The sequence below is a fragment of the Pelodiscus sinensis genome, chromosome 4, assembly GCF_052426305.1.
Source record: "Pelodiscus sinensis isolate ZL-2025 chromosome 4, ASM5242630v1, whole genome shotgun sequence".
In the NCBI taxonomy this organism is placed as follows: Eukaryota; Metazoa; Chordata; order Testudines; family Trionychidae; genus Pelodiscus; species Pelodiscus sinensis.
Genome location: NC_143055.1, coordinates 15,170,396 through 15,282,811, shown reverse-complemented (window position 1 = coordinate 15,282,811; position 112,416 = coordinate 15,170,396). Strand labels below are relative to the sequence as shown.

General features: G+C 39.0%; 1 protein-coding gene across 6 annotated transcripts; it reads left to right on the top strand.

The window, feature by feature from the left end:
* Positions 1-21,404: 21,404 nt before the first annotated feature.
* On the top strand, positions 21,405-108,541 carry CTBP1 (C-terminal binding protein 1). 6 transcript variants are annotated; one of them, XM_075930926.2, is made up of 12 exons: positions 21,407-21,617; positions 22,748-22,833; positions 49,612-49,702; positions 51,335-51,551; positions 56,096-56,250; positions 76,657-76,801; positions 82,908-83,114; positions 89,861-90,075; positions 94,348-94,478; positions 96,671-96,798; positions 100,015-100,132; positions 107,098-108,541. In XM_075930926.2, exons 4-12 carry the CDS (start codon positions 51,545-51,547, stop codon positions 107,282-107,284), a joined length of 1,293 nt encoding a protein of 430 aa, XP_075787041.1. In that variant the 5' UTR covers positions 21,407-21,617; positions 22,748-22,833; positions 49,612-49,702; positions 51,335-51,544; the 3' UTR covers positions 107,285-108,541. The 6 variants fall into 6 exon arrangements, with proteins under 6 accessions (XP_006111698.1, XP_075787040.1, XP_006111702.1 ...); XM_075930925.2 differs by lacking the exon at positions 51,335-51,551 and having other exon boundaries at positions 21,406-21,617; XM_025185761.3 differs by lacking the exon at positions 22,748-22,833 and having other exon boundaries at positions 21,589-21,617.
* The last annotated feature ends 3,875 nt before the right edge of the window (positions 108,542-112,416 follow it).

Here is a 112,416-nt window from a genome sequence, read left to right as displayed (position 1 = left end):
AAGCTGTATGAGAGTAGTTTTACCTTTTACACCCACCTATTCCAAGATTTCAAAAAAAGTTAGAGGAAAAAGTATAAGTAGCTGGTTTGTCATTAGCTAGAGTACAACTGGTGGTCTTCTTTATGACTTGCATATAGTAGGATCCTTTTAATAATACCATTTAAAGTTGCCCTGCTTTGGCATCAGTTTTGGCTTATATGCAAATATGTAGGGCTAATTTTGTAGCTTGAGTAAATGGCACATTTTCATCAGCTAAGGATCTGATCCATAATAGAAGTAATAGTTTTCATTACAAAAGTGAGATGTAGAAACATGCAATACATCAGTACATATAGTAAAATCAGATTCTGTTTTAGCATGCTACCTGTTTAACTCATGCTAAGAAATTAAAGCAAATGTGATTGTTCATGGTATTCAGCATAAAAATCTAGTTATGCCCTAATGAACAGCACCTTTAAGATTTCCTTGGGCTGTCCATAACCTACATTTGTGAACAGTCCCATTTCCAGGGTGGGTGGGAAGGGACAGTTCCCTAAGGGCCCGGCAATCCTAAAAGGCCTGGAGTTCCCGGTGCTGCCACCTCTGCTGTAGAAGCAGTGGTGGGCTAGAATCCCAGGCCATTTAAATTGCTACCATAGTGTCAAGCAGTACGCTCCAGATGGCTCTAAGGGTGCCTGTGTGTGCATGGGGGGGGGGGGGGGGGGCAGGATTCTGATGGCTAGCTGCTCCTAGCTCCATCCCTTCCTCCTGAGGCCCCACTTCTTCTGGGAGCCCAGAGCCAGCCCCCTGCTTGTGAGTCATTACAAATTCCTTCTGAGAGACTGAATTTGTAAGTTGTATTTGAATATGGTACTGTACTGTATTAGGTCCCTAGATCAGTCTCCAGGCAAGAGAAGACCAAGAAAGCTAGTAAGAAATGGTTAACCTTACAGTACTAAGCACGGATAACTATTTGAAGTAACTCCTTAATCTGAATATGTTATGGGGGTGTAAATACAGCTAATGGAGAACTTGCTTTATCAGACAAATAAATCTACTGAGTTTCTTTAACAATGAAGAGGTTTAACTGGAATTTGATTGATTTTAACTAGTAAAATGTAAATCAAGACTAAGGCCAGGCTGTGCTCAGCCTCCGGGACAAAGAGAGAGAGGTTCGAGGAGTCGCCACTTCTTGTAAATGCAAGCAAAAAAAAAAGTCTTTATACTTTCTGAGCAGTGCGACTGCTCTAGGCTAATGCTGGTTCTGGTTTCCCCTGAGAGGGTGAGAAAGGGTCAGAATGATGATCCCATTCTCCTGATATGCTGTTCTGTGATGCTGCATCTACGTTGTGCCCAAACTTAGGTCTGCACAGCTGTCACTCTGCTCCTAGAAGCATTGTGCCCCAGAAGCATCTGTTGAGGTGACGTGCTTCTGCACCGCCCCCTACAAGTAGCTCAACTAATTTATCCTGAGCAATTTATGACATCAGATTGTTGTAATTATCTGCAATTGTAAATTTTAAAATAGTTCAACAACCAAGCTAATGTACAATACATTGATTTAAAACTTCATTTTAAGAGGCTGTATTTTATTCCTTGAACTAGAGCAAACATATTAATAAAATATGGATTTATATCACTGGAAATCTTTCGACCTTCTAATGTAGCAGTGAATTAGAGTTGATTTTGGCACACGGGACTATGCTGTCCATTCCTGTTTGTTAGATGCTTAATTAAAATCCCCATAGTCTCTTAAAAAGTTATCTGTATAAATATCAGTTATGCTTTTATTTTCTGTAGGCTGTTTTTACATGTTTTTAAATTGGGTCTGAAAAGCTGAAGTTAGCTTGAATTAATTATTATTTTAAACGGTTTCAAAATTTCACAGCAGATTTTCAGTATTTGGGTCAGGGCCAAATCCTGATTGTGCTGACATCAATGGTAAAACTTCCATTGAATTCAGTGGACTCAAGATTTAACCTTTAAAGAATAAATATTTATTTTCTAGCCTACCAAATATAGCCTACTAAAAATACAGAATTCAGAAAAATGCTGTTTTCATCATAAATAGAATTTATTTTGAATGGTGGTGGACCAATCCATTTGTGCCTTGCTACATGTCTCATAACTACAGTGTTAAGTACACTGTGCTGTTAGTGCAATTGCTTTGCAGATCAAGAAAAATGTAAGTTCCTTGCCCCCCAGGAAATAATTGTCAAATTCCAGTATTCGGTTCATAGGAATAACAGTTCAACCATGAGAGGTTGGAGGCTATTTTGGAATTGAGTTCAACATAAGAAGGATTCATGAAAGGAATGTTATTGTAGGAAGCTGAGATGTCACATGGTATGCAAAACATGGGTGCTTTTTAGAGCTTATGAAGTGGCAAAAAAGGAAAACAAGAATAGTAAGAAGAAACTGATCCTTGACTTACAAGACTATTTGCAGTGCATAAAGTTAACTCTTTTTGTGATCTGGACCAAAGTACACATTGAGAAGACAATGCAGAGGAATGGAGGGATCAGGATGAATTGTGTATTGTGGCATGAGAGTAGTGATGTAATTAAGGGGAAGTTATTACAGAGCATCATTGGTAAGCAAGAAGGTGATGAGATATTTAGTCATTTCCATCTCATGAAAATAGTGTTACCTTGCCTTACACTCATTTTTCTTCTACGCACTTGCTATTTATATAAATATGAGTATACATACGTACAGAGAAATAAAATAAATGTTACCTGGAGTTTTGGCCTCATCGTGGAAAACTCTTTCCTTTTTGGGGTGTGTCTGGACTACAGTTTTTTTTTTTAAAGTGGCCTTTTTTTGAAAAAACATCCCCTGCATCTAGACTGCAGCCGCATTCTTTCAAAAGTAAATCGAAAAAACACGGGAGTTTTTTCGACCACGGAGAACCTCATTTTACGAGGAATAACGCCTTTTTTCGAAAGTGCTCTTTCAAAAGTGCTCTTTCGAAAAAAGGTGCTATGTAATGCAAACAGTGCTTTTTCAAAAGAGAGCATCCAGACTGCCTCTTTTGAGCCTCAAAAAAGCAGCTTGCTGGTTGTAGTCTAGATGCTCTTTTTCGAAAGAGGCTTCCAGTCAAGATGTAGCCCTGGATTGAAAAGTGATACTCTGGTATCGGTCATGCTTATTTTTTTTAGCTCTGGGCAGTAATGCAACTGGTTAACAGGAAAATCCATTTTCTATTCATCTTACCATAGACATTCACCACTCCCCTGTTTCGAAATGATTACATTATTAGTTGCATCTTTTGAGGGCTGGTCACGCTTGAAAGAATTTAGCTTTCTCTTCAGTTTGTTTTCAGAACCCTTCTTCTGGCAGCATTTGTTTTGCAATTTTAGCTCCTAAATCTAGATGTCTATAAATTGCTTCCCTTATGCCCAGATTTATCTGTTAGTTCTTTGTAACTGGTTATTTTACCCATGTGGAACTCGTCACTGAGAATGCTATGGGATTAATACATTTTTGGTTACATGAGGTCTCTGTAGCTGATGTTTCTAAAAGAATAATTTCATTAAGGCAGGTGCAGTCCTGTATGCTTGCAAATCAATGGGACTTCACAGTAATAAAATGGCATACATGGGAGACCTACTGGACTGCTAAGGTCTCAAGTGTATTGAACTGGCTTCATTCCTTCTTGTCAAAGCATTCCTAGAGCACAGCGATAATCTCAGTATTATGAGCAATATAACTGTCCTGCCTGAGCAAGTTCGAAGTAGAGTATGGATTTACTCTCAATAAACACCCCCTTAAAGATGGAAAATATTATCCTCATTTTAAAGGTGGGAATCCCAGGGACAGAGAGTTCACAGTGAAAATCTATAGCAGAGCCAGGAACTGAACACAATATAACCCTTTCCTCCTAATGCTGAGCAGTCTTCTCTCCAGCACAACTTTCACCAATAGAGCTCTCCAAGACTCCAGAATCTCCCCCCTCCTAATCCTATTCAATACTGATGCAGACCCAGAGGCAATCGTAAGGTGGTATTAATTTCAGTGTCAGAAACAAAATGCTAGAAATGGATGGGAAATGCCTAGATCTAAACACCAAGTAAAAACTACACAACCCGACCCCAAGATGTTTCCACGTATGTAAGTAAGAGGATAATTTGGATGAAGGAAAGATGGTGGAGCAACACGCAGGCAAAATGACAATGATATTGGCAGTTGAAGAAGTAACCAACAGCATATTATCACCCTCGACTGAAACCATCTGTGTCCCAAATGGCAAGATAGTGTGTGGCTCTAAACTCCTTCTGGATTAATCCCATCTTCTATATGCCCATAAGAAATGGGTACCAGAAGTTCCACCTGAGGCTTGCCAGCATGCAGACCAGGCTGTGGGGAGCCACTCATTGATAATTTTCAGGTTTGACTTCTTTGGAATACCAAATACCAGCTCTCTTGTTATTTTGACCTTCATAACTGGCTCCCTGAAGCAACAACAGACCTCGAAAGATAAAAACACGAATGAAATACCAAAATTGTTGGGTTTGTTTGGATGTCTGTGGAGCCTTCAGCGCATGGTGCAACTGAAACACTTCCACATTTAATCTACCAGCAAAGAAGGAATCAGAAACTAGGAATTTGCACACCAAATCTGGCCAGTGACCCATCTATTTCAGTAGTCTCTGTCTTTGATGCTGACCAATGTCAGTTATTTCAGAGGCAGGCACAAAAAGGAGTTCAGGGGGCACTTATGGCTTAACCTCCCTATGATGAAAGTTTATTTCTCATTCAGTCTGGTGGTATTTGGAGAGCACTTCTCTCAAAAAAAAAATTCCTAAATAGTGATTTTTCTCTTTTTTTTTGTATAAAGCTGAATCCAGACTTATACACTAGAAATAAATAATTCTGTATACAGTCAATGGAATGTGGAATTGTATTTTTATTCAGCGTAGAAGGCTACAGTGCAGGATAATCAAAAGTCTATCTTAGACTTTGGGTACCACAAGCCATTTGTAATTTCTTTATACAGTAACCTTAACGATAACTAAATTCCTTGATGCTTACATACAGTTCCCTCTAGTTATTAGTATTATCTATAGGCCTTGTGTGAGTGTGTAATAATATGTAATTTTGTTCTTAAAAATTGTTTGCTGCGTTAATGAAATATAGCATGTTAATAGTAATTCATTCATGTGTCCTACTTGATTATAGTGTACCAGACTAAGTAGCAAATGCTCAAAGCAATTGTTCCTGTTAGTGGAATTTTAGAAGTATTAAGAGAAATCTTGATCTACGGAGACAATACAGTAATGCACAGTGACATATTTTCCTGATTTGCCACAGGGCAAATGGAAGCTACTAATGCTCCTGTCCAAAACCTTTTTTTTGTTTGTTTTTTAAGAACTGAAAGGAAACATTGGTGATCATAACAATGGTTTGAGATTATATGTAGAAATTTAAACTACCCTGCAGCACACCAAAAGGGAAAAGATTCAGAAAATTTAGTATTCAAATTAATACAGCAGATTCACTTATGCCTCTTTGGCAGGTTTCATTTTGGAGGGAAGTGGGGAGGGAAGCACAGGGAAGATCACTATGGTTGTAAAAATGTGCTGGTTAAATGTTGCAGATTTTACATGAACTGATTTCTAACAAAGGAATATGGAGTCTCCTCTGATTCCAGCAATGTGTAGTCAGTGCCCTACGGTGTCAGTTGTTCCACTGCTGTATACTCCAGGAATATTTGTCATCCATTGTGATATTTTGCCTCCAGCTTTGTTAGACCCAATTTTATCTTTCCCTTTTGCAGTATAAATGCTATCAAATCAGTGTGGCATCTAACTTTGAATGTTTAAAGAAATAAGTAATTGAAAAATATTCATTCAGAATATGGTTTATAAAAATATGTACAACTCTCAGCAATTTCACTCAGTATAGTAAGACTGCTTTTGGAATGTGTTTTATGTCTGAGTTCTTGATAACTTTGAGGTTAGATGTTTGGGAAATAATAGAAAATTACCTTTTATGTGTCAGATTACATGGAAAGCGCAGAGAGTATAATTATATCTTGAGAAATAGTTTTGGTGAGTCAGCAAAAATATTTCTGTTCTATGAGCATAATATCAGCCTTCTGTTGCAGAAATGGGTGTTGATTAGGAAAATGTTCCAGATAATTGTGTGTGAAGCACAAGATTTACTTATATTTTTCTCTTTTCTGTTTTCTTTTAAAGAAGTAAATTAAGGAGTTAGGTGATGCAGAGGGTAATTGTCTAGAACATTTGAGTCTGGAGACTAGACTTAGGTCATAAATGAGATGAGTTAGATGACCTCAACCTAGTGCCTGGTAGACATCTGTCCACATCATAAAACCTCCATAGATTTCAGCACAATTGGAAATCTCTTTTCAGGAAAGGTTCAGGACTAGATTTAAAGTAATTGGCTCTGGTTTTGATTTTAAGAGAGTGTGTGCGCGCGCATACACTCACACACATACCTCCTTTTTCTTCTCAAACCACTAAAAAATTGAGAAGGGAATTTTGGAGCAAACATAAAAGGTAAATTTATCAAACTACTCTATTTGAATAGAATAGTTTTTTTCTTATACAAACCATTCTCTCCATGAATTATTGCTTTAGTCTTCTCTTGTTATAGTTCTTTCTGATGTAGGTTGCTCTGTAATGTTAATCATGTAGGTGCAGCCTCTGGGAAAGACATAAACTTTAACCTTTCCGGGTCATGGGTCTCAGAAGCCAGTTTAGTTAGAGATCAGCACAGTACAGCCATATTCAGACTGTTGTCTCTTGTTTCTGGGTCTCCTATTGCATTGCAGAAAGAGCTAATGTAATCATCTGTGTGTTAATTATGTACATTTATTTATTATTATGATTTAGTAAATTATATTGGCTACTATAAATGCATCCAAATTACACTTAGCCTAAGATAACCATTATATCTGTAAGGTAACTTACACTGTTCAGGATGTGTAACATGCATATCAAATCATTCTAATTAAAAAAAATTACAAGCCTATTCACAAAGACAAACTACTGTTTCATTTTTATGCATGCATGTCTGGTTGCCTGAACTTTGCTGCTCCCATCATGTTGTACAAGCATTTTGTCTGTTCCCACAGTTTGGTGTAGAAACTAATACAAATTAACAAACTGATTCTCAAATCAATAGGTATTCAGTTCTTCTGGATTTAGGAATATGTAGGGTGAGAACAGCACATCAGAATTTGGGCCAAGGAAGGATTGGGATTAGAGGCAAAAGCTAATGATCTCAAAGATGTTCTGTAGAACAAATAGTTAAAATAGAATCTTTCAAGTATGGACTTGCCCACTACTGTGTTAGGTTGCATTAGCTCCACTGATAATTAATTGTTTTAATGATATATATGTATGTGTGACCTGATACACCCATATAATGCTCAAACAGAAAGCAATATATACTGTAGTGCTTTGTACAGCATGTATACTAATACTAAAATAAATCTTGTCTCTAATCATGTCTGTAAATGAATATGTAAGTGGAAAGATAAATAGCATGGTTCAGTTGTCACACCTGTGTTTAGAAGCTAAGACCATTCCTTGATTTTAAATCAATGTTAAATGATAGATTAGTATTTTTGGTATTTATTTTAGACATTTGGTATGTTTCAGACACTAGATTTCAACTCTGTTGTTAAATTTCTCTTGAGAGCTCTTTACACTAAGGAGACAACTGCTATAAGAAACATTTGTTTGGAATACTTTCAACTTGCAACACTTGTACAAAACCTTACATCCACTACCAGTAGTTGTTTCAGGCATTTTGCAAATGTTGATTTTGCAGCACTGGGAATTGAGTCTTTAGCTTATGTCTTGCTAATGGTGCACTCTATAGTGTTTTTCCCCAGTGTGTATGGGAAACCACAAGTGTCGCAGCTGCTTCAGTTCCTTCAAAATCTATTCCATGCTACAGTGCCTTATTTTTGAAAATTGCCCCCAAATTTCTGTTACCACCAACAGTACTTAGAAATAGGAGACAACAGTTTCATGAGACCAGAAGGCACTTGTACAACAGCGCTCATAAGGCACCTGTGAATGCAGCAACACAGTTCTGTCAAATACAGCATTACTGTGTAAATGAGCTGAACCACTCAAAGGACAGCCACTCAGCAAATCCCGTCATGAAATCAGTGTCCCTGCAGGTGTTTCTTTATGTTATGAAGACAGGCCATTAGATAGTTTACTCAGTAATACATTTAAGATTAAAAAAGTATTACTTCGTCTTAACATATAAAAGTGATATGCTTCATGCACTGATTTATTGTGTAATGCAAAGTGCTATAGAGCATTTGGCAATAAGTACCACTTGTTTAAAAAATTGGTATTAGTAATCACCTATTTCAGTGGTGCTACTTTCATAATAAGCCATAACTTGACCTAAGTAAGAAAGGCAAGCGAGCCATGTGTTTGTATGAACAGCAGCCTATTTAGGTCTTCCATTCTATTATCCAAAAATTCGAACACAACATTTTCAATATACACAGAGGACACAAAGTTACAGAATCATCTTGTAAATAATTACATAAATTGATTTTCTTTCAGTTTCTAATGGTTTCTTAGAGGTTTTGCATACCAATAAGGATTTCTCTTAGCTTTGTTTTCAGCAATCAAGGCTTTACCCATGGGAATAGGTGTCTAAAGTATCACAAAATTCTACTTTAATTTATTCCTGTTTTTTTAAAAAAGAAAGAAATTAAAAGGAAAAATAATAGGCTCTCAAAGACTCTATCTGCCATTGGAATGCTTGGCTACTGGCTAAATAGTCTCAGAAGGGTAGCTGTGTTAGTCTGTAACTTTAAAAACAATGAGTCATCCTGTGGCACCTTAAAGACTAATACAAAATATATACGATTATGAGCTTTTGTGGGTAAAACCCACTTCATATTTGAGGGCGGTGGGAGGAGTATGTGTGGCTATAATATTGTAATATAGTTATATGTTATGCTAATATATGTATAGACACCATGTATAATACAGGTGGAACTTCTCTAGTTCAGCATCCTTGGGACCTGACTGGTGCTGAACCAGAGAATTTGCTGAACCATGGGAGGTCAATATTGTCTAGCAACATTATCAACATTTCCCCTGCGTACTGGGCTCTTAAAAGTCATTTAGGGGTAAATGAGAGCTAAATAACAGCACAGAACCCTGAGAGCCAGGACTGGTGGCTGTAAACAAATTTAATGGTACTGCAGGAAACTTGGCCTTGCCCATGCTAAGTGGACATATGACTAACTAAAGTCATGCCAGACCACAGATGGTGCCAGATCAGAGAGTTCCGGACTAGATAGGTTCCACCTGTATATGAGTAGACAGACAATAGCGGGTCTGTATGCATATCTGTGAAACCTCTTCTCAGCTGGGCATAACTCTAGGCTTGTCTTTTATCATATGCCTCTTTTTGCTATTTTTTTGTCTCAATGTGGTTTTCTTATTTATTTAGGCCTGGGGAGGGGGCAGTAGAAAATTCTCCCTTATTTATCTTATATTTTGTTCTCTATTTGTATAATCATTTATCAATTGTTTTTTAAAAGAGAGAAGGAAAATTTATGTGAATTAGTAAAGCACTTCTGTGCTATCAGATTTCAAAATTCATTTCTACAGTAGCTCACTAAATACAGCACTTGAAATAATTATGCAATTATCTCTGGGTTTCATTGTCACTTTAAATAATGAAAACACTCTGATGTCACAGTGCCAAATATATATCTTATCTTCAAATACATATATTGTTGTGTCTACTGTAATTATTTGAGTTAAAAACAGAAGCTAAAAAAGGCTCAGACAGTATTCTGCATTCATACAGGCTTAGGCTGTGATCTAATCATTATTTCAGTTTTGGGTTGGGCTTGAACAGTCAGTGCTTCAAAAAGAGAATGCCAAGGAAAATCCAGGGTGTCTCAGGAAGTGGTGTGGTGATTCAGTTGCCGGCAGCAACACTTAGTGAGTACTTGACTGCTGGGAATGCAGTTGGTTGTAGGATCACTGTTTTGTTGGAGAAGCTCTCCTCCAGAGAAGGTGAAAAATCAGATTTGGGTTACATTTGGTCAGTAAGAATCCCAAGTTCTTTTCACCAGAATAGAGACATTAGTCCCAGGGTCTCTCATATATATATATATACACACACACACACACACACACACACACACACACTAGTAGATGTAATCGGTGTTGCTCGGGTATTTAATTGAAGTAATTTTGGAGGGTTTTTTTTCCTGGAAATAAATGAAAAATGTATATTGTTTAAAAATGAAGGAAAGAGAAGCTGGCATGAGGGTTGTGGATACGGAGAGGAATGGGGTGGGAGGTGTAGGGGGCTTAAAGAAAGGGGTGGTGGGCTCAGGGGAGAGGAGGCAGGGGGTTCATGGGGAATAAGGTGGGGGTGCAGAAGTCAGGGCAGGTGGGAGATGCAGGACTCAGGGCAGGGGGCTCAGGACAGGAGGCTGGGAGGCTGGCTGGGGAACTTACCTGGGACCACCCGTAGCAGCGAGGGTGGCACTGTTCCGGCAGCAGCTCCTTCTCGGGGGCTGTGGCAGTGCTCCTTGGCTAGTGGCTCCTCCCGAGGGGCTGGAGCTGTGCTCCTTGGAGGGTGGCTCCTCCCAGAAAGGGGTGGGAGGTCTGTATCTGTGTGCTTGTCGGGTAAGGGTTGGTGCTTTGCAGACCAGCCCTGGCCTCCAGCTGTACCCCTCCAGCCTGCACCCTGTCCGGGGAGCCTTGCTTGAGGCAGTGGCCACCTTGTCCTGCAGCCTGTTGGAGAGAAAGTGCTCTGCGGGCTGTCCCCACCTTCCAACAGCCCCTCTGTGGCCTGCAGGCTGTCTGGGGAGGGGCCAAGTTTTCAGGGCTGCCTCCTCTCTAGCTGCCCCTCTGCTGCCTGCAAGCTCTCTTGGGGGATGAGTGAGACTCCAAGGCTGTCCTTGGCCTCCAGCAGCTTCCCCCCTCCCCATCCCCGAGGCCTGCAGGCTGTCTGGTATGGGGGTGAGGATTGGGGGGCTTTCCCCTGCTCCAGTGGGTCCCCCGATGTCCTGCAGGCTGTCTGGGGAGGATCCAGGCTCTGGGGGCTGCCCCCTTCTCCAGTGGGTCCCTGCCACATTCTGCAGGCTCTCCCAGGGGGAGGGGGAGGCTTCAAGTTTGGGGCAGAGGGGGTTCCTTACCTGGTCTGAAGGCAGGCAAGATGATGGAGCCCCAGCCCTGTTGGCCACTCTCTTTGTTCTGCAGCTGCCTCCTATTTCCACTCTCAGTATTGCATTCCAATTCTCTGTGCCCCTCCCTTTCGCATCTCTCCTTTCTATGCCCCCTCCCTTTCCATGTTAACAAAACCAGTCCCATTCCTGGCACTTCCCATTTTCCAGGCACAACCAAACTCTGACCTTGGTTTAAATTAGTATAAGAGGAAGTTGCATACCAAATTTGGTGATCCTAACTAGTACAGTTTAGAAGTTCTTGAACAAACAGATGCACAGACAGACGGACACACTGTTGTGGTGTCCTGCTCCATCAGTGATGATAACCAGTTGGCTGGTTGCATTTGTTCTCAACCACGTGTGCCGCATTGACTTGCACAAATAGTCAACCCAGCAGACTCCGAGAGTTGCCAAAGACTACAAAATAGATAAGGACTGAAGGTACCTGGCTAGGTTTATTGTTAAACAAAGTACAGTAATTGTTGTCAGTAAACTCTACTGAACCACTACACATATGTACCCCCTAACGATGGACTGAATCAGTCAGTGAGAGGTCCCACTGCCTCTTAGGTCCGACAAAAACTGCCCCTCCAAGATACCACTTTTTATATAGGATACACATCACTACTGATATGTCAGGTTGCCACTGCCTGATACTGTCAGGTTACCACCCTCTGATGCTTCTTAGATACCACCCATCACCCTGCACCTTGTGGTTTGATTAGAACATTTATATTCCTCATGCTGTTATTTTAGACCCCTTCCTGAACCAGGGTCAGTATCCATGGGGAGTGTGGGTACTAAGGTTTTTTTTTAAGAAGCTGGTGGTACCATCCTTTTGGATTGTGCTTTCACCTAATGACCAGTACCAATTACTGTTCTACACCTGGGCCTATTACCAATTTGTGTCTTACACTCTGAGTTGTGTTCTTGCCAAGTTCTGTGAGCAAGGGCCTGCTTCTAGCTTTGCTTTATATTAACCAAATTTTGTCCATTGTTAGCTAGGCCTTAGGCCTCAAACCAGGCCTGTGCTACATGGGCTACTTTTGTTTCAGGCTCTTATCTTACTACAGCATCATTTAGATGTTATTTCTAAATCTTGTCCTCACCGTCCACTGAGTCCTCACCTTCTGCTGAGACTCACCACAATAGGAACTTCCTGGAGGCTACATATTCATTTCACATAGACTCCTAACTAGCCATGAGATAGAAACTCTTTCTACTATCACCAACCTCAACTGAATTCAAACAAATAAAGGTTCTAGAGTTATTTTTGTACAGTAGCTCATTACAAATCTTCTGGATTTTTTTAAGTCCCTTCAACTGGGTTCAGTATTTCGTTGTGCCTTTATGTGATTTTACTCACTGTTTGTGTGCATGTGGAGTACATCATAACAAAGAACATCTGTTTTACACTGTTGTCATTTTACAAATAAATCACATATTGAAAACAAATCAGTATGGGCCTGGATCTGTCAACCATACTCACGCTGAGTAATCCCACTGATAGCATATTTGAGAAGTAAACTACTGTTGAGTGCTAGCATGCCAGAATCTTGCTCTATGAAAGCAAATGTAGTGTTGATTCATTTTTGTTAAAGAATCATTTTCTTTAATTATATGTAATATGCATCTTCAGTCTTGGACTGGACAGCTGAATTGGTGTTCAGACCCACATGACCATGGGGCTATCCTTAGCATTTTTTTCCTTTTAGTGCCTAAGCCTGTTCCTTTAAGGGTTTCATTGGCATCAACAGCCTCAGTTTGCTGTCTCTGCAACTCAAGAGATTTGAACAAGCTCCAATTTCTCTGTCAGCAGAGGGATAAAAATTAGTTCTCTCAGATATATAAATCTTCCAGGGACAGCACTGGGCTACACATACCTTTAACTCTTTAAATTCCATAGGCTACTTCAGTTCTGGATATAGGTACAGTTGAAAATGCTATTTCTCTTCTGCCTCATATAGTGCCAAATCCCAAAGAAGAATTGCTGGTCCAGAAGGGACTCAGTTTTATGGACAGGCTGCAGTTGAATCTTCAGGTCTGGACTGAACAGATGGGCAATGGATGTCATCCAGTTATGGTTCCCCATAGTTTTCTTCTCTCCATGAGTCATATCTTCTCTTGTTCATCAACCAGAACACAAGTTCCTCTTGATTGGAGCTATCTACTCTATAAGCTTGGATGAGTTTAACCAGTGAATAGTTCACTCTCACTCCATGGTAATCAATAAATGTGGATAATTTAATCTCAGCCTGACCCTGTGTTTTTAACTATTTTATGAAGAGGGCTAGGTCGAAGTTGGAGACTCGAAATGTAGCTATACACTTGTAACTTGACTTGTAACAGTCTTTTGTGATCATTTAAAGGAAACATAACTCCAATTTTTCATTCATCCAGCATATCATAAACTTTTCCAGTTCTGCATCGGCAAGTCATATTTCCAGTAGAGTCCCCAGAGTATTTGTTGATCTTGGCCAAATTTGTAGCATCTTTGAGAAAAGAGTGATTCTACATTTTTCACTATTTGGATGATTTGTTAATACTAAATTAAGACAATTGAACTTCATCTTCATCAAATGGTTTTTAATCTGTCTCTGAGAATTCGTAGAAGATCTCTTTCTATAGTTAGCTAAAGTTCCTCTATATTATCTGACCCCTAAACTGACTTTTCTTATTGCTACCACCTCTTTGTAAGAGTCAATGTCATTGTTATTTATTCTTCCTCCATTTTTCCATTTCAAATTGATACCCCAAACCACTTTAGAATTGCTTCTCCAAGTGGCCTCATGTTAACAAGAAAATCTTAACTACTTTCTGTTGGAAACTCTCCCCCTGCACTCCCAGGAAGTTGTCCTCTACTCTTTAGATGTTGCTAGAGTTATCATGAATTATCTACATGGGACAGTGTTTAATTTCCTATGGGCATTGTGAGAAAGGTCTTGAAAATCATCAAATTCCATTGGCTTAGGTTAGAAATAAAATCAATCTCAGGAAAATAGAGTTTGGGGGCTTTTTTTTGGGGGGGGGGGAGGTATAATTTTTAAAAGTAACAAGACCATATTAAAATCATACTGTTTTGAAAAAATGTCCTCCTTATGTTTCATTTAGTATATTTAATTACGGAAAATATATTTTTCACTTTCACCATTTATACTGTTTACAATAAATATAGACCAGTCAGTCTTACTTTTATTAATAACCTGTTTTACTTTCTGATTTTATTCATTAGCAGAGTTTTTCCAAATGTTGAGATTAACATTGTTAGGGAAATGCTTGAATCACAAAAAAACTGCTTGAAATAATCTGAAAATCTCTATTAATATTATGTTTACAAGCCAGTTAGTTTAGTTTACAAGTCTACATTTGAGCTGTGCTTTTCTCAACAATGTTCTGTTTCTTGTGATAGTAGATATGAGAGATCCCCATGGCATTGTCATGATATATTACCTATAAAAGTTATAATATTTCATTGAAATGTTAAATGTAAACTTCATTATTTCAGAATGTGGCAAAGGTCTTACAGTGAGTGTAACATTGAAACATTAATGTTCATTTGAACAGTGCAAGTTTTATAATTAGGCAAAGTGAGGCCTGTGTGATACAGCGGAATAAGGGAAGTTGTATGTTAGTGCAACGTGGGGCAGGAATATCTGAAATAAATGCCATCTCAAAAACTAAAAACATTGTAGACCCTAATTCTAATTCTTCACTTAAGCACAGACTATGTTGGATCACTGCTAAAATACAATGCATAAAACTTCCTTCTTCAGATACCTTCTGAGCAAGCACATTTGTGCCTTCTAATTTGTGGCTTCCCCAAGGTCATGCCCTTGTGATTAGGTCTATTCCTGCGGAACGTCTAGTGCTTAATTGAAACATACAACTCTTAACAGATATATTTCTCTTACAATATATTATCCCCCTACAGCATGTGCACTCACCATGCAAGAGAAGCTGACTCCTAAGAAGTAAAGAAACTGATTTTGGTGACCTGGAAAATCCAGCACCATTTAGTGCTGAAATATAGTAAAATACAGTATGTTGCTAAATAGAACTACCATTAATAAATGCCATAAGACTACCATATCAGAATGCATTAATGTGAAATATTATCTCTGTAATTATCAAACATTTCACAGAAAACATCAAATGTTGTGAACATTTCTCATATGCTGGCTCTGTGCAGATTATAGTCTGAGGGAAGTGCAGCTGTGATTGAAGGATCAGTAAGAGTACAGGAGGTAAAAAGGTATGGAGCCTGTGTTGGAGTCAGCTGGTCTGCTCTTGGTTTCCCTCATAGTTAGCCTGCAATGAGACCACTGAGAGCAGTGTAAGAGAGAGGAGAAAAGAAAACACTGGCTTCTTGTTTCAGTCGAATGAGATAGAGAAAGAGAGAGAGAAAGATCTGTCCCTTCCTCCTCACAAGTCCTCAGGGAAAAAAACATGATTATTAATAATAATCTAATAATTTAAAAAGTGAGGGAGGTGGCTTTGTTTCTCTTTTTCAGGGATGTTCTGATGCTTTTCTAGTACCTTATTCTTTATTTGATACTGGCCATTAAAATAAATGTGTCTACCAAATTTAAGTTTCAAAGGTGTAAATCAGCATAGCTCTATTGAAATCCATGAAATTATGTTGATTTTCCTATGAAATATGAAAAATTACAGCATAATTTACAATCCATATAATTTGTTAGGCTGCCTACCACCAAAAAGGAGCAAGCATATGAGTCCCTTCATGAGGTAGTGTAGAGAATACCAAACTGTAGTATTAATAACCTCCTGTTACTGAATACTCCATCTGTTCTTCATGCCAACTTATCCTCACTTAGAGCACTCCCCTTGTCATAATATTTTGTACTGTACTCCCCTCCCTGAAACAACAATTCCACTTTAGAACAACATTTGCCCAATTGTGCAACCCCACTGAGAAAATGGCCTTGGCTGTATTTTTGTCTCATGTTTCCCTGGTAAAAATATTATTGAATTGCAATTCTTTTTGTGATGTTGATTGTGCTATTAATTATTCCTCAAGTTATCTTTATATTAGCAATCATAGAGACTCTTGTAACAGATAAATAAACCCGTCTGGCAGCACCTGCGTATACTGTTGCATAGTGCATACTTAACTGTGCTGTAATTTTAGTGTTGTGACAATGTATATTCTCTTCTTGTAAATTGTGGATTTAGATATATTTGCTTATTTGCTTCAATATTTCCATTATTCTGCCATTTATTAACACTCACAAATGCCAATAAAGCAACTAACCATTTTTTCAAGCCCCCTATCAATAACTCAGCCCATTGTGCCCTAGTGATAGACAAATAGGAAGTAGTTTGGATTGGGCTGGCTGGAAGAATTCATCTCAGTCACTTCTGCCCAGCTGTCATGTGCACACAGCACTCACGTAGTAGGAAAGTTAGCAGGGCTCCCTCCTTATTGGAGAATTCCCTGAGACAGAAGGCCTGGGCAGAGTCAAAATACCAGAGAGTTGGAACTAAGATGCCTCTATGGAAGCACAGGTGCTTCACTTATGCTCGCAACAGTTTTCTGAGATGCTAAACATTTGGAGGTTAGACCCTCACTGTTTTCCATGGGGGCAAAGAATGCAGAGGAAATTCTGTGGAAGGAAGTTCACAAACTTTCCACCCTCCTGAGTAGAGTTGCCAACTTTATCATAGACTCATAGGGCTGGAAGAGAACTTAGGAGGTCATTGAGTCCAAATCCCTACCCAAAGCAGAACCGATCCCAACTAAATCATCCTAGTTAGGGCTTTGTCAAGCCAGGACTTAAAAACTTCTAGGGATGGAAATTCTATTTCCTTCCTGGGTAACCCATTCCAGTGCTTCACCACCCTCCTAGTGAAATAGTTTTCCCTTATATCCAACCTAGACCTCCCCCACTGCAACTTGAGACCATTGCTCCTCATTCTGCCATCTGTTACTACTGAGATCAGTCTCTCTCCATCCTCTTTGGAACCTCCTTTCAGGTAGTTAAAGGCTGCTATCAGATCCCCCCTCACTCTTCTCTTCTGCAGACTAAACAAGCTCAAATCCCTCAGCCTCTCCTCGTAGGTCATGTGCTCCAGCCCCCTAATCATTTTCGTTGTCCTCTGCTGGACTTTCTCCAAGGCGTCCACATCCTTTCTGTAATGGAGGACACAGTACTCCAGATGTTGCCTCTCCAGTACAAAAACAAAATACCTTTCTAACAGTACAAAACCAAATACCTTAGTTTTGCCTCGTGTCCTGCCTCCTCCCCGGATCCCTACACCCACTCTGCTCCTCCCTGAGATCCCATCCCCTCATTCCACCCTTCCAGCCCAAACAGAGCTGTGGAACTGTCAGAGCCGGCCCAAGCTACGGGCTGACCGGGCTACCACCTGGGGCTCCCCATTATAGGGGGCGCTGCGTGGGGCTGCTGGGCTGGGCAGGGGCAGCACCGTGCATGCGCCATGTGCCCAGGGGCGGGGTCACGCATGTGCCGCGTGCCCAAGGTGGGGCCGCGCATGCGCTGGACGCACGAATGGCTCGAGCTGGCCCTGGGAACTGTTGCTCAGGACAGGGGCAGTATGCAGAGGATCCTGGGTCACTTATAAGCCTAGGAGCCGCAGAGACTTGGTGGTTGCTTTCCAGAAGCCACACGGAGCCAAGGTAGGTAGGGAGTCTGCCTTAGCTTGACTGCACTGCTGACTGGACTTTTAATAGCCATGTTGGCAGTGGTAACCCAAGCTGCTAGCATCCCTTTTGGATCAGAAACCAGATGCTTGACCACCCCACTGCTGTATGTGTAGGAGCATCATCTGGACATCAGGTGTGCTGTGTCAGTATTACCAAACTACCGTAAATTATTAATGACAGGGATCTAATAGGTAGTTGGGGTTGATATTTCTAATATACCAAATACCTTGGTATCGAAGTGTAATGAAACCATTCCAAAGAATGTAACCTTATTGTCTGCCTCTTTCCCCATGGCATTTTTAAATCACACAGAAGCCTAAGCTTTAAAGGTGCAGCAGTGATATCATAATGACCTTAGATCATCCCGGAGAAGTATTAAACCACATAGGAGGAGAGGGTGTAACTTTGATTAATTCAGCTGACATGGAATAACACAGCAGGCAGAGAGAAATGTACAACAAACTCACTTCCTCTTAATGAATGAATTTTCCTTACTGAAACCCAGAGATTGGATCATTGAACATTCTTGGATAATTAATGGCCTGATCCTGCTTCCATTGAAGCTAGTAGCAGCTTGGCAATTGTCTTCAGTGGGAGGAGGATCCTAAAGAGAGAGAGAGAGAGAGAGAACAGAAACACAGTACAAATAAAAGTTATATTTTAATCCAATCAAATCCTGACACACTTTCCTCTTTCTTTCCATAACCTTAAGATGTAGGCTAGCAAGTAAGTAAAATCTGCAGCCTGTTTTTTGTGTGTGCAGGCACACATGTCAGAGGAGAAAATAATACAGTACTCCGGAAACTGGTTTCTCAGGCTTATTTTCAGTGCTGTGTACCGCAGATACAAACCTGGTGGCTTATTTTTGGAATGTGATAACATGGTCACTTTTCATTTGTCAGACTTTTCTGTTAAAAGCAAATGTTTCCATTTCTAGTTGGTTCCTGACTGAAACATAAAACATTTTGAACTGTGAGCTAAATTGATAGTGTAATTAAAGTTTGTGAAATGATTAAAGTAATTGACTCTAATCTCTGACTTGTATGCAGAAAAAGAAAAGAATTCCAAGTAACTATTTATGAATCAGATAGGTCCATGCTTACAGCTCCAGTCCAAGTAAATGATTAGGCCTGCAAGTGCACGGCCATTACGTGAGTTAATTGTATTCTTCATAGATCCTTTCCACATACAGTTTAGTGTGTACTGCATTATGCAAGTCAGCTGACCCAGCCGGGCAGTAGATCTTTACAAAATCTTTAGTTTTCCATCCTCCTCCTAAGCTTCTTTCATGAGGAAAATAATATTTCATTGGTAACATTGTCTTTGTTTAGATATATTTCATTTGTTAATTATGCCTGATTGCAACTTTGTAATAAAGAAGTATGATGAATATTTTGGTCAGCTTTAATTAGGAATGTATCATTGTATTGTTACTGGCATCCTTTACATTTTCTTGAAACTTTAAAAATTAACAGTGGAAGAAATTTTAAAATAGAAAAAAACTTTGCCGACTTTATATACTAGATTAATTTGTGATCCAAAATATTGGCCAAATGATTCATGTTGTAATAGTATAATGTGATGTACAGAACACAGGTCAAATTCATTGGGTGTTTTTTGCCTCTCCCCTCCTTATTTGAGGACTGAAATTCTGCAAGTTCCATCTACTAAAGTTTCTGCTTGATTATTCTAGTTTGTGGATAATGCATTCGACTCTCCCAAGATATGCATCCTCAAGAACCTTTTCTGAAGCACTGTGCCTCTGCATTGCGTTATACTACCCACTAGCTTCTATCATGAAAGTCAAGGCTCGCAGCATTACTTATTATTAAGGTCCCTAATATGTCCCATTATAAGGCCCTGGTTTTCAATTGCTTATAAGTTTGGCAAACTTTAACCATTTGGGGCTGAAATTTTACAAGCTGAATGTCTGCCTTTGGCATTTTTGAAAGGAAAAAATCAGCCAAAATAGTTTAGCCATTGCTGAGAACAAGAGTTGGGCAAAATATTTCTTTGTTTTGCTGGTGTTACAAAATTCTGACAACTTTTATTTGGAAAGCTTTGTAGCAGGAAATTTGACAAGTATACTTTTATTTTAACAGATAAATTCCTTGTGTAGCCTTAATTCAGACCCATATGTGTGTGCATTGTATCATAATACACTCTTTAATTACAGGATCACATAGTATTCTTTTTCACAAGGCCCCTGCTTCTGTCATTTCTCGGGAAGCACCTTCTCTTTGATTGAATCAGTGTTGTGTAGGGAAAGAAACTGTTGTCTGTTGAACCTCTGCCTCTTTTATTGTGAAAACTGGAAGGTGGATAGTGAATGAAGGTAGGGGACCCCAGATAAATGAATGCTGCTCTAGAGAACTGAGATTTGATCTCTCCCTTTGCCACATAATTCCTGTATGATGCCACTCAAATTACTTGACCCAGACTTTTCACAGGTAGTTGCTAATCTTGTTTTCTTAATTTTCTGCATGTCTGATTTAAGACCCTAGAATGGGCAAGCACTCTGTGGGAGCTTCACATTGAACATATAAAATACTGTATGTATAAAACTAAGTACCCTAAAAATTCAGGCGGTATGTGTCTGAAATGGAGCACTAAAGTTAATGGATACTTTTTACATTAATCTCTGTGCCTCAATTCCTCATCTGTAAAATGGGTGTAATAACCCCTCACCTCACCAGGCAGCATGAAAATAAACTCATAAAGCTTGAGTTGAAGAGACAGGCTCTCCAGATAACATCTGTAATAGACCCATGTTCTGTGTGAACAAGACAGATAGGGCACATGCAAAACATAGTGATCAAGTGGGCATTTTAGAATTGATGGAAATCAATGGAGGTATGCTAGATAGTGAAGAATGGTAGGATTTGGTTCAGAAGAAACTTTTCATCCTAATTCTGCCCTTACACCAGTGCAATTCCTATTTCAGTTAGTCCATGCCCCCTCAGTGTAACTGAAGGCAGAACTGGACCTTAATTATTTACAATGTGAACCACTGAAAAGGGGTCTGTAAACTGATACACATTTATTCTTATTTGCCATTAGTGTGAAGCCCTTAGAAAATAATAATAATAATGATAATAATAATAATGATCAATTTAAAATTGTCCTTCCTGTATACGGGGTGGGGAATCCTAAACCAAATTGCATAATACAAAATAAGAATATAAAAAAGGCAATAATCAGAACTTGTTGTGGGGTTCTAAAGAGAAAACACATCATATAGTTATGCCGTAAAACTTTTCAAACAGTTAAAATAGCTAAATAACTCAGTGCATGGCTGCTAGGCTACAAAAGCAATCTCAGGTTTCCATTCTTTCTTTTCTTTTCCTTTTTTCTTGTTCTTTCCCTCCTCCTCCGCTTCCCTCCTTTCTCCTCACCCCCCTAGTGCCGAAATGGACAGACGGACAGGAGGACTAAACAGTTGTGGCTTTCTCCCTCCCTCCCGTTTCCTCTTTGTTGCCCTTCCTTGCTTGGAAACGAGAGATTTAGTTTTGTCTGAGCGGAGCTCCGCCCGCGGAGCCTCTCCCACTTTCAGAGACAGCAGCGCTGAGGCTGTGTGTGTGTGCCCGTGTGTGTGCGCCCCTGTGTTACTTCGGGGGGAAATAGAAGTAGCCGCCATATGCTTAGGATTTTTCCCCCCTTTTGGTAATACTGGACTGAAGTTCTCTTGCTAGAGAGCCTGGACAGCTGTCTCAATGGGAAGCTCTCACTTGCTAAACAAGGGTTTGCCTCTAGGTAACGATTTCACTCTCTATTTTGTTCGGATGGCCTCCGTTGCGATTGCTTTGCAGAGACGTGGATCTCGCTGTCTGCCTTCTTCCCCTCCCCCCCGCCGCCTGCTTGCTTTGTGTGTGTGCGTGTGGAGGGAGTGCTTTTCCAGCCTGCGCTGGGGTGCCAAGGTACGGCTATTTGCAAGGAGAGGTGCCGATGCCCAGACACTGTCTGCCGAGCAACTTTGCTGCTGAAATAGATTTAAAAAAAATGCAAGCAGCAGACTCGGTGAAGCCTAGTGAAGGGACTTGGCTGTTGATTTGTTTCCCCCTTATACAAAAATCTGCACTAAAATAATCTTTTAATCTGTACCCAGGATTTTAATTCTTTTCCCCCTCTTATACACACGCTCGGGGATTAAGCAGTTTCTTGGCTTTTAACTGCAGGGAAATGCCATGTAGACAAAGCTGTGCTAATGTTTCAATAAACAGGAAGTTAAAAGCATTTGATTGCTGTAAAAAAAATGTTTATGGCCTAAATGTGGAAATGACTTTGCTAAGTCTGAGAGCAGGTTATTTATTTGGAAGGCTAAGGCTTTTCGCCACACCTTTTGAGTTCCTTTAAAAAATGCTAGCTAATGCATTTATGGATTGCTGCTGTTGAAGGTGAAGGTAGATAGTATGCATGGGATGATGTTAGTGTTTGCCTCATCGCTTTGCTTAAAATTCTTCTGTCAATCGGAAAATGTTATATGCATCTTAAATGAGCAGGAACAAAATATAGACTCTAACAGCGAGTGATTCCCAAAGAGAGCTATAGAGCTAAAACAATAACTTCATTTGCTGTGTAGATTTGATTGTCTGTTATGTTATTTTAAAATATTTTTTTTCAAATCGGATGGCTACCTTTGCACTCTTGTTAGTGAAAGAGTGTATGTATGCTTAGACATTATCAGTAGCTCTCTTAAACAATTCACCTGTGTGGCTTAAATTAAATAATTGAACTTCACTGTACATTTTAACAACTCTTGCTCTTATTAAGAAGAATGTTTTGCTTTTAGTCTTTGGTGGAACAGCCACGAGCTAATCATCCTTTTAGCCTATTTTAAATTAATGGGCTTAATAGGACTGTAGTGAATGTGTACTTTTTTTCAGTGAATTAAAACGAATTACAGTATTTGGGATGTATGTGTGTGATTCTAATGCCTCACAGAGATTCCTTTCCCTGGATCTCAGAAAATGTAAGTATGTTTATTTAGCATTCTAGTCTTTTTGCAAGCAGTCAGGTCCATGTTTAAAATACTTTCAATCTTATTATTATATTCCTGCAGAAAGGAAACAAAAACACAAATAAACATATGTCTGTTATATTGCTGCTATAGGTGGAAAGATCAGCTCCTTAAATGTGTTTTCTTGGTTTTCTTAGTAAATAATAAAAGCAAAGAGCAATAAGCTTAATATGGAGAAAGCTAACTAGTGAAGAGAATATTTTCACAATATACCTGATTCAGTGTCATATTTGTACCTTATTGTAGACCTCCTCATAGTTCAACATTAAAATTAGCAGCGCCAACTGCTACCTTTGTTATTTGTAATACTGTTGCTGTAGTGGACAGTAATAAAGCAACAAAATTACACCAGTGTATTTTCTTGATGTTTTAAAAATATTCTACATATTATATAATTTGTTACTTTGGCCATCCTGACATAAGCTACCTCTTTGCAGTTAATTACACTTCTAAATATATAGATAGATAGATATTGCTTTACTTTTAGAGATCTAAATAACACACTTGATACTTATGCAGAAGCTACAATCCATATACAAATAGCAGAAATAAAATCAGGGTGCAGGAATCTTCTCTGGTATGTCTGGAGTGACTCCAAGAAAATTGCACTGCATTTCCACTGGTGGGACAGAACGCATAATTTCGCCCAGTGTACAGAGTCTGTTTTCTGTACCTCTTTTAATAAAATCCTTTGATTCTATCATAGCTTAGTTTTTTTATAAATGTATTAGCAGCTTTAAAAAAAATCCTAAAATGATAGCCACACTTACTAGCACAGTTGTTACTGAAGCTACTTTGATTAAATAAACTTTGTTTTGTAGAATTTTTTTAAAATTCAGTCTTGTGGTATGTAGATTGAGTTAACTGCAGCATGCGAACATTCAGTGCGCATGCAAATAATTCTTATGGGTTGTCTTAGAACTCTTGGAGATGTGACCTGCCATATGTGCTATAATACCCAAGTTGAGAGGATAATGTGGCAAATTAAACTCAGAATGCCTTTACATATTTTAGTTTATTTGACTTACACTTTTTTATTATTTTTAACTTTAGTGTTTGCATCATCAAAGAGTAATTGTATCTACTCCCTCTTTGGAATGTCTTGTGTATTCACATATTCTCTGTATTGCTTAGAATTATAGTTTTATTTAAAATATGAATGCAGCAGTCACAGTAGTTAGCTCTAAAAATCTCATTAAAGATATTATAATTAGGCTGCCACTATAATGTGTTATATGGATACCGTACCATTCATTCCCATGTTCTTAAGCATCATTTTTAACCCATCTCTGCCAACCTAAGGACATCTACAGCAATTAGATAATTAGCTAGGATTGTACCTTTTGGGAAAACTTCAGTGTTTTCTTAAAATGTGTATTTATTTGGTTCTTAAGGGAATGAAGTATTACTAGGTTGTTAATTAGCTATTTTGAATGACCAGTGAGCATATGTTAAGACATTGACTTGGGTCGCATATAAGAAAAGACACACAAGGACTAGTCAGTTCTTTCTTTTCTTTTTTCTGTGAAATAGCACTATGCCTTGTTCATTCAAAGCCATCTGAATATTTAGGGCTACAGTTTCCATTTTCTCTTTCTTACCCTCTGTTAATTGTAATAGCTGTGTTTCTTTAAGAAATTCTGGGTGGATGACAATTAGAGACCCGGATTCAATAGCAATATTAAGGCTCTTGCTTCTAGGGCCAGCTGGGAACATAGATGAAGTGATACTTTTATTCTCTGGGCTACAGTATGTCAGGCTTCCAAATCCCACAGCAACACTGCAGTTTCATCTAAGGCTGCTGTAATTACGTAATGAGAAAGTTGGGCTGGCATGACGTGGAGTAAAAGGTGACTTGAGATATAAGATCAAGATAAAAATTGTAGGACAGACCTCTTTTCTCCTTATCTCCGGGGATAAGGGTATCTGGAGCATACCTCATCGAGGCGATAGGATACAACTCATGGTTTCTTTCACAATCCACTTTTCTTTTACCAACTCAAAAGCAAAGATGGCAATGTAAACTGATGTTTGTATGCGTGTAGTCACACTAGAAATGGGTAGAAGAAATTCTTCACTTGTAATTATAAAACCAGCCATTTTCAGATTGCCAGAAACATATGAACTTTGTCCTTCTAACATAATTAGCAATTTAAATTAAGATTAGGACACTATACATTGTTTGTAAGTTGTTGTTTTTGGAAGTTTTAGAAGTAATCTTTTGGTCTGAATTTCTTTTGATTCCAAAATATTCTCATTCCACCCTCGAATGACTAATGTGCAGGGAGTAGATTACAAGTTTCTCCTGGCACAAAGTGATGTAATGACAGCATCCAGTGGGAGCAAAGCTAAGGAAATCGCAAATTGCGAATGGGTTGGAGGCCAGATCTTGTTCTGAGCACCAAGTGTTTAACAGTTTGCTTAGGGGTGTGTAAAGTTCAGATATTTTCTTTAATTTACTGCACTTAATTTGGGTAAGCCACTTCTGAGCCTCCCAAATTTTGGTCCTGGCCAGGGGCCTGCGCAATCCCAGGCACCATTTAGAACAGCCCCAGGCCTCCTGTAATTTGTGCTATCTTCTATGAGCTATTACACTGTCAGAGAATAGCTGGAGTGCACTATGTTTTGGCCATATTCCCTCCTGTCCCAGCCCACCCTATACATGATTCATAGAGCTGTTTAATTAGCCCCTGCAAAATGAAATATTTTGCAAGGGCAGAGTCAGTTCCCTTTGTGCCAGTGGTCCAAAAAGGGGACTGAAGATATTTCCTGAGGTGTGATGAAACCTTTGCCACTGTAAGCAGCATCTACAGAAAAAGTGACTCTTCCTGTAAAGGAAATAGTGTAACTAGTAAGGTAAAGAAATGAAAATCTATAAAAATATAAGTCCTTTTGATGAGAAACCTATCTCATTTTTTCAAGAATTTATGTAAAAGGAAAACACTACCTGTTTTTGTTGGTGCTACAGGACTACTTGTTATTTTTGTTGTGTGAAACATAACTTAATTTGCTCTAATAGAGCAATCATTTATTTTTTAGGAAAACTATAAACTCATTTGTCTCCCTTATGAAACATGTTTCCTGTATAATTCCAATTGATAATTATCTAGTTATTGTTTAATAGATAATTGTTTTTTCTAATTTTGTATATAATGCTTCCCGTATTCTGATGCACATTACTGATACTTAACAAGGGAAAATTTACTGCCTTGAGCAAGCAATGGCATAAAATAAATAGTCTTTTCTGGGGGAGATGGAATATCTGCTGTTCCCTTGTGACTCCTCTCTTCCACAGACTTGGAATCTTAATCCTGTCATCCTTATCTAATCAGAAAGTGACTATGATGTGAGGTATCAGGATCAGAAGTTTGTAAAAAGCAAGCTTGAAAGGACTATGAGACATATGGGAAAGCTAAAAAAACCCAACCCTCTAAATTATGTATTCTCTACTTAGACTAAATGTTTTTGGTAAAAGGAATAAGATTAACATTGACTGAGAGCACTGGCATGTACAATGGTTTAAACATGAAGTTTCCCAAAGGAAACTTTCTTTTGTAATACAAAGAGTATGGACTTGATTTTTGGTTTGTGTGTGGTTTTCTTATGCTTAAGTATAAGTGAAGTCGTCTGATTCTGTAACTATACCTGGTTTTAGATATTTTACGGACTGGATTGTATTCCTTTTAAAATAGTTATAAGCACAGGTCAGGATCTATAGAACCTCAGTACCAAAATTGTTTTCCACTTGCTATAGCACTCCTGGCAAGGTTACATAAGTGTGGAATGAAGGTTGTTCACGCTTTCTGCCTCTGCCTCTCAGAATTTATCCTGAGAATAGTAATTTATTAGTGGTGGGTTTTTTCATTTCTTTTAAGGGGAGGAGGATTCTGCTGTGAAAATATGAAATGCAAGAAATAAAATTCCTTACTTTGAGTCAGGATTTTGAATTCCTGTTCACAATCTAGTTTTTGTTCTTGTGGGATATACAGTGAAAGGCTTCCTAAAGAACCCAAATATTTATTTCCAGGGCTTGACAAACGGCGGCGAAATCCACTCGCCAGTCCCGCACCACACATGAGCCAGACCCGCACTGTGCATGCACGCACCGCCGGCAACCGGGCAAAATCTACTCGCCATGGGCGAGTAGATAAATGGATGTGTCGAGCCCTGTTTATTTCAGATATTCTGGTCGAACTATAGCATTTGTTTCTACCCCTGTGGTGGGGGTGTTCAGAGCTGTACACCATCCTGGCAGGAGCTTTTGGAGGCATTGTGCACAATTCAGGACACTGCTACATGAGCATAATCACTGCTCTGCCCTGGTCTTAAAAGGAGGTGCACCTTCCATTACGCTCTGTACTAGGTCAGCTCATGCATGGCCCCTTTAGAAGAGGTTAATGTCAACACTGCATGAACTGTAAGCACTTGTCTGCCTCACCATATGAAGTAGGCACAAAGGAGCCTAGGGTGCTTGCATTCTTGTCCCGGCATTGTACGTATATCAGAGGCTGTGTCCAATCCCATCCTATAATACAACAAGCAAGCAAGTGAGCAGTGGCCTCACTAATAACCACTACACACACCGTCTGGTGTGCAGGGGACAAAGGTGAAAACATAAGCCAGGTGGGGTCAGGCAAAGAAGAGAAGCAGCTGGGCAGGAAATTTCATCCCCTGCTATATGTAGCCACTTTACCTCACTCTGTAAAACGGTTCTGTGGCCTATGGGTGAGCCAGAGTCTGTGCAAATGAACCAGGAAGAAGCTATACCAAAACAGTATTTTCTCCAGCCATATTATGGCTGATCCACAGCAGAATTTCCTGAAAGTGAACATTGCCTGGGGCAGCATTTCCTCTTCCTCACACTGCACTTTCTGTGACTCTCCTAAGTCACAGGATGGAGGTAGGGGCAGAGCCAGTGGCAGCATTACTGTTAGTCCAAATACAAATGTTCTTTCCTTACTGGTCCCAGGAAAAAAATGTGTTGGCTTTTATGGGAGTTTTGTGCGAATATGAATTTTCAGAACTGGCCCAATATTTTTAATACAAGTGGTACAAAAATACCCTTGTATCTTTACACATTCACAGGGAAACAATTTCAGAATAATGAAAAGAAAACGTCTCCCACCTGAAACTGTTGTGTACAGCACTTCATCAGAGTTCCCAAATGACTCATGTGTGGCCCACGTTGAGCGCATAGCATTAATTTTTGCAGAGTCATGCAGGACGAAACTGTTTGGTAGAGATAACTGCAAGCCAGTAGTCAAACTTTTAAACTGATATTTAAATGTTTTTTCTCTTTAATGTGCTTTACCAGATATGTGAAACTGTTCATTTTCACCCAGATAATGAGCATTTTCTCATTTGTGGTCTACTGAACATCTTAATGTGCTTCTTGTACTTTGCTGAATAGCATTAATGTGACTCAGAGCTTTTCTCATGTTGATTTTTCTGTTCATAAAAAGAGCAGAATTGAAAGGAATTATTTCACTCGTTGATACAATTTGATGTTGTATGTGTGCATTCCTGTGCGGTTAGAATATACTAGCTGCATCAGGTCTCCTTCTTACCAAAATGCCTTCTGGATGATACACACAATTGAGATCTTGGCTGAAAACCCCATGGTATTTTATGTTCGGAGTATTAATCTTATAGTCCTGGCTAAATTCTAACTCGGGCAATAATAAATTACCCCTTAAGATAGTCCTCGCTGTCTGTCCTAAACGGCTTTATATTGATCCTGTGCCACTCTGACAGTTGTTGTTTGAAGCAGTTTTGTGGGTTTGAATGTTTGTAATGTACTTTGGGATCCTTCAGAAACTGAAAGTATTATTGTGCCATCTAATATATATTTAAAAATGTATTTCATATGTATTCAAATGTTTTTACAGGTGGCCCAAAGCCTAGGATGCTAATATTTTCAGTACCTTGTATGCTAAATAGCATATTCTCCCCTCTGTGCACCTACATATTTAATTATTATAACTTTTGTTCATTGGTTCCATCAGGGGATGCTCAATTCTCCACCCCCTTCACCAACTTTGCTGCTTTGGAGTTCATCTCAGTGTGTTACATTTTGGAAGAGTGGTAAAATCCTCTCCAGTTCTTCCCTTAATATTTACCTGGTTTCTTAAGCCTTCCCTTGCTGAGCTTTGTAGTCAGCAGTTTGGCTACCAAAATACTGTACTACCGTCGCTTGTCCGGTGCAATCTTTGAATGTGATGCAACTTGATGGCAGCTTTTATTATGCTCAAAAAGCAACATCTAAGAAAATAACCTTTAAGCTGGGTAGAGCAGAATGTATTTGAGACTCGAGTGTCTAGATAAAAAGACTATGTTGCTTTTTTGAATGCTTGCAGGAGGAGGCTCACAATAGAGGCTCTATTGTGCTGTTAGTACTGTGTGAGTACAGGAAATCACAAATTAGCTATGACGAGGGTACTGCAGGGGAGTTTTAGTTTCCCACAGTATTGAAAGATTTTTGAAACTTTCATAATGGGTTGCTGTTCGCTGTTGGTAGAGCCTGTTTATCCTTGTTAGTACCCTGCTGAGAATTTTTCCTCAGTATCTCTTTATTCAAGGGGTGCATGTTTGAGCCCCTTGTTTTCAGGTAGAATTCTTTTCAACTTGAACTGTTATCTTTGCTGCTTCTAAACCACACCTCATTTTAACCCACTTCATCACATGATCATCCTGCAGCCGTCCAAAATGTAAACCTAGCTGCTTGTTCTGTCCGTTCAGTTGGCTGAGCTGCTTGAGGAGCATGGGTTTTGGCCTTTAAGAGGCATTGAAGAGACCTCGCATTTTCAGTTTTCCTTGCAGACTTGCTAAGTCAGCGTCGTCCCATGTATAATTCCATTGACTTTTGTTGAAATTACACCAGGGATGAATTTGACCTGTAAACTAAGGAACTGGTTTCCTCATTTAGGTGTAGAATTTGGGATGATATTGAGAATCCCAAACCACTGGTCTGGCTTTCCTATAGATACAAATACTTAATGTAAATATTACAGTGCATTGTACACAGGCAGCTGGAAAGGATTAGTGCCTAAAATACCATGAACATCATACTGTTTCACTTTTTGTTCAATAACATTTTGAGTGTCATCTCTCTTGGTCTGCTTTAAGCCTCTTAATCCGCTTGTTTCTGAACACACTGAGCTGTATGGCTCTGTTAGGACAAGTGTTGTTTCGTTTGTTGGAGGGGGGAGAATAATGTCTCATTTTCACTAAATGGAAAGAAAGAAGCAAATAAAACAAAACGTTTGCCTGTGTTGTGAGTAATGTAAAGTTTGTACAGTATTTGTTAAAGTTTACCACTAACTGTGCTAGTATTGCTTATATATACTTTGGTTCTTTGGGGATGAATTTTTTTATCCAGAAATATAATTAGCCTATTTGCTTTCTTCTTAGATGTATATTTGGAAAGTATTTTCAAATGGAATACAGCCGCTCCCCGAGTTATGGTCACCTTCACTTACGACCATCGGCACTTACAATCAAAGCGGTCGTAAATGCAGATCCGAGTTGCAAACGGCGATCCGCACTTATGAACAGTGCAGTCGCCATGTAACTCTATGGGATACGAGTTACAAACACTTCGAGTTACGGACCAAGTGTTGTTCCGTAACTCGAAGCGTTCGTAACTCGGAGAGCAGCTTTATTAAAGTCTGATTATTTTTTGTGATCAGTAAAAGCATATCTCTAGTCAAGTGTTGTGACAATCTCGGCTCAGGTGTGAGGAAAGTTGCACTTATTTAATCAAAGGTGTGATTGCAGACTGATTTTAGTTAATCTGTGGGAATCCCTCTGTTGAATCTCTTATTTCAGTTTAAACCAGACTTAAATCAACTTACCTTCCATTAATTAGGAATCAGTCTAAGATAAATCAAAATAAGTATACCCACACAGGAAATTGCACCAGTTTAAGCAAAATAAATGTAAAAGCACATTTTAAGTTTAACTGGTGCATTTTTTTTGTATGGATAAGACCTAAGATGATTACATCCAAAATCTGGCCTTAAGTGTTTTGGGGTTGGGCTATCTGAGACTGCCTCTTTGTGTTATTGTTGCCATTCGTGACTGCAGATGTAGTTGATGACAGCATCATGTCTTGCAAATACAATTGTGTCTAAGTAAGGCGATGCGAGAGTGGTAGTCTTTTCTGCATTGAGCACACACATCGCCTGATATCGAGGAAGGGATTACAGCCTATGCCCAGTGTATCTGCTACTGTTTACAACTCAGCCTCTATGCCTCAAGATCCATATGGTGATTCATTTCAAACTGAGTAACCCCATTGTTGACTGTTTCTCACCAGCGAGCTCTGTTGGTTCCCAGTTTGTCGTTATCAGTGTTGCACTGCTTCAAGTTGTGCTTCAGGATGTCCCGGAAGCACTTCATTTGGTTGCCCACGTTCAATTCACCAAGCAGTAACTGCTTTGGCATGGTGTCATCCACCCCATCCACACATGACCAGCCCTGTCGAACTGTGAAGACACACAGGTTCAATGCCTGTGGAGTATGTTGTGATATGCTGCCACAACTGACATCAAGGATGGTGTTGCTAGATTCTTCTGGATACAGTGCAGAGATTTCAAGGTGAGCTCTGGGCTTCTGGAATGCCTCTTGTACCTGGCTTGAAATACAGTAGCTGCATTTGCTGACTTTCAGGGAATTATGTATTTATTTGATTTTTACCATAGTACCTGAGAGCCCAAGTCATGGGACAGATAGCATTGTGTTAGGAGCAGCACAAATGCTGAATAAAAGAATAGTCCCTGCCCAATAAGCACATAGTCTTAGATGAGACGAGAAAACAGATGGAAGAGTACAAGGAAAATCAAAATAATACTGGTGACACAGCACCAGCAGTAGATATCATGGCCAAAGACGAGGAGGGATTTGAAAGTGGAGAATGAAGTAACATGCTGCATGGCACTCTTTTTCTTTTTGCCTGCTAGTGATGAGAGTTGGGGAAAGCAGTAGTGTTGGCAAACAAATTGGAGTGATGATTGTAGTTAGAACTGCTATTTAGTAGAGGGAGTGTGCATCTAATTTTGCAGTGTGTATCTAATTTTGGTGCTTGCTGCTTTTTTAATGTAAATTCATTCAAAATAAATACAGTTGCCAAAAGTGAGGTTGTGGTCTGACCCAATAATTATGCCCTAGAATGGATGAAACGTTCTGTTCTAAATAACGCATGTGCACACAAGTGTGTGTGTGTGTGTGTGTGTGTGTGTGTGTATAAAGGCACACCGAAAATATGTTTTCTACCATTATAAATTTGTCTCTTTGAATTTTGGTGGTATGATCCTTATGATCTCCTCAATTAACTGCCAAGACAATATGCAAGAGAACTAACAATTGAATGGTAACTTTACCAGACTGCAGCTCATATGACATGTGCTGAACTGCAACCATGTTTTGCTAGTCCTGAGTACTTTAAAGCCTCCTGAGATGTAAAAATTTGGATTAGAGACATGCCAATTTTACTTAACGATTGAACTCTGGAAGGGAAGGAACATAGTTTCTTATAGTATGAGTCTGTGCACTGTATGAGCCTTCAAGATTTTGAGCTGACTATTAAATAAAGACAGCTACTGTATCAGTCCCAGATGGAAAATGGCTGGAGAAATAGCTTGTCTAAAGGGGAGGAGGAAGATTTAGTTTTAGGATCCTCTCCACTTCACACAGCTTGTGCGTTTGGCTTCCTCCTCTCCGTTGCTCCTGCCAGAGAAGCATGTGAATACCAGCTTAGGAATCAGGTCTGTAACAGAACATTGCTCCCCTTCATTGATTGCATGACAGAACACAGAGAAAAACATCAGGCTTCCAACGGGAGCTTTTCTGTCACACCCTTTCTCAGATCCATGTTATGGCATAGTATGTAGTAGCTGAAATCAAGAAGATGACTCTCTTTTGAATCTTCTTTACTATTCAGATTGTCCACTACTTGTTGCTGTAAATGGCAAAGGCATCACTGCTTAACCAGTATTGTTTCTTTCAGAGGCTACAATGGTTTTGTGAAGTAGGATAAAGTATTTTTGCTAATAGGTTGAGACCATTAATTCATTTTAATATAGCACACTTTGTCATCCTGTTACCTCTGTGCCATAAACAGATGGTTCAAGTCTCAAATAAAATCTTCCATGTATACCTAATGCTGAAATTATAGTGCAAATTAAGGATGTAAACAGGTAATTGGTTAACCCATTACCCAGTAAGCATCTCCCTTATTGGGTGTGCTTACTGGTTAACCAACACTCGGCCAGGTTGGAGAACCCCTTGCCTGCAGCATGCCACGGGCGGGGGGGGGGGGGGGCTGCTCCAGCCCAGATGGGCTCAACGTGCTGCACTATGGGCCTGGCAGCCAGCAGCGGTGCCTCTGGGTTAACTGTGTAACCAATAGAATTTTAATCAGTTGCATGGTTAATATGTTTATATATTTTTTACATCCTTGGTGCAAATAATTGGAAACCTATTAAGCTTATTATTTATTTGCTCAGATTATTTATTTGCCTCACATATTGCAACTGAAGTTCCTTCTACCTTCATCTGGAGGCTGGCCAGTTGAAAGTGAGAGCTTCCACAATACCTTTGCAATATGATGTCATCCATATGTTGGCTATCGCTCTTTCGTTCAGTTATACAAATAGATGTTACTAGCAAAGGCTGTCTTAGAAATATTGCTGAACATGTAATTGTGCTGTTTGCCTTCCTAGTTACTGCACAGTTATATCTAAGTCAGTGGTTCCGATCCTGCCCAAGTTGAGTGAAAAGCCAATATAATCTGCTGAATGAAGTTCAGTGTGATACGAGTTGGTTGGAGCTGGCAGTTTAAAGCCAAGTAGATAGGTGTTTTTACAACAGTAGATTCCCTTGTTGACACTCTCAAGAGATTAGAGACACTGAACTACCTTTACGTCTGTCACCTGGCACAAATGCTCCTCTCAGAGCACAGTGGAGACATAGTGGCAAGGAATCGTATGGAGGCTCAGTTGCTGCTTCTGCCATCCCTGTTCTGTATTAAATGAAAGACTTCATTTTCCAGTACTGTCTTCAAAAATCTTAATAGGTTTCATAAGAAATCAGAAACAAAGTTATTCCTTTTTCTATTTCACATTGAACTCTTGGAATAGTGCACAAACTATTACAATTTTAGGCCCCTTCTGAAAAGATTTATGTTCATGCTTAGCTTTGCCCATGTGAATACAGGTTGAACCTCTCTGGTGCAACACTCTCTGGTCCGGTTTTTCTCCACTCAAGCTCATCTGAAGAAGTGGGGTTTGCCCATGAAAGTGTGTGTGTGTAATTAATTTATTTTGATGCAGGACTATTAATTGTTTTTAAAGATTAACATGGCTGCCCCCTGAGACTTGTAAGAGCCCAGTAAGCAGTGGAAGTGTTGGTTATGGTGTTAGACAATATTGACCTCTCATGGTTTGTCAAATTCTTTGGTTCAGCTCAAGTCAGTTCCCAAGGGTGACGGATTAGGGAGGTTCAACCTGTAGTACCATTCACTTCACTGCTCAGAATGTATACAGTTAAATATGTATGGAGGTCTTTGCAAAATTAGGGCCCTAAATAGCAAATGACTGTTTTTATAGGGAAACTTATGTACCACCTCACATTAGTTTTCATAATGACAAAGCTAGGCAGTAAGGGTGATATCACTTACAAATTATATTGTCATTTTCCAGGTGCCATAAACCTCTCAGGGGAGTTTAATTAGTTGGTTATGGACTGTCCATACAGCCAAACATTGAAAAGAAAATGGCTGACAGTGAATTTCAAACACAATGTGTTGTGAACTTACAGTGTGCTTCAGTAACCAGGCACCTGATACAAAACCCACTGAAGTTAATAGAAAGACAACCCTCTTCCCCTGTGACTTCAGTGATCTTGGGATTAGGCCTTCCGTACATTGTCCATTTATGCCAAAAAGTTTAACTCTTTCTATGGAATATTGTTATAGAGCTGTTGCTAATAAGGGGAACTATAGATATGTCATTGGCTAACACAGCATTCTAAATTACTGGGGGGGTGGAAAGACCTCATTTGTAATCCCTATAATCTTTCATTAAGTATGCATTTTGGGGTAGGACCGGACTCTGTGCTGTAATTAGTGCCTTCTATCCGTTGACTAAATTAGCAAATGGATCTAAGAATGCATTTTATATAAACCTTAAATTCTCCTCTGCAATACCTGAGTGTGTGTATATTAATTATAATGTGTGTACACACACGCACACGCGCGCTCTCTCTCTATCTGTATGTTCGTGTGTGTGTTTAGAGTAACCTGCTTTGAATTAGTGCTGGCATTTGGGATTTTCTGACATTTAATATTCATGCAAAATGCAGACATAAAAATAAAATAGAAATACATGCAAAATGCATTACTGTCAAATGTCAGGAAATCCCAGCTGCCACTTCCACGACTATAATTTTCTTCTAGTTTTTAATGTAATGTCTTTTAATATGTTCTCAAGAACCAAATACAAAGGCAAGTTATTATGATGTTTACTTAATAAAAGAAATAAAGAGGGCAATAAGAGAGAGAACATTATATTTCTATCTTAACTTTGTGGTCATTTATACTGCAGGTTTTATGGATCTTTTACCTGGTGTTTAGATGTATTTATTTCTCTGGGCTGTAAAGACCTAATATTTGAATCTTCTGGCTGCACTGCTTATAAATATCAATGTTATCATGAAATCTTCTTTAGATCTTTGGCATTTGTTTCCAACTTAACATTATTTTATCTACACTGTGTTGTGCTTCTAAATTATGAATTAACTTTTTGTTTATAATAGTTTCTGTGTAACATACCAGGTGGTAGTACTCTTTCACCAACACACACACACTGAAAGCTTATTGAGCCACCTATATAAAATCATTTTAGAATTCCACATCTTAATTAACATTCTGCCTTCTTTATCTCGTTGCGTAACAGAGAAAAATGTATGGCTTTGAAATGCTACAGTTACGTCATTTAATAATTTTAGACAATTTACTGTAGTCTTAATTTTGCTGCACTTACTCAACAACTTACTCAGTGAGTTACCCTATAGAATAATTCAGATTAAGGTTCCCTCCACTAGGGATGTTAGAGTTTAATTGATTAACTGTTTAACTGTTAGCTGATGCTTATAAGTTAATGGTATTGTCTGAACTCAGCTATCTCTGAGGGTGGCAGCATTGCTGCGGTAGGGCAACAAAGCCTCCTCCCCAGGAGTCAAGTGGGCAAAAAATAATCTGGAAGACTATATTTAAAAAAAAAAAAAACCCCAAAAACCCCCAAAACCCACAGCAGACTGACAATCAAAATGCTCATGACTCATAAGTAGCTTATAACAACAGTAGAGAACTTGACTGCAATGCAATTTAGGCATGAATTGTATATGACTAATGGCACTTCACCATTAAACTACTTATAAAAGTTGCCGTTCTCTAGTACACAGGAAAATATATTGAACAATTAAACTAAAAAAGCATTGAAGGTTAATATCCACTGAATTAGTTCTTACTGAAAGATTTTAATTTCTAGACATGTAAGAAAAAAATTATGAAGTACTGTACTTAAAAATATTACTACACCTTAAATGATATTCAAGGAGACCTTATTTTCTTCTTAACATATGGTTATTTGTCCCCTCGGCCATTCATGTTGAGAGTAGGGATGTTAAAAATAATTTAATACGTTAACCATGTAACTACTAAAAATTGTAGCATTTACAAGTGCTGCGGGCTCTGCAGTTACTTGTTTTTTTGAATATGAAAATGGAAGCCATATATATGTTCTTCATCATTTAACCATTGTTAATGTAAGCAAGCTCTCCAGTGCTATATAAAATTGTCCTTGAAAATTATTGGTGTGTTTATAAAAGACAAAAATATGAGAGGCTAATACTTTTCAGAGTCTTGGTCTATCAGCTAGATCACTGGTGCTCAAACTGTTCCACAGGCCCACTTCCTGTGCCTCTCCTTGGCGGGAAATGAGAGCCAATGGAAGCATCTTTCCCAAAGCAGGACCACAGAACAGTTTGAGAACCACTGAACTGGACAGTGTACAGTATAAAACAATATAACTAACTAACTACAAGGATGTGTGGGTAGGTTTTTGTTTCCTTTAATTATTTTAAACTCAGAAAGCACATGGAGCTTCCTATTTATACAGAGACACTGCAATGAAAATTAGTAAGTAAAATTTACTGCTATTAGTGTATTTATTGATGTTATCCATTCCTACTTTTTTGGTTTAAAAAAAGAACTCTGAGGCTATATTTTCCTCTCTGGCAAAGACTTACAGACACTTTATTGAGCCAGTATATTATTTTGATCACTATTGATTGTTTATCCCAAATAGGATTCTAGGTTCTTGGCAAAATCAAAGGTTGTGTCCAAAATTATTTATGGCCATGAACAAACTTGTGTTACAGACTTTTAAGATGGTTACTGCAGCAATGCCTTTTGTGACTTGACTGTGGAATACTTCAGTGATGGCTTCCCAGGAAAAATAAATAGAATTCAATATCAATCAGTCAGGATACTGGAGAATATAGGTAATAGATCATTCTACTTGCACATATAACAATGATAGTTATTTCCCAAAATCAAATCTGGCTATTTACATTACTTCCCAAATTGGATGGGACCAAGTTTACTTCTTTCTGTTTAACTTTAAGTTGTCGGGAATTACATTTTTGGTATCTCTTGTTTGCAGAAAGTGATACATCAGTAGTATTTGTGGATACAGATTGTTAAGATTGAGATGGACAAAAAGCCACTCACATATTTTGTTTGAATTGGCATTGTATTATAGATAGGTCCTATAAACTTCTGAGTACAAATTCAGCCATTGTAAAAGCAGATGCAACTATGTTGCCTTTAGTGGAGTTAAACATACTTTGCTTATGGCTAAATTTAGCCTTATAATGTACGAGAGCATCTCAGACACTGGTCGAAGAACTGCATAAGTTTATTGGAATACGAATTCACACTAGCCCACTCCATTTCAACTTTCAAGGGAATTTTTTGAGTAGCAAGTTCATAAAGGTCACTCACGGAATGATCATAAAATGAATGAATTAGAAAAATAATATAGACCTTCCACTCAGCTTTACACATCTAATATCCAATCAGGTGATCAGACTTAATAGCATTATTGTATTATATGTTCATATCACATTTATTTCATCCTTACCTCCTCTTCGGCTGATTAGCGTAAATTGAATGTCATGCTATTTAGCCCATGTGGTTAACACGTGATAGGTCTAGACCTAGGCTTTTGGCAGATTGTAATAAAAGTACTGCAAGTTTGCACTGGGTCTGAATATTGCTAATTATTTATTCCTGTATTTATTTTTTGTTAGTCTAGTGGCATTATACTACAACCATGTACTTCATATCTGCCTAGCCATTTTCCCCTTCCCTGATGTCATCATACTTATCAAAGGGCAGAAAAACAATAAAGAAAAAAATCCTCAAATTGCCTGTTTTTTATGTCTTGAAAGGAATCACTTATATGTTTTGAAGTGTTTGTTTGTACATTTATTTGTGCAGAATTAAGTCATACTTTGCAATTATGTACAGATACCACATTTTGCATAAACAATCCTGCTATTTAAATTAGCTGAAGGTACTACCTTTTACACTGGAATGTGCTGGGTGAAAGGTTTCAGTAATTAATTTTTGGTTTTCATTGGAAAAAAGTCACAACTACTATAATTAGAATTCATAAAAATATTTGTTAACAAAATTAAAGTTGAGATACCTATTCAACTGTAATTTTAGTGCAGAGAAACTTTTTACTGTTACATATCACAAAATAATTCAAATTAGTTATGGAAAGAGTAATGGAAGCTGTACAAGTTTCTAATTCAAATTTACTATGTATGGTAATCATTCAATAAAATGAATGTTTGAAGTTGAAAACCTATAATTTTAAAACTGTTCTTTTACTTCCCTATTGCAAGCACATTAATAAAAATTATATTACATTTATTTAATTTCTTGAACTTTCCTATAAATGTAATCTACGCAAAATGACTTTGCCTAGTCAATGACCGGCTTCACCTGCTAGAATGGAGTATTTAGGACCTAGTAGAATCTGAACAAAAATCCTAGTTTGTTTCATACTAGACCTTACTTTTGCGATCTTTCTGTGTCCTCTGCTAGATTCTTTGAAACTGGGTTTGCTACAGCTAAAGGCAGAAGTCACAGAACGAACTTGGAAGAACCATCACCTTTTTTTTCCTTGCTCTCAGCACTTTGCAAACTAGATTTTCACTAGTGCTAATGTGGCTGTGAAAAGAAGCTATGTCCTGCGACTTCCTGTGTGACTGGCTGCATCTCACGAGATTGCGATTGCAAACCACTATCCTGTCTTTCTCCTCCCACTTCCTCCTTGTGAGTAGGTCAGAGGTGGGCAGGCAAAAAAAGAGTGAGAAGCAGTCAGGGAATGGGGCTGACTGCTTCTCCTGATTTCTCCTTACAATGGATTGATCAGTCAAGCTAGTTAGATTCTGGGGCAAGTAAGATGCACCCCTTTCTTGATTTCTGTAATAACTTCCCTCCCTCCACCACTGGAAGTATCTTGCTGATGTTCCTTGTATGGATAGCACTAGGCCTGAACCTCTGTTTCACTTTAACTTTTAGAAATTAGAGATGGCAAAGATCTGCTATATCATCCAATTTCCTATCTTAGTTCAGTATTGGGAACCCCCTGAGGTAGAAGCTATGCTTTTGTTTGTTCTTTCTAGAACAAAGTATAGTGGCAGTATTCACCAAATAATGCAGTAAATTTTCAAGTGCTTCCTTTGTTTTTAAGTTTTCCTTTGTATTTAAGTTTTTCTCCACTTCTTTGGAGGTAAAAAATGTGACGGCATGAATTCCAAGTGCTATAGGAATCTTGAAGTCATCCTTGTGTAATTTATCTCTTGCATAGATGTGATTGTAGTAAGCATGGCATGTTTACAAAAGTAGATTCCATGAATGTGTCATCAGATTCTAAAGCCAGAATTCTGTGCTGTATGTTTTATTTATTTAAAAATGTGAATTTAAATATATTCCAATGGATTTAATGCTTGTGGGAGTGATATATTACCTCTGCACGCTTCAGGTAAGACCTGAACAAGTTTTACTCTCAGAACTCTCCCAATGCACTTCAAGACTTATGAGAAATATACTTTATATTTCTGGATTTCTTTTGAGCGGCAGCTGCCAGTCATGTCAAGTCTTTTAGTTTTATGATGTGGGTGGAGAATGTCCAACGATCAAAATTACCCGAGTAACATTACATGTTACTTACTTGAACTCGGGTACATAGATCTTAAAGACTGGTTCTGATCCTGCATTCGTTAATATTCATAACAATGCTCCCATTAACTGCAGCGAGTACAGGATTGAGCGTGATACTACTAAGCCATTAACCACCTTATTCGCCAGGTAACTTTTGACAAAGTTGCACTTGTTATACCACAGTACTTTTAATTTAAGTAAGCTAAATATAGTTATGGTGAATGATTCACTGTATGTAGCATTAATTATGCCATAACTCTACAGGCTAACCAGAGAACAGATGTGTAAAAACATAAGCATAAAAAATAATATGCAAGTTATGAAAAGAGAGATTATGCAATGTACGGGGGAAAATTAGTGAAGTCTACTGGCTTCTGTAGGTGTTGGATATTCCATATATTTTAGATTGTAAGCTTGTTGGCCCAGGACTGTGTACGGTTAGTGAGGAGTTGCCCTGTTAGAATTTGCATAAAAACGATATTTTTTTTATTATGATTAGCTTCCAGGACTTGAAAGTGCATTCCATGAATCGGATGTTAGTGGAAGCCCTCTGTTTCAAAGTGATTGCTTCTCTAGCAATGAGATATAGCTCAGTGGAGAGAGGCCAAAAAGAATCAGTATTCACAATACATTATATCCATTATCACAAACAAAAATGCTAATCCTGAGGTAAGATTAACTATGCTTCAAAGATACAAGGACAATAAAGTGAAATATGCTTCCAGAGTCATTTATCAACTGGACAATGCAACCACATTATCAAGGGTTTCCACTGTAAATTCTGCATCCCATCTCCATTCCTTTACTTCAGTCATTGTTAAATGAGCCTCTTCTCTCCCAAATTAGTACACAGATGTAAAGATTTATCTGACAATGATGTTCTGTAGGTATTCTCAACAATTTTTTTGCCTTCATCTTCCAGGCTAAACAATGGATAATAGCTTTTCATCTGTGTCTAAGTTGTTTGGGACATAAAGAATTTAAAGGTTAATCTAGCTGGTCAAAGTCCATGGGGAAAACACTGCAGGAGCTGGCTCCGGATTTACTCTAGAGTGGGGGGAGGGTAAAGAGAGGGGAGAGGATATTGGTTGTCTCATGCTAAGTTAAATGCCTAATAGTAAGCATAAAACCACTGCATGCAGCTAATACTTGAAAGCTGCCATAATAACTTACTTTAGAGCTTTCCTCCTCCCCTCTCATTCTTTGTAAAATGCCACCAGGGAAACCATCCTCACCATTTTTTTTCATTTTTATAGAAGATGATGATGATGATGATTGATGATAATAATAATAAATTCGCTTGTATTGGCCAACCGAAGCGGGCTCTCCCCTTCCCCCCTTTCCCGTTTTCCTGAAATTACAGGGACAGGGAAGCTGCTGAGTTTGTTGTCCAATACCAAAAAAAGCTGTGGCTCTTTTTGAAAACTAAAAAATATCTGTCTGACGGTCTGATTGTATTTTGTTTCCATTAAATTGTTGGTGTTTTGGTCACTTTTCTCAGATTTTGAGTATCTGCTGTTTTGTTTTTTGGAAATACAATGACCATTTAAAAAAATATTTTTTTCATGTGACTTTTGGAATACTTAATTGTTGTTTTTCCAGCTATCCGCATTTTGTTCTTGGCTTCGGAGTGGCATGTGACATAGGCATACACCAGAACAGAAGTTACAGTTGCTTACTTTGGAAAATGTGTGTGTGGGGTTTTTTTTTGCAACTACTCAAAAATCTAGCATCCTACCTAGTTACTACCAAATCTGTTCTTTCTTTTGAAGTAAGGTTACTAAGGTCAGTTTTTGTTTGCCTTCCATTTATCATAACCTTTTTAATACTGCAGAAGTTTTAGGCTGTCACTGAGAAGGAAGAAGTTTAAATTAGAGAGAGGGAGATGACATTTACATGACGCACATGTATGCCGTGGGCAGATTTCCAAAATGTTTGTCTGCAGATTGGTGGGTAGAGAAACTATAATAAGTTTATTTTTTTAAAGATTAAAAAATGACTGGACGGTGCTAACTGACAAGTTAACTTTCTTTTGTTAGGGATTGTAAGCTTGGATTTATTTTTCAAAATTGTTCCTTGAATCAAATTAGATAGTTTTTATGTTCCAGCAGGGCCAAAAACAAGAATATACAATATTCTAGCTGTAATTTTAACTTACTAAGCAATGCATTATATGGAAAGAGAAAAGGCTTCTTGTTTGCATTTTCCAGAAAAGGATCTTTTGTTGTAATTGCTTTTAGTAGAATCTGGAACTTGTCTGCATGGTGGGATAATGTGTATAATTGGTCTGTGTAAATCCTGCAGGTGCACTTTAAAGTAGGACTGTATGAAACAGTGCTATGTTAAAGCACACTAGGGAACCGTTAGCGCGCACCAGCAGGTTCTGCACAGACCAAGGAATATACTACATGCTGATGTTTTTTGGAAATCATACTCAGCAGAGTGCATTACTCCACTGTGTAGACAAGCCCTCAGTAACACATTTTACATGATTTTCCTAGTCTGTCCTTGGGACTTTGCAAAAATAAGTATGTACATGTTTTGTGGCCTAAGAAGCTTACAAGGTGAGGCCTCTATCCTGTAGACAAAGCAATTTAAATGTGTGATTTAGCCCCATTTAGAGAGGTTTCTACGTTTTACCCATTTTTACCCATATGAGAACATCAAGAACTACAAGAAACATCAAAAAGCCAGTGGGGGAAAAAAAAGCTAATTTTTAAATGCTTCTGACTTTTAACCAATTCACTGGAAGCACTTAAAACATTCTCAACGATCATATCTAGAACCTTTTAGAAAGGTATTGGGAAGGAAATATTTTCTTCTCTCATCCAACTATGAGAATAAGGCCCTAACTTGAACTGTATTTTTCAACATTGCTTTACCTGAGGTTCTGGGATCAGCCCTTTCATAATTGCAACTCTAAAGTGCATGTGAAAAAAACCTCACTAGAACATTTATCTCACGTCATATGATTTATTATATTGTGATTAAATGTAAACCAAGCTTTTGCCTTAAACTCCCTGTTGTAGTTGGCTGTTACACTGTTGCTGCTGGCCCAGTCTCAGGGAACTAGTCATTTTTACACATCCTGTTTACTAACCTTTAGAATGAACATCTTTTAAAAAATCCTGTTTACTGAAGATTTGACTCAACTAGCACAAGTTAGCCTATGGAATATATAGGATGGAAGACGAGTCTTTGATTTCCTTTATCCATCTAAGTTTTAGAATCTTTATTTTTTTTAGAGACTCGACTGTCCTCTGATTTGTGATCATCAACTGTTTTCCTAATATTAACAGAGAAGAGCAAAGAGGTCTGAGGGGAGGGAAGAGAGGGGAAATTAAAGGAGCTTTAAAGATTAGAGGCTGCTGTACTGGATCAGTGTTGATGGAGTTGCTTTGGCATGCAGAAAAATATAATGCAGCGTAATTTGAGAGAGTTTATTGTCCTCATTTACAGAAACTTTAATACTGCATTGAGTGGAGGTTTCTAATGACAGTGATCTTTTTAAATGCCTGGGGATTTTTCAAAGTTTTAGTTGCAAATCTTTGGGGAGATATTTTGTTTCTCTTCCCCTCCCCCTATTCCCAAACAAGAGTCACATTTTTTTCACTGGAAGGATTGCTGCCACAAATAGCTATGTGAATTTAGCTGAAGGGAAGATGAATCTCAACAAAAGCTTTCCTAAAAATAAAATCTTAAGAAGTGTCATTTTAAAGACATTGACAAGAGTTAAGTGTTCAAAATGTAAAAAGAGTTCAGTATTATTTTTCAGTTTATTCAGTTAATGTGAAATACCCCTCAGCAATGTAAAACTGATTTGGTTTGCTGAAGCCCCATATTTATTTACTCTCAGCATTTTTTGATAAGGAAAACAAGGAGTGCCTCTTAACGTTCTAGGTCAAAGTACAGGTGTGCTGCTATAGAAAGTACTTTTTGTGTTTGGGATGAAAGGTGGAGTAGCCTTTGATGTTTGGCTCCACCTTGATTACCCTGCTTGATACAGCATCCTTGACCAATAGCTAATATGCACAGAGAGAAGCACAAAGGAGTATTATCATTTCAGAATGGATTGTGTGCGTCGTCATCAGTGATGTCTTAAAAATACTATGTAGTTCTCATGAAAACTGCACGGTTGACAGCCCTATGAACTGACATCTTCGATCCACAAATTGACATCCATCTATCCTGCTGTGGTAATGGACACTTCTTTATGTTGCCCCATGATGTGCCTTACTTCTTTTTTGGAGGGAACCATCTTTAGAGGGAGGGAAAAGTTTATTATTTAATGTTTATTTGAAAAGTTGGTGAACTCTGTTTAGAGTTTTACTGTATTAACAAATCAAAGACAGAGGTTCCTGAGCAGTGTTCCCTCTCAGCTGAACACTTGGGCCGCCACTGAGGAGAGATTCAGCTGCTGCCCTTGTGATTAGTAGAGCACCCACAGCCAGCACTATGTTTTCTAAAGGTAGTATACACCCGCAAATGCCTTGGTGCACATAACAAAATTTATTCTGCTCATGGATGGAAAAAATTAGAGTGAACTCTGTCCCTGAGTATGTTACATCCTAAATTCACTTTACATGACCACCCAATATTTATCAGTTACCAGCAATGGTGCTGATTGTGATCATGTAGTAGAAGACAGTGCTACTTGTTTACTTTGTGATATGGACAGTTGCAACTAAGGGCTAAACTGAGACTATCTGCTCTTCTCACTTCACACATTGATGCTTCTCCAACCTGGGTCAGATTTGAATCAAATTCCTAGAAGTAAAGGGCTCTGTATCCTGAGTCTCAAGTTTCGCAGAAGCATCCAGTGCTCCTTTTATAAAATGCCTTGGTATCGCTTGGCATGATCTAAATTGTTGTTGGACTGACTAGCAGAATTAATAATTTTGCTCTTTCTACAATTGCTGAAGCAGATTCTTTTTAAAAGGTTTGATAACTAGAAAAACAAAGTTACACCCACTTCCCTTAGTGCTACCATCTGAAAGCACACTTCCCACTGTGTACTCTATAAAGCTGTATTATACTTAAAATAAAGTGTGTGTGTGTGTGTGTGTGTGTCTATGCGTCTATGCTATTACTGAGATTGCTGCAGAGAAGTATTCATCCTACAGGGAACAGGCAATAGCTTCATATAAGGTATATAGTGCATACATGTGCTGCTTCTCAGGGCTATCTCTGGGTCATATTGCAGGTATTTTTGCATTTAACTATTGAATTTTTATTTTGGGATACTCCAACTGATCAGTAATTCAAAAGTGACCACATCTAAAAAAAGACAAGCTATCAAGTCCTTTGTTAATGTTTTCCTTCCTTTGCTATGTATGAGCACTGTTTCCTACTAGTTATAAACAAGATTGTGACACAAGGGGGCTGTTGCAGAGCTGCCCTGCTGCTCATGTCTCAAGAAATCTGGCGGACTTTATCCAAAATTCCTTTAAGAACGGCCTAGTATTATGCTCTGACAGACCAGCTCCACCACCTTTATGTAAGTCTCCGTTCCCTCCTCCTCCAGTGCCCAGCCAGCCTCTTCTGGTCAGTCAGAGACATGATCTGCTCTCTCTATGCTCCAAGTTTTGAGGTGGCTAGTAGTTGCATGCTCTAAGAAGGGAGGCCCCTGTATAGAGATGCAAGTGAGAGTTCTTGGAGTTTTTCTGCCACTCCCATTCTATATACAGCAGTGCATGTCCTGCTCCAATCTGGCCCTAACATTAACAGCATGAAGGAGGCAAACAATCTGACTTCATCTTGGGCTAAGTCCACGCTGGCACTTTACTGTGCTACAACTTTTTGGCTCGGGGTGGGTGTGAAGAATCACCTCCCCACCCCTAAACACAGCAAGTTACCGCACTGTAAACCACCAGTGTAAACAGGCCGCACTGGCAGTTGCTCTCTGTCCCTTGTGAGGGTGGTTTACCTAGAATGTTGGGAGAGAGCTTTCTCAGCACTCCTGATGTGGCCACACTGCCGCGTTAAAGTGCTACCTCTGCAATGCTCTGCATTTTAAAATGCAGGCAAACCCTTGGAAGAGTGTTTGCAACTAATCTATAAAACTAGTTTCACCCACTTCTTCCACCAGATGGAGAAACTTGAAAAAAATTAAAAGAGAAATAAGTTGGCGTAGGGAGAACAAATAGTCAAAATTGATCCCTTTTTTCAGGGCCTTTTAATAGTAGCAGATCCTCAGCTGGTATAAATTGTCCTACCTCCATAGAAACCAGTTCCTCTGGGTCTGTCCTCTAGACTGTAAATTCTCCAGGCCTGATTCTTCTGTCTCGATATTTGGGACTTGTACAGAATTGAGAGTACTGTCAGTAATTAACAAACAGTACACAATAATAATTATTAAAATGAACAGGCAACTTTGTTTTTCTGCTCTTTCAAGCCTAATAATTTATTGAAAGTATGAAGTGAGAAAGGAGGCGGGACCCATGTAATATACATAGAACATTTAGTTGTGACTTTGGAACAGAAAGTGCTTTTGTAAGGCTCTAGCTTTTCCATCAGGTTGACTGAATAGTTTTGGGGGTTTAAGGAAGTAAAGCCTCCAGTTGTCAATACATTGCTAGCTCTAGGTGAGGTTCCATTGTCTGTGTTGTTCAGAAGGTCAGAGTAGGTGATCAAAATGGTCCCTTCTGGCCTTGGAGTCTGATAATCTGTAGTTAGACTATGAGCGTGAATGTAGAAAACTTCAGTTTCATGGATTGAATACCTAATTCATGCCATTATTACAAATATCCAATCTTTCAAAATAGCGAATATCAAAAGTGTCTATCGTCCTTCTCTTTTTCTCTTTTCACTTCACTGATAAAACCTCTAATGAAGTCTTTATTATGAGTTTGCATTAAACCCTGCATGTCCATGGAAAGCTTTGTTCTTGAAATAGTTTTGCTTTTATGAGGCCTGTTTTTAACTTTCTGTCATCTCAAAATTGCAGCTTCAAAATGTTGGCACTTGGTATACACTGTCGTTATGTTGTTTACTATGCTTTTGTTAGTATTTTTGATACTTCATCTTTCTTTTAATTGTTTCTGAGCATGTTGGTTTATTTCACCTTGATATAGAATTCAGACATTATCTGTGATCACTCATGGTGTTACTGCCCTTCATTAATTTGACATTAGAAAGGTGTGATTCATATTGTTACAAGAGTTGTTTTGGAAAGCATATTGGGCATATCATTATAGCATACATAGCAAGGAGATATTTAATGTGTGTGATTTTTATGACAGATATGAAGTGGGGGGGGGAGAGGGTTGGAGAGCCAGATTTCATGTGGCTGTTTGAAGTAAATGTTTAATGAACAGAATATTTTGTCAGGCCATTATTTTGTTCCCATTTATATAGCTATTACTTCTGCCTATAGACTGCAAAATATATTGAGCAGTTGAGAGAATTAATTTTTTTATACCCTATGACAAGTTTGCCTGAAGATTTTGTGTCTATAGTAACACATTGTTGTCTTTTAACTTCATGGAAACCTCGTCTATTTAAAAAGGACAACTGAGTTGTCTTGTTTGGATTTGTCCAACAGAAATAATGTATCGTGTAGTCACATAGTGTTCCATCATTAGATCCTTTGCATCTTCATGGTATAACACTGCCTGACTGAGTCCTGGTGGGACTTCCTTACACTGGATAACATCCAGCTGTAATGTATATGAATCCCAATCCTGTGGAAATCACTGTGTCAAATACTGCAGTGTCATGCATTTTGTTGGCATTGGCTATATATTGTGTGTAATTGGTCAAGTAACGAAATTTGCTTGTGAAAAATGTATGTAACATACCAAGGGGAAAGAATGGGTGTATAATATATCAAGCAAAACAAGTAATATGGGGATGTAAGACAAGCAACTGCTTTGCACATTATCAGGTGAGCGCTGATCCGGAAACCACAACTTTTTGGTCTGTTACATTTTTTTAAAGAAATTACTTGATTTTCACCCAGACTTGGTAAACAGAAAGAGTGCATTCATATCCATAGATCATTGTTATTTCTGACCTACGAACTGCTCCACCAAACCACTTCAGCACTTTTGTCATTAAGTCATGTGAGTAACCCCATGTACTTCAGGGGGACTTAAATGGTTAAAGTAAGTGAAGCAAGTGCTGAAGTGCTTTGCTGCATCTGCATTTCTAGCACTGGACTCAAAACCCATTGAAGTGAATAGAGTTCTTACACATCTTTTTTTTAAATTGATAGTATCTGGCCCTTATGTCTCTGCTATTTACATCTCTGATCTTCCAGTGAAATAAAATGCAGACATTAAAAAAAAAACCACTTTAAAAATATCAGTTAAAGACTAACATGGCTACCCCTCTGAAACTTATGAAATGAAGAGTTCATCTGCCAGGTAGAGGAATTTGTGGGGCTCAATAACAGCTTTCTTTTACATATTTATATCTGCTACTTTCCTTGATAAACCTCCTTTCTAGCCCGTTAGTGAAATCCTGACCCCTCTGAAACCAAGAGAGTTTTGCCATTTAACTTCAACTGGGCCAGGATTTCATGGTACGTAAATTACATGCACTTTATATATTTCAGAATATCAACATGGTGCATGGAACTCTACTTTTCCTTACAGTCACATGTTTGATCAGTTCACAGGTGATATGTGATTTGTGAGTACATCACCACATAGTCTTCTCAGAATTTGGTCCAGAATGTAACTGGATCATGTAAAGAGATGTCCTACAAACTCATAGTGGTGTAGCAGTAAAATAAATTCCCAGATTTCTAATTTTCCTACAAGTTAGTCTTTCCAGACCTCAAATGAAAATTTTACAATTTGGGAATTTTCTACTTATTTGAAGACTAGAGGAATATTATCAAACCTAATTTATGACAATTTTGTAGTAATATTATAAGATGTATTTTGTTTGTTTTAGATGAATTAAGGAAAGGAATGCCATTACCAGGGGTATTATTGTAATAATGCCCCAAAGTAGATGCTTCACAGAAAAATAAGAGACACATGGCCTACCCTTAAGAATTTACAATGTAGAGAGGGAGAAAAGTGAGATGAAACAAAAGAGGATAGGGAACCTAGGTACAAAGGTTACAGATGTCAGCTCAAGTTATCTGACAGCATGTCATGATAGTGTGGTGTTCTTTAAATGTTAATTCAGAGAGGGAATTCAATAGTTTGTGATTTATTGTTTAAAATTAAAACTACTGTGACATTTTAAAAGATAACTGTAATAGGAAACGTTTTTTTAAACGGACATTGTCAAGGGAGTTTTCTTGATAAAGTAATTGTTTTACATTCTTGTTCATCATTTCCCCCTGGACGGTTGAAAATGAAAACTCTGCTTCCCAGTGCCTCCTGACCCCTCAAGCCCTTTTTACTTGCATTCTGGTTTGTTTTTATAGGGTTACTCATGAGTGTTGTGCTTTTTGGCATTGATATATTTTTCAGAAAAAAGAGAATTGAAGCATTTGTTTTGAAAAAAGAAAAACACATTTAAAGAATTACATGGACTTTGCAAACAGATATAAGAAAATGAAAGGTAGGTCAAATTTCAGGCCTACATACATGACAGTATCCCTTTCATTTTAAAATCTATGCTTTATTTGACAAAAAAAATTAACAATTCTTGTAGTGTTACATTAAGCAATGGCAGTGAAATGTCAAAATAATATTATTGTCTTAACAGTTGGTTTTCTTCTATTGAATTATGTTGTTTTTAAATGCAAATGATTGCTTGGTTAGTCAATGTCTCCCTTTCTGTAATCTGACTTCTTTACTTATAGTTTGTTTTAAATATGATAATTGCGAAGAAAATGCTTAAGATAAAGGACCAGTGACTAACATACAGAGGGGCTGTTAAAGACCCAGAGAATTTTTCATTTTTCCCCCCTCAGCATTTATATCAATCTTTCATTTTATTACACACACACACACACACACACACACACACACACACACACACACACACACACACACTCTCTCTCTCTCTCTCTCTCTCTCTCTCTCTCTCTCTCTCTCTCTCTCTCTCTCTCTCTCTCTCTCTCTCTCTCTCTCTCTCACTGATAATTCGTGTACAAGGATTCAGTTCAGGAATGATTGTGTGTGTGTTAGTGTTGGGATTTCTGTTTAACAAATTTGGGGTTGCTTATCCATTTGTTCAGTTACCAGAAAAGAAGAAAAATAAATGCTATGGATTCATTTCAGGGCTGCACAGATGATTTGTAGGGCATATCCTCGGGGAAATGAGGGGAACTGGGCATGAGATGCCTTCCCCTCCAAACTTGGTACCTGAATGGGTGATCAGGTCATTAATCTGCAGGTCATTAATCTGTGTGAAGACCCAAGGAATCACTCACATTGCTTGTGTAGTAGGTTGGTTCTATGTGAGATTTAATGACTGAAAACTGGCTTCACACTAGATTTGGATTTTTTTTTCTAAATAATCATCCCAGTATTCAGTTCTGAAAGGCACTGTTGTGTCCATATGTAATAGCTACTCTTAACATATGGAGCTACTGTTCATGGGTATGCATGTGGTACTGTGGGATTGTTTATCTTTTATTTTAGTAAAAGATGAACAGTTGTTGACACAATCACCTTACAGTTGTGTTGAAACTTTGTACTTAAAGAGCTGATGCATTGACAAGGAAGACTTGTGTCAGTGTTTGCTGGATTGAGGCCTATTGAATTTTGAGTTGTTAGCAGAAGATGTTTCTCTTAAATACATTTAGATAACATTAAGGGCCTGACCTATACCCACCAAAACCAGCAAATTCAGAGTTAAGGCTTCTCACTTCATCTTTAATGTACACCCCCACTGTGTCTGGCTTTTCCAGCAGCATATGAAACAGGAGATCACAAACTGTCCTCAGAACCCTGCAACACTTTAGGCAAAAAAGTTTATCACATGACTGCTCTGAGCATTCCAGGTATGTCCATTTACGGTGCACCTGCTGTGCTGCTGAATGTTCCATATATGTTTTAACATTCCATTGATTTCAGTGGAATGTGAATTGATGGTAGCAGTGCACAGCAGGTGTGGAGAACTAGCAGTGAAGTGGGGAAGAATAAGGATACAGTGAGAAGCTTCAACTTTGAATTTCCTGGCTTTTGTGAGTATGAGTCAGACCCTTAATGTTGTTTTAATGTATTTTTTGTGTTTAATTTTTAGTAAAAATTTGAACACGATCCAGGCTACAGAGGTTGCAGTGGATAAGAAGTTTAAAAGCTTTGGTTCAAGATTACAGGAGACTACAAGAAAAGTTAAAGACATGGAAATGAGGATCAAGTGACAGGATACTATTTTGCCTGAGAATACTGAAGATTGTAAAGAATTGAGAAATCGAATTCATGACCCTGGAAATCAAGCTCAGATTAAGAAATGTCAGGTTGGTAGGGGTTCCTGAAAGTATGGAGTTAGGATAAATGGAGATTATTTTTTTTAAATCATATGTTGTGAAACAGCTGTCATTGGGGGATAGGTGGTTTTAAAGTTCTCTACTTTTATTATATATTATGATATACCATGTATCTGGAAAAGCCAACCAAGCAAAACTAGCTCTTAAATCTGAGTGTAGTATTTATGGTTGAAAAAAACTGCTTTTACCCATATTACAGTTCTTTTTTTGTCATTGGGTGGCAAGTTTTATTGTAAAACAGTAATGGAAAATATTGCTCGTGACTAAACGTTTCTTAATCTGGCCACGCTGAGGGCTTTCTGCAGAGACCAGACACAGGGTACACCATGACATTTCAAGATAAGAAGTAGACAAAAATGCACTCAACTGGTGGAAGAGTGGTTTCTTGTTGAGATGACTCTGATTAATAGTGAAACCATGTTTTTCCAAATGTAAACTTTTAATACGTATTGACATTGAGATGAAATTACTGTAAATTCACTTAAGTATTGAGTTATTGTTTGTAATTCAGTGATATGGCATTTATGCTGAGAAGTTGTGCAACAGGAAGTCTAGCCTGAAATTTAGTGAGTGTTTTGGCAAACAAAGGAATAGCTGTGTTTTCATGGTCAAGGTCACTGGTTAGACTTGAAGTCTGAGGGTATACTGGCTACATCCAGTCTGAAGTCTTGCAGAATATAACTGTAATTCAAGTTATTTTTGTTACCTTTCCTTTTATATCTTGGGTCTGAATTTGGTACATCACTTATGCCAATGTTAAACAGGTGTAACTCAGTTACAATCCATTGAGTTATAACATGAATGAGGTCTCATGTATTTTCTAATGATTTCCTTTTGGAGGAGTCCTTATTTTAAAAAGTGGTTTTCTGTTGCATCAGCAGTTCAGTATTTGGTCAACTTCAAGATTTGGATATCTGGAAGGTGACTATAAAAATGGCACTTTCTTACTCAACCATTCTGCTCTGTGTTTATTCAGACACACATCTGCTATCCTACTGACAAAAACTAATTGTATTACTTCTGTGCTAGTGTTGCAAAACTATTAGAAAGACAAGGATGATATTTTTCATTGAACCAACTTCTGTTGGTGAGAGAGACAAACTTTTGAGCGTACACAGGGTTCCTCTGAGTTATATCATATATTAGCTTGTTCATCATTAGTAGTTTTGGTATCAAAGTTCCAGTTGCAGTATCTTCATTACTGGTGAGGAGGCAGGAACCAAAAAGAATCCAGTGTGTCCCTCAGACCCTGGCTAGGTTTACTGGATTGGTGGTTACATCTTTTACTTGTAAAATGTCCGCAGTTGATAAGAGAGGCAATAAATCTGGCATCCCCACAATTATCATTTTTACAGTTCCTTTTCAAAGAGTAATTGTACTTTATTGCACTGTGGCTACATATCAGGATGCTTGTGATTCTGCAAATTACTCTACTTTGAAGGCATGGCAAATTCTAGTTTACAGCGGGGGCTTTCAGTGAAGTTCCCATTGAAAGGGTCAGTAATTGTAAGGGTAGCGGAAGTAACTTTGTGGTGTTCATGTTCTATGTCATGAACTAGCACATGATGTATTTATAAGAAAATACTGCCAATATCAGGGATGACGCATGGTCCTTTCTGAATAGTACAAATGACTATTAGACTTCTCTTAGATACATGATTCAAACAGAGCCAAAAAAGAAAAATTCTGCATTTTGTTTCAATCATACTTAATTTTTGAAGCTGATCCAAGTCTATGCATATTGAAATGAGTGCTGAAATTCTTCGTGGAATGTGCCAGAATCATCACTAAATAGAATCCTGCTGTCTTATCAAAGAGGAGACCCACTGCAGTTGATAATGAAAATTGATATGCTTGGTCCTTTCTTGAGAGAATGGTTTTCATGAGCATCTCATCTCCAGAGCATCGTTTTTAGTAGATGCCTTGCTATCGCTCATTCTGTGATTAACACAGTGCTACTCCATTTCCTTTTCCCATACCATTATGAAGGACCATCATAGACCGATTTTTGTCATATCTCCTTTCACCTGTCAAGATGTTGGATGGCCATATGACTCCAAAGAAATGACCAGTTTCTTGGGAAGGCAATGGGACCAAACAGATTTAGGTGGTGACCAGATAAGAAAGGGCTGGTAAAATTCCATTGGCTTCCTGCTCAGTTTGAAAGATCCTGCTGCTGTTTGCTTTTGAAAAGAAGACAAAAATACCTAGTAACTTTTAAAGTGAAGCCAAGAGTTATTTCTAGATGCCTCTCAAGGGATTTTGTGCCATCTAAAAAGCATGACTGTAGGAATAATTGGAAAGAGTATTAAGTGGATTACATTTTGCTGACTTGAGTACTTTTTTTCTTCAAAGATAAAAACCCTTTGAGAAAGTAAATGGCTTAAATACTAATGCATACCGCAGGACTAGGCTGTATGTTTATAATCTGCCCTGAATACAGGGCAACAAGTAGACTGCCTCAAGAACTGACCAGAGAATGAATTGTGACTTTTTGCAGGATAGCCAAGGCTCCACCTGTTCTCCACCCACTTGCACAGCAGTCAGAGTAGCAGTCCCCCCAGAGCATGGCTGGGCAAAATATGGCCTGGGGGCCACCTGCAGCTTTTGTACATTTCAAAGGAAGAGGCACAGGGGAACCCATGCCAGTAGGGAGCAGCTACCACTCCCCCTTTAAAATATACAGGAGCTGCAGGCAGTTCTAGTACATTTCAAAGGGAGAAGAGCAGTGGGATAGCGACTGCCCCCTTATCGACTATTTGAGTAGTCGATGGAAATTGCATTGGCTACTCGATTAGCTGATTAATCGAAACATAAAATCCCTAAACCCAGCCAATCTCTCAGCGCCCGTTGGCTGGAAACAACCAGCCAATAGGAGCTGGGAGATTGGCCTTGGGAATTGGGGCAATGCAAGCCTCTTCCCCCTCCTAGAGCTGGAAGCCATGTGGACGGAGCAGCCTGTATTTTCAAGCGGTCTGAGGCTTCAGCAGGCAGGGAGTCCAGCCTGCCTTGGGGGTGCTGTAGGGCTGCTGGCTGGGAGATTCTTAGATAAGTGCCTCCCAGCCAGAGACTTCCGCTGGCACCTCTGCTTTTCCTGCACCCCAACTCCCTCAGGTCACTATCCAAACCTTCTGCACCACCTTGCTCCAGGTCACAACTCCCTCCCAGACTCTGTACCCCCTCCTAAACATCTCCCCAAGGCCAGAATCCTCTTCTGCACCCAAACACTCTCTCAGACCCTGTGCCCCAGTCCTCTGCTCCAGATCACAAGCCCCTCTTTCACCCAAACTCCCTCTTGGACCTTACACCATCTCCCTGTACCACACTCCCTTACCCCTTATGCTGTTCTGCACCCAACCTCCATTCTAGACCCCGCATCTCCTCTACAGAAAAGTGCACGGCCCTTGACCACTTTCCAAAATCTTGACCTTGTCCCCCCACAAGTAAAGCAAGTAATCAGTGCAGACATGGGAGGGGAGAGGTTGATAACCGTATCTCCCCTCACTCTCTGGCATAAGTTTAAAGACTAATTGTTTAGGAAATGCAAAGCATATCAAACTCATTCTGTAACAGCAAATGTATAGAAATTATAATGGCTACATTAGAAATTTTAAGACTGCTTCAGTTGCAGTCATTCAAACTATTTGTATTGTGGCGGGGAAAACTACAGTATTCCGTAGCCCTTGAGTTTATTTTTCCTTGTCTCTTTGGGAGAGTCATTTTTCTGTAAATGTAGTAGTTTAATATTATTGAAGGTTATGGGAATCTTCCCTCAATTAGGTTTGCATACTTCTGATTTCTATGCCATTAGAGTATTTACATACTCAAAAGTATTTACATTCTGCTTCTTAATTTTTTTTTTTAATTTCTAGCATCTTGGAATCTTGAAAATGAAGCCTGCATCCTTAACTCATTCTTTATACCATGACTCAATATGTATATTTCTTTATTATCATATTGTTGTTGCTGTTGGTTTTGTTTTTGGGAGGGGAGAAGGGAGGACAAGTATTGATGCATTTATTTTGACAAATTTCAAGGAAGAATTTTATGAAATATCTAAATTAAAAAAACCTCATTAGGTCAGCATTATGACCTTTTATATGAGACCTTTGGTAAATCATACATGATTTCATTGTGGAATTGTGAAATCCTGTCAGAGTACACATCCTGGGTCAAGTGTCATAGCTGCTCCTTTAGTAGTGCAGTGAGGGCCCTGCCTTTAGTAAATTACTATTTTTTCCCTTGTTTTCTGCCCTTTGCAGTTCAGTGCCTAGGATCTTGAGCTTGCTCTAGAACTTTTACTGGGATGGCCTCAAAATGTAGCAACAAAGACACATGACTCCTACTTACTTGTTCTCTTTATTTTATTGTTTGCTAAGTGTTCCTAATTTACTGGCTTTTATCTCATGAAATCTTTAGTTACCCTCATACAAATATAGAGGTTAAATTTCATTTGGTTTTGAAAAATGCATTTTCTTGAGCTATAAATAATACATTTCTCTATTTCATTGCAGGCATTCGCCCTCCGATCATGAATGGGCCCATGCACCCGCGCCCTTTGGTAGCTTTGCTGGATGGCAGGGATTGTACAGTAGAAATGCCTATTCTGAAGGATGTAGCCACAGTGGCATTTTGTGATGCTCAGTCCACACAAGAAATTCATGAAAAGGTAAAACATTTCAATCACACTCCCAGTTGATAAGTATAATGTACGCGTTTTTAGTTACATGAGAATATATGCGTTGTCATGTAAGTTACAGTATTTTGGTTAACAGTTGAAAAGATACCCAACTTGGTCAGGGATTTAGCAAACTTCATGTAGAGGACAAACAGGGAGAAAAAGTATCTTGATTCAAACAGCAAAATATAGCACTGGGTGTAGTGCCTTTGATGATCATTAACCTTGTATTCATTCATTACATATTGTAGAATATCATTCATAGAGAGAAATACAGTAGCTGAGAAACACTATGTGTTTTGTAAATGTTGGTATTTTAGCATATAAATAGGTGGGCGATCATTTTAAAAAAGGGGTCACTTCATACATTTCTGGCCCCGGGCTGCCCTGGAAGAGGTGGGGCCAGGAGACTTCTCGTGCTCCCCTGCCCACAGACCCTGATTGGCTTGGGGGTAGGGGCGCACATGAAGTCTTTGCCCCCCACCCACGGTTCTAAAACAGCTGGCAGTTCCCTCCTAGGTGCCACAGCGGGAGGAGACTTTGAGTGCTCCCCCCTAATCCCTAGGCCCTGATTGGCCTGAGGGTAGGGGGAGCACGCAAAGTCCTTCACCCCTTGCCCCGTTGTGCCGGGGTACATGGCGACTAAAGAAAATCGCCGGCTGTTTTAAAACAGCTGTCCGTTCCCTGTAGAGTTGGTGCCTCTAGTGTGGGAAAGGACTTTGCGCACTCCCTCATCCCCAGGTCTCAATTGGCCTCAGGGCGGGAGAGCAGCAGGATGGCTGTGGGCCAGATCCGGCCTGCAGAGGCTGTCTTGCCCTCCCCTGATATAAAAAAGAGAGTTTACAAAGCAGTAAAGATTCCTTTCTCAGCTATGGGTCCCTGGAGTTTTGAGTGGGTGCCTTATGCACTAAGAACTTACACTGCAGTAAAGACTTGCTGAAACAAATCTTAGCAAAAGATTCATGCATATCGAGATTGGGTGGATAAGCGGCTGTTCTGATTCAGGCATTCCTATCTGTTACTTAAGATACACCTGGCTAGCCCTTTCCCCTATTCAAAAGTTTCAGAGAGGTGGCCATGTTTGTCTGTAACTGAAAAAATGTAAATAACAACAAATAGTCCTGCAGTGTTATCTAGAGTCATCAGCTGGTCTGTGGGCTTGTGTTCCCTCTTGAGAGACTGATGTCTTGGTAAGATCCGCCATCAGTCTCCTATCAGTTTCTAGGGGAGAACACCTGACTCCCATATTTCAGAAGCAATAGGATGGGAAAAACCCCGCTACTCTTAATGCTCACTAAGGGTGCATCTACTCTGCACCTTTAGCTTGAAATAAGCTGCACAATTTGAGCTATGCAAATTGTGTAGCTTATTTTGAGATAATTTTAGTCTACACAGCACCAAACTTGGAAATAAACCGCTATTCCGAAATGTCCCTTAATCCTCATGGAACAAGGTTTACAGGGACAGCGGAATGGCGAGCCAGTTACATTTAGAAACAATGGGCTTGCTTCAAAGGCGCGGAATAGCTATTTCGGAATACTAGGAGTATCCTGAAATACACTGCCGTGTAGACGTACCCTAACAGATCAGGGCCTCCGATGCCTGATACTGCCAATTTGGGAACTAAAGAAGCCTTATCTTCTTGCTACCAAAAATCAGTGCTATGTACAATGAGCGTGATAGCAGAGAAAAATTAGATAAAGAAAAAGGGATTCACCCCAGAAGGATGCCTTCCCTGCTTCCCTCCAGAAGGTCCCAAGGAGGTATATGTCAGGCTCACATGCTAACTTGATGGGCAGGCCAGATGTGTGGGTGTGTGTGTCCCAGATGCTAGGGATTTAGTCTGTGTATTAAACTGAGCTAATGTTCTTGCTACTCTGCAAATATATTATTGGTCTAGTCTCTGACTAATTATTGTAACACTTACGCATGTGACAGTTAGTGGCTCTTTTTTCAAATGCTAGACAGAAGCTGAAACTGAATTATTTAACTTTATTTACTCTACAGTCTTACAAAATACAGCCGTGTTAAAATCTTTAAAAGGCAGGCGTTTTTATATGTCGAAAGACTAATCCTTCCTCACATGGCTGTTAAAGTACAAACAATAATAATTTCCTTTCAGTTAAGTGAATGACTCTTATGCTGTGCCTTTCTGGTATAATCAAGTTCATTATTTCTGTAGCAACCAGATTTCTATCCAAAAATGGATTTAAAATTTTTTTTAAACTGTTGAAAATGTAGAAAGGCAAGTTTACTGATATCCTTAAACCTAACAGCACTAACAGTTTTGTTACTATATAAAGAAAGTCTAAAGGATTTTTTTTTGTCTTGTATTACTTGTTCTTATCGTGTTTAGGGGAAATGTTCTTTTTTCCCTTATGGAAATGTTCAACAGAGGAATGGCTGCATACTCAAGTATTATACATAGTTCCTCTGTTGATATCTTTGTTGTTGATTCTTGGACTTCCTGTCTTAACTTTTAAAAGTCATTGTACCATAGTCCACTCTTGTTGGAACCATTATCTGGAATTATCTTAAAGATTGTTTTCCCTTACTATCAGTGTTGTCTGTCGTCTTCTAACTCAGTTTCCACTTATTTGTTTGTTTATTTTGAGATATAATATTAACAATCTTAATATGGAGAGAAGATGGTAGAATAATAAATTCCTCACTTTGGAAAGCACATGCAATTTCACTTTTCTGAGTGTCCTGTTTTCAACATTATTTCCTACAGAGTAGAAGCCTCTTTAAAAAAAATTATACATCTGGAGGACCTGTCTTTTAATAAAGGATTATGAACTAAGGATCTGAGCTGGTGAATTTTTATTTCTAAGCAAAGTCAGTGGGAGTTCTTCTTGGACTTCACTGGCCGTTGGATTAGGCCCTTAGTTCTCGTTCGTTCTCTCTCTCTCTCTGTTTATGCAGGATCAGCAATGTTTGGAAGAAATCTCTTGGTGATTTAAGGGACAATATCAACCTAAATATGTCTCAAAATTGAAGTTTTATAATAAACTTTGGTTTTGCAACAATAATCAAATTTTATAAAAACCTCAGACAAACAGAAATAATGTTATGATTCTTTTAAATTCTTATTTAAACAGTGTTTGCAATTCAGACATTTCAACATTGTGCAAGTACATGAGAACCTGTAAGTGTAATTGAAAAAAACTATTAGAAACAAATGTGAAATTTGCCTTTCTGTCTTCTTTGAATAATTGGAGAGAAATGCAAAAGAATAAAACATCATAAATATTAAAAATGTATTTAGATTCTAAAGTTTTATTTAATGTTAAGGATGTAAGATACTTATTGTAACATATATATGTCTATGCCTTATTCCTTAACTTAAATGTTTTTTTTTTTTTTTTATCTGAGAGAGATTATTTTAGGTAAAGGTTGCCCCTCTGAAAACCAGCATTCTCTCGTCTGGCAATGAGCCCATGGGTGCTCCAGGACCAGAGAACCTGGGAACCTAATGGCAGGAGGGCCAGGGCAGGGGGGAGCAGGGCCAGCAGCCTGGCTTGGGGCAACACAGGGCTGTGGCTGGCGCCCCATGGCAGCGTGGGGCCAGGCCTGAGTCCTGTGGCAAGCAGGGCTAGGGCCGGAGACCTGTGGCAGACTGGGCTAGCCAGGGAGCAGCTGGGCGAGCAGCCTGGCTAGGCTAGCAGTCAGAAGGGGGGAAGGAGAGGGAGAGCAGGATACCTGCTGAGGTGGTGGTGAGCTGGCAGCAGGTTTGGGGGGCGATGGCAGGGGGACTTCCCCTGCATTGACAGATGCTCTCATTCTGTCCCGAGAATGCTGGTAGAGAGAGGTCCAACCTATACATCCATATTTAAAACACACTGAAATGCATATTACTTTAATTTTAAATTGTCCTTAAAAAGTTGTCTAAGCTCCTCCTTTTGTCTCCTACCTCAAGCCAGACTTATAGGAAAAAAGTTAGTACGGGTAATAGCTGGATCCAATTTATAAGGAGCTAGGAGGGGATGTGATGGGCAAAGAACATAAATATTCGTTCGTTTGGGCTTTTTCCCCTAGATAACAGCAGTCCAGCCTTCAGGTAGATTACTTTATTTATGTTGGCCCCTCAACCCTCTTATCATCAGTTGTTTTCTTAACTGAAATCCAATTAATGGAAATGACCTATAATGCCCTTAATTTCTCTGCATTGGCCATCCCTTACCCAACAAACACCTTCCAGAAAAAAATAATGTAATTTGTATAAATTGTTAGGCTGATGATCTTTTCTAGAAATATCAGCTGTATTTGTTGTAATCAGTGATCTAGAAGGAAAGAGCATTTAGAAGTTCAAAACTGTAACTGAAAGGGGCACTTGTTTCAAATTATAGCTTGAAAAGGACACTTAAATGACTGAAATCTGATGACTGTTGACCTTTTGGTGACCTCTGATGGGAAGGTCAAAGTTCAATATTTTGGGTTTTCTAGTATTCGGGACCCAGTATTTGGCATTTGTAGATCCATATAAACACTGCAGTTAATTATATTACTAATTAAGAGCCCAGTCCTGTGAGCGTCTTTTTTATTTCCGTTGTCTTATGTGGGACATAGGGAAGCTCAACACCTCTCAGGGCCTCATGCCCCAGAAATATACATATTATTACTCTTATTATTTACATAGCGTACATACTACTTATTATTTACATAGCATACATACTATTAGTCTTATTTACATATTTGTGAATGATGCTTTGTTTCATGACTTTAAAAATTAAATTCACATTCAACCCACAATATTTGAATGGAGTTAATGCGGCATATAATAATTTAAGATAATGTTTACATCTTAAATGTAACACACTATTTCAGTATTTTAATTTTAAAAAAAAGCAAAGCCTTAAAATTACAATGTGATTTGCTGAACAGTTCAGTAATAGTAATTGTTTTATGCTTTAAATGCAGATATCTGGCCATACTAACAACTATCACTTTGCGCCACTAGATTTATTCTGGTGTTCAAAATATATATCTTTCACATCTGTTATCTGCCATACCCTGATACTAAGCAAGTATTTACATCAGGCCATTTTGGGGTATTGAGGAAAGGAAGTAAGAAGGAGAGATGATAGAAACCCAGGGAAAAGGGAATAATTTACTGATTTCAAAAGAGCTTTTTTCTCAGTAAAAACAGAACATTTGTATATTTTCATATATTTCTTGGTTTTGAAAGATATATAAGGTCTGCTATGAGAGTAACATAGAGATAAATGGTTGTAGCAGTGTGAGGGGAAGATTTTAGAGCAGATAGGGAGAAGCAGCATGATTGGAGGAGAGCCTATATGTGGGGAAAACAGCATGTTAATAATAAACAGTGGGCAAACGTTAGCACTCTTTACCCAGTCTGCTGTTATTCCCCGTATATTAATATGGGAAAAACCTCTCAAACCAAAGGAAAGTTTGAAATCTAGTAGTTTTCAACTGTGATAATTGAAAATAGTTCTTCTACAGTGCTTCTCTTGGATAGATCACTTCAAATAATCTAAGGGTACGTCTGGACTACATGCCTCTGTCGCCAGAGGCATGTAGATTAGACTACCCGGCATAGGAAAATAAAGCGGCGATTTAAGTAATCGCCGCCGCTTCATTTAAATTTAAATGGCTGCCTCACTGAGCCAACAAACAGCTGATCGGCTCAGCGTGGCAGCCATTTAAATGAAGCGGCGATTATTTAAATCGCTGCTTCATTTTCCTATGCCGGGTAGTCTAATCTACATGCCTCTGTCACCAGAGGCATGTAATCTAGACATACCCTAAATGACCCTCACAAGGCTATTATGAAGTTATTGAATATTAACGTGTTCCTGATACTTCATCTCATGTTCAAAACTCTGGGCTACCAAACTCTAACTTTGCTAGTTTGGGGGACAGATGAGATAGTGAAGTAGTGAGGGTTTCACACCTCCTGAAAAATATGCCACAGATAGCAATACTTAATGACTGTGGCTTTTTTAAAGTATTGACTTAGACGTGAGGCTAGAAAACTCATTCATTTGTTTAGAGATAGTTAATATATTTGGCAGAACAGCTCCCTGGAATGTTCTGTTTCAGTTCTTTACCCCATGTTCACCGACCATCATAGATCACTACTTCTGGGAAGACAGGCAGTCAGCATGTTTAAACATTGATTTCTGAGTTTCATGTTATTATAAATGTTGAGTTTTCTCACTAGTGCAGAGCACAAAGTCTTGTCTAAACAATGACTGTGTGAAGTTAAGCAGCATGTTTTTGCCAAAAGCAGTGTGTTTTTCAAACCAAGTAATATGGAATGTGTGATAATTGGGACCTAGATTTCTTGCATCCAATTAGGGAGACTCAGTTGAGTCACATACAGATGTAAAATTGATATAAAGCTATTGCTCATTAAACAAATCTGTTAACAGATCTTGCATTGCTCTTATTTACATTAACTGTTTTAATTTCTTTACACAATGAAATATGCCTTTTAGGTAGTCTCTGCTCTCATGAAGTCATCAAAAAGTGTTTCTAAAAGTAAAAAATATAACATTGTTCCACCTTTGTTCGATCACAATCTCGACTAAACTATCATTTTTTCTCAGTTACTGGAACTAGCTATTTCACTGCATATAATTTGTGGTGGCTTAACCTAAAATATTTTGGGTTTTGTTATCCAAATATGCAAGCCTACAAAGATTCTTCCAGAACATTACCTGGATCTCTGATCATCCCGACTGGACCATTCAACATTCTTTCTTTTTCTCCCCTCCTTTCTTCCATGCACAAAAGGCGTATCGCTCACATTCTTATGTTCCGGGCTCATGCACTATCATCTTGCTTCACAGTTACAGTACTCTCTCTTTCCAGTCTGCAACCTGCCCCTTCTCTCCGGCTACGTCAAGACTACAGGCTTCTTTCGGAAGAAGCTTTTTTGGAAGAGATCTTCCAAAAAAAGTCTTCCTAAAGAGAGCGTCCATGCCGCAAAAGTACATCAAAAAAGCGATCTACTTTTTCGAAAGAGAGCATCCAGACTGAATGGATGCTCTCTTGCATGTAAACTGTGATTCCTATGGATGGAATGGCCACCAGTGCTTTTTCCTCTTTCCTCCTCTTCCGAAAGAACTCTCTTCTCCGTCCACATACGCATTTTTGCGAAAGAGCTCTTTCGCAAAAAGGCTTCTTCCTCGTACAGTAAGGATTACCAATGCCAGAAAAAACCCTCTGCTCTTCCGATTTTCTTGTGGAAGAACACATGTGCAGTGTGGATGTTCCTCAAGTTTTGTCAGAAAAATGTCTGTTTTTCTGACAAAACTTTGTAGTGTAGACCTACCCTCCCAATTCCAAGATCCCTCCCTTCCCATTTTGTTTGCCATTAATACCTTTTTCTGGCATACAAGACCCTTCTGACTTCTTTCTTAGTATCACTTTCACTAGTTCGCTTCTGTACCCGCTAAAAGAATTCCAGAGTCAAACAGATCCCTAGTGCTTTTGTGGTGTCTACAGCTCCCTTAGTTCAGCTTTCCTACTGGTCTCAGACTTTCTAACCACTGTGGTATATTCTGCAGCTCAGTTTTTATAGTACCCAAGTGGAGCCCACAGAGCATGTGAGATAGGTAATAGGTCTGTAAAATGTTAACTGATTAAACAATAGGTTTAATTGGTTAACCTGCACGCTGTGTCATGCTGTGGAGTTGGAGGGCAGAAGAGGGGGGTTGGTGGGCCCGACCACATGCTTGTTAATTGGGTGCCAGTTAACCCATTATCCTTTTACATCTCTAATATGAAACTAGAAAAACAATCTAAGCCGAGTAAAAAGAGACGGAAATTGTCATCCCACTAATTTTCAGGCCACAGATGACAGCACTAAGACTGATTAACCACATCATCAAACAAAGTTTATATTCTGGACTGGGATTCAGGGTTCATATCAAAGTGCATGTACTTTCTCGCTTTCTTTTAACAATGCAATATGACATTCTTATTACCTAGATAGGCTACTAATTTTGAATTTTTTTTGACTCACTGAATTGCTATGCTGAAAATCTCTGGTTTTCCTTAAGACTTGCATGCTCCCTTGGACATAAGAATTTTACTATATCACATAACATACAATCCAAGCATCAAAATCTTACTGAATTCAGTTAAAAAGCAACTGTTAAATTTCACTGATCCAGTCAAAAGCATAAAGTCACTGTTACAAAAATGGTATATTTCCATATTTTTGGTTTAAGTTAAAAGTTTGGGAAATTTAAAAAGTTAACATCCCATTGAATTCAATTTTTATAGAACTCACACAATGATTAGTTTTGATATAGAATTTTTTTAGAAGTTTTTTTTATTCTGAATTAAGCTAAAATTACATGAAGGGAGAGATTTCATAGTGAAGCAGACATTTAAAAAGTACACACACAAATAGATATTGGTAGCATTGTTTTACTGCAGTAGTGGGCAACTGAGTTGCATGTGGCCCATCAGGGTTCTACATGTGACCTGCAAGACATTTTGTTTTCATTGCTCACATGCAGGGTTGCCAGATTCCTCTGCTTTCCATCTATGTAGAGTTTTTTCCTACCAGTATTACTAACGTGACACACATGTAAAGCAAGGGCATGTGAAATGAGGTGCGTGCTGATTGCACATAACATTGACTGTGAGAGCCATTCAGAGTGCTGCTTCAGATCAGTCGGCACCCCACACGGATGTTAGGTATGCAAGTGCAGTTAGCAAAACTAACCTATCCTGGAAGACCGTTTTGGTTAGGACAATCTGCCAGCTCACTGAGATGAAGGATCACTTCTGTGGCCCACTCACTAGCCTAAGTTACCCATCACTGTTTCACTATGTCTTCGACTTTTTCTATTTATTTATATATGAATAAAAGCCTTTTACCCCACCGTTAGCTTCTCCTCTTTGAGTCTACATTGAAGCCATAATCTTGCATTTGTTACTTCATTGTTGTTTACTTTGCTACCATAGGTTCTGAAAGAATCTGAGCAGAGTGGTAGCTTGCCCTTCTTATTTACCATTTTTAAAGTATATCTCAAAGGAAAGTATAATGATTTTAAAAAATGGAGAAGGCTAGGATCATAGAATCCTACAAACCTAGAACTGGAAGGGAACTCGGGAGATCATCGAGTCCAGTCACCTGCGCTCACGGTGGGACTGAACACAGTTTAGATCATCCCTGATAGATGTCTATCTAATCTGCTCTTAAATATCTCTAGTGATGGCAATTCCACAACCTGCCTACACAATTTATTCCAGTGTTTACCCACCCTGACAGTTTGGAAGTTTTCCCTAATGTCCAAACTAAACTTCCCTTGTTGCAATTTAAGTCCGTTGCTTCTTGTCCTATCATCAGAGGCCAAGGAAATCAGTTTTTCTCTCTCCTCTTTGTAGCACCCTTTTAGATACTTGAAAACTGCTATCATGTCCCCTCTGTCTTCTCTTTTCTAAACTAAACAAGCCCAATTCTTCAGTCTTTCCTCATGGCTCATGTTTTCTAGACCTTTAATCATTTCTGTTGCTCTTCTCTGGACTTTCTCCAATTTTTCCACATCTTTCTTGAAATGTGGTGCCCTGAACTGGACACAGTATTCCAACTGAGGCCTAATCAGCGCAGAATAGATCAGAAGAATAACTTCTCATGTCTTGCTCACAACACTCCTGTTAATGCATCCCAGAATCATGTTTGTTTGTTTTTTGAAACAGTGTCACATTGTTGACTCATGTTTAGCTTGTGGTCCACTATGACTCCTAGATCCCTTTCTGCAGTGCTCCGTCCTAGACAGTCACTCCCATTCTGTATGCGTGGATGAGTGGATTTATTTTCAAACCTGATATATTAAAGTTTTGTGTTATTTCCTCAAGGTGAAGTGAGCTGTTTGGTACCTTAAGGCTGAGAAAATAGCGTAAAGGGTTGGAAACCACCCTCCAACCCACAGGGAGAACCTGGAGTCAGTATCTGTATCTGTCCCAAAGTGGAAGCTCTGATTTTGTTGTATTGGGGATCTTCAATAACGTCTGTATTACTAGGTGACTGTTCACCTTGGATCTGATCCAAAGTCCACTGAAGTTCCTGGGAGCCTTTGAATTAACTTCACTGGGCTGTGGATCAGGCCCCTAATGAACAATTTTTAATAGTTATCAAAAAAAAAGTTCAGTAAATCTAGTCAGATTAGATAAACAAGGGTTACATGGTCTATCCCAACAGCAAGTGACACCTAAATTCTAGCCACATTTGCAGCTGCTAACCTTGCAGATCTTGTGAAACACCGTGCACTAGTGCAGGCTGCCCGAAGCTCATCAGAATTTGCTTGTAAAAAGTCAAATCTCTTAAAGTACTGCCATGCTCAGGAAGCAGTATGTTAATTTTGCAGACCATTTAGAATTGGTTTTCAACAACTATCTCACTGTACCGTTCAATACCATATCTAGCAAATGTATCACGAGTGCTTCAGAAATGCTGTTGATTATGATAACTTCTCTTTTCTGCAGCTTTCTTAGGGTGTTTTTATATTTTTTTTAAAGACTGCTATCCTTGTGTTGATATGTTATTGTTAGTGACATTCATGGCATAATGAATCTTCCACTGAAGATGGTTTCAATCCAGCTTGCATTTCTAATTGGTTGTGTCTAAATGTTAAATAATTCTAGATTTATTAATAGAAAGCTCAAGTGAATCCATGCATAGAAAATATGTAGCCTGAAAAGAACTTTCCTTAAAATATGAGGGCTTTTTTACTTTAAACACTAGAGAAAGTATACTAAGGAAAAAGTGTACTAAGGCACTGTGATCTAAGTTTGGATATGGTGATAAAGCAATTGCATGTAGTGTTGATTAGTTCTGCAGCAGTGCTTTAATTCAGGCAAACTTAAAAAAATGCCATAGAACTAGAAAGTTTAAGTTCTTCCTAGGTTGTCAACTTGAGATCATAAAGGAAACTTGGATTATACGTTGGAAACTTGCAATCAGTTTCGTTTTCTCGCTATATATTTTAGAAATGTTTGTCTGTATGTCTGAGAGTCTCCTCCTAAATAGTAAGAATTAGGATCACAAAATTTAGTATGCAAGGTAACGGTTTGGTTATGTCAAGACCATGGTATGTGCCTGGAATTCAGTTGTTTCTCATAAAAGGGAAAGGGAGGAGTCTAGTAGGAGGGACAGTTATACTATAGAATGACCACAGGGGAGTAGTAAGGGGCTAGCGTTGGGGACTGGGACAGCTATAAGCCCATTGGGCCGGCCAGGGTGCAGAAATGTACAGAATATTTCAGAGAGTTGGATTGTGTGTCTGTTTCTCTGTGTGTCCCCCAGCTGGGGGACATACACCCCTCCCCTGGCTGTGCCTGTTGCAGCTGCAGCCATGGACAGCCCCAAACTACTGTGTTGAGAGAGGACTGTAGCTGTCCTCTCTCCCCATGGCAGCCTGCGTACTGAACCCCTTATTCTCAGCCCGACCCCACAGCAATGATTTAAATGTAGAAAAACAAAATTTATTTGAGTTAAGGATCTGAGCAGTGCTTGATAGATCTTCTAGTATTGTTACATAGAATATTCTCTGAGTGTTAGGGAGAGTTTGTAAATAAGCATATAATTTTAAGTGCAACCGTTTTTAAGGACTAAGGTAGTGCCATTAATCAACAGAAGTTAGCGAACATTAATTTGGGTTCTTACAGCATAAAATATCATTAGGCAAATGGATTATTATCAGGGAAACACATTGAAGAAATCGGCATTCAAGTGTTAAAAAATTAATTTTACTTAGGAAATTGAAACTATAAAAAGGCAACACGAAGTAACAGTTTGTGTATGTGGCATCTGTAAGGCTCTGCTTGCATGAGTAGTGCTTCTTGATAGCTTTTGTACTGTTTGTTTTATTCAGAGGTATTGCCTAGCTATGCTGGAAGAAGGGCAGGAGACACTATTGGTTTCATTAGGCCGTAACTCTATTCTTAAATATCTGGGAGTCCCCAGCAGCTATAAGTGTTGTACAGTGCAGGAAATTGCATAATAATTTCAGCAAATGCTCAAGGGCTTTTGTCAGCTGAACCCCTTTTCCGTCTTGGTTCCCAGTCAACCTGCAGATGGGATCTCCCCATTCCTTCCTCCTTTCCCTCCCTCCCCCCAATTAAGGGGGGGGGGGTGAGAATTAAGAGGGAATATAAAGGTGGGGTTGGTTCCCTGCCTTACCAGTTGTAGGTGCCTCAAACTGTCCTCACCCTTCCTCCCCTCTTCTCCCTGTTTCTGCTCCTTTAAAGAATACCTCCTTTAAATCCTTAGTAATCGATTTTATCTTATCGCTGTGTGCCATTCCTATGGAATTTTTGTACTGGGCATTGCATGCTTATATAATGAGTTATGATATCATAGCCTAATTCCTGCTTCATATTTTCCTAAGCCCTACCCCGAACCTGCTCCCCGTGGGGCCCAGTGAAATACATTATGCTCTAGTGATGCTTTAACAGTATTTTGAATATTAGATTATATTCCAAAGAATATAAAATAATAAATTATAAAAAAAATTGTAAAAGGTATCCCTGTAACATAGCTCCAATAGGTTGTCTGATGAGCCCAAGCTTATTATATTCTCACTCAGTATGTTGGGTCTTATCCAAAGCCCTCTGAAGCCAATGGGAATGTTCTGATGATGACAGTGGGCTTTGAATCAAGGCTCTGAGCAGAATCCAGCACTATGTGAGCAGCAGAAAAGGAAAACATAAGAGCTGAGGTTTACATTACGTCCTGAATGCTGCTCCCAACCTGCTTATTTGAGGCTTTTAGCACATTATGCTAAGGCTGTTTGATTTTTGTATAAATGGGAGGCAATTTAAGAGTTCTCTCCCCTCCCCCCCAAAAAAAAATTACCAGGGAAAGCTCTTACGGTGGTGAACAGCTGATGTTCCCCAGAATGGCTGTGCTAGTTCAGTGCTAAAGTATAATTACAAATAATTAGGAAAACTAAAAGGAATTGTAGCCCTAAGTAGTCAGCACTCAAGTCTGTATTTGAAAAGCTCTTTAAAATATAAATGTCCACCCCATCTGTGGCACAGATTCAGTTAAGGCCTGTGAAGACATAACACATTTTGAAACTGGTACAGTCCTTATGGGGAGGAGGAGCAGAAAGACCTGGCTACCCTGTCAATCTGTAGGAGCCAGTCCAAAGAGGAATGTCACAATGACTTTGAAGCAGGCAGTTTGCTGCAGCTTCTAATGGAGGTAAATTGGTGTGTCAGCCACCAAAGGGAAATAAATAAATACTGACCTATAACAGAAGGTCTTGTACCTGACCTTTTTATTAACCAACCCTTTCTAGCTAAAAAGCACAATGGCAGGATAAAATATCAAATGGAAGCAAGAATGACTGCAGATGGACATCTACCTAATTGATACCATTTGGTCCATTTCATTTTTTTTATATTCACTTTCATTTCTGGAACCATGCTATTTTTACACGTCTAGTTTAGGAAGTAAAATAAAAAAGCCCATATTAGAGAGCAAGTGAGAGAGAAAATACTGTCACATATGAGCTGATGTGAAATTCCAGCTTTCTATGATATATGTATCTTACTAAAATTGACATTAGCTGGTGGTTTTGTAATAAAAACAACATCATCTTGTCTTTGACTGTAAGTGCTGCATGTTACAGTACCTGGAATAAGCTTAATTTTCTGTATCTAAACATTACAGTGTACAAGAACCCCTTTATGGGAAATGCTAATAAACAGTCAAAACATACTTCATACTATAGTATGCTATGCTATACAGGCAGTCCCCGGGTTACGTACAAGATAGGGACTGTAGGTTTGTTCTTAAGTTGAATCTGTATGTAAGTCGGAACTGGCGTCCAGATTCAGACACTGCTGAAACTGACTGCCAGTTCTGACTTACATACAGAATCAACTTAAGAACCCCAAGCGTCCCCAAGTCAGCTGCTGCTGAAACTGATCAGCAGCTGATTCCAGGAAGCCCGGGGCAGAGCAACTCTGCCTCGGGCTTCCTGTAGTCAGCGCTGGTCAGTTTCAGCAGAAGCTGACTTGGGGACGCCTGGGGCAGAGCAGCTGGGGTGCTGCTGGGTTGCTCCAGTAGCGCCGCTCCTGGGTGCTACTGGACCAACCTAGCAGCACCCCATCTGCTCTGCCCCAGGCGTCCTGATTCAGCCGCTGCTGAAACTGACCAGCAGCGGCTGAATCAGGACCTGGGGCAGAGCAGCTGGGGTGCTGCCGGGTTGGTCCAGTAGTGCCCAGAGCGGGCGCTGCAGGACCAATCGGCAGTGCCCCAGCTGCTCTGCCCCAGAGTCCAAAACAAAAGCCTGGTCTGCTGGGGGGGGGGGAGCACACTAGCTGCGCCCCCCCCTCCCCAGCAGACCAGGGACACGGGGAGCAGAGCCTCTGAGGCTTTGCTCTGGCAAAGCCTCAGAGGGAGGGACCCCACCGCAGCTGCGGCTTCAGTCCGGGAGCCTGTGGTCTGCTGGGGACGGTCCCCAGCAGACCACAGGCTCCCGGACTGAAGCCGCAGCCGCGGGGGGTCCCGCGCCTCTGAGGCTTTGCCAGAGCAAAGCCTCAGAGGCGCGGGGAACCGCTGCTGCTGCCACTTCAATCTGGGTGCCTGTGGTCTGCTGGGGACCGTCCCTAGCAGACCACAGGCTCCCGGACTGAAGCCGCAGCCGCGGGGGGGTCCTGCGCCTCTGAGGCTTTGCCAGAGCAAAGCCTCAGAGGCACGGGGAACCGCCGCTGCTGCCGCTTCAATCTGGGTGCCTGTGGTCTGCTGGGGACCGTCCCCAGCAGACCACAGGCTCCCGGACTGAAGCCGCAGCCGCGGGGGACGGTCCCCAGCAGACCACAGGCACCCAGATTGAAGCGGCAGCAGCGGCGGTTCCCCGCGCCTCTGAGGCTTTGCTCTGGCAAAGCCTCAGAAGCGCGGGAACCCGCCCGGTGCCCCTGGTCTGCTGGAGACGGTCTCCAGCAGACCAGGGGCACCGGAGCAGCTTACGAACGGGGCTTTCTCGCCCCGACTTCCGGGGCGAGAAAGCCCCGTTCGTAAGTGCGGATCCGACGTAAGTCGGATCCGCGTAAGTCGGGGACTGCCTGTACTAATTTGTTTCTAATACACTCATCATCATAGTCCCAATAGTACTTTACAGCTATATGTTAGGATTAGGGCTGATTAATGAATTAATTGTAATTAATTACACTGTTAATGATAGAATCTCATTTGCTTAAATATTTTGGATGTTTTTTACATTGTCAAATACATTGATTTGAATTACAACCAAGAATACAGTACTCACTTTATATTTATTTTTTATTACAAATACTTGCACTATAAAAAAAGAAATAATATTTTGAGTTCACCTTATACAATTACTTCAATGCAATCTCTTTATCATAAAAGTTGAATTTACAAATATAGAATTATGTACAAAAAACTGCAGTCAAAAACAAAACATAAAACTTTAGAGCCTACAAGTCCATTCAGTCCTACTTCTTGTTCAGACCATCAATCAGATAAATATGTTGATTTACATGTGCAGAAAAAATTTATTGATTTACATGTGTAAAAAATAATGCTGCCTGCAGCTTGTTTACAGTATCACCTGCAAGTAAGCATAGGCGTTTGCATGCATTTTTGTAGCTGGCATTGAAGATGTTTATGTGCCCGGTATGCTAATTATTTATATGTCTCTTCGTGCTTGGACCACCATCAAAGGATATGCATGCATTCTAATGTAATGACGGATTCTGTTTGATAATGATCCAAAGCAGTGTGGACCCACACATGTTTATTTTCATCATCATGAGTCAGATGCCACCAGGAGAAGGGTCAGTTTCCTTTTTTGGTGGCTCGGAATCCTGTAGTTTTGGCACTAGAGTGTTGCTCATTTAGGACTTCTGAAAGCATGCTCCATCCTTTATCCCTCTTAGATTTTGGAAGGCACTTTAGATTCTTAAACCTTGGGTTGAGTGCTGTAGCTGTGTTTAGAAATCTCACATTGGTGCCTTCTTTGTGTTTTGTCAGATCCTCATTGAAAGTATTCTTAAAACAAATATGTGCTAGGTCATCAGCTGAGATTTCTATAACATGAAATATATGACAGAATGTGGATAAAACACAGTAGGAGACGTACAGTTCTTCCCAAGAAATTCAGTCACACATTTAATTAATGTATTTTTTTTATGAACATCATCAGCATGGAAGCATGTCCTCTGGAATTGTGAAATGAACCATGCAGCTGCATATGAATGTTTAGCATATCTGGCATATAAGTACCTTGCAATATCAGTAACAAAAGTGCCATGCATGCACCTGTTACCACTTTCAGGTGACACTGAAAATAACAAACAAGCAGCATTATCTCCTGTGAATGTGAATTAATTTGTTTGTCTTAGTGATTGATGGAACAAGAAGTAGAACTAAGACTTGTAGGTGCTGAAGTTTTACATTGTTTTGTATTTCGTGCAGTTATGGAACACATATCTATGTTTGTAAATTAAACTTTCACAAGAAAGAGATTGAACTACAGTACTTGTATGAGATGAAGTGAAAGATACTATTTTTTTATAGTGCCATAGGACTACCATACGTCCAGTTTTTCCCAGACATGTCCTCGTTTTCCCATGTTAAATCGCCGGCTGTCTGGCTTTTTTTTCGCCGGGATTCAGGGAGGGGGCGGCAGCACGTGCCTTAGTTCAATGGAACGTTTGACTGTTGTTCAGAGCCATGTGCCCGGAGTGCTCATGGCCACTCTGCGCACGTGGCAGCAGTGGCTCCAGTGAGATCCATGGCATTACCCTCTGCCCAGATAGATTTATGTCCCTGGCTCTGTGGGAGGAGAGAGTCATTGGGTTTAGTGGGGGGTCTGGAGGTGCCTGGCTCTGGGGAGGGTTATTGGGTTGGAGGAGGAGGGGCTGGGGATGCCTGGTTCTGGGAGAGGAGTGAGGGCATTGGGTTAGAGCAGCTGCCAGAGCCCCGAGCTTGGTGTACGTGGGGACAGATTTGCCAGCTTCTGAGCCTAGCCTCCTGGGTGAGTGGAGCAGCTGCTGCAGCGGCACCGATGTCCTCTTTTTTAAAACTACAGATATGGTAACCCTAATAGTGCAAATATTTGTAGTCAAAATAGTATAGAGCACTGTACACTTTGTGTTGTAATTGAAATACAAATATTTGAAAAAAATTAAAATATTTAATATGTTTCAACTGGTATTTATTATTTAACAATGTGAATAAAATAGTGATTAATTTTTTTCAGTTAATTGTATTAGAACTCTAATTAAACCACAGCCCTAGTTAGCATACACAGACTAATAGATTAGCTGCCTCTCTGCAGGATGGCTGATTGTTCTAAAGGTTGTTTTATTGTTAAAAGCCTTCTAAGTTTATTTTGTATAATAATTTCCTCTGTTGTAAAATTTATATATAAAAGCAGAAAAACGTCTTGTTTTTAGTGCAATTTGCAACCTTTTAGCCTTCCTTCTGTGAATTTAAGTAACTTCAGTAATGGGTGAGCTTCATCATTAAATGTATTTTCTACATGTATTTTTAAAGCATAAAAGCTTTCCTTGGTAACTAGTCTTTTTCATTAGCAACAATACTGTTTGTAGTGCACTTCAGATGAGCTTTATTCAGGTGAAATCCAACTGTCAGGAATAGTTTTAATAACTAATATTAGCTTGGGAGCTCTTTGTCTAAATTCAGAGTTCTGTAGTTTGCTCTTTGAGAGCTCAATATTTGCCTTCTTAATCATGATTTTAATGGGTTATTTTAATCTTTTGGCATACTAGGTACAAAGAGTGCTAACATCACCAAGGAAATAAGTTAGTGTGAAATAACATACAGTGACTGGAGATCACCCTCTGCCTTTGCATTTTCCTCCCAAGTTGTCCATAACTCTAGGAGAGTCATGAGCTTTAAACATGAAATACAAAATGATGAGTTGCATGCATACTTGTTTGTTACATTGCTGCTACCACCACATGGTCCATAAGTAAATACACAAGTGCACAGAGAAAGCTCACCGATTTAAATAGTCTCAAACTGTTTCCCAGCCCTCTCCCCCCCGCACCCTCGACCAGTCTCCTCCTGCTGCCAAACAGTAGCCTAAACAGGCCCAAACATAATGCAGTGATGTCCAGTTCATGTCCTTTGAGGCATTACAATACATTGTGTGCTTGCGTTGCTTTGCAGACCTGAAGGTACTTGGCTGAGCCATAAAAATCACTGGGAATCCTAATGCGGGTTCAGGCATATGTTTGTTTTCTGCATTTTATAGCAATTAGGTAACTGAAATCCTAAATAATTTCTAAAATTCCATGTAGTTCTTGCCCTTTCCAGCTAACTTAGGTCCTGCTTCAAACACCACACTCTCAACAGTCACCACAACACTGGAGTTATCACTCCAGGGCTGAAATATTGAGGGATATTTTGTAAATTATTCAAATAATAAACAATTTTGCTTCTATGCCATATTTTTATCTGCATTCTGCTTCCCTAATTGTTTTTCTAAATGTGCACATTAATTAATAAATATTAATCCCCAACACAAAGCCATAATTTGTTTGTGAAATCACATTTTTGCGAACAGTTCTTTTAAATCTGATTGCCTTTTAGGTAAAACAGAAAAACAAACATCAATTCTACAAAAATCTTGGAAATACATCAGCAGAAATTGATCATATAACAGAGAATGAACATATGTCAGTCGACAGAGCATATTGAATAATGAACGTAGGGCATTGTCAAGAGAACTGTCAAGTAATGTGCATTATAGAAGCTTCAAAGTTACTAGTGGATGTATATTTGGCTGTGAAGTTAAAATTATTCTAGTGGTGTCTTTTAATGATTAAGGGCATTAAATGAGGAGGTGGGTGATGATCATGAACAGGAGATGAATTCCTAAGAAGAAGAAAAAATCCTATTATTAAAATTCCCTAGCTAATCAGTAACAAGGGAAAGTAAATGTAAAAACTATGATTCTGCTTTCTGAGATTCACCTGTCTAGATTAGTGGCAAGTAGAGGCCATATTTGCATAGCAACAGAGATTTGCATACTGCAGAGCTTAGTGTGCCAAATTCTCTCCCATTTCCCCAGTCTTTTGCTCTCTGGCTGAGATACAGTGGCACACTACTACTCAAAATTTTTTTTTTAAAGATGCTCAGTTCTTCCTTTCATTAGATGTTATGTTCAGGTCAAATTGTCTTCAACGACTTTTGTCTCCTTTTTTCATCTTCTCGCTTTTTTTTTCCCATTGCACAATTGCTTTTATTAGAGTAGCTGGCTTTCCGGGCAGTTGTATCAGTGTAATGAAACTATGGTTTCACTTTTGTACAACACTTCGGCTGTCCAGCAATGGGTGCTGTAGAGAATCATAATATGAGTAAATTAGAGCTAAAGCATTTACAGTCATAGTTGGCACTGACAGGTTTTTGTTTTCTTGATGACAAGTTGTAAATATACAGGTTGAACCTCCCAAATCTGGGGCTCTGTGGTCCAGCAACATCCGTGGTCTGGAAGGACCACGGATGTTATTGGACAAGAGATCCCCGGAGGCAAGGAGCAGGAGTCAGCTGGGAATCTCAGTGCTTGAGAGACCCAGCTTGGCTGGCAGGGGCTAGTCCTGCGGTGGGTGGAGAGTCCAGGCCTAGGGAGCCCCAGGCAGCAGCTGAAAGGGATCCCTAGTCCCAGCTGGGAACCCTGGCGGCAGCTGAGAACCCCAGTGGAAGCAGGGCCAGCGGCGGCCAGAGGGAATCTGTGGTCCCGATTCAGAACCCCAGTGGCAGCGAGGCCAGTGGAACCCTGGCAGAGAAGGGCCAGTAGTGGCTTGTGGGGCATCCCAGTCCAAAGAGGTTAACCATGGGAACTCTGGCCTGGGGCTGGCAGTGGGGAGGGTTTATCTAATGTAGTGAATGCCTGTACCACTGAGGGCGATGGGGCTATTTCTCTGTTGGTCCATTCAAAATTGGGTGCTACTGGGACAGCTGCCATCACACACATAAAAATACTGTGCTATTAGGAGCAAATGATTATTCCCACATCTACAGCTATTTTCTCAGGAGCCTGTTCACACTCAGTCATAACCCTGACTTTAATCTAATAGAAGCGGATCCAGTTTTGCAGAGTACCGAGCGCCTCCTGTGAATTAATCTCCTGCCACTCCCATTAAAGTTATTGGCAATGGAGGACCCCTCCACCTGTTACCTTGGCAGGTTCCAAGTCCTGTAGAAGGCATAGTGAGTGAGAACAAGATGCTTGAAAATACTTGTAGAAAAGTTTTTTAAAATAAAACTGATTTCTTGTAATTATTACAGAGTCCTTCAGACCTACAAACTTTTAATACATGATGAAACCCAAATGCAATGAACAGGGGAAAAACTCAGATTACATAAAGCAAGGTTTGTTCTTTTTTATTTATTTTTTTAAATTCTAGGTACTAAATGAAGCAGTGGGTGCACTGATGTATCACACTATCACTTTAACACGAGAAGACCTGGAGAAATTCAAAGCACTTCGAATAATTGTCCGAATCGGCAGTGGTTTTGATAACATTGACATCAAATCTGCTGGGGATTTAGGTATGATTATTAAAGACACTGTTTTATTTGAACATGTTATAGTTGCCTCCAGAAATGTGATAGCATCTAAGTCTTTGCATCGACATTTGCTGTATAATTTGTGCTGACATAATATATAAGATGTATAATTTTCTCATCAAAGTGTTTAAAAATCATTATGGTGATATTAGCACTAGTTAATTAACTGATAATGGATTTGTGACACAATGGCAGTCTGCCTGTTCAAGGCACATTTTAAGACTAAGAGCAAACTTTTTTTAAAACAGCGAACAGGAAGCTTACATTATAAAGGTGAGCTTGATGCAAAAGTCAGACTCGAGTTCTACAAAAGGTTCCAGAGTACCACTGAAGCAAATGGGACTCCAAGCAAGAGAATGCTCTGTACATACAGGCACATATCCTTGCTGGGTTACAAGTTGACAACTCTCATCTATCTCTGTAAGTGGCCAAATTTGAACATACCAGACTTTGGGAATATTGTGATTCAGATCTAAATACCAAATTGCAACACTTCTAAGCATTAGAGTCTGAAGATTTGATTAGACTCATCTAAACTATGCTCATCTTTAATGAATAAAATTTTCCACTCCCAATGAAATCACTGACTAAAAAGCAAATCAGTCAACTCTGGATAAAAGTTGAAAGTCTGATTTTTTTTTAATTTTTTTTTTAAAGTTCCATGTAGGTAGAACTAGGGACTGGAATTCAACTACTTACTTACCATTACTTGAAATATCACCTAACCTACCTATCTCTCAGTTTCCCCTCTCTAGAGCTGTTATAAGTAATACATACTTCACTACGGTGATGTGAGTTTATTACTCCCTGTAAAACACTTTCATCTGCTGATAAAATGTGCCATGGAAGAAAATCTTGTGGTAATAGCAACGATATTCAGAGGAATCTATTATAAATGCCAGGTATCTTATCAGAAGCCTACTTAGTGGCGATCACATGACAATTTTTTCACTTTAGAAAAACCAGTTTTTTAAATCTGATTACAGCTGCTTTATTTTCATGCTGTTATTTTTGGTTGATGTGTATTTTGTGAAAACGGGAACCATGGATTTCCCATGGGAAAACTTGAAAATATGACATTTTCCACCAGCTTGGGAGTTGTTGCTTATGTGCTCATCAAAATGTGACAGATGAGGGAGGAAAGAATGAGCCTACAGAAGGCAAATAGTCCTGTGGCTTTGGCTGAAACCATCTGGTCTTGGGCTCTCTAAGAGGGTGTATACAGGCCAGATCACTGGTAAGAGCTGGAGGAAAGGTGCATAGAAGAGACAGGGGAGCTATTTCTTCCCTCTCCCCTAATAATAATAATAATAGTAAATTAATAATATAATATTGTTTTCTTGGCACGTGAGAAGGCTGTACCCCTTTTTTCTCCATCTACTTTCTCCTTTTTGTCCTCCTGCTTCTGCAAGTGGTGAACCTTTAGGGCAGGCTCCTTATTTCAGCTGCCTATATGTAGAAAACGATTTAGTGGTGGGAGAAGGGAAAAATAAACTCTAGAATGTAGGTGAAAAGGTTACGTGACCCTTCTCCCCACAGCCTTCTAGGGACAACTGTATGATGTACAAGGAAAGCTACAACAAGCTGAAAGGTGAGTGGAGATTCCTTGTTTCTAACTCCATAGAAAGTAGTGTTTGGCTGATGCCGAGCATTAAAATATGTGTTTGTGAAATGTAATATTGTCTCATGCAGTTTGTATTTTTGTTCCATGAAAAGGGCACTTTTTTTCTTGTATAATCAAACACAGCCATTCAATATGATAGGCATAATGTAATTTTGCCCTCTACTTAAACAAGAATACTCTTTTTGCCTCTTTATTTTTTTGCTTTTACAACATTAGGATTGATACCACAGTTTATATTAGTGGGATGCCAAGAATGATATGCCAGCAAAGGCAGCTGTTTTATCTTAGTAAATCTAAGAACAGTGACTCAGCAGACAGTGATTCTGCAGAGCATTAAAAGGAAAAATAGTTATGCAGCGTCCCTATATTGATTTTTTTTTTCAATTGATCTCAAAATTCAATAAAGATGCAAGCCAGCAGAATAAAGAAATTTGGATTCAAACTGTAGATAAATAGGGTTTGAGATGATAATTTATCAAATTACCTACATTGTTTCTGTTATTGAAGAGAATAGTCTTCTGGCTCTCTTGTTTCATAAGATGTGAAGCTCATAATATTAAAACTAGGTTGCAGTTATTCCCTCAGACCAAAGTGAATGTTCAGCTGCCTCCTTTGTTAGCTGAAGCTGCTTGTTTAATTTTTATTTATGTGCAGATATCTACAGTGGAAAATGCTCTACTAGTTGTTGAGGACAAAAATATTTAGTCTTCTCCATTGAAATAATCCAGCGTGCTCTATGTGACAGGAATCAGCAGCAGTAGCAACAAAGCTTTGCCAGGAGTCAGAGCTTGTAAATAGAGGGCACATATAGTACATAAAAGCGACTCAGAAGAGGCAAGATTTAAGCAGCACAAAAAGCTTTTTAAAGTAAACAACATCATTTGCTAGGATTATTGCAGAAAAAAATTGTCTTCAGCTATGAAGTCTATATTGAGTACTGCAAGGAAATCAATGTCCAGAAAACTATAGCAATGTGGCAGTTGTGTCCATAGTGGCAAAGCCAACTCATTTCTATTAGGGGAGGGAGGGATCACTTCCATTGATTACAAAGAGCTTTTGGATTCAATCTCTGGTGCCCAATCTAACCTCTGTCCAAGTCAAAAGGAGTCTTTCTATTACTTTCTCACCTCCATGCCCTACTCACTTCAGGCCAGTTATTGCCAGAGGCTTAGTTCCATAAATTCCTCCTCCTTATCTTCAGACACCTTGTAGGAGCAGACTCCGCACCTCTATATGAAGATTTAGGTAGGCCGTGCCCTTGCTGCTTGACTTGGGTGAGGATCAGGACTCCAGTTTCTATTCCCAGCAATTCCACAGATTAGTTGAGAAACCTTGATCTTTTCTGTGTCTCCTTTTACCCACGTATGAAGTGGGTATAAATATACCTGCGCCTGAGGGACATGGTGAACGTTTGCTAATATTTCTTACACAATTTGAGATTTTCATTAGTTTATAAAAAAGAGCTTTCTTAGAGGTGGATCCAAGAAAGTTGAACAAACTCATGCATTTGAACTCTAAGAAGCACAAACCTCACTTATTTTGTTGCTAGTGCAAGGCATACTTATTGACTTGGCCTTAGTGGATATAAACACACATCATAATGTACATGTTATATAGCCAGTAAATATTCTGTCCTGGTTTTCCATACACTTACACGTGAATTAGTCCCATTGAGATCAATGAAGCTGCTTATGGGCATAATTGTTTGCAAGATCAGGCCTTAGTACGGATTTCTCACTACGAACAGCCATATTGGCTCAGACCAATGGTCAGCTAGCACAGTATCTTGTCATCCAACAGTGGCCAATGCCATATGTTTCAGAGGGAATGAACATAACAGGAGAACATATCAGGTGATCCATCCCCTGTCGCCCCTTTTCCAGCTTCTGGCAGTAAGAAGCTAGAGCTTGGGGTTGCATCCATAACCATATTGTCTAATAGCCATTGATGCACCTATGCTCCTTGAATGTATGTAATTCATTTTGAGCCCCTTTCTAGTTTTGGCCTTCACAACATCTACTAGCAATAAGTTCCACAGGTTGGTTGTGTAAGTACTTCCTTTTGTTTGTTTTAAACTTGCTGCCTACTAATTTAACAGGGTGACTCTGCATTCTTGGTGTGTAAAGAAGTATCTAACACTTCCTTATTTGCTTTTTCCTCACCATTCATAGCTTTATAGACCTCTGTCATGTCCCATCTTAGTTGTCTGTTGTCCAAGTAGAAAAGTCCTGTCTTGTTAATCTCTCCTCACATGGGAACACTTCCATACCTAAGTTTTGTTTCCCTTCTCTGTACCTTTACCAATTCTAATGCATCTCTTCTGAGGTTAGGTAAGGGTGAGGTGGGATGACCGGAATTGTGAGCAGTATTCCAGATGTGGCCGTACCATGGATTTATGTAGTGAAATTGTGATATTTTTTTGTTTTATCTGTCATTTTATCTAACATTCTTTTCGTGCTTTTTTTTGTCTTTTCTTTTTGTCTGTTACTGCCCATTGGGAGATGATTTTAGAGAACTGTCCACAATGATTCTAAAATCTCTTTTTTGAGTGATAACTTATTAGACCCTATCATTTCTATGTCTAGTTGGGATTGTATTTTCTAATATGCATTGTTTGCATTTATCATCACTGAATTTCTTCTAGCATTTTATTGCCAGTCACCCAGTTTTATGAGCTCTCTTTGTAATTCTTTGCAGTCTGTTTTGAACTTAACTTGAGTAATTTTGTATTTCCTTCAACTTTTTCTACATCACTATTTACCCCTTTTTCTAGGTCATTGATGAATATTGAGCATCTTTGATCCTGGTAAAGATGCTGGGGGGACCACCACAATTTACCTTTTTCCATTCAGAAAGCTGACTGTATTCCTACCTTTTTTGCATATTACTGATACAAGAGAAGATCTTCCCTCTTATCCCAATACAGCTTATTTTGTTTATGATCCTTAGATGAGGGATTTTGTCAAAAGCTTTTTGCGAATCCAAGTTCCCCATAGCTACTGGATCCCCTTTGTCCACATGTTTGTTGACACCCTCAAAGAATGTTTATAAACTGGTAAGGTGTGATTTTTCCCTTTACAAAAGCCATTTTGACCTTTCCCCAACAAATCTTGTTCATCTATGTGTCTGATAACTCTGTTCTTTACAAGAAGGTCAACCAATTTGCCAGGTACTAATGTTAGGCTTACCTGCCTGCAATTGCCAGGATTGTCTCTGAAGTCTTTTAAAAAAAATTGTTGTCATGTTAGCTATCCTCCCGTCATTTGGTACAGAAGATAATTTTAATGATAGGTTACATGTTACAGTTAATAGTTTTGCAGTTTCGTCTTTGAGTTCCTTCAATACTTTTGGGTGATTGCCATCTGCTTAAGGTGATTCATTACTATTTAATTTCTCAGTTTGTCCCAAAACCAACTCTGACACTTCAATTTGGGACATTTCCTCAGATTTGTCACCTAAAAAGAGTGGCTCAGGTGTGGAAATTTCCTCGGATCATCTTCTGTGAAAAGTGGTGCAAAGAATTCATTTAGTTGCTTCACAATTACCATATTTTCCTTGAGTTCTCCTTTAGCACACATATTGTGCAGTGGCCGCACTGATTGCTTGGCAGGATTCTTGCTTCTGATCTAGTTAATTTTTTTTTTTTTTTTTTTTTTTGCTGTTCTTTTTTAAGTAGCTGCTCTTCAAATTACATTTGACTTGCCAGAATTTACACACTTTTCCATTTTCCTCAGTAGGATTTAACTTCCAATTTTAAAGGATGTCTTTTTGTGTCTAACCATTTTATTTACTCTACATAGGTGATAGGGCTTTTTTATTTTATCCTCTTGCAATATTTTTTTTTTTAAATTTCAGGTATATGTTTAGTTTGAGCTTCTATTGTGGTGTTTTTACAAAGCTTCCTGCAGCTTTCAGGCATTTTATTTTCAATATGATACCTTTTAATTTCCATTTAACTAGCCTCCTCAAAGAAAAGATTTTAAAAAATCTTACATTTAACATATAGGTTTGATATAGAAATAGCGCTTGTGTGCTATCTTGCATTAGCTAGACACTACAGTGTTTGACAGAGATGTTTACATTAAAAAAAAATTGTTTTTATCAAAACATTTGATACATCATAAATATGTTTCTGAAATACCAGACAGTATCCCTTTTTGTGACTATCTTTTTGGAAGTGTTTTTTCCCCATGTTCTCTCTTCATTACTACTGTGAAGTTTAAAACACATTAAATAGGGATGAATTAAAAAATCAGCTATCAGCATACTTGAATTATGTATTTTGGCAAGTCCTGCCTCCCTCATTCACTCTTTGATGTTCATACAAACAGCATGTGAAAATATCTATGGGTTGTAAAATTAAATCTATACTGTCCTTGATTGTAATTAATTCCTTAAACTCAAGGAGTGAAAGAAAAATGGTGTGATGTGTTCAGTAAATGTATATCATGCTTTTCCTTTCAGGAATTGCAGTATGCAATGTTCCTGCTGCATCAGTTGAAGAGACAGCAGATTCTACAATGTGCCACATCCTAAATCTCTACAGGAGAACCACCTGGCTTCACCAGGCCTTGCGAGAAGGCACGAGAGTACAGAGTGTGGAGCAGATTCGGGAAGTTGCTTCTGGAGCTGCCAGGATTAGAGGGGAAACTTTGGGCATTATTGGATTAGGTATGTTGATTCTTGAGTAGTCTCCTTCCCCACCCTCTCCCCCTGTTATGATAGAATTGCAAAAATTGAAGCTGGAAAAGATGAGTCATATAATCCATCCCCAGCAGTGCAGCATTTGCTGTGTACAAGCTTGTATGATGAATAAGTAATACCCAAACTAAGAAAAAAAATAAATGTCCCCAAGTCAGTGACCTTAGAAGATTACTTCAAAATCTAATAGTTTTCTCCTGCTATTCAGTTTTTCTCTTCTTAATTTCATCCCATTACTTTTAATTGTACTTCATTGGATCACAGTGAACAGTACTTCCCTGTTGTTGGTGTTTATAACTTTCAGATATTTATAAAGGGTCATCTTGGTCTCCTTCTTAATATTTCCACCTAGTCAGTCCATCCAATAACCCATCTAGTTTTGTTCTTGTTCTATCTTGAATTTCTCTACACCTTTCTGAGAATCAGATACATAGGTGCTGCAGAATGATATAAAGAGGGAAGTATCTCTTCCCAGTTCCATCATGAGTCCCCTGCCTCATTAATCTAATATCAGATTAGCTTTATTTGGTACCGTATTATGTTGCATAATCCTATTTAACGTGCTGTCAAATACTCCACTTGGGCCTATTTTGGCATTACTACTTTTTCCATATTTCTCCCTTCTACTGGTATCTTTAACATACCAGAAAGGGTCTGGCAGGATTCATAATTTATTTTCATTAATGAATTAGATAACGGAGTACAGAGTATACTTATAAAATTTGCAGTTAACACCCAGCAGGGAACAGTTACAAGACGTTGGAGGACAGGATTAGAACTCAGAATTATCTTAAATTAGAAAATTGGTCTGAAATCAACAAGATGAAATTCATTAAAGACAAGTGCAAAGTACTACACCGAGGAAGGAAAAATTAAATGTGAAACTCCAAAATGGGGAATAAATAGGTAGGTGTAGTACTGCTGAACAGGATCTTGGGGTTACAGTAGATCCTGAAATGAAAATAAGTCAGCAGTGTGATGCTGTTGTACAAAGGCTAATACCATTCAGGGGTATTAATAGAAGCAGTGTATGAAAGACATGGGAGGAATTACTCTGTTCTGCTTGGCCTTGGTGAGGCTTCAACTGGAGTATTGTGTCCTATTATGGGTACCACATTTCAGGAAGGATGTAGACCAAGTGGGGAGAGGAGAGAAACAAAAATGATGAAAAGTTTAGGAAACCTGGCCTGGGAAGAAGAGGTCAAAAAATCTGTTTATGTTTAGTCTAAAGAAAAGAAAATTGAAGAGGGAACATAAGTCTTCAAATACGTAGCATGCTTTCATAAAGAGAAGGTGGCTCAGTTCTCCCTGTCCACTGAAGGCAGGCCAAGAAGTAATGGGTGTAATCAGCAAAGTAGATTCAGATCTTAGAAAAATCTTTCTAAATATAAGGATGGTAACATTGTGGTTAAGGAAAAGTGGGTTGGACAAATGTCTGTCAGGGATGATCTATGTTTACTTGGTCCTGCCTCAGCTCAGAAATATGGATTTGATGACTTGTCAAGGAATTTTATGAACAACAATCCATCAGTATCATGACATTGCTGATATGCATGGGGTTGTATCCTGACCATCTTGACTAGTAGTGATTGGATGGACCTATCCTTCGTGACCTTACTAAATTATTTTTTTGTACTTACTTATAATTCTGGTGTTAACTACGTCCCCTGGCAAGGAATTCCACAGGTTCCAGCGCTACATTTTTCTGATTTGAGAGAGTTATCTATTGCTATTTTTCGACTAAAATATCTTTTCAGTCTTATTCACCAGCATGTTAGCCTCAGGGTACCATGTGTTCAGTAGAAGATGCCACTCATCATAGCTGTCAGTTCCAGTCCTAGCTAATTTTGTCTCAGTTTTGGTTTTAGTTCAGTTTATTATTGAAATGTGTTGACATCACAAGTCCAGAATCAAGAAAGGCTGCTATAGAAAATGCTGCACATGTAAAATAAATTAGTTCCAACTTTTACTTCCATGTCACCTTGATGCCATTGCTAAATCCTGCTGAATTTGCTCTGTATATTGCCAAAATGTCTGTACCCCTTTGCTCCATATTCATCTTTGCCCTCAACCACTGCTATGTATTTCCACTATCATCTTCTTAGCTCAACCTTCAGACATTCCAAAGTTGTCCTGTATGGATAATATGACTCATCTGCCACATTAAACATGTCCAGAGTCTCTTAGCATCCTTTCACTGACTACTTCTTGCATTCTTTATGAGAACTAGCTCCTGCCTATCTTTTGCTTTCTGTCATCCTCTTAGTCTTGTTTGGATTCAGCTTCCAACAGCTTACTTTCTCCAGTGCTCTAGTCTCAGCTAGATGTTGGCTGAGGTGCTGAGTTGTACTGCCCATGTCTGACAAGATGACGATAGTCATTTAGCATTATCTGCATACTGAAAATACCACACCCTTTAATAACACTCCGGTGAACAAGGGAAGGGACACAATGACATGCCTGCTGTCCACACTCGCTTTTTTTCTTACTGATGAAATGTTGATCTGAATTTTGAAGTAACCCTTGTGATGGCTTCTTTAAATTAGACTTACTTATTAGAAACATTTTCAGAATAGGAAGAAAAACTGGCATAGGCTGTAGTGCTGTGCTGAAGTAAACCCAAGGAAGTTAATAAGCAGCAGGTTTAAAACAAACAAAAGGATGTGCTTCTTCACACAACACACAGTCAGCTTGTAACATTCATTGCCAGGAGACGTTGTGAAGGCCAAAATTATATTAGGGTTCAAAAAAGGATGTAATAAAATCATGGAGGACAGGTCCATCAATCACTGTTAGTCAAGGTGGTCAGGACACAGCCTCATGCTCTGGGTGTCTCTAAACCTCTGACTGCCAGAAGTTAGGACTGGGTCAGAGGTGATGGCTCACTTGATAACTGACCTGTTCTATTCATTTCCTCTGAACCATTTGGCAGTGAGCATTGTCAGAAGATGGGATACTGGGCTAGAAGGTCCATTGGTCTGAGCCACTGTAGCCATTCTTCATTTCTTAAACTCCTGGTCTATTCGTGATGCAGCCTATTCCTTGTGCAGGGATTATGGTTAAATCTGGATCATCAGTTACAGCAAATTTTGTTGCCATTAAGTCAGACATATACATGTGGTTCCCTCAGACGTGTACCTGTGGTTCCCAGTGATTTCAGTGGGAGGTTAAATACACTCATTAGAGGACTCAAATTAGCATATACATCCACATTGGTTGTAATGAATAGAAGATTTCAGTTTTAATCTGGTCAGTCTATTCCAGTAGACCTACCCATTATATATTCTTTGGGGGTTTCGTGCTCTAAGGCGAGAGGTACAGAAAGATAGTACATGTATTATACTTTGTTCTCTACAAAATTTCTGTTCACATTATATATACTGACATACATTTGAGCTGTGTAGAATCTGAGTCTTGAAAATATTTCAGTTACACTAGAAGTTTGCTTTATTTCTGATTTTCAAAGACTTAAAAACATGTAAAGCTGGAAGAGACCTCAACAAGTCATCAAATCCAGCTCCCTGTGCCAGTAAACCTAGATAATCCTTGATTGGTGTTTGTTCAACCTGTTCTGTAAAACCTCCAAAGGCCACGATTTCACAACCTCCCTTGGAAACCTATCCCAAAGCTGAACTGTCCTCATACATATTTGACCTCCTTGGTCTGGCACCCTCGGGACCTGACCAGTTCCAGATGAGGGATTTTGCTGGACCAGGGATGGTCATTTCTAGCCCTCTGGCCGCCAGTGCCCTCCAGCCCTGGCCCGACCAATGATCTCCCAGCTGCCCTGCTGCCTCGTCAGCCAATGCTGCCATATCAGGCAGCCCCTCTTCTGCTTGCCGGGCTCCCACTCCCATGCTAGGCAGCTCAGCTCCTTGTGCGCACATCAAGCTCCTGCTCCAGCCTTGGGCAGCCCCACTGCTTCTTTGTGCTGGGTTCCCACTGCTGCGTGTGGGGCTTCCGCAGCCCTGCCAGGAAGTTTCGCTGCCGGACATGGGGCTTCTCACTTCCCTGCCAGCCTGGGTTCCTGGGCACTGGCCCTCCAGTGGGACTATCTGGTCCTGGAACATCCGTGGTCATGTCGGAGGATCATGGTTAAGAGAGTTTTAACCTGTAGTTAGAAAGTTTTTCCTAATGTCCAAACTAAATCTCCCTTGTTGCATATTAAGCATTATAAACAGATTCTCACAAGCAAACAGCTAGTGTGCACAGTCTCTTTTTTTTTAAGTATGTTTTAAAGAATTTACCTTAAGTAGAAATACCCAGGGAAGGAACAATCAGTCTCACACACACAGAATGGGAAGCGACTGTCTAGGAAGGAGTATGGCAGAAAGAGACCTAAGGGTCATAGTGGACCACAAGCTAAATTTGAGTCAACAGTGTGATGCTGTTGCAAAAGAGTGTTGTGAGCAAGACATCGTTCTTCTGCTCTACTCTGCGCTGATTAGGCCTCAACTGGAGAAGGTCCAGAGAAGAGCAACAAGAATGATTAAAGGTCTAAAAAGGAAGACTGAAAGAATTGGGCTTGTTTAGTTTGGAAAGGAGAAGATTGAGGGTGGACATGATAGCTGTTTTCAAGTATCTAAAAGGGTGTCACAAGAAGGAGGGAGAAAAATTGTTCTCCTTAGCCTCTGAAGATAGAAGAAGCAGCAATGGGCTTAAACTGCAGCAAGGGAGGTTTAGGTTGGACATTAGGAAAAAGTTTCTAACTGACAGGGTGGTTAAACATTGGAATAAGTTGCCTAGAGATGTTGTGGAATTTCCATCTCTGGAGATATTTAAGAGCAGGTTAGAGAGACATCTATCAGGGGTGGTACTGGGTCCTGCTGTGAGGGCAGGGGACTGGACTTAATGACCTCTCAAGGTCCCTTCCAGTTCTAGTGTTCTATGATTCTATGATTTTATGAAAAGCAAATGTTTGACTGACTGCAAAATATTCCAAGGCATCACCAGGCACTCCAGAATTATTTTGTACAGGTTATACAGTCAAGAAGAAACCTTTTTTTTGGCTTCTTTTGTTTATTCAAAAAGAAATTGAAGAACACTGGGAAATTCCTTACAGCACAGTTGGAAAGACATGGGATTTTCCAGTCTTATACTGTTGCATTTGAATAGACACAGGTGTTAGAAAAAAATGCTTTCAGTTGATAGCCAAGGCTCAGCCTTAAAAATTTCCTGGTGAGTCTAGTGATTCTGATACTTCTAAAATATCCTTCTGGCTAAAATTCTCAACAAGCCTGATAAAGGACACGACAGTTCAAGTAATTGTATTACCTCAAAACATGCCTGATCCATGTCCTTGATTCAGTATTGCTTTCTTATCAATGTAGTGAGATATAATAATTGAGAGAAGGACCTGCCATTACACATGCATGGTGGAATTCTTTCCTCAATCCAGTTTAAAACATGGCTTAAGGTAGATGGGCGTACGGTGCCTACCACACTATGCAGTACAAATATTAAATATCCTTGGAGCCATTCAAGAGGGCTACTCCATGTTATGATGGGGCCTCTTTGTTTATGGTTTAGCTATATGGATAATGAACAAATAGAAGACCTCTGACAGGTTTCTTGTAGTCATTACATAAAAAGTCTTTCCTCTATCTCAGAAAGTGCACATGGGTTGGGAGGCAGGTGAGCTAAAAGAATTTTAAAGACTGTTTGAAACTGAAAATAAGTTGGAAGCGTAGACTCTTCTGCCAACAGCATTCACAAGAATGTCTTTGGTGCTCTTTTGAAATAATTGTGTTAACACACGAAGCAAGCAGTGACATAAATTCAGGCAGAAAAAACTTTAAAGAAAGAACTTTAAAGACATTATTTTGTATTCATGTTCATTTCACAGCTTTTTTATTAGAACCAACTGCAGAGACAATGGCAAGAATGAGTACTTTGCAAGGGAAAGGTGGATGAGGTAATACCTTCTATTGGTCATTCTTCTGTTGCTTTTGAGTCCCACAGAGCTCTTCTTCAGGTATTATCTCACCCACCTTGTCTCTCTAATGTCCTGGACTTATGTGGTTACAATTATATTGGATACTTTGCAGGAAACAGGAACATCAGTGATTTGTCATCAGCGTTTCCAGCCAGTAGTGCCACCTGTTAAGCAGATCAGGGTTACCATAGATCTCATATTAGCGATGTGAACAACTAGTCTACATGCTGGTCAACTAGTCACTTCTTCCACCCACCTTGCTGCCTCTATCAGAAAGAAGCAGCAAGTGGGGAGAATTGGGGGTGAACTTCAAAGCAGCAGCTCTGCGTGGAGCCCGGAGCCAGACTGCTTGAGTCCTCTGCTGGCCCCGTGCTCCCCACAGTGCTTTTGCCCCCTGCCTGTTGCTGCATTTCAAAGGCAGAGGCGCCCTTATCGACTAATCTAATAGTTGATGCAAATTGCATCGACTATTCAATTAGCCAATTAATCAGAATGTTACATCCCTAAACCCATACATTCCATGTTTCAGCATGACAATATTTCATTTTGTTTATATTTTATGGAGCAGTCCTATTGTGTCGTTTGGGTCAGGGATGATATGAACCTACCATTAAATAAGAATTTTTAATGGGATATGGGATGATGTCTCTTCTCTGTGTTCTGTAACATCCCATGCAGGTTTACAGCACTACATGCATGTTTTATAGCAATAATTCTACAAAGAATATGTCACTTTACACTAGAAAAATTCTCTTTTGTTTGCATGTCTGTGCCATTCTAGGACGTGTTGGGCAAGCAGTAGCACTACGTGCAAAAGCCTTTGGCTTTAGTGTTATTTTTTATGACCCGTACCTCTCAGATGGCATTGAACGTGCTCTTGGACTGCAGCGGGTGAGCACTTTACAGGACCTGCTATTTCACAGTGACTGTGTAACCCTGCACTGCAACTTGAATGAACACAATCATCATCTTATTAATGACTTTACCATTAAACAGGTAAGTATCCAATATACCCTTTAGGATAGTTTTGGTTTTATAATTACAAACTTCCTGTAAACTGCAGAGTTTTCCCATGTTAAACATGCACATTTAGATCTTACTAATTTTCTCTTCATCTGCTGTTTCACTGTTAGGCAGGTTTATATTTGGTTAAGAAATAGATGATATCTCATACAGTGGATTTTTTTCATTTTACTTGTTTATTATCTCTTTTGTGGAAATAGTGTGTTATGCTAAACACTGTTCAGATGTGTGATGCTTGATTCATTCATTGACGCTTATTTAAAAGCACTTCTGTTGTATCTTCAGAAAGGTACATACATCCTTTTATTGGTAATAAAAGTTGCACTTTGCTTTTATACTTAAGTTACAGTTTGAGTTTGTATCCCTAACGTAAGGCTCATGACTAACTGGCGACCCCTTGTGTTCATTGCTAATGGTTGCAAGCACTTTTCCATAATAATTGCTTATGCTGTAGTACATGTAGGAGGTTATTTGGGGAAAATAATAAATATATGGATTTGGTCTTGAGATGAAAAATTCTAAAATGATTAAATACTTAAACCTTATCCATATGTAGAACTGCAGCACTTGTTCCATTCTGGAGAAATTTAGAAGGTAAACATTTTGGTTTTTGCATTCAATATTTATTGCTGCCTCAAAATCTTAGTGTATATATAATATATATTAAAAGGTATAGCTTTTTTGAAATGTACAAGTGTGGCAATTATATAATTAAAAATAGTAACTTGAACTCTGCAATAATGTACATCCATTTTGCATTGATGTTCTTTATACATTCATTGTGTGAGTTTATTTGATAACAGAGAAAAGTTCTATGAAATTTTTCTCTACTAAATTAAAATGATGATTGGTTGGCTTTTGAGAAATACCAAGTACTTGCTGTTCTCATGGACTTCCTTGGGACTACACTATGAGTTAAGGATGTTCAAGATCTCATAGGATCATGTCCTAATGTTAATGAGATAGTAAATTCAGTTTAAAACCTGGGAAATTCAGTGTTGAGGAATCTAAGAAAGCTGTCCTCATGTCCACATTTTAACCTTTTGTTCTGTTCAGCATAGATTCTTATTTCACTCAAGTACATTGTAATTATTCTTTCATTACATTATCATATGGCACTGCATAATAAGGCCCTAATATGTTAAGATGCTGTGTGTGGGCAAACCCTGAATAACTTGGAACTCCACTGAAATCACTTGGACTTCACATGGGCTCAACATTGCTCCTGCATCACAGTGAATTGTGAGACTGGGTCCAACATATGATTTTTGTAAATAGGACTTCTTAGTGTTGAGATGTAGAAAGAAGATTACTTTGAAGACCTACATGGTGTGCTATGTTCAGAAACAAAATACATAAACATAAATTTAAGCTGAACAATATCTAAAATTAGAAAACAAATGATAGACTATATGATTTAAAGGACATTTTGTCTAATATATTGATATTGTACTTATTAATCTATACTGAAAATAGAAATTTTAATAAAACAGATGTGTTACTTAAAATACAATGGAAGTTTGCATAAATTGTGACTATGGTAAATAATCTGTTTTAACACCTGTGATAGTGTAAATAATACAAGTTTTACTAAAACTGAAATATTTGTAATAATAAAGTACACTTTATATAATATTGATATTAATATAACTGTTATTCATATAGCAAATTCACATGAACTTCAGTCCCTATTGTATTTTAAACAATACTTTTTTCAGCAGCTAGATAAGTGAGGTAATACCTTTTTTTCTGTTGGTGATAGAGATAAGCTGCACTGGAGGTCCATCACACTCCCTCCCTCCTAAGAGCTCTTAGGTCTGAATAACAGCTTTGTGTGAGCTCAGAAGGTTGCCTTTTCTCTCCAACAGAAATTAGTCCAGTAAAAGATGCTACCTTACCCATTTCAGATTTCTTAATATCCTGGTACTAACACAGCTACAATAACACTACATATGTTTTTCATACATTTTTGTTATGTTTTCACTAACATTTGATGACTGTTTAGAATAATGCCATTAGTATAATAATTTGGAGACACTATTAATATTTACATAGTTACAGTACTACTGCCTGGTTTTATTGTGACAATATATAAATTCATTACTTTTTTTATGAAAAAGGGTTAACCCGTCCATGTCTTCTAATGGTTTATATGATAATGGTATATTCCATAATTATCAAGTGGACTTAATTTTATATATATATACATTTTCAAATTAATCATAATTTTTATACCAACATATGTCTTCAATGATAAAATATGCCACATTATCCAGTGTTATATGTTGATGGAATGAAAAAATCTCGTTTATATAAATGTGAAGGGAAAGGTCTCGACTTAAATTGTGTTAATGGATCTTTTAAACTGAATATCCTTGAAACCTCTTTGAAAAGTTTAGGAAAGACTCTCTCATTGTCCAAATTGTTTGGTGGATTGCCCAGCCAGCATCTTTGGCCTTCCATCTCCTGTGTAGCTGAAGTAGACAAAATCTTTGTTGTACCGAGTCCAATGCTCTTTTCCTGAAGGAGACATCCTCTTTAACTCTTCATCACATTACAAATTTGCAAAGGAGATATTGCAATTAAATAAAATATATCTACTATAATTACAGTTACATGTAGGTGAATTGTAATAGCAGAAAAGAGTCATTCCTGATCTGCAACGACCCTTGTAGTTTACTGTGACTCATGTAGCTCACTCTCTCTAGAATACAATTAAATATCCACATTATGTTTGCTTTTGGTTTATCTTGCAGCTGTATAAATAGCACAGCAGATGAAAAGTTAAGGAAGATTTTTGTGGACGGAAAAGGGATTTGAGCAGTGCCCACTATGATTAACATTTCCAAGCTCTTTAGGGGATATATCAATTTTCTACATGATACTTAAGTCCATATGACTCCTGTCACTTATATGAGTGCTGAAGTGGGCAGTGTACATGTATGCTTCTCCAAAATCCATTGATGACCCCCTGTGTCACTAAAGGTTTGCAGATGGGAGAGGTCAGACCGCTGATAGAGTAGTAAGTGGGTTGTCCAGTATAGTGCATTGGGATATTAGCAGGTTTGAGTAAATCTTAGTTGTTTTGTTTCCAGCCATACTACCAAAAGACTTGGAGAAGATTCCTTTCCTTATCCCCTACTCTGAAATGCATCAGTTTGGCATTTCACGCCAGGCATTCGTTCCAAAAGAACAATTGATGTTCCTGTAAAAATCCTTTGCTCATTTAGAATAATTTTTTAAAGTTTATTCACTAGTCAAAATAATCTTTTTGTTGTTGTTTTTTGTTGTAATGCGGTGAGATCAAGATGGGGAGTTGGGCACCCATCTTTATTTACAACCTCTATCCTGCAAACACTTCTGCAGGCACTCTGATGCATGGGAATGTTTGCAGAGTTGGGGCCTCCTTATGGGATACATGCTGTGAATGCTTAAATACTGGTGTGGATTGATGTGAAACCCTGCAGTCTTATTCCCACCATTATGCTAGGCTATCATCTTTCTAATTTAAATCTCCACTTTGTCTTCATGTTGCAATTACATTATGGCGTGAAGTCTTCTAGCTGAGACTGAGTCTGGGGGACTCAGATTAATGCTAATCTGAGCAACACAGTGCACAGTTTCTTTCCAAAACTTACATCATTTCCAGCCAATACCATTCCAATGCCATTCACTTGAATAAAACAGGAATTTCCTGGGCCTCGATTTGAAAAGTCTCATGTGGTGGGGGAAGTGAATTTAAGTAATAGCAATAAATAAAGAATAAATCTTTTACATCTTAAGTAAAGAAAAAAGTCTTGGGAGATACAAAATCATTGAGTTTTCTAAAAGATCCATTTAGCCTTTCACTTGTGTAAAAGATTAAAAACCACAAAATGTGATTGTGTTTTGCTATGTGCAGTAGCTTCCATCTTGTGCAATTTCACAAGATAATTTAAAAAAAATTTAACAATCTGTCAGCTTCATATGCATGTTTACATCTTCTGATTGTGTATCATTGGTTCTGTTATGAGACACCCTACTTACAAGAAACAAAAAGTTATAAATGCTGTGAAATATTATTTTACATTTGAAGCATCAAATTTTGTGGTACTTTCCAATGGAAAGAGAAGACAACTGGTGACAGGTTAATCCAGTTGAATCACCTTTGTTGTAATGGATGCTTCCTTTGAGTAAATAATAATGCCACAACGATTTTATTTCATTTATTTTTATTTCATCATCCTTGTTTTTAACTTTCCCTAGATGAGACAAGGGGCTTTCCTGGTCAACACAGCTCGAGGTGGGTTAGTAGACGAAAAAGCACTTGCACAGGCCCTGAAGGAAGGAAGGATACGAGGGGCAGCCTTAGATGTACATGAGTCAGAACCATTCAGGTGCTTTTCCTTTTTTTTTCTTTTTTAGTTCTATTTTGTTCACTTTCTTATTTTTAAGTCTTAGTGCATGATGCATCCAACCACAATGAAGCGTTCCCTCCACTTAGTTGCTGAATCCTCCTTAGTAAAGCAGTATGCATCTGTGCTCTGGATTAATGCAAATGCAGGGAGAGCTTTTGTACACAGTCAGGAGGGAGCAGAGAAAAAAAGATTAAATATAAGCTTTTAACAAATATAATGGGAGTAATCCAGTAGTGAAATGCACTGCCTTGCACCAAGCACCCTCACATTCAAATGTTGGGCATGGCCTTCTGCCTCTCAGCCTGGAAAAGAACACCCTCATATCCTGTCACTGATAGGAAGAAGCCGTGCCCAGCTGTCCCTGCCAGGGAAGTACAAGTACTCTTCAGTAAGATGAGGGGGGCGGGGGGAGAAATGTCTGAGATTTTGGGGAAAAAACTTTATGAAGGTGTATGAGTATGACCCTGACACCTCATCACATAGATTGTGTAGATTCTCTCTGAGAAGCAGGCAAGTCTATAGAATTAGGAGAGGTGACCAGAATTCAGATTTTTATTTTTATTTTTTTGCTGCCACTAGCAAAGTTGGTGGCACTATATTTAATTCACTGAACAAGTCCACAGTTGCAGCCACAAACGTACCACTTTTTCCACTTAGAAGCTTTGGTGGAACGATTAAAACACAGAAGATACGATTTCTGGCTTTCCTCGAGTCCTGAGCCTGACCCTGACCCCCATTTTGAGAGTGGTTTGCTATGGATTAAACCTAAGGAACTGTCCATTGTCCAGTTACTAGATGCTGGTGGGAAGAGCCTACATTTCTTCTGAAGTGGTTTACATTACTACAATCCTCATCACTCTTGGAGAAGGAACAGATTTAGGACTTGAGGCTAGGTTATAGAGACATCTGATTAGTGATTTTCCTCTCATCAGATGACTGAGACATCATTTGAGAGAACCCTCTTAAAAATAGTGATAAAGGGTCCTTCCCCTTAGAGTTTTTGCATCAGATGACACACACAAAAACTCACAAATCCTTATTCTGGCCCTGCATTTGTTTACTTCTAAGTGTAACCATTACAACAGAGCAATGCTGTGAGAAAAACCACAGTCTAATATCCATGGGGCAAAATTCTCCTTTCCAGTATCCCTGCTCCTGCCATCAGATCTGCACAAGCAAACCCTTACACCCACAGAAAGCCCCACTGGCTACAGTAGATTCAAGTTCAAGATCAGAGTCATAGTTTCCGTGGGCTTCCTGAGGACAGCATTTAGTTCATAGAAATTAACTATTGTAATGCATATACTGTATTGGAGAACGTTTTGGCAGTTATTCTAATTTTTTTTAAATACTAGAGATGAAGTCTATCACTTTAAGAATTGCTGCCAACTCTGAGAGAGAACTTCTGTCTAAAAATACTTCCTCTCCTCTTGCTGCAAATAACACTTAAAGATTATAATAGCTGAAAAAGATTGGTGGGGGATAGTGTCACTATTTTTCAGTTTTAGTTTGTACATTTGAAAACATTTTGTGTCTAGTTGGTTTCATTGCTTCCTCTGGATAGTCATTCAGTCCATCTCTCCTGTTAGGTGGGTTTTTCACACTGCAAGAGGAGAAAGAAACTAATTAAAAACAGGAAAATGTGAAATAGGAAAAATTGTCAGGGAAATACAGACAAGTGTGTTACCTGGAACTAATTTTAGCTCTTTTTTTTTTTAATTGATTAGATTTCAAGTTGACAGTATCTCTAAAAAATACAGCTTTGTTGGTTGGGGTGTAAAGATAATGATAAATTTGCCACAATGGACCCAAATGGAGTCATTTCTTGAACAGATACTGGGGTTGAGCATTTTTGCTATCAGAGTATGAGTGACAGTGATTAGAAATAGGTGCATTGGGTAGAACCTAGTGCTGGTCTCTCCTTTATTCCACTCATTGAGTCCAAGGAGAATAATTGTTACTTATTCACATAGCTAGAAATATCTCAAATTAACTGTTACATTAAAAACAAACCCACCAAAAAAATGGTTACAGTTCAGCCTGTAGTTGTAGATGTTAATTCTAAAGATGTGCAAAAATCCCCTCACTCCCCATCCCTACAAGGTTTTTGTTTGTTTGTTTGTTTGTTTTTGTTTTGTTTTCATTTGATCTTGTTTTAAATTTTCATTTAGCTTTAGTCAGGGTCCATTGAAGGATGCACCAAACCTGATCTGTACCCCACATGCAGCCTGGTACAGTGAACAAGCTTCAATTGAGATGCGGGAGGAAGCTGCACGAGAGATCCGTAGAGCTATTACAGGTACTATCTTTCATACTGTACTTGTTCCTTCACTAAACGTTTTGTTGATTTAACAAGTATATTGATTCTTTTCTTGGCTGGAGAATTAGAAGTAAGGATGGGCCAAACTGGGTTTTCTTTATCTCTTGAGGCAGGTATCCACCAACTCTGCATCCGCTGCTACTAATTGTTTTGGTACACAGCAGTCATAAACAGAAGTCAGTAGACCAGAAATAATTATTTTGAGGGGCTGTTAAATGCTTTAAAATTTACCTTGATTAATTTTTTTATTGAGTTTATTTGTTTTGAGTTAATCACTTGGCTTAACTGCCATTAATTGACAGACCTAATGATTTATCACATACCCCTGTGACCAAAATCACTCCCTTTGTTTCTTGAAGGAGGGGTCTGCTGATATTTTCCATGGTTCTTGCTTCAGGTGGGAAGCCACTCTTTTATGGTCTTTCTTAGGTATCCTCCAACACTCACTGTCATTGGTGTGGGTTTATTTTTTGTTGTTTTTCTTTTGACTCCTCTGTACCATCCAATGTTTATCCATGTTTGTATTAAATACGTCTTCTATTTCAGCATCTGAAGGGGTAATTCTGAAAGATTAAAAAAAAAATCACTTCAGTTCTGAGTTCCTAGTAAGTCCAGTATCATAGCAAACTAGGGATGGAAGTCGGCAGCCTCTCATGGGACCAAAAGCTGCAGGTGGCGGGGAGAAGCGGGGGGGAAAGGAGGGCAGGCTGTTGGCTCTCCTACCCGCTCCTGTGGGTGTTAACAGTTAACCAGTTAAACTTAACAGGATTTTACAGCCTATAGCAAACTGTGCACGTGTTAACTGTTTATATAAGAAAAATCAGTCAAGACTTCAGCATGAAATCCTAATAAAATAAGGAGAAGCTTCAACAACTTGATTTTGATTTGAATCCCATAAAGTAAAGTAAAAAGTGGCATGCTGTGTGCTGGAAAATATTTCAATAATCGCTACTGTCAGCTTTTTAGTCTTCGGCCATTTTTTATCTCTGTGCAGTACAGATGGAGTGCTCTCCAGATGTTAAGACCCATCTATTTCACTTACATAGTAGAGTGCCAACCCAGTGCTGTGCAATTCAGGAAACTCTCCTGGCAGGAATTCTAGCACTATAAATTAATGGAGATTGAATTTTTTTTGCATAAAATTTCATTCTTGATCTTCAGAATAACACGTGCAGATCACCTTCCATTTCTAGGATGACCAGTCAGTAAGACAGCATTGGTCATGTGAGTCATTCTTAGGCCTGGAGTATAGGATAAACAGTTGGCTACACAGAAGAAGACAAGGTCATGTATTAAAAGTTCTGCAATAGTCCCCACACAAGTGTGCACAGGAAAGGCTCTGACACAATAAGAATTACTTATTTTCTTTGGAGCCAGGGTGGTTGTGATATCAAAGTTAGAAAGCTTTAATTTGTATTGAAGCTGTTGTCACTTCAACAACCTTTTGCACATGTCTTGTATTAAGATTAAAGTGAAGCCAACATTAGGGTGTTGAGAACACATTGAATTTGAGTAGAACAAGTACAGAAGAGGTGTGGGGAGGGAGAAAGGGGGGTGGGAATGAAGTAGATGAAAACCAAGGGAGGAACAACAGAAGGGAGAGAATTGGAAAAAGACATGTAATAAATGAATGCATGTCTTAGTAATATGCATGCTATCAGATGATACACACATTCAGATTTGTGTTAAAAATAAATAAAAATGCCAGTGATGTTGTGCTGCAAAAAGAAATAGAAAAGCAATAAGCAAGGGAAAGAAGAGAACCCTAAAGCATACAAAACATGAATGTAGATCAATTCTGGAAAAAAAGGGGGTGTGACACAAAAAAAAAAATAGTCACGAATTGAAAGAAGATTGCAAAATACATTAAACTAAATAAAACAAAAGTGCAAAATAATGGCTAGCAAAGGAGATTGGTGGGATGTCCAAATGGTGGCAAAGAAAATATATTGATTGAAAAAATCCATATATGAAATTAATTGAATCTTTTTGCTCAGATTTCCCAAAGAGCAGGATGCATGCAGGATAGGGGCCAAAAAAAGATGCAGAATCCACATCAGATTAGGGATTTAAGTGACTAGTTGAGTAGTGTCTCAACAAGTCACTTACTAGTCACTTGCTGACAGAGGCAGCAAGAGGGGGAGCAAGAGCCGGTGCTGAGGGAGCTGTCTTAAAAGCTGGGTCCCCCTAGCACAGTCTCCGTGGGAGCCAGGGGAGGCAGAAGTGCAGCAGTGGAGACCAGGCGAGAGCCAGGAATCAGCTGTACAGCTTTTAATACATTTAAAAGGCAGGGCAACAGCAGGGTTAGCTCCTGGGGAAATTTCATCGATTAGTTGATTAAACACAATTTAACATCCCTACTCCAGATCTCATTAAATTCAAAGGAAAGATACCATTTAATTCAGTGGGAGCAGATTAGTATCATATTTTACAGGGGAGAGAGTTAGCAGTACAGTAAGGAGCCGAGATTATCCCAAAAACTGGCGTTCAAGAATCTGATACAGCACCAATTGAAATCATTTGGGAATCTCTCCCATTTTCTATGGTTAATGTTGCCATAAGCTGGAAGAACTAAAGTATAATTGTAACTTGATGAATGCATGAAATCCAAGCAAATATACTGAAGGAAGTGGGTAGAGAAAGCAGTAGTCAGATGTATTTAACTTTTCCTTTAGAAACATTGGAAATGACAAGAGATGGAAAATGTGCTATGTATATTTAAGGAGGAATTTGAGCACAAAAGAGGTAAATAAAAGGCTGTGATGAAATTCTGGTTCCAGTCAAGTTCAGAGCAAAGCTCCCATTGGCTGCAAGGGAGGGATGATTTCATCACAGTTTTTCAGAGGTGCTTGTTTGCTATTATTGGGGAAGGATCATAGAATCATAGAATAATAGGACTGGAAGGGATGCAGGAAGGATGCAGGAAGAAGAGGTCAAACACCGCAAGAAGACAACTGCAGTATTGAATGCCAGAGTATGGATAAAGGTTTTTGCAATTTGTCAAGGATTGACTTTAGAGATGATGCAGGTAAAACAATGACAGGATTTAGCAAGCAATTGGATGTGAGAGAGAGAGGATAAAATGACACAGAGATTTATAACCTATGTCATTTATACTGCATAGTATACTTATATGATTTAGTAAACATGATATATATGTTTCATTTTGTGTTGTATTTTCTACCCACTCACTAGGTCGTATTCCAGACAGCCTGAAAAACTGTGTTAACAAAGATCATTTGACTGCAGCTACACACTGGGCCAGCATGGATCCAGGAGTTGTCCATCCAGAGCTTAATGGTGCTGCATACAGGTAAAGATACTTCCGTAGAAAAAGTTTGGAACAGCATAGTTTGTATGTGCAAGTGAAGCAGTCCTGACTGAACTGATTGCAGCTAGTGGACGTTCATGTTCATTTTACTGAAGATAATAATATGCAGGGCTCGACAAATAATACAATCTACTCGCCCGTGGCAAGTAGATTGCAGCCTGGAAGAGCTGGGTTCGGGCAATCTGCGCATGTGCAGATTGCCGGACAGCGTGGCTGGCGAGGGGGCTTGCCGCGGTTCGGCGAGCCCTGATAATATGGCTGTAAGCCACAGCAGGATTACTTTAATAAGCTATTGGCACACATCTTAGTTGCTTTCAGCCCCCAAGATGTGTACAGAAAGTTCACAAATGCATTTTGTATTGCTATTCTAAAATGAATATGCAAAAAGCGTTGTCTTGATTGCACATTTCATTTATTATTAAAATATTCATTGTAAAGCATTTTTGGACTCCTCAATATAGCTCCCAGTTTTAAGAAAAAGTTCATAGTACATTGATGAACTAGGCCGAAGTTTCTACATACCCTTTCACTACTATTTGGAATATATTGATTTTTTGCTTATCTTATGTCTTGTGTATGTTCCTGGAACTGTTTGACTGGATTTTTTTTCCTATTTCTTAACCTGCTATGCCTTAACAGTGGCTATTCATGGCTCATGCCATTTACTTTTATAAAGAGTAGATGCCCAATCTTGCAGCTCCTAGTTCAGATTTTTTACTATCAGTTGGGCTAAAAGTGGTTTACAAGGCCACAAAACTGCTGCTGAAAAACATTGTCTTGAGGGATGGAGCTGTTCAAAATAGTCATTCTTTTCCTCCTGTCCTTCACTTTTTTCCTCATTTTCCCCAGCGTCCTTTCCTCTTAGCATTTTCCCTCACTCAAAATGAGTTAAGGCATGGGGGGGAGAAGAGGAGGTATGTGTCAGTCAGTAAAGAAGCCCTAGATGTGGCAGTGCACAGGGGGTCCGACGTAAGGTGTGGCTGGGCTGGTTCCTTTCCCGAGAAGGGTCCGGACATAAAACTTTTTACAGGATCAAAGCTTTAACATGTTTTTAATTGGAGTAATAGGAGCACAAAACAAAATGTCATTTCACAGTTTGTTTCAGTTCAATCAAACAAATTGTATCAAGAATATTTTAGGAATAGAAAAATAGAGTTTATACATTTTTTTTTCAAAAGCACAGTAAAAATTAATGTTTTATAACTGCATTTGCCAATTTAATAGGAAAATGTATAGTATTTCCATAAATACAAATAGCTTTTGCATTTAGTTAAGATTTGCTATGCTTACTAGAGAGGCCAATACTACTGAGTGGTCGATGAGAAGAAAGTACTGAAGAATTTCTAAATTTGGACGAAGGTTTCTGAAATAACTTGATAAACTGCATCTGTACAAACCCTTGTAGAATATTCTTTAACAAATGCCAGTGGGAACAATTTTGTGGTGATATAAAAACATATGAATTTAAAGCTGAGGCCTTATGAAAGAATAAATTTCAATAACAGTACTTGCTAGTATTAATTCCCATTGTGCCTTAAACACAAAAGTTTAATTGATGGTTTGAAACAAGTATTTCCATCTTATCTTCTGTTTCCAGTATGAGACTTTCATTTGGCTAGTGGAGCTGTGCAGTCTTTTGCTAGGAGCATGATTTTTCAGATGTGTTAAAAGCCATATGGATAAGAATTTGGAGGATCATTATATATGTAAAATGCAAATATCCGTTTTGGTGGACTAAAACTAGCAAGGATATTAAGTTCTGGAAATATCATTATTTGAGTAGTGATAAGGAATAAAATTCCTAAGTGAATCAAATATGTTATGATCACAAGCAATCACGAACTGAACAGAATCTAGATCAAATGTTTTTTTGAAAATGACAATATCCTGCAGAAAAGAAACCTTTCACTGATTGTGTGCTCAACATGGATAGCCAGTCTGTTAAGGTCAGGCAAACAGGACTGTAGTTACTCTTTCAGAAGTAAAGATTGATTAGGTTCCTGAAAAGTTTGACCAGAAATGGGAAGGAACTGATATGTAATTTTCTGAATTCTTGGATAAAGTAGAGGCATACACTACTTCTGTATTCTGGTATATTCGTTATTGGACTATTATTAAATAATACACCTCTGTTTACTGAGACACAGAGTGCAAGATATAGCCTGATACATAGACCTGATGACATGACCCAGGTAGACACAGAGATAATGCAGTTTGCACAGTGCTGTCTGCCTTCAGACATGTACAAACGAGACTAGCATAGCCATACTTTCGATATTACTGTTATCTATCCTGGAAGAAATTATACAATGAACAGCATATTAATGAGTGATTCACACATGTTGCCTGGAAGAGACCGTCATTACTTGGGTTGTAAAACTCTTTGGGAGAGAGATATTCTCTTGTCATGTTTGTACAACACTTATCAGAATGGGGCTGAGGCTTATAGGTGCTACTACAATGTAAATAATAATAAAGTGGATTAAACTGAAAATGAATGCACAGCTGTCTGTTAATCCAAGCTCAGAAGAATATAGATTTTTTTTTAAAAAAAATAAAGTGCGGGGAGGGTGTGGCGCGGGGAACGAAGCAGATTTACAAAGGAGAAATCAGCTACATCTTGGTTCTCCTTGGGCAATTAGATTAGTTTGATACAGTTACGTGGCTCATTTTTTGACTTATTGATAGAGCCCTGCAAATCCACAGATACCCACTTTAAATCCACAGGTTTCTGCAGCTCATTGTTGTGGATGCGGATATGGATACAAATTTTGCACCTAGAACCCTACAGATTTGCAGATATCTGCTTTGTATCCATGAATAGCCGCATCCTCAGATATGGATGTGGGTGTCCGTGGCACATTTTTGTGGATACAGAATTTTGTATTTGTGCAGAGTTCTACTTATTGATGTTGGAGGTGAAGTGTTGGGAGAGAGGGACTGCAAGGCACTGTGTAGAATGCATCTGCTGGTTCAAGTATCAGAGGGAATGAAACAGTGAAGCAAAGAGGTCTGGCAATGCCAGATTCATATATAAAAAGACCCCTGAATGTACCTGGCCTTTAAAAGTAAGATTGATTAAAAAGTTGAAATAACATTGATGTAGTGGTATCAGTGAAAATCAAGCATCAAGAGGTAGAATTTATCAACAAATCATGGTAAAATAAATGGGGAGGTACAAGTGCAGTATTAGTGAGTCAAGATGTGGCATCACAATTTTTGGTTGATAAAACACACAGTTTATATTCAGGATAAAAAGGGTAACTGTCTGAGTCTTGGACATTAGATTAAAAGGACACTTTTTTCTGGTAAAAGGGATTGAAGGTCAGAATGTGAATCACAACAAAGTTCATTACTAGTATTAATTAAGATTACGGTGCAAACATTAGTGGTGGTATCATCTCGTAGGCAATGCATTATTTTTTCATAGTTTGAAACTGATCCAGTTCATCATAAAGCTGTGATTTTTAGATTCCTGAGTCCCATGGTTTAAATGGGGGAGGCTGTCTGGAAGGAAATTCTCTATGAAGAGAATGCAGCTTTGGAATTCGCTCTTTCCCTGTTGGAGTCCAAATTTATGGACCATGTGGGCATGTTGTCAAGCAGTGCTATTTCCATGGGTATTTGAGGACTGGACAGATTGTGAGAGATTGATGGTTGGAAGCTGAAAAATTTATGTTGCAAGGGTTGCTGAGTTGTGTTCTTTTAATTTGAGAATTATTGTCCTTTTGTGACATATTTTAATTGTTGTACAAAACACAGTTGAAAAACCCGTTTCAAAATTAACTGTGAATAAATAAAACAGCGCCCAATTTAAAGTACTGTATTCATTGGCATTGAAGCAAATTTGATTAATAAGATTCAAATTGAAGAACTGAAAATAGGAACTAATTTCATTTGCAATTGCCAATTAATTCTGGGGAAAAACCTCTCTGGAGGGGCAGAATTACACAGGAAGATTTATATATGAGCACTTGCAGAATTCCACAGGAGATAACTCTGTAGAGAATGGATGTGGAATGAGGAATTAAATTCATTTGCCTCCAAATCAACAGATGTGCCAACATTAGGAGCAGCATTATCATCCATGGGAGCTGGCATCAGTGTGACAAGGCCAATAGGTAACTTCCTGGCCTGCAGTGACCTCCTCAAAAGCCATGCAGAGCTCTTGTTTAATGGTGTTTGTGAGAGGGATCCTCCATGAGATTCAAGTGGTGAAGTAGAAAAGCTGCTTCCATTCTGCTCCCCTGCCTCTGAATTTGCTGGCCGTTGGAGCCAATTTCCATCTTGATAGTCTCTGCATGTGAAGGAGTCTTTTCAGAAAACAACAAGGCATCCTGTGGCACCTTACGGACTAACACATTTACTAAGTCATGAGCGTTTCTGGGTAACACCCACTTCATTAGATGAATTGGAGTGGAGTTTACAGAGGCATGGGTAAATATAAGGACTTTGTATCCCCAAAAGATAAATGGTCACAAATGAGACATAAACCTGTAGGGGAGCACTTTAATCTCTCTGGACATTCAGTAATGGATTTAAAAGTAGCCATCCTTCCACAAAAGCATTTCAAAACCCGACTACAAAGGGAGACAGCTGAATTGGAATTCATTTGCAAATTCAGTACAATCAATTTAGGATTGAATAATTATCTTAACTGGTTTGCATATTACAAAGGTAATTTCCCTTCTCTTTATATCTATATTTCCATATTCGCTGGTATGAATTTGCCGCTTCCACCCTGACTTGATTAGCATCATTTACACATGTATCATGCCGCTGTAAACTCTACTCCAGTTCATCTGATGAAGTGGGTTTTACCCATGAAAACATATGCCCTAATAAATATGTTAGTCTCTAAGGTGCCACCAGACTCCTTTTGGTTTTTGCAGATACAGACTTAACATGGCTACCCCTCTGAGTCTTTTGGGAAAGTAACATGGAAGCGTTTGATTTCCGAAAAGCTGGCTGACACCTGAGGCATGGTGCGCTGCCCAAAGGTATTTGGTTTGGAAATCTGTCATGACTGGGAAGTCATCTGCAGAATTCTCAGTGATACTTTAAAAACGTTCAATGGGCTCTGGTTGTAATTCCTGCCATGGAAGTCTAGTTGAATAATAGGGTAGCAGGTTACACTACTACAGTAAATAGCAGTCTAAGCCTATGTGCTAGAGACCTGAGTGGCACAGTGGTCCCCACGCAGCTTCAATGCTATGAGATCTCGTGTGAAGCCACCCTATGCCAATGGAAGAGAGTTCTCCTGTTGACATAATTGAACCAACTTCTGCAAGTGGTGATAGCTGTGTCATTAAGAGAAACTCACCTGCTAACACACTACTATGCACGTTACCATTTATGCCAGCGAAACTTGTGTCATTTGGGGATGTTTTTGCAGACCCCTGGGTGACAGAACTTTTGCCGACATGAGTGGAAGTGTAGATTATGGCCTAAAGCTTTTAAAATAAACACTCATTAGCGCTAATGGGTGAACAAAACACCTGTTGAAGACGACAAAAGAAAAATGTACATTTTTATGAATAGAGTGGGGAGACAGATCCAGGTTAAAATAAATGGCTGATATCAGATAACCCCTAAAAGTGAATTTCAGGCATTTGGCTGAAGATTACTTTTTTTTGTAGGGGGAGGGGGCAATATCACAAAAGAAGATAGGCCGTTGTTTAAATGTCAGCAGCACAGAACACTGGTGTTAATTAGCACTCTCAGAATCTACAGACCACGAGCTTTAGATTTTCCATTTTCTGTGGCTTAGTAATTTCAAAGCCACTGTAAAATCAAAATGAAAATGTTATGCTCTTCGAAACCCTTACAATATTTAGACCTTGATGCTTGCCCAAAATGAGTGACAAAAGCAAAGAATTGTTCACGGTTCTTTATTTGTGACCCCTCCTCCCCCCAGCACTCCCACCCTTATTTTTTCCGCACAAGCAAGTTTGAAGTTCAAAAAACAACTCCAGTGTTTAGGGTCTGCTTTTGCAGTTCTTACCCTTATGAATAGTTCTATTGGCTTAAATGAGACTACTCACGGCTTGAAGTATTCTACTGTGTTTTATAGCAGTCCTAGCTGTCTAAGCTCAGACGTTTATTTTTTTTTTTTCAGATTCACAGGATCTTGAAACCAACTCATCTGATTTCAGAACTTTTCAAAATAATCCTTTGGTGTGCTGCATTCCCAGAGTAGAAATTCAGAAAAAGCCAGGAGGGAAGGAAAATAGGGAACTAATGGTCCAATACCGCACCCAGTGAAGTCACTTACTAAGTTCGACTTCTGGGCACCCGATTTTACAAATTCAAAGTTCCGTGTCCTCACTATGGGGAAGAATTGAATGTCGTCTGAGGCAAGCTTTCTTAATGTGGACATGCTGCCTTGGACTCAGAGTCCCAGGAAGCGCTCTGGGGATCTCTGGGAGGCCTCCCAGTGGCCAGTTAGTTCAAATTAGCAGCACTAGAACATCCACACTAATGTTATTTCAGACTTACAAGTTCAGAATTAGCATTATTTCTAGTGCAAGCAGGACTACAGAGTTTGAATTCCGCTGCCCCTTATTTCGGAATAACAAACTTGGTAGTGTGGACACATTGCTCACAAATTTGACCTTGTGGGGCTAATTTCAGACTAAGGTCCTAGTGCAGACCAGGACCCAGTGACTGTGGAGGGCCATAATGAATCTTTCAGTTAAGATTTTTGCTATGTACGTTGTCATTCATGCTGTCAGATGAACCAACAAACTAGGATTTGAAGGAATTGGCAAATTCGCATTTCTAATCTGGTTAAACATTGATTGCCTTGAGAACACATGGATGTGCTGTGGTCGTTTTGAGCCTTACGTATGCGAAACAAAAATGTTTGCTGTTCTCTTTGAAGATGCCAGGTGGGCTTTCCTATTAGCCATTTCTGAGTTTTAATTGTTCTCATTTTTCTCTATTAGCAGGTATCCCCCAGGTGTTGTAAGCGTGGCTCCAGCTGGCATACCCACAGCAGTAGAAGGAATAGTTCCCAACCCCATGTCTTTATCACACGGCCTCCCTACTGTGGCCCATCCTCCACATGCTCCATCCCCCGGCCAAACTGTCAAACCAGAAGCTGATAGAGACCACCCAAGTGACCAATTGTAGCCTAAAAAAACAGCATTCCCAACATTGGAGATTTCAACTTCAGAGAGTGTGTGGAAAAAATCTGGATTTTTGAATAAAGGCAAAACCATGAACTTACAGGAGGAGACAATAATTGTTTTAGAAACTGGTCCAATATACAGTATAAAAGGAAAAGGTGGGAGACGAAAAGAAGATTTGGAAACTTTTTTTCCTCCGTATAAATTGTAGTTTGTCCCTGTCCAGTGGACTGATCACTGTTTCTGTGTACTATGGGTTCTTTGTTAAGCAAGAGAAGTTAGTAGTTAATTATATCATGAATGTACTTGTCTGTGTACAGTTTTTAGAACATTAAAAAGGTTTGTTTTGCTTAGCTGTCAACAAGGAAAAAACACATAAGGGAGGCATTCAACAAACCAGTTTAAAATCCTTTTTTTTATATGTTAAAACATGCCCAAAAATGAGGCAGTTGGCAGACTTCTCAGGACAATGAATTTTTCCCATTTTTCTTTCTACGCCACACAGTGCATTGTTTTTTCTACCTGCTTGTCTTATTTTTTAGAATGATTTAGTAAACAAAGAAAAAACAGTTTCTCCTTATTTTGGCATGAATTCCCTTATTTCAAAATGAAGACAACATTGCAAAGAGATTTTGAAGGGAAAAAAAGGTTTTGTATAAACAAGCATTGTGCTTTTTGTCACCAGTTAAAGTATATATTATTGGTGGTTTGCAAAAAAGGCACTAGACTACTGAAAAAGTAGCAGCATTTCATTGCCTACATTGATTCCTTCCTGGTAATGTGGTAGGCTAGCAATATTTTTGGTTAAAATCATGTTTGTGACTGTAACCATTTGTATGAATTATTTTAAAGAAATAAAAATCCCAGACAAATACCAGATGTGTAAAAAATTTTTATTTCTAGTAACTGTTTATTCAACTTTTATTAGGTTTCTTAGATGTAATTTTTAAAAGGACGCTGTCAAGTATTTCATTTCTAGCTTTACTTTGCTTTCCGTTGTTTGTAATACCCTCTTGGAAGCTTGAAAAATAAAAAATTATTTCCATACCATTTTTCCCCTTTCCATTTCATAAATGTTGATCTTTTTCCTGTGTTTCCAATGAAGTTTGAAATTAAGATATAGCTTTTGATTTACTTCCTTATTTTGTGCACCAGCATCATCAGCTACAGTATGGTAACAATATTTATTATGCTGTTGAAAGGGCAAAGGGGGCACAACAGTAACAGATTAATAAACTTCTTTTGTGGAAGTTCTCCATAATCACTGTGTGGTGTTTGGTTTATTTTGTTCTATGATCCTGGAAAGATGTTGGATGACACAATTATATTGAATACCCTGGCGATATTTCCTTCTGCTTTAAGGTATACTGGATTTTGAGCGGAGCCATTTGGCATTTATTTTGATACAATTTTCAGGTGTCCTCTTCGCTTGTATGTTTCTGTTTTTAGCTCCTGCAGGAAGCAAACCCAGAATGATGGGAATCTTAAAAGCAATCTTTCTAATCCACATCAGTTTTATTTGTGGAGCCTTATTTTCTACAAACATCTAAGAGCATAAGAATGATTACTGTGGGTGAGAACAGAGATCCATCTTGCCCCGTGTACTGTGTTCTGACAGTGTCCAGGTGCCCCAGAAGAAATGAACAGAACAAGTAATCAAGTGTCCATCCCCTGTCATCCATTTCTAACTTTTGGCAAACTGTGGCTAGGGACACCATCCCTGCCCAGCCTGGCTAATAGCCATCAACAGATCTATTCTCCATGAATTTTTCTATAGGCTGAACCTCTCTTAACCGGGATTCTCTGGTCCAGCAACATCCATGGTCCAGCGTGGATGTTGTAGGACCAAAGAGTCCCAGTGGAGGGTCATCAGTAAGGATCCCTGTGGGGCCAGAAGGGCAGAGGGTAATGGGCTGCCCGCAGGGAGCTGATAGTGGGGCAGCCCACCATGGGGCTGCCCAGCGGGGTTGGGAGCCCCAGTATGTGGCTGCCTGGAGTCCCAGTGCTTGGTTGCCCAGAGGGCAGCGAGGCCAACAGGAGGTGGGGAGCAGGCTGGGTCAGGGGGACTGGTGGCAGGGGTCCAAAAATGACCCTCCCCTGGTCTGGCAAAATCCCTCATCTGGGACCAGTCAGGTCCGGAGGGTTCTGAACTAGGGAGGTCAAACCTGTAGTTCTTTTATGAACCCATTTTTCCCTTCATGACATCCTCTGGCAAGGAGATCCACAGATTGATTCTGTCTCATGTGAAAAAATACTTTGTTTTAACCCTGCTGCCTATTAATTTAATTTGGTGAGCCCTAGTTCTTGTGTTATGAGAAGGAATAAATAATACTTTATTTGCTGCTCCACACCAGTCATGATTTTGTATGCCTCTGTCATATTCCCCCATAGTTGTCTATTTTCCAAGCTAAAATGTCCCAATCCTCTTAATCTCTCCTCATATGGCAGTCATTTTATACTCCTAATTCACATTATTCAAGATGCGGAATACCATGAATTCATATAGAAGAAATGATATTTTTATTTGATTATCCCTTTCTTAATGATTCCCAACTTTCTGTTCACACTTTTGAGTGCTGCAGCACATTGAGTGGATGTTTTCCAAGAACTATCCACAACGCTGATGAGAGAAAATTAAAAGGCTGAAAGTGAAATCCTGGTCCCCTTGAAGTGAGCTGAAGTTTTGCTTTTGAATTCAGTTAGGCCAGGATTTGACTTGGATTGTTTACATTTCTATTCTCTCACAAGAAAGCACAGAGGTAATACTGCGATGTGAGTAGGATTTTGGTTTTAGAATCCAATACCTCATGTTCAGGTATAATCTTTGTCAATCTCCAAGTGTTGCTTGACCATTCAGGAAAATTAAGTAAATATGTAACCTTTGGGGGCAGTAAATCGCAGACAGGCCCATTCAGGGCGATGACCTTGGAATGTCAAGATTTACTCTTATCTCCCTCCTCCATGGGTCATGTGTTTTGATGTAGTTTAGACCAGGAATGTTATTTTTCAGTAAATCGGTAAACAGACTAACAATAAGGAAATAAAGGCAGCAATATAAAAGGAAAGAGTTTATGTAGAGCACACAGTTAATTCCCAACTGAGAAAAATTAAGCCCCAGATTTGCAAATATTTATATGCTTGAGAACAAGTATATATGTTGTCCTTTGCCTTTGATGAGAATACTCAAATGATTTAGGTAATGGCATTGAGGTATGTTTATAAAGTTTGCAGATGATACCAAGTTGGGAGGTGTTGCAAGTGCTTTAGAAGACAGGTTTAAAATTCAAAGTGATCCGAAGATATTGTGTGAAGTAAATAGGATAAAATGGAATAAGAACAAATGCAAAGTACTCCACTTAGGAAGGCACAATCAGTTGCACACATGCAAGATGGAAAATGACTGCCTAGGAAGGAGCACTGTGGAAGGGGTCCTCATCATAGTGGATCACAAGTTAAATACGAGTCAACAGTGGGACACTGTTGCAAAAAAAGCAAACATCATTTTAGGATGTATTAGCAGGAATGTTGCAAGCAAAACATGAGAAGTAATTCTTCCTCTCGGCTTAGTGCTTATTAGGTCCCAACTGATATTTTGTGTCTAGTTCTGAATGCTACATTTCTGGAAAGAGGAGGACAAACTGGAGGAAGTCCAGAGAAGATCACAAAAAGTGATTAAAGGTTTAGAAAGCATGACCTATGAGAGAAGATTGAGAAAATGGTGTTTATTTAGCCTGTAGAAGAGAAAACATGGGGGAAGGGACATAAAAGTTTTCAAGTATATACAATGTTGTTAGGCGGCAAGAGAAAAATTATTCTTGTTAATCTATGCGGGAGAAGCAATGGGCTTAAATTGCAGCAAGAGAGATTTAGGTTGGACATTAGGAAAAACTACTTGTTGGGTAGTTAACCACTGGCATAAATTGCCTAGAAAGTGGCGGCATCTCCATCAATAGAGATTTTTAAGAGCAAGTTAGATAAACACTTGTCTAAAATGATAATACTTAGTGCCATGAGTGCAGGGGACGAGGCTAGTCCACCTCTCGCGGTCCCTTCCAGTTCTATGACTCTAATATTTAAAATTGAGTTTGTCCAGAAAGTGTTTTTGGGATCAGGGCATAGGCTTTCTTTTCTATTTTAAGTGTTCAGTATTTTTATATGAATGTGTTAGTTTAGCTTTTTGTGGAATTGTAAATTATGTGCGAGTTAAAGGCCCTTAAGCCTTCTGAATTTTAGCTTTTTAAAATCTTTATATTAGTTTATTCTTTATAAAATACAAATTTATTTTACAAACATCAGTAGCTACCAAGCTAACACTCTAAAACACCCTGATATGTAAAAACCAGGGCTTCTTATTATAATCCACTTCAGGGCTTCAGTTCCTCAAGAAAGTTTTGGAGAAAATGTTCTTCTGTTACTTTCTGGTCCGGCACTTCTACCTTAAGTGATTCATATCACTGCAACTTTGCAACTGTGAGTGCTTAACAGCTTACTCCTTACCTTTGTCAACCATCCCTTTTTTTCTTCTCATGTTCTAATAAGAGATATTTCAATACTCTCTTTCTTGAGCAGTGGTACTGCCAGCTACTGCAGGCCTTGGGGCCAGATGTGAGAGGCCAACTTTGCGTCCCCGGAAGGGGCGGAGCTTTGGGCAGAAGGGGTGGGCTAAAGGCAGTCAACCCTTAGTGTTACCCTCTCAAAGAGGCCCAGATTTCCAGCCACAACCACTGCTAGAATAGCAGCAGCAGGCCCCAGAGCTATTGCCTCTATTCCCCCTCCACTGTTGGCGGGCCTGCTCTTATGTAAGAAGATAGTTTAAGGCCAGAAGGAAGCTATATACTAAATAATGAGGACTGACCTGTATAACACAAGCCATTATATTTCATCTTGTTACTTCGGCATGGAACCCAATAATTTGTATTTGACAAAAACGTATTCCAGAAAAGCATCCATCCAGTCGTAATTTGACAACATCAAGAGATGAAGAATCCAGCAGTTCCCTGCATAGTTTATTCCAATGGTTACTGGCCTTGTTTGATTGTTAAAAATCTGTGCCTTCCATCTAATTTTAAATTTGTCCAGCTTCACCTTTTAGTCATTGGTTCTTGTTTGGCCTTTCTCAACTAGTCTGAAAGGCCT

Excerpts from the sequence above, each read along its gene's own strand:
- CTBP1 (XM_006111636.5), top strand. The coding sequence starts at position 22,776 with ATGTATGTGTGTGATTCTAATGCCTCACAGAGATTCCTTTCCCTGGAT. Across the intron at positions 56,251-76,656 it reads CACAAGAAATTCATGAAAAG|GTACTAAATGAAGCAGTGGG; the intron begins GTAAAACATTTC and ends TTTAAATTCTAG. Across the intron at positions 90,076-94,347 it reads ATGACTTTACCATTAAACAG|ATGAGACAAGGGGCTTTCCT; the intron begins GTAAGTATCCAA and ends AACTTTCCCTAG.